This window comes from Dreissena polymorpha, chromosome 14 (assembly GCF_020536995.1).
Source record: "Dreissena polymorpha isolate Duluth1 chromosome 14, UMN_Dpol_1.0, whole genome shotgun sequence".
Lineage (NCBI taxonomy): Eukaryota > Metazoa > Mollusca > Bivalvia > Myida > Dreissenidae > Dreissena > Dreissena polymorpha.
In genome coordinates this window covers 46,842,236-46,985,818 of record NC_068368.1, presented here as the reverse complement: position 1 = coordinate 46,985,818, position 143,583 = coordinate 46,842,236, and the positions used below count along the sequence as shown (strand labels likewise).

The 143,583-nt window shown below is 35.9% G+C and overlaps 4 protein-coding genes and 2 long non-coding RNA genes across 7 annotated transcripts; 3 read left to right on the top strand and 3 right to left on the bottom strand.

Annotated features, from left to right (window-relative positions):
• Positions 1–7,879: 7,879 nt before the first annotated feature.
• LOC127858798 (forkhead box protein C1-like) lies at positions 7,880–9,479 on the top strand. The gene has a single exon (XM_052396083.1). It carries the CDS (start codon positions 7,925–7,927, stop codon positions 9,227–9,229), a length of 1,305 nt encoding a protein of 434 aa, XP_052252043.1. The 5' UTR covers positions 7,880–7,924; the 3' UTR covers positions 9,230–9,479.
• Positions 9,480–40,910: 31,431 nt separating this feature from the next.
• On the bottom strand, positions 40,911–74,176 carry LOC127857895 (GDP-mannose 4,6 dehydratase-like). Its single transcript, XM_052394620.1, has 12 exons — positions 74,079–74,176; positions 71,197–71,241; positions 70,701–70,788; positions 64,418–64,527; positions 62,297–62,489; positions 59,336–59,440; positions 58,256–58,383; positions 55,706–55,824; positions 52,533–52,629; positions 45,408–45,476; positions 44,888–44,952; positions 40,911–44,307 (listed from the first exon to the last, which is right to left on the bottom strand). Exons 1-11 carry the CDS (start codon positions 74,124–74,126, stop codon positions 44,890–44,892), a joined length of 1,065 nt encoding a protein of 354 aa, XP_052250580.1. The 5' UTR covers positions 74,127–74,176; the 3' UTR covers positions 40,911–44,307; positions 44,888–44,889.
• LOC127857896 (uncharacterized) lies at positions 56,718–57,603 on the bottom strand. Of its 2 annotated transcripts, none has more exons than XR_008038670.1 (3): positions 57,528–57,603; positions 57,424–57,475; positions 56,718–56,747 (listed from the first exon to the last, which is right to left on the bottom strand). It is a non-coding gene; the product is annotated as an uncharacterized LOC127857896 (long non-coding RNA). The 2 variants fall into 2 exon arrangements; XR_008038669.1 differs by lacking the exon at positions 56,718–56,747 and adding an exon at positions 56,968–57,007.
• Positions 74,177–79,209: 5,033 nt separating the features above from the next.
• On the top strand, positions 79,210–103,572 carry LOC127858189 (uncharacterized). The gene is made up of 5 exons (XM_052395163.1): positions 79,210–79,526; positions 91,995–92,195; positions 100,236–100,481; positions 100,880–101,049; positions 101,344–103,572. The coding sequence occupies exons 1-5, from the start codon at positions 79,358–79,360 to the stop codon at positions 102,049–102,051; spliced, it is 1,494 nt and encodes a 497-aa protein (XP_052251123.1). The 5' UTR covers positions 79,210–79,357; the 3' UTR covers positions 102,052–103,572.
• On the top strand, positions 92,940–96,491 carry LOC127858191 (uncharacterized). Its single transcript, XR_008038804.1, has 3 exons — positions 92,940–93,011; positions 93,428–93,583; positions 94,782–96,491. It is a non-coding gene; the product is annotated as an uncharacterized LOC127858191 (long non-coding RNA).
• On the bottom strand, positions 96,779–99,590 carry LOC127858190 (uncharacterized). The gene is made up of 4 exons (XM_052395164.1): positions 99,510–99,590; positions 97,871–98,165; positions 97,394–97,531; positions 96,779–97,093 (listed from the first exon to the last, which is right to left on the bottom strand). The coding sequence occupies exons 1-4, from the start codon at positions 99,552–99,554 to the stop codon at positions 96,939–96,941; spliced, it is 633 nt and encodes a 210-aa protein (XP_052251124.1). The 5' UTR covers positions 99,555–99,590; the 3' UTR covers positions 96,779–96,938.
• Positions 103,573–143,583: the final 40,011 nt, after the last annotated feature.

The window sequence follows — 143,583 nt, the reverse complement described above, 5'->3', positions numbered from 1 at the left end:
TATCATTTACTTTAAGTAAATGCCATACAAACTTCAAAGTGTTCAAGTTAGCAGTTTGGTGCATGATTGCTCAGGATATAAATGCAGACAAATAGGACAGACATTATCTAACGTAATATGCCTCCTGTTTACTGTTGCAGATATAGAAAATATTAACTAAACGTGGCACAGCAAATGGCACAGTACAAGTTATCAACAAAGCGCATTCAAACAAATTGAAAACAATGTGCACCAAACTTTGAACTGAAAAGTACCGGTACTAACACACATGGAATAAATCAAACATTTTTTGTTAGAACAAATAACTAGAATTACATAAATGAACACAATAAACACAAAATGATATTTCGTTTTTTGATCAATTATAAAAACAAATATTATACAAAGAATCAGTCAAAACAAATTATGTCAAAAAGGTAATTCACAAGTCAAAAGTCACAAGTCAAAAGTCGCAAGTCAAAAGTCATAACTCACAAATCAAAAGGGCAGGTTTATGCTAGTAGTTTGCTGTTGGAGAAATGCTCAAAATCTCCTGTTTTGTTACTGTTGTTTATTTTCTTTAAAGTTTTTTATCAATGATACATGTATATGGTTGATTTCAATTTAGGAAAACACTGGTTGGTTCCTTTAAAAATATCATAATGACATTTAATAAAATCTGTAACTCAGCCGTGGAAGCCATGAATTTACAGTTTCCTATTTGTATATATGAGTCGTGTTCTGAGAAAACTGGGCATAATGCATGTGCGTAAAGTGTCGTCCCAGATTAGCCTGTGTAGTCCGCACAGGCTAATCAGGGACGACACTTTCCGCTTAAACTAGATTTTCGTTAAAAATACCATAAAAGCGGAAAGTGTCGTCCCTGATTAGCCTGTGCGGACTGCACAGGCTAATCTGGGACGACACTTTACGCACATGCATTATGCCCGGTTTTCTCAAAACGCGACTCATATAGTCATTTGTTATTATACCCCTGCTATGAAGTAAAGGATCGTTAACTAGAATGGGTCATACATCTTTCTTTGAACAAAATAAGTTCGGAGGCGTCCTGCAATACTATCCATTTTACAACATGCAAAGTTTAAGCATTCTTTCTAATGATATATACGTTAGCAATTGTTGTGGTCCTGCACACTTTTTTTTTTTACAAAAGTTATACCAGGATGCAGGATCACGTGACTTTGTGGGAACCGGTAAGTGGTGCTTCTATCGAAAAACTTTTTAAAACAAATTTTCTTAAGAATTTCAACTAGTGCACAAAGACAGACTTGTAATATGCTGCTTATGACAATGTGAAATACATCAGATTTACTTTATTTAATAAGCATGAGTTCTTGTTCAAAAATTGTATGTGTACTGCATTCATTTATAAGGTTATGCTTCACGCAACGTGAAATTTTGTCATCGATTTCAGACGTATTCAATGACTTATTCTTATACCTTAAGATATCGGCACAGACTGCAAGAAAAAATGTCTTTTATGCACTAAAGATTTTTGCAAATGAATTGCAATAACTTGAGATATTTGCAAAAATAAAGTTCGTAACGGTGTGTTTACATTCTGTCCAGCCCGTGTGTAAACCCCTGAAAACCCAGTTGATTCTGCACCCTTTTACAAATTAATCATTCAATAACGTAGCAATATATTTTAATCTATATGCAATGTATCTTTTCTGAAACTACAGGTTTCACAGGAGTGGTTTTATATTTGGTATGCTACATTTTATAGTAGTCCTCAAGAAAGTTTTCTCGAATAATACACCATGATAAAAACAAGTCACACCCCGGGGGTCCCAGGTTGAGTGAAGATGTGTGTTGAAAAAAATCTAAACACTTATTTTTTTTCTCTCAAAACCACCAAACCCTGATGTGTATTATCTGGTATATAAAATTGCAGTGTGTGTCTCGGAGAAATTTGTTCAAATAATGCTCATTGAGTCAAAATTGGCACACTCTGAGGGTCTGGTGATTTTTATACATTAATATGATTAAAGAATAAATGCAAAAAATTCCCTTTAAATCACCATGTACTATTTTATATACATATACTGGTCCTGTAAAACGAACATGTGGGTGAGTGGGAAGGGAGGGGGTTTCTTAGTCAATATTGAGACATTTCTAGTTTGGAAAAGTAGTTAGGTCAGTAATGAACATATAAGAAAATGTCTATAATGTCTTTATCTAATTCTGACACGTATTATTTGCTAAAACTATATAATGTAATTCATGTCCACATACACTTGCTAACTAATTTGTGGGACAATATGATCACTGTATTAATGACATTAAATCTGAACAATGCGTTCGGACATTATTCAGCAGCTAAACAACTAAATAGATAAGAACACAGGTGGTTAGCGTGTGGCTATGAAATTAATAGTGAAAACATCATTTTGAATGATAAATTATCATATAATAACGAAAAATCAACTTTTCTGAAAAAAAAAATAATTTCACTATCAAATATATATATACCGGGGTAATTTCATTGGTCAATTGCGAAGGTGTGTCTTTACAACTGGAGATTTTATTCATAAATACGGTCTGATCGATGTTAACTGGTTCAAGCGAATTGTGTATCGCGTTATTTCTTAAAATTTGACCCAGCATGTGTAGAAATATAACAAGATATATACATTTCCAGAAAGGAAATTCATTTCTGCGTTGAATAAGACCGGGTTCATGATTTCGAGTTAGATACCTTGTTATATATATATATTTGATAGTGAATTTTTTTTTCTTCAGAAAAGTTGATTTTTCGTAATAATATGATAATTTATCAATCAAAATGATGTTTTCACTAATTAATATCATAGCCACACGCTAACCACCTATGGATAAGAAATGGATTTATCATTTAAACGCACTTCATAATAAAATGAGTCTCGTTCTGAGAAAACTTGGCATAATGCATGTGCGTAAAGTGTCTTCCCAGATTTAACCTCTGCAATTCGCACAGGCTAATCAGGGGCGACACTTTCCGCCTTAACTGAATTTTCGTGTAGAAAAGACTTCCTTTAAACGAAAAATACCATAAAAGCGGAAAGTGTCGTCCCTGATTAGCCTGTGCGGACATCACAGGCTAATCTGGGATGACACTTTACGCATATGCATTAAGCCCCGTTTTCTCAGAACGCGTCTTAAATAATCTCACACAAAAAATTAATGGTACATGTATAATAAATTGTTAAAAAAAGATTACCATGTTTTTATCGTTTCTGCAATAGAAACTTTCAAACACATTTCTTTTAAAGCACAAAAAAATAATGAGCCAACAAAGGTCTTATAAAGTCAAATGAAGTATACTGAGTAAACTGAAAACAATATAAATAATGTTGCTTTTATCATTATATGCATAAACAAATCAGAATGCAAAACGAATGTGAGAGCTTCTTGCGCCAACAAAGGTCTTATAAAGTCAATTGAAGTATACTAATTAAACTGAAAAAATATAAGTAATGTTGCTTGCATAATTATATGCATAAACAAATCAGAATGCAAAACGAACGTGAGAGCCTCGTGAGCCAACAAAGGTCTTATAAAGTCAAATGAAGTATACTAACTAACTGAATTTTGTTATTATAAAAAATGTTGCTTTCATAATTATATGCATAAACAAATCAGAATGCGAAACGAACGTGAGAGCTTCGTTATTGTTTAATTGTTGTTTTCTAGAAAAAAAAGAATAGTAAAACATGACAGCAAGTATTTATATTTTAATTGTGAAACAGCGACTGCTGTGTATTTAGTCTTGCAACGGAGATACACACAATCTGCGTATTTCTACTCGCTCTTGTTTTGACTTCATGAGAAAGTCTCTTCGAAACACCGAACTCGTCTCAGTAACATTATTTTAAAACCTTTGTCTCGTTATTTTCAAAATCGAAGTCAAATATTGACAGGACACTTACCCCTAAATGTTCCAAAATTCCGCGCGTTAATTCGAAGCGGAAAGTGCTTTTAAGTGATTAAAAAATCTACTCGAGGATATTTTAAAAATCAACAACTTTCTTTTGCTTCTGTCCCTTTTTACACCTGTCTGGTGTTAAGGGTAAGCTGGCCCCTTTATCGGTCGGCATACCCTGGTCAAGGAGTCCCTTTTCACGGCATTTAAGCTGCTGTATAAATATATTAAGGGGGCATTTAATGAATAGCATCCTCTATAGGGCATATGTAACACTTGTAACAATTGTTGCCTTATTAAATATTGTAAAATGAACACCTGTCGTGTTTGCCTAAATGATCCCTTATTTAAATTGGATTATAATAAATGGCCTCCGTTTTATTCAATGTCCTGAAAGGTGACTCAATCCGCCCTTTGGGTATATGCAAATGCTTACAACGGCAATGTATCATCATTTGAAAATATGTATTAAATTAGTTGGCACCTAAATAAATGTTACTTCATGCAAATTGTTTTAAAATAGTTATATTTTCTTATGAAAATTATTTCTCTTAAACGCCTTCGTGACCACTGTTTGACGGCTTCGAGTAGCAAAATATATAAGGAATTACAACAAATACTTATTGGAAGTGCAATTCAATAAATAGGGCGAAGTGCCATTTTGATAATTGAACGCTTTTACGTTTCAAAAATTTATTAACAAAAACGGCAGTACATTGAAAATGTACAAGTCAGTTGTTAATGATTGCTAATTGTAATAAGTTATTGATAGACATATTCATTTTCATACACCACAATACATACTTTTTTATTTATAAAAAAAATAGTCGGCTAGTTTACGGTCCGGTGCGTTTACATATAACACACATATTATAAGTTATACTCCAACCATTAAATAAAATTATTTATCTCCAAAAAGATTATGTAATTATCAATTAATATTTTATGTTTTCGTTCCGCACAATTAAACAAAATTATGGACATGCGCATCGATCACGAAAACTAATGTCATTAAAATAACATTTACTCTTAGAAATAATAAATTATTAGTGACTGATTGGCACTTATGCATGTGTCTTTGTTTTCCGAGTATTTTGTTCGCCATTCGAGCCAGCGTTCACACTTGACCAGGAAAGCTCGCACTTTTATGGGTGTTTACTCCACAATAACTAACACATCACATGTGCGTAGAAATTTTGCTTGCGTCCTTGCTATTTCTTTCCCTTTTCCGCCTTCTTCTCCTTGTAATAGAAGAAATAATAATAATTATTAATATTCTTTACTAATGCGCACATGAAGTTTTTGTAACGTATTTGCACAAAGATAGCATACATAGACAATTTTACCGTATTCGTATCACAGGGCTAAAATCTGTGTTTATTAATATGCTTATAATTATCTTTATTTCTGTTTATTCTGCAATACAAATTAAGTATCCATATCCCGATGTGTTTCTTACCAAATACTTATATGGGAAATGAGAATTAAAAGTGATAGTGAAAATCACCAAAACCACATGCCGATTTTGTAATCGATCCTTTCAATATCTTCCTTGCGACCATACACATCGTTTGTATCTCTGAGGTAATGCCTTATCATGGCACAAGCTGCTGATCATACACAACGGCTGATAAGCGGGCATGGATAATTTAAACACAAATAATATCCCAAAGCTCCGACTTGTGTTGTTTTTGTCGCGAATGATTGTTCAGTTAAATATCGTAAATTTAAGATAATTTTTTTTTTAATTGCAATGTAACGCATACAACGCTATGATAACTTGTACTTCTCGACAAAAAAGGCATTTACCATTCATAGGCGGTATATCGAGTTTTTGTTCATTTTTCGTGAGTTTGTTGCGTACTTGCGCGTATTGTTTAGACGATTAATTTTTTGCTTGGCGCACTTGATTTATTACCATAAGTAAAGGACCTCACGTTAGAATAAGATTTCTATTCTGCGTGTGTAGCTAGCTGATGTTGGGTATATAATATGAACATTTGGATAACATAAGTAAATTGTTTATTTATTGCCTATTATTTTATTCTAGTATGTGCATGTAATGTTAATCTTACTGCCCGTGTTTTTCCCCCCATATTTAATCCCATGAGATGTTGATCATGTACTGTAGTCGTTTCTGCAAAAGTGTTACCACGAAATAAAAAGAGCTATAAATTTGATAAAAAAAATCGTAACAAATATTATTATTTTATACTCTCCGACGAAACACAGGCGACTTTGCGACTTATTGAAATTGAGATGCGGGTTATGAGGACCTGTGAGTGATATATGAAGCTATCCGTCAACACGAAGCCTAGCGGCGCGTACAATCAATGCGGGAACAGTCTTCAACCCATGCCTGCCGGAATCAACGTCAGTCCGCTTTCGATTCTACATGCCCATCAAGCGCCGAGGGAAAATTCAATCACGCTAAATATACAAATATCTGCCTAATTTCTCTGGGTGTTGAAAGCGGTAAGTGGGCCCGAATTATTTTTACAATCTTATTACATAAACACGGTAGTTTCTGTTTGCCGCGCAGTTTCTTGACATTGAGCGAAAAAGTTCTTCGCCGATGAAGGCCGACACAAGCTCGGGCGGTTAAAGGAACATTTTACTTCTGATATACATGTACTATTAATGAACTAAGATTCAATAACACAATTTAATTCGATATTTTATCCGGAATCATTAATGATTTTTTATAAATTATTTTATATATTAACGAAAATACCGACACCTTTAAATCTTATATCTACACGCGTGATTTTAATACCGAGAACGTTTTCTGGTAAATTTGATTACTATTTGTATTTGCATACTATTTCCATAAAAAAATCACAATAGCTTGAATATAGAATTGATATTGTTGTAAATATTGTCTGCCTAATAACTCTTAGCTTTTTTCATGTCATCGAATGATGCAAGCAAATACATCAAATTCAGCAGTTATTCATTAATTATTATTATTATTATTATTATTATTATTATTATTATTATTATTATTATTATTGTTGTTGTTGTTATTATTATTATTATTATTATTATTATTATTATTATTATTATTATTATTATTATTATTATTATTATTATTATCATCATTATTATTAAAAATGATAATACTAATAACAATTTGACAGACAAACATATGATTATTTCTTCTTTTTCTTATTCTAGTTTTAATTATTATTATTATTTCTGAAATAAACTCCACCAAAAGATCTACAGTTCGAAATAAGATTTTGTGTCTCTTTAATACAGTCTACAAAAAACATAGGAAGAAATCCAATATGTTTTCCATCAAATCAAATTGTTTGCGAGCGCGGATAAGGCCCCACAGACATTCCAAGAAAAAACATGATCTGTTGAAAAGTGCCGGTAAATAGGAGCACCGCAATCTGCCCGATCGTTTATCGCATCTTATGCGAACTCTAAAATAACATAATCTGGGTTTTATCCGTAGAACTTATGTCAAAATACTGTTTATAATTTGGGTGGTCAGATTTTCTACGTGCAGATATTCAAAATAAACCTTTCCTTCACACCTCGATAGGCGTGGCCATTTGGCATAACGCTTGCGCGGAAAGACCACTCAGTAAATAGAGGCGTTTGTATTTCACAGGTAAACCCCTCCCTCGTCGTAAGCTGATTGGTCGTGATTGTAATTGAAGGTGATACTCGCTGAGTGGAATTTAAATTAAACGTCGATTTATTTAGCTGTCTTTAAGAGAACATATAATTAAACATTTTACTTCTAATTAATTCGGTGAAACATAAATACAGAGACTGACATCTTTCTTCACTCATTGCAGTGATAGATTCTTCTAGATAGCAGTTGAATCTGAAGCAAAGTGGACTTAAATTCAACATAAAGATCTTAGTTTTCTCTGAAGTGAATATTTGAACAAAAAAATTAATTGTGCAGTTACCGTGTATGAATTCACATACTTTGATGCAATGGCAACGCCACCAACACCAAACGACTTTTCTGGCCAAGGATATTCTCCATTCTTCGGCTCAATGGCGGTGTTTCCGGGACATTACGGCTCGCTGACGCCCATAGCTGCCGGAAACCCGTACGGGTACCCGGGTATGTACTATCACCCGATGGACATCAACCGCGCGTACGCCCTCCGCATGATGGAGGAGATGCAGCGGCGGGAGCAGCCACAGAAGCCGCCCTACAGCTACATCGCGCTCATCGCCATGGCGATCAAGAGCGCGCCGGACCGGAAGATCACTCTGAACGGGATCTATCAGTTCATCATGGAGAGATTCCCGTATTACCATGACAACAAGCAGGGCTGGCAGAACAGCATTCGACATAATCTGAGCCTCAACGACTGCTTTGTGAAAGTGACTCGCGAAAAAGGGAAACCCGGAAAAGGAAACTACTGGACGTTAGATTCAAACTGCGAGGAGATGTTCGAAAACGGGAACTACCGGCGACGTAAGCGGAGGGTTAAGATTCCAATCAAAGATGCCGAAGGCCATGATAGGCTTGTCGGCGAAGGTAAAGAGTACTTCGCAGATGACGACGGTAATCATTCCGACACCGACTCGTTAGACGAGTTAAACGTGACGTCGGATGATGAGGATGAAAAGCCCGCAGGTCACAGGGACCTGTCGACAACGTCGTCGGTGAACGACAGCGGTATCAACGTGGGACACAGTGCGTCGGAGGACGAGCATTCTAGAGACTCCACGGATGCCGGGGTGTGCTTTAGGACAAATTATACAATTGATGCGAATCACAGCGAGCGTTGCGCAAGTAAGAAATCAGTAAATGAGGTCACAGTTCCACACCCCGCGCACAGTCAGTTCTCAGGAATTAAACGCAAATTGTTCACTATAGATAGTATAATGGGAGTTGACGCTAACAGTACAAATAAAGAAGCAAAAAGTGCGGCACATTGTGATAGTCAGACTGAGAACAGGAGTAGAGAGGACGACGCTCCACCGACCAAAAGGCAGAAGACCGATATATTTGACAAAATCCCCAGTCCTCCCCCGAAACTGATCGATCTTAAAGGCGGGAACATGTCCACACTGCAGCTCTCCCTGGCCAGTGGACTGTACGGCATGGGTCTCCACAGCATGTACGCTAACATTCCATCGCCCTACTACCCGACGGACTCGGCGACGGCCGCGATACTCGGGCATGGGATGCACGAGTTCCTCTATCAGAACGTGTCCTCACTGACTCCCCGTATGTGCGGTGGGTACAACGGAAGGGTGGTCGTGTCGCCTAGCGAAAGCATGGAATCTCCAAAGCCATCGGCGACCTGCCTCCCGAGGCTGCACTCCACTTCAAGGTTACAATAAACTAATTAGTTCAAAGATAAAATAGAGACAAAGTGAACCCAATCAAATACAACTTTGTATAAGATTTAGTCGTAACACTTATTTGCTAGATCTTATTCTCTGCACAGTAATTTTAAAGAGGACATTTAATTACTATGTTGTAAAAACATTGTAATTAATATTAAGCATGATACAAAGTATGGACTGATTGACGTATTTCACAGTGCGCACGTGACAGTTATAGCTATATTTTGTGGTTGTTAATGATGAAAACTGAGTTTATGTTATAAAATGATCTACATGCTTAAATATCATGTCGTCATATTGTTTAGCTTGTTAATAAATATGTGTTTGCTACATGAGTTTGAAATAGTTTTTCTTTATTTATTTTTGACACCTTCTAAATACATACATATACGTAATGCAATAGGTTTTTCAATGTCAAAACATGCAATTTACCGTTTACAGATTTAAAGAGATGATCACAAGCATGCACATACACGCACAAGTTGACACAGACATTTGTTAATTCAACTCGAAATTATAATTTCGTTCGTACTATTTCAATGTATTTTATTTATAAAGTTAAAACATATTGTCCTGCAGACACGCGCCTTAAATTGTGTAACTACATGTACCGGTAACTTAAATACTTATTTTTCCGAAACTTTAAATAAGTCACGGGAGGCTTTTACAACCAATTAAATATTGCCGTTTTGCAAATATTTTATTTTGATGAAGCACTAATTTTATATGTAAAACGCGACATATCAACATTAAAATATATACTAAAGAATCCGTAAACACATAAGATACTATATTTTTATAATTATTTAATGAAAACACGTGTGATTGGGTTATCAACATTTAACTATGATTTCAGCAGATGTACGAATTTACTAGTTTATATTTCCATCAGCATAAAAAACTAATAAAATCAAAATTTTTTACTTTCTGAAATATAAACAGATTTAAGTTCAGTTAATGATATAAATATTTTTTAAGAATTAAGAAAAAACGAAAGATTTTTAATGGCATTTATTTAGTATCAATATTCCTTTTTGTTTTCATGCGCAACAATCTTGTCTAAATGTTAAATGGGTGTGAAACCTATCTTCAAACAATCTATAATTTAATATAAATTTGCATTAAACGAACGAAAAATGAAGCCGCATTAAAAAAACACCTGGTACGTTGATAAACCAAACTTGCAACATATAAACTGACCTACAGACAGAAAAGGCGACTGTAGTCAGTGCCTAGATGAATGTATTTTTGTATTCTTCCGCGATTCTTATGGTAACATTAAAATTATTATTACCTACTCGTATATAACGATGCCAGACAGGCAGTCTATTTATTTCGACTCATACAATGTTCATCGTCAACATCACGAAGCTAATATACCTAAGCATGTCCACGTGATAGGCGAAAGAAACAAAATAAAAATAAATAAATACCATTTAGTAACATATAAAATGAAATGGTCAAAGATGCAAGCGGTGTGAACGAAAATTACCAAACCAACCTACAACGAATGTGGTAATTACCTCGTTTCATTCAGATTCAAAGATAGTTCTTTCACAATAGACACACTTTTATCAATAACTGTCTACCTTTTTATTAAAATAAATATACAAATCTTAACATAGAAGTTTGGATACACAATATTTTTAATATATTATTATATAATATTCGAAAATTCAAAGACATATGCGATCAACGTGGATTTCGTCTTTGATGTTGCTCGAATTGCAACACAAACGATACCTTTGGTTTCTAGAAATTCTTGGTCTAACATATGCCTTTAAACCGGTTTGAAAATGCCGTGGGATGATAGTCTTCATCTAGTGCAAATATCTCAATTGGCTGTGTATAATATATTTTGTTTCATACTAAAAAATATCTGTAAATATATACCCAGCATTCAACGGTTATTTAGTTTGCGGTCAAACTGAATAAAATGGTCGTGAATTATATCATAACATACTTTATTTTTTGTATAAATATCGATATTGCTGACATTGTAAATACATTACTTACATTTTTCTGAACATGGAACACCCAGTTTCGACAGCCTCTCTCATCATCCGGAAGGGCCACAACTTATACATACATATATACTTGATAATATTATTTGTACATATTATTTTATTCAATGACTCTACAACACTGTTGTATATATGGATCTACAAAGGATATCGCATTACACGTATAGATTTTTACTTTTAGTGCATTGTCTCTTATTCTTTGGATTAAGTAAGGCCCCAAGTCTCAGCAGCATTATTCGAAATGAAAACAACGAATGTGTCAAACAACTGACACAAATAGGTACAGTTTAAAATAGAATTCTTGGCGTTTAGTCTGTAATGTCATATACTGTTTTGTATTTCATGCGCTGCAATAAATCCATTTTTTTGTGAGCACAGCGATATAAAAATTAAAAAAAACAACACAACACAATTAAAGAAAAAATGTGTTTTTTCTTTCCATTTTGTTGTCTATATAGACATTTTTTAAGTGAGCTGTTTCTAAGTCAATCAATAATCTATCTGAAAGGCTATTCTAACGTATATTTTTCCAAACCGCATGGGATTCTTGATTAAAATAATTTATTTGTACGATAAGTGGGTTCATGGATTAAGCCGGATAGAATGTGTGCAGTATGTAATAACTGAGAATCGAGAAAGGATAAACAGTGTGCAAAATGTTTATGTTATGTTATGCAACGGCAGATTGTTTTTATTGCACAGTGTTATAATAGGTTTCAGCAATTCGGACCGTGCTTTCCGCCTAAACTGAATTTTTTGCTTAGAAGAGACATTCTTTAAACAGAAAATATCATAAGGTGGAAAGTGTCGTCGCTGATTAGCCTGTGCGGACTGCACAGGCTAATCTGGGACGACACTTTACGCACATGCATTAAACCCCCTGTCCACAAAGCACGACTCAAGTGCAATCGGTTGCATATATTGCGTTATTCGATATGAATTAAATGTCGGTATGGATCACACACAAACTCTTTGTAGTTGAATACATTGCCACCATGATTATCTTTGCAGTGATTAACAAGTCAGGTATATGATTTTTGCAGTGCTTCTTACAATACACTCAAATATCATTGTGTTTAATTGAGTACCGAATTTTCGCACTGAGGCACTGGTTATTACTCCTAAATTATAGAATAAGAGAACACCTGGAACTATAATTATGAAATATTTTGGTAAAGAGCCTAATTTACCATATTAAATAAGTTCTCTACATTTTTATAATGTATCTGTATGGTCTTATTTGCTATGTATGATTCACCATTTCTTATAGAAAGTAGCATTTGAAACAGTTAACTGTAGTTTTTGGGTCGGTAAATACAAACCCAGCATACAACGACAGAACAATAGTCTGAAATACCGGTACTACATTTATTAGCTGAATTTGACGCGAGAAACAACACCAACAGTAATGTCTAAATAATGTCTAAATAAATATTCTATAGTTTTCACAAAGCGAAGATACTGCACCCAAGTACTCAAATGCACAAGATAATAATGTGGTTGTCAATATGTTTAAAAGTTTCATAACAAAAAAAAAAGAGTCTCACGCGAGACATATTTTTAGGATCACTTATGTGCTAAAAGGGCTATAAATCAAGTAATGTCTGCATCACAATATGAAGGTGTATAAGTCTCGATTTTTGATCGCCACGTGACTGATTGACGATACTTGTTACTCAGTCTACGGACCGATCCGCCTATCGACCGGGAGGTCATTTTAGACCGGATTTAGTCCCTTTAAACAGACTCGAGAGTATTTCAAATACGTAAGCCTTAGGCTTTCGATGCAATCGAGGTCAAGTAAATAGGTTTCAACTAAACTAATTCGCGCGTTACGTCTCATGTAGGGGGACACATACATCAGGTTAATTGCCTACCCAACTTACCCAACATATAATTCAGACGCGTTCTGTGAAAATCGGGTGTAACGCATTGCGTTAAGTATCTCCCGAATAAGCCTGTGCAGTTCACACGGGATGATCAGCGAAGATACTTTCTGTTTGAACAGGATTTTCTTTTACAAAAGTATTTATTTCCAACGAACAATAGCATGTTAGCGGGAAGTATCGTCGCTGATGCGCGGACTTGGCTGATATGAGATGATATTTGACGTAAATGCATTAAGCCCGATTTTCCCAGAAAGCGGCTCATATGTATAATAAATGGAAGTATAAATGATGAAATACTTGCTTAATGATCAATAAACAAAATTGCAATATAACGAATTAAAGAAAAGAATAACAACTATTTTTTTCTCTCTGGCATCCACATTTGGAATGAGAACACATGATAGAAAAGGTAAAGAATCAGCACGTCACGGAAATAGACTGATTAGTTTATACTTTAAATTTATAATTGCAGCTGCATTTGATCCGCCCTCCTAATGACCAAGCATAATCTACGTTTTTAAGTATAAATTATAATTATATTACTGGGGATCATAAATAACAATTAAGGATCATAATGAATAATCTTTTCCCTTCACGATTAGCCCGTATAGGCCACTCAAATGCACTAAGCGTTTTATAAGCCAATGGGCCATTCTTAAAACATAGATGCTTGTTAACCAACACTCGAACCCTGTTACCGTATTGCACACCATGTTTGTCTTATAAGCTTGTTCTGGCGGCTGTTTATGTTTTTTGCTGTATATCGATTCTTTACAGGTGCATCTGCGACAAGAGATATGAGTTCGAACAAAAACAGCGTCCTGTTTCAATTTCTTCCAATCTTTTCAACAGTTTTACTGCTGACGTGTATGAAATATATAAACACTGACTTACAAACAAAAACATAACAGTTCTTAAAAAAAAATCTTAACTAACGTAAGTAGTACATGGATGCATTTCGCGGCGCGTTACGGCAGCGTTAACCCGTCACGTCACATTAAGCTCCGACTCGCTCATCCCGTGTCGCTCATTACATAATTAATTCTCACTTCACATCTTTTGAAGCAAATATTTTGACGGCCGCAGTAGTATAATGCGGAGATCAGTTCCGCGAGTCAACTCATTTGTTTTGACGGTCACATGACACTAGTAAACTAATGGTCGCTCATGGTCGCTGACAGATGTTGTGTTGACTTTCCTAATTGCGGGTGACAACACTTGTATTATGCACCATAATAAAACACCGGTGAAAATTATTCGGCAAGCGTTATCGCGTAAATAATGCGATATTATAACAGAACTGATGTGCAATGTGAACTATAAATGCTTGTTTGTGTAACATGTAATTTGATCCGACGAACCACAACACAGATAAATATTAAGATATATATTAGACGGCGAATAATTCTTAGTTTATTTCTGCGTCAAGTTCGTCGTGAGAACAATGCATCAAGTTTGTCGTACTCAGCTCTATTTAGTTGTACCGTTTTTCACGATTTCCGCTTTATCCACGAATTCGGAATAACTAACGTAAAGAAAAAAAAACTGCGTGCTAAGGTAAATTTCAAACGAGGTCACAGAAAATATGAATGTATGAATAATACATTTAAATTTTAGTTAAAAATAGTTTTGTTACACATGTTTCGCAAGTAAAACTAGTTAAAAATACTACACTTCTAAATACATTAATTTCACAGCTGTTTGGATTTTTAAGGAATGTCCCGTGTTTAATAAAATCATATACATGTATGTGTTGTTTTTTTACTAATAACCTTGGAGTACTTGCGGTGCTTTGTAAGAACCTATTGTAGTTTAACCATCAATAATCCTGCAGACCTCGCGATTGTCATTGTGTTTCCTTCACTTGTACATGCGTCACCTTAACAGCATTTAGTTTTTTACGCTTTGATAATATCATTCGTGTTCTGAGAAAACTGGACATAATGCATGTACGTCAAGTGGCGTCCCAGATTAGCCTGTGCAGTCCGCACAGGCTAATCAGGGACGACATTTTCCGCCTAAATTTGTTTTTTTGCTAAGAAGAGACTTCATTGAAACGAAAAATGTCATAAAAGCGAAAAGTGTCGTCCCTAATTAGCCTGTGCGAACTGCACAGGCTAATCTGGGATGACACTTTACGCACATACATTATGCCCAGTTTTCTCAGAACACGACTCATATGCTTCATAAAATATTTGGCTATTGTTGCAGTCGAGTCAGTGCATGTTTGTCTCTTTGCTGCATTCTGTCTTTCCACCCTTAATAAGTCTAGTAAAATAATATACCGAAGACCTTGATTGATTGTCGAGATATATAGCAATTGTATCAACTAATTTCACTATATTTATTTCACCATTTCTGGGATTAAGAAGTCATGCGCAGTATAGTATAATCACGTTTTTAAATAAAATTTCATGGTATCATTTTAGGTTTACATTATAATCCAGAATGTTCTACTTGGTTTGATTTAAATTTATGTAAAAACCGCCTTTATTGCAACCCTTTTCAGAGTTTATTATTATTTCAATTTATTGTTACTTTGCGTATCATTATTTGTATGTCCCCAGTCTATACTGGGGGAAATATTGCTTTTGCCCTGTTTGTTTGTTGGTTTGTTTGCGTCAACTTTAACATTTGCCATTTCTTCTGCAATATTGAAGATAGCAACTTGATATTTGGCATGCATGTGTATCTCATGAAGCTGCACATTTTGAGTGGTGAAAGGTCAAGGTCAATGTCATTCTTCAAGGTCAAAGGTCAAATATATGTGGGTGGACATATAAAGTGTTTCACAAACACATCTTGTTTTAAATATGGTATTGATATGAAACTCACGCAGATTTCGTTTTCAAAATGCGAAGCGTTGTTTTTATATATTGGCAAAGAGTAAAGGCAGCTTACACGGCGTTTTGCGCTCGCAGATTTGTTTCGGCGCCATTGATAAGCGCCTCTTAAAACCCATGATAACGATCAATATTTATAAATTTATTGTTAATACGCTGGTGGCAATATTTCAATAATTAGTAAATAATTTTGATGTTGTAGACACTAAAACAATTATCATCTCTCATGTTGGACCCATTCGGGCGCCAAATATTTTACGAAACAGACGAAAACATTGAAACCCAATAAGAACCGAATATTGTATTTATTATAGCCGTCTGAGTTTACGCGCCCTGGGCTAGAAGTGTCTGGAATCGCACTGCGTGTACAAAATACAAGACGTATGTATATTTACAAAGGCTAAATTTCCAGAAGAAGTACGTAAAACGAATCCATTTCCATCAAAATAATCTAATCACAGTCATCTGATGTGCTCCACGCGCTTTCAGATATTTTCTCGCCAAATCTCGTCGCAATCCCGTGACTTATCAGTAACTGATCTCAGGAACAAACATGGCCTCCAACGAAGTTTTCGGAAGTTGATTATTTATTCTGGTTGTTTATCTAATTTGTTTATGTGTTGAAAAATAAACGTGATTGTGTATACCCCCAATTACGAATGCGACCACGGGAACGAATTCGGGAAATTCGAAGCTAAGCATTGGAATTGGAGTGCCAACTTTATAATACGTAAATTATTTCATTAAAAAACACAACTATTATAGAAAGCATTTCCGTGCTACGGTTTGTTTTCTCTCCATCATATTGATACTAGGAGATACTAAGTCCTTATTTGTATATAGTATCCCCCAATGAGATAATACAAACTCCTAATAAGTACTTTTTATCAGATTATTTGGAGTTATTAAAGGGACCTTTTCACAGATTTTGGCATGTACTAAAGTTTGTCATAAAATGCTTTTTATTGATAAATGTTAACATTTGATCTAAAAAGCTTCAGTAAAAAACAAAAATAACATTAAAGAAAAAAAGCAACTCTCAACTGGGCTCGAACCACTGACCCCTGGATTCAAAGTCTATCTGTTAGACCACTCGACCATCCGTGCTCATACAATCAGTGATGTATTTTATACTTTAAATAAGTATTCCTCGTAATATCATGAAATATAACGACAACAACAGAACTCTCCAAATTATTCAATCTTTTCGCGTTGCAATGCTGTATAATTTCCATGTGTTTAAATCTTCAAAAGATGCATATAATGGATATTTTAGAGCACGGTTAATGTTCAGTATTACTGTTTTCTCACAAATATCATAACTACACCGAAAATTTGCGAATCTGAAACTTTTTTATTTTGTCAAATTACCAAAACGTGAAAATGCCCCTTTAAGTCCTTTTTAGCACATAGTATCACTTCATTTGAATCCCACCGATCTCCTATCTAGGGATTGATAACTCTTAATAAGAGGGTGTAAAATTATTACCTCATAACCATTGCTTAGGAGGAACTATGTGGATGAATGAAAGAACGGCTCCAAACAAAATCCAACTTATATTTGATGACCCGGAAACGTTAACGAGCAGGACAGTTTTTTCATAGAAAGTGGTGGAAAAAGACTTGCATTTAAACACTAATGGCAAATTATCTTGCATTTAGAACTGACAAAAGAAAAACGGTACATGAATGCAGTTAATAAAAAATAATGGTTGACACGGGGTTTTCGCCATTGCAGCAACATAGCTGCTTATCATTTTTTTAATAAGCAAGAAACTCTTAAGGTTCGTAAAATATAATGTTTATGAGCAAGTTAACCCCAAGACGCTGCGAAAGTGGAACGTCGTGCGCTCTTAATTAGGACTCCACGTGCTTATCGGTGTATATCATCGAGGTTGGCCATTTCGAAAACATACTATGACTTTTTGTAATTTGTAGGCATTTTTTGTCTGCCAATGAGAATAATGTTTCAGTTTTTATCACAGTAAAACGTTTGGAGATATATTGAATAGATTAATAGATTTTAAAGGCATATTAACATAAATTAGATTATTTGTCTTGGTTATTGGTGTACTCATTTTGTTTATTGGTGTACTCATTATGGTAAGCGGTGAACTCATTATGGTTATTGGTGCACCCCTAATGTTTATTGGTGTACTCTTTATGGTAAGTGGTATATTCATAATGGTTAGTGGTGTACTCATAATGGATATTGGTGTTCTCATTATGGTTATTGGTGTACTCATTATGATTAGTGGTGTACTCATTATGGTTAGTGGTGTACTCATTATGGTAAGTGGTGTACTCATTATGGATATTGGTGAACTCATTATGGATATTGGTGTACTCATTATGATTAGTGGTGTACTCATTATGATTAGTGGTGTACTCATTATGATTAGTGGTGTACTCATTATGGTAAGTGGTGTACTCATTATGGTTAGTGGTGTACTCATTATTATTAGTGGTGTACTCATTATGGTTAGTGGTGTACTCATTATTATTAGTGGTGTAATCATTATGGTAAGTGGTGTACTCATTATGGTAAGTGGTGTACTCATTATGGATATTGGTGTACTCATTATTATTAGTGGTGTACTCATTATGGTTAGTGGTGTAATCAGTATGGTTATTGGTTTACTCAAAATGGTTAGTAGTGTACTCATTATAGATATTGGTGTGCTCATTATGGTTATTGGTGTACTTATTAAAGTTAGTGGTGTACTCAGTATGGTTAGTGGTGTGTTCATTATGGTTAGTGATGTACGCATTATGGTTAGTGGTGTAATCATTATGGTAAATGGTGTACTCATTATGGTTAGTGATGTTCTCATTATGGTTCGTTGCATACTCATTATTGTTAGTGGTTTACTCATTATGGTTAGTGGTGTACTCATTATGGTTAGTGGTGTACTCATTATGGTTAGCGTTGAAATACTTATGGTTAGTGGTGTACTCATTATGGTTAGTGGTGGACTCATTATGGTTAGTGGTGTACTCATTATGGCTAGATGTGTACTCAGTATGGTCATTGGTGTAGTCTTTATGATTATTGGTGTACTTATTATGGTTAGTGTTGTACTCATTATGGTTAGTGGTGTACTCATTATGGTTAGTGGTGAACTCATTATGGTCAGTAGTGTACTCATTATGGTCAGTAGTGTACTCTTTATGGTTAGTGGTGTACTCATTATGGTTAGTGGTGAACTCATTATGGTCAGTAGTGTACTCATTACGGTTAGTGGTGTACTCATTATGGTTAGTGGTGAAATCATTATGGTTAGTGTTGTACTCATTATTGTTAGTGATGAACTCATTATGGTCAGTAGTGTACTCATTATGGTTAGTGGTGTACTCATTATGGTTAGTGGTGTACTCATTATGGTTAGCGTTGAAATACTTATGGTTAGTGGTGTACTCATTATGGTTAGTGGTGCACCCCTTATGGTTAGTGGTGGACTCATTATGGTTAGTGGTGAACTCATTATGGTTAGATGTGTACCCATTATGTTAAGCGGTGTACTAATTATGGGCATTGGTGTACTCATTATGGTTAGTGGTGCACCCCTAATGGTTAGTGGTGGACTCATTATGGTTAGTGGTGTACTCATTATGGCTAGATGTGTACTCAGTATGGTCATTGGTGTAGTCTTTATGATTATTGGTGTACTTATTATGGTTAGTGTTGTACTCATTATGGTTAGTGGTGTACTCATTATGGTTAGTGGTGAACTCATTATGGTCAGTAGTGTACTCATTATGGTCAGTAGTGTACTCTTTATGGTTAGTGGTGTACTCATTATGGTTAGTGGTGAACTCATTATGGTCAGTAGTGTACTCATTACGGTTAGTGGTGTACTCATTATGGTTAGTGGTGAACTCATTATGGTTAGTGTTGTACTCATTATTGTTAGTGATGAACTCATTATGGTCAGTAGTGTACTCATTATGGTTAGTGGTGTACTCATTATGGTTAATGTTGTACTCATTATGGTAAGTGGTATATTCATTATGGTTAACGTTGAACTAGTTATGGTTTGTGGTGTACTCATTACGGTTAGTGGTGTACTCATTATGGTTAGCGGTGAACTCAGTTTGGTTATTGATGTACTCATTATCGTTAGTGGGGCAATCATTATGGTTTGTGGTGTACTCATTATGGTTAGTGGTGGACTAATTATGGGCACTGGTGTACTCATTATGGTTAGTGGTGCACCCCTTATAGTTATTGGTGTACTCATTATGGTTAGTGGTGCACCCCTTATGGTTAGTGGTGTACTCATTATTGTTATTGGTGTACTCAGTATGGTTAGTGGTGTACTCAGTATAGTTATTGTTGTACTCATTATGGTACTTTTGTGCTCAATATGGTTAGTGGTGTACTTATTATGGTCAGTGGTGTACTCATTATTGTTATTGGTGTACTCATAATGATAAGTGGTGTACTCAGTATGGTTAGTGGTGTACTCAGTATGGTTATTGGTGTACTCATTATGGTTATTGGTGAACTCATTATGCTTAGTGATGTACTCATTATGGTTAGTGGTGTACTCATGATGGTTAGTGATGTACTCATTATGGTTATTGGTGTACTCATTATGATTAGTGGTGTACTCATTATTGTTAGTGGTGTACTCATTATGGTTTGTGGGTAACTCATTATGGTTTTTGAAGTAATCCTTATGGTTAGTGGTGTATTCATAAGGTTAGTGGTGCACCCCTTATAATAATTGGTGTGCTCATTATGGTAAGTGGTGCACCCCTAATGGTTAGTGCAAGTGGTAAACTCATTATGGTGAGCATTGAACTAGTTATGGTTAGTGGTGTACTCATTATGGTTAGTGGTTCACCCCTTATGGTAAGTGGTGGACTCATTGTAGTTAGTGGTGTACTCATTATGGTTTGTGGGGTACTTATTATGGTTTTTGGTGTAATCCCTATGGTTAATGGTGTATTCATTATGGTGAGTGGTGCACCCCTAATGGTTAGTGCTGTACTCACTATGGTTAGTGGTGTTCTAATGGTTTGTGGTACACTCATTATGTTTAGCGTTGAACTCATTATGACTAGTGGTATACTCATTAATTAGTGGAGAAATGGTTATGGGTATTTGTGTTATCATTATGATTAGTAGTTTAATCATAACGATATGTGCTTAATCAGTATGTTTTATTGGTGTAATTATTACGGTTAGTGGTGTTATTATTATTATCATCATAAGTGATGTAAATATAACGGTTACTGGTGTAATGATCACGTTTAGTTCTTTCGCAGACAATGATCACTATCTATGAATTTTGGTGTTGTTTTATCCTACACAGTTTTAGTCAATATATGTATCTATATTCATTCTACCGTTAATACCCCCACTCTAACTGTATAATATGTGTTGTTGTTGATAATTTATAGGAAGTCACAGTGTTGTACTTAAAATTGTACTTTGTTACATTGCCCTTTTTGTATATGAAATATACGTGGGTGAAAATAAAAGTTCTGTTCTTTTTCTGTTCAGTTGTGTAGTCTGTATTGTTAGTGTTGTTATCATGTTCATCCGTGTAATAATTATTATCAGAGGTGTAATAATAAAGGTCTTAAATGTTATTGGTGTAATCATCATTGCCCAATATATGATTTAGACAGGCGATATTTATTAAATTTAAGCATGTTAAAAAATCGCGTTCAACGATCATTCACAATATATAGCAACTGCTAATAACATTTTATAAAGATTTTTATTGTTTTTTAAAATTTAAAACAAACAACATAATAATGTGCTGTTTGTATACGAATATTTCGTAGCACCAACGGCTTGCTATAAAACACGTCCTTATTTATTTTTAAACAAACATAGTTTCATTTTTCTTCTACAACACCTGCTTTATATTCGTAATAACGACTCACACCTGCGTGCTGTCTCGGTCCCTCCGCACTACCCGGGGCTCGGAAGGTCACATTGACCTATGTGGCGCGTTCATGTAGGTCACATGCAGTCTTAGTTCTGATTGATGATGGCGGAGGCTACATACAACCGGAGGCCTCTATACTAAGGTATTGAAGGAAGATGGAAGACGGAAACCCTGAAGTAATACCAACCTGTCTATTTATTTGGGAAATTAAAGGGGCCTTTTCACAGATTTTGACATGTTTTGAAGTTTGTGATTAAATGCTTTATAATGATACATGTAAATATTGGATTTTAAAAGCCCCAGATAAAAAATCAAGAATAAAAAGAAAAAAAAAGAAAAATGGTAAGCCTCAGCAGGTCTCGAACCACCGACCCCTGGAGTCCTGGAGTAAAAAGTCTGCGACCTAGACCACCCGGCCAGCCCTCCAGATACAATACTAAATGTATTTTATACTCTAGATAAGTAATCGTCGTAGTTTCACAAAACATAGCGACAACAACAGAACTCTCCAAATTATTCATTCGTTTCGCGTTGCAACGCTTTATAATTTTCATGTTTTTAAATCGTCAACAGATGCATATAATGGCTATTTTAGAGCATGGTAAATGTTCAGTATTACTGTTTCCTCACAAATATCGTAACTTAAACAACTTTTTTCAATTTTGTCAATTTACCCAAACGTGAAAAGGCCCCTTTAACACTTACAAGAAAGTATGAACACATTAAAATATTCCTGTTGTGATTTTTAGCTCTACTTGCCGAAGGCCTGAAGAGCTTATGTCTTGGCGTGGTTTCCGTCGTCCATCCGTGTGTGCGTTAGACTTTTTCTTGTTTACGCGATAAAGTCCACAGTTTTCATCCGATTCTTTTCAAACTTGTTCAGTGTCTTTATATTAATGAGGACTCGAACCCTATTAAAAATGGGTTACATCAGAGTAAAAAGTCCAGAATTATCTCCCCTTTGAATTTGAGAAAATTGTGAAATAAGGCTTGTTTACGCAATAAAGTCCACAGTTTTCATCCAATGATTTCCAAACTTGCACAGTGTTTTTATCAAAATGATGAGTCAAACCCTATTGAAAATGAGCAATATCGGAGTAATAAGTCCAGAATTATCTCCCCTTGATTCGAGAAAAAAATGAAAATTCAGTTTTTTGTATGTGATAAAGTCCATAATTTTCATCTAATTCTTGACAAACTTGCACAGTGTCTTTGTATCAACGAGGACTCAAACCATTTTTATGCCCCCATTCGAAGAAGAGGGGGTATATTGTTTTGCATATGTCGGTCCGTCCGTCCGTTCGTTCGATGGTTTCCGGATGATAACTCAAGAACGCTAAAGCCTAGGATCATGAAACTTCATAGGTACATTGATCATGACTGGCAAATGACCCCTATTGATTTTCAGGTCACTAGGTCACTTGGTCAATGTAGCAGTGACTCGAAACAGTAAAATGGTTTCCTGATGATAACTGAAGAAAAATAAGGCCTTTGATCATAAAACTTCATATGTACATTGATCATGACTGGCAGATGACCCCTATTGATTTTCAGATCACTAGGTCAAAGGTCATGTTCACAGTGACAAAAAACGTATTCACACAATGGCTGCCACTACAACTGACAGTCCATATGGAGGGCATGCATGTTTTACAAACAGTCATTGTTTAAAAAAGAGCAATATGGAAGCAATAAGTCCAGAATGACTTCCCCTTGAATATGACAAAATGTTGAAATCCCGTTTGTTTACGCAATTAATTCCACAGTTTTCATCCAATTATTTCCAAATTCGCACAGTATCGTTATATCAATGAAGACTTGAACCCTATTGAATATGAGCAGTATCGGAGAAATAAGTACACAATAATCTCCCCTTGAATTTGAAAAAAATCTCCTTGTTTGCGCGATTAAGTACACAGTTTCTATCTTATTCTTTCCAAAATTGCACAGTGTTTATAGCAGTAGAGCGATTCAGGCCCTCATGGGCCTCTTGTTTTGTTTTGCATTTGTTGGTGCGAGGCGCGAGGCAGAAAAGCCGTTTTTGACTACGCATCACTTGCATAATCTTCCATAACAATGACGAGTATAATCGTGCTCCGAAATATTGACCCTGCCGATAGTATTATGTGATCAAAAATGAAAATGTTTGTCGGCGTATTTCTATCATATCCCAACAAAGAACATGAATAGACGATCCATTAAAGCAGATGTATTGTTGTTTTTAAATATGGGTTTGTTTAAAGACTTATAAGGCAGTCTTGTGTGGCAGTGATACTGTTATGTTAAAGTGTTCAGTTAGTCGCTCGAGCGGAAGTTTCAACAACACGTTCGCGAGTCTTAAGAAAACACGAGTAAACGTGTGTCTTGTTTTATTTCGACCATCGGAGTCGCAAACACCCACTTCGAAACCAGTTAAATAATTATACAAACCATCGCACGTCTAAGATTGAGTAAGTATTGTTCAGACATGCGCATCGACTACATTGCAAAATTGGAAACCCATATTGCAGATGGCAATCATATATTTTAGAGCCCAAATTAAGCTAATATGTAACATCGATATGGTAAGGTATACATCATATTACATTTGTGACATGATTTGTCACTTATTTCGAGATTCATTAGTATACACCAAGACTCACGACACTACACAAATTGTATTCTATCCCACTTTTACAGCGAATTCGATTGATTAAAGCCCCATTGATTAAATATCATCTATAATCAACGGCAGGAAATGACGTCAATATTTCGACGAAATGAATAAATCCAGCGAAATTATCCAGTCAAACTAATTTTGTTTAAGTAAAAAGGTTTACAAAAAAGTGGGATAAATAGAATAATAAATAAGTGTTGATTATAGATCAGGTTTATCATGCTCGGCACGAAAACGAAAAAGCACTCGCCAAGGCTCGTGCTTTTTGTTTTCTAAGCCTAGCATGATAAACCTGATCTATAATCAACACTAATATATTATTCTCTATATTTCGAAAAGATGAACGTTATAGATGAACGTTATGATTTAATCAATTAATTACCATAACGTTATAATTTATATGCACTCCTCACAGGTGGTTACCGTGTGGTTATGATATTGAGTAGTGAAAACATCATTTTGAATGATAAATAATCATATTATATCATATTATATCTTAAAAGTTGACCCAGCATTTGTAAAAACAGTGCAAGACATATACATTTCCAGAAAGGAAATTCATTTCTGCGTTGAATAAGACAGAGGGGGTAATCACGTGATAGTCAAGATGGCGACGTCCATACCGAGACGGTTATTTTTCGCCGTTTTATACCCTTTATTATTTTTGTTTATTTGTTTAAATGACGCTCACTTTCCAGCCATATCAATAAAAAGGTGATCAGCGTATATGGTATTTAAATTCGCTTTATATCTCGACTTTACTCCCTCAAATTTTCTTAGTAGAGCCCTAATTACTAGTAGGTCATCCCGCTAAGAAATTTTGCACAGAGTAAAGTCGAGATATAAAGCGAATATTTCTATGAAATAAAAGCCAGTAACTTTCTTCCTAATATGGATGGAAAGTGAGCGGAATAAAAAATAATAATGCAAGTAATACAGGGTATAAAACGACGAAAAATACATGCCTCGGCATGGGCGTCGCCATCTTGTTTGCCACGTGATTACTCCCTCTGTAGGAAGAGATCGTGAAAATCGCTACACAATTGATGAAGTTATTGCTGTTCAAAGCGATGCACTTTGTTTTTTATATATATATATATATATATATATATATATATATATATATATATATATATATATATATATATATATATATATATATATATATATATATATATATATATATATATATATATATATATATATTTATAAATATATATGATAGTGAATTTTTTTTCCAGAAAAGTTGATTTTTCGTTATAATATGATTATTTATCATTCAAAATGATGTTTTCACTAATTAATATCATAGCCACACGGCAACCACCTATGGCACTCCTCATAAAAGTTGAAACAGAGTTAGATAAATGAGACATCATGAATATGAAATATTTTCTTTTTACTCATAGTAATGAGTAAATTTATTATTCTCTATTCTCAAAATACTATTAAAATCTCATCATCTTTATAACCCATATCATCATCATTATCATTATCAAACAAATAATAAACCAAAGACAAAATAGGAGTGAGTGCTTGTATTTGACAGGACTTTCAACAAATAAATGCAAAAAACAATTCTTCTGACGCCCGTATATGTTGTATGCGCAATGGATATAGACCTCAACGGCACCGCTCAGTTGAGGAATCTCGAGACGACTGGAAACGGTGTAACATCTTTGTTCAGGTGTATAAAGAACTGAAACGATACTATTTAAATGCTGTAGGGCATGTAATTATAAATACTTCGTATACACATGTGTGTCATGTGAAAAGGTGCAAATGTATTCATAACAATTAGACGTCAAGTATATATCTCAAAAAAGAGTTACTATTTGAATAAACTGATCCCCGCCGATGCCCACAGTGCACACAGGACGCCCCCAATGCCCATCAATCACGCTAACTTGCTTAAATATTATAAATAAACAAATGTGAAACATTAATTTGTTCAAAGAAGCTGCTAATATCTGCAAGATTCATCTACCACCACCAATCAAGAGAAGTGTACATGACTTCACGTACACCCCATACAATAATCAGTAGTAATAAACGATTCAGGTAAAACCGCGAGCGGGATACGCAACCCTACTGCCATTTTTGTTTTCTTATTTTTTCTTTTAATGGCAGGGGGACGTATGAGGACCCATGGCTCGAGACCGGTGTCTAGGTGCCTTCATCACCTCCCAAAACCTCTAATTTAGAGAAATCTACAAATAAGCAGCTATTAAGATACTGTAACATTAAGTATTTTATAGTAAAAAATGTAATTAAAACATTATCAATTTCATTGCGCAAGTTAACATAACAAACAAACATCAAAAGCATCCTGCACACACCCCGGACATCAACAAGAAACAAACAAATCACTCAAACCATAAAATCCATAAAGCATCTATAAAGAATGTTGATAAATCATAAATATTCCGAGAAATATATAAATGCATATGACGAATTTAACAGCTATATTAAACCGACTTCAACATCTTACCAGTCACACCAAAATGAAAATATTAAGTAATCGTAAAATAAAAATGTCTTTAAAATTAAACGTTCATTACGAACGACAACAAAAAATTATAACACTGACATTTAAACATACCAATATTTCAATAAGTATGCTGGAGGTACTATCTCCAGAAATTAAGAGTCTCGAAAAACATGACACCCATAACTTAAAAGACCTCATTCAAACACAATATTATGTAAAAAATGAGTCAAAATAATCAAGAAAACTTAGCTGCTTCAGACTCAAATGAAAATACACCCATCGTCTTTCCCAGTAAAGAAATCGGTTCGTGTTAAGATCCCATCTCACATGGACTAAAAACCGAACTGAAAATATACTAAATATAGACTTTATAATAGCAAAATTATAAACATAAAAGCAATCTAACCAATTATTTAACCATACATATGTTCATTAAGGGCGGGCGGGCGGGGTTATCACCCTTTCGTTTTCTTGCTCCATAACTTTCCCTGTCAAAAACAACCCTCGAATGGCGTCTTACTAGATGTGCAAATCATATATACCCCAAAACGAAAAACTCGTGCGCTTTCGCGCTAAAACATGCACACAAAACCCGTGCATTATACGCGCTAAACCATTACCATAATCTCTCTTCTAAATAACACGTATTCAACCATACTATAGCGTATTTATCAAACCGAGAATAATTTCATTTTTAAATTATGTAAAATTGTCGTGATTGGAAAAACACAGATACGAAAAAAATAAAACGTTTGTATGGGAACGAAATTGTGTGACGACGCATATCACTACTATGCGTAAATAGGTACAAGTAAAAGTAGCGAAAAAAGGTAAGAAACAAAGATGGCACCGAGCATTTCTTTCTTGAAAAGTCCAAATATTTTGCGGGTTTAAGCGAATGAGCGACTTACTTTCTAGTTTGCATGTGAAAAGAAAACACAAATACGATCATTAGCAAATAAGTTCAATAATTTGACATGTTATATTGACTTTCATCAATAAATCGTTTACAAACAAGCGGGTGTCACGCCTTACTAATGTAGTTGACACAGCCGAGGTGAGAAAAGTCCATACTCCCCATGGGTGACCGTTATGCCTTGCGTCAATTGTCACTTCCGTTTCTTGCGTTACTTACCCGCCTCTGAGCTGGCATTTGTTGCCAAAGCGGAAACAAGGCGTTTGAAAATCTACAATTCGTTTCTGGTTCTGTTTTCAAACATTTCGTAACTGTTGATCTGTTTATAGTGGCACACTAATAACAATGTTAGAATAAATCCAGTTGTTAGCGCGCTTTATAAAAAGTTAGTTCGCAGTGGAGATGAATGTTTGTGTTCAATACAAATATTGATTCACAATAAAAGTTTTGACATTATTTGATGGTCATTTAGCACTTACGAAACCGCTTGTTAAACTAGCTTATTGTGTTACCTATGTAGTCACAGCGTTCTGTGTTTATTTTACATTATTGCAAATAGTTATTTTGATAACTTTACTGTTAATTGTTGTATGTATGACCTGTTCGAAAGCTGAGTCGCATAATTGTATTATAAACAAGCGCATGGTTGCACATAATATTTATATTTCATTTAATATGGACGACAAGGAAACAATAAGTTTTTTTTCTTTCTAACAGATCGGTGTAGAGTATACTATAACTTTAAATAACACTATGTTTTGTTTTTTTACAATTAACCCATTTATGCCTAGCGTCTAAAAAAAGCATTGGCAAACAGCGGAGACCCAGATAAGACGCCGCATGATGCGGCGTCTCATCAGGGTCTGCGCTGTTTGCTAAAACGATTTTCTGTTAGAAATATTCTACAAATAGAAATAAATATACTAGTTATCCCTAATTTTGGAAAAACATGTTTAAATTTAGAAGGATGGGAGAGTCCACTAGGCATAAGTGGACTACTGCAATTACAAAGCTTTTTCCCTAATGTCCCTATTAAAGTAACAACATTTAAACTTTGAAACTTGAAACTTAAAGTAACAACATTTAATGCGTACAGTGACTAGGTGTACTTTCACGCGGCAATGGACGCTTCAAAGAAGCCGACTTTAATTCTAAAAAATAACAACCGACATTAGCCCATTTTAACGCAAGCAATTCTCTCGTTTTAAAATCCAAAATTTAAACACTTTCACTCTATCGTTGAATAAAAGGACATTGCGTTCCCGCCTAATGAAATTCTTAAACAATCTTAAACATGTTCAAGTTGCCACATCAAAGCGGCATAGTGAAGTTGTGTTTTAAAATCTACAGATACAATCGGCTAGGCGCATTAGAAATTATCTCAAAAATACACACGTCTATCACATCTGTCGATTATAAACCATATTAAATTAATTTAATGTATCAAGGCGTCTAAATAGGGCGTCCACATACCGCGGTCAGTAAAATTTAAAGTCAATACTACAACACCTGTTAGTTGGTGCAATAAGAGTCATTTATTTACAAACTGACTCATTTGTATTGTTAATAATCGAGCTGACAGTCTGTTACAATACCGTCGTTTTCTTGATATAATTTACAATAGAGGGACCTAAAGGCCACATGCCGCTCACCTGAAAACAACGGGGTTTCACTGGCATTAAGGGGGGCGGGGTATCAGCAGTATTTCACCTTAAACATAGACATGTATAAAGTAAGTGCAGATTCTCTTTTCAAGTGATATTTATCTAGTAGCAATGTTATTGAATAATTATAATATGGTTATGAAAACTGTGTAAAATTGCTAAACATTTGTTTCAGATTCACGCCTGCATTGTGACTCAGATTCACAAAACAGCATTATACTGTATTAAAGTCCCGTTATTGATAGTGTGCACTTCATCATTACTTTACAACTAATTCCACTGATTTGCCGCGGCTGTTAAGTATTCATGACAATATTAATCATACTTGAAACATACGTATGTTAATGCGCGTATAAAAAGCGAGACGTATGTGTCAAGCTTCCATTTCATACAACTTAAAAAAAGGAAAACGTACCCCGGTATTCTTGAAAATAAAATACCGTACTTTCCATCGATAAGAATTTTTAATACGTTTATTCTTTAATTCGCCCGTATAACTTAGATTTTAAACCCACGTGAACCATCACGACAATTAACCACTCGCCAGCTGTCAATCAAACTCACGTAATAATCAATAAGATTTCGTTTATTGCTGCCACATGGTCCGACAAACAAAGACTGGCGGAGTAATTGAATAAGCGTTTTATGAAAACACAACCTTGTGGGCGGAGCGATCGCGTATTTGGCGACTGGTCAATTGACCTAGTTATTAGTGAACTAGATTTAATTCGGAACTCGCGCGCTGTGGGTTTTTCCGATTTTGAGCGCGCGCGCGAGGTACAAACATTGTCATTAATACAGTAATGACCAGTAACGTCGATATCCGATTTGCTTCTTATTAAGTAGTGGATAAAACGTATTTAAACGACAGTAGTGTTACTTTAAGGATATGTCAAAATTCAAGACTTTTGTTGTTATTACTATTATTATTAATAATTACACATAACAAATATAATACTGATATACATGTTTGTCAGACGTTTAATAAAGGATTAAAGTCTAAATACACCGTTCAGATGTACAGCCATCTATGCGAATGGTCCAGTAGCTAACATCCTTAAAAGACATGAAAAACAGACTTTGTCAGCTGTATGGTAATGAAGGAACCTATATACAAACGGCTTGACATATACAATATTTCTTCTGAAAAACATTATTCACGTCCTTGTTTTTTCGGCATGCTTTATAGTTATAGTAAATAAAAATAATGTATGGTAAAGCTTGTTAGTAATGTGCCTTCCAATCTGAAGGTCTAAGTCTTTCGCGAATAATTTTTCTTTACTTTTCAGATTAAAGAAAAGCATCACAATAGAGCTTTATCAATAGACATATAAATACCCAAATGATATGGAACGATATATTAGCTCTAGTACTACGAATGGACTGATGATAGTAAGGATTTTGTCTTTTGGTACTTGTCTGTATGATTTTATATATTTGAATAGTATAATATATATACGATGGAGCCAATGTCTTGGTAGTTTCGTTTACAAACTTCCATAAAAACTGTATGCCCAGGGTTACGCACAGTATATGCAATGACATTGTTACGTGACCGAAGCTGTTTACATGTACATGCAGCATTATATCGTGTAACATAGTATTCTTACAAATTAAACACGATCGAGATTAGTTCATCTGAAGAACAAGAGCACCGCCTTGCGGGTGCAGACCGCTCATCTATTTTCTTTTTAAAGGTGAAGGGACTCTAATTTTCAATCACAAATAACTGAAATAAGGGAGGGCCCCAGCAAACATGCCCATATCGGCCCGATATCGGCTAAATGATGGAATATCGGCAGAGATTTGCCGATGTTGGGCCGACATCGGACCGACATTTATGTTAAACAAAAAATATTTTGTTAAGAGATGAGAACTTTTTGCAATTTTCCATTTTAGTGAATCCATCTTGTTTAATAACGTTTAATTAGGTCGCATATTATTCAATTTATATTTATAGGACAATGTCGGCCCGATGTCGGCCCGTTGTTATAAAAAATACTTATAACTCCACAGTTCAAAGTATGATATCGGCCCAACATAGGCCCGATATCATAATTAACACTCAAGAGAAAAGGTAACTTTGATTATTTTCTTTTTAATTTCTTGTTGCGTTAAATTTAATTGTCTATGTCTCTTTTAAAAACCGTGAAAGATAGGTCGCATATTATACAATTTATATTTATAGGACAATGTCGGCCCGATGTCGGCCCGTTGTTATAAAAACACTTATAACTCAACAGTTCAAAGTATGATATCGGCCCAACATAGGCCCGATATCATAATTAACACTCAAGAGAAAAGGTAACTTTGATTATTTTCTTTTTAATTTCTTGTTATTAAATTTAATTATTATGTCTCTTTTAAAAACCGTGTAAGATACTTGATATAAAATCAATATTATCATGTCCAGGAAGAGTAACCGTTGTTAAAAGGAAATACACAGGTTGCTTCCCTTGGCTCTTGTGCAGTGAATCTGCCCAGGCTTATGAAGTAAACAAAATAAAGTATGTCAACTAAATTTATATCACATAATGTTATAAAATACCTTTCATTTAATAAATATATTTGTCATATTACTTTTTATGTAAATATGCGTTTGAAATATTTGACTTTAAAATATATTCAGTCCTGTATGAATCCGGGTCCGTTCGCCCTAATTTCTGTTCGCCCTAAATCCTGTTCGCCCTAAAACCTGTTCGCCCTGGGTCCGTTCGCCATAAATTTTATTATCAAAGCAGGGAAGCAATAAATATAACGAAAATTGATAGCTTTTTAACATTTTAATATATAAATGACAATTTAAGCTACAAAATTGCGTCTTTAACGTGTAAGCGTGTATGTAACAAAGCCGTCGAATGCCAGTAATTTTCTCTTATTGTTTATTATTAATATTAATGAAAACTTTATGTTACACCTTTACATTAATCAATACATATGTACATGAAACAAATACAGTGAACAGAACAACAATACAGAATATAGTATAATACAAGAACACATTATGCAACACATTTACATTATATTAATTAATGAAAACTTATGTTACACCTTTACATTAATCAATACATATGTACATGAAACAAATTCAGTGAACAGAACAACAATACAGAATATAGTATAATACAATGAACACATTATGCAACACATTTACATTAATCTTACAAATATGTACATGAAACAAATACAGTGTACAATGAACACAACACTTAACACCTGTATTATCTTTTCATTCACTTCACTCAGAGGGTCCATACAAGTGCGAAACAGCCTTCAAAAAGGTGGATGTGGACACTTCGCCATTTGAATACTTTGTCCAGTATTCTTCCAGGCGTGCATTGACGGTTGACGAACGCTGCTCACGCTCCAGGTCGGAAGACTGCACGCTGATGTCCACCATCTCGGCTTCCTTTCGCAGGGCTGGTACCAGCACGTAGAAGGGCACTGCACCATGATGTGCCTGGCTGTTGAGTCGATGATGCCAGCCTGAAATCAATGAAAATATGATTTAAGATTTGCGTGTGTTATTTAACGAATTCAATAGCAAATTGAAAATAATTGTATAATAAAATAAAATAAAATCAATTTTATATTGCAATTACCTTCTACATCATTATTTGTTCTAATCAAACGCCTGAAGACGCTCCAATCTTCAACCCGAAAGATGGCGTTGTTTATCCATTGACGATTTACGTAGTCCACTAGCTGCGTCAGTTGGACGGCGTTTGCATGGGCCTGAAGCTGGTGGAAAGTTCTCAAGCATGGTGAAAGTTAAAGGAACATCTTCTGTCACTGTGTCCGGCAATTCAGGCTCTGCAACTGCTGTCTCTGTCGGTTCCATTGTCACGTCGATATTGTCACGTCGCGTTATGTTGAATGTCCCATCCAACGGTTCTGGTTCTAGATCAGCGGCGGCAGATGATTCATTTATAGATGACGAGTTGTCCAACGGCTCGAGATCAGAGGCGAAGGCGACAGATGATTCATTTATAGATGTCGAGTTGTCCAACGGCTCGAGATCAGCGGCGACGGTGTTGGTGAGAGCTGTTTCATCTTCATCCGCATCGGTGTCTGTGGTTTCCGGCCAGTGTCTTTTCTCACACTGTCAGCATATGAAGTGCAACCCATCATTCCGTTGGGCCTGACGATAGGCCTCATTCAAAATTCCTTAAAAACAAACAACAATATTGAATTAGTTATTTAAAAACGTAAATTATTTATATATCATTCACGTTCCATAAATACATCAGTTCTCTTTGTATATACATATGGGGCCTGCTTTCTGCGGACGATATATACAAATTTCATGAACTTACAATGACATCGGCAAATTTTACTGACAACACGGCTTTAATTGCTTAAAATATAGTTCTGTTATAATTAATTAATAATAATCTTATTCCTTAATGCATTTATTATAATTGAACATTTTCTTTTGAGACCAATTTCTACACAATTTAAAATATACCTCTCTGTTTCATTTACATAATTTATGTTTATTTTCTTAATCATACGCTAATAATCATATTAAAGATAATTTCTAAAAAAAAATATAATTACAGTTCTGTTTTATAAACATGATTTATGCATGCATCGATATTAAGTATACTCTTTAGGATAATAGTTTCAACTTAATAATCATATTCTACATAACTAATTTCTATATGATTTAGTAATTGTTCTCAATGTTAACTATATTAGGTTAATACGACACTCAACACTCAATCAATTAACACAGATCGTTATCTCTATAATCTCTTGATTAATCGACACCGATCAATAAAGGCCGGTTGCTACTTCACATCAGTTTAGTAAATTGAATATTGATGATGTTTTTATTGAGATTTAATGATGTTTATATGAATTTTAAATTTATTTGCCTATGCAGGGATCGACAAGAATACAAGAATTTAGATAATCCTTAATATTGGTTTATAAACTGCCCAGTATCGTTAATTCTTGCAACACTGTTTGAACATATAATGGATATAGAATAATATGAGCCTACATGTCATTACCATTTTCAGAAGCTGTCATGCGGTCCTTGAAATGCACAGCTGCAGAAGTTGAACATGAGTGCAGGGAATGGTTTAGAACAGCCTCTGACCGTGACGGTGGAAGAAAAAAGAGGACAGCCAAAAAAAGTGATGAACCGTCCCAATGAATTTTAACTCGTGTGTGTTTTAACTTTTAATTTAGTCTCCTGCTGCAATTTGTTATGATGTAAAGGTCTCTTTGAACTTGAAATTAATGATTTTACACAACTTTTCTTTTAATATGTATACTGATGGAAGCAGTGTATATTTTTTTTTTTTTTTTTTTTGCCTTTATTACCTAAATAGCTGTAACTCTGTGTGTTACTTAGGTAAACGTAACTTTTCAATATATTCTTGTTCTAATTGTTTCATTTGTCATTTTTGAAGAAAACAAGTTTCATGTAGTTTGTATTAATATTGAAGACAATTTTCTTGTAATATTTTTTATTCAAAACTTTCTAGAAATGCCCATAATTTATGTCTAAGTTCAGGGGACATACAAGGTGTTTATTTCTGAAAATACTCAATTATAAAAATCAATTCCCTCAATTCATTTTGAATTTGATAAGTGACAGAACTCAATTATTTTTATTTTCAAGTGATCATTTCCTGGTGAAAACAACAAATAATTTTAATATATGTTAGTTTAAGGTATTTATAACCATATGTAAATAAGTCCCAGTAAACTACTCAATTATATATCATTCAGCAATATATTGCTCTGTCCTACTGCAATGTATTCATTAACAAATACTGGCTGCTTTATACTGCATATCATTATTAGTTCTCTTTAAAGGAATGGTCTGACTTAATGGCTTTTTTTCATTATTTTGGGGATGTGATCCCATTCCATGAAATTGGGAAATGTTGTGTCAATATATATATTTACATGCAGTTCAGAAAAAGTACAACTGATTAACTACAAGTCTTATTCCACATTTCACAGCTAGTATTTACCATTTAAGACTATTCAACAATGAGGAATTGCTTGACTTGATTTAGGGGGAAAAAATGTGTTCTGCCATTGACAACATGGCCCATTACCTTAAAGTGAGATTTCTAGTCACTTGTACATTTACATTTTGTGCCATTACTATGTTGTTTTTTTTGCTGGATAGCAATTTCCTGAATTTACTTGTTACAATTTTTGTGTATCGTATGACTGCTATGTTGTATTTTGCTGACTAGTCTTGTTACTATTTTTTGTGTACCATATGACTACATTGTTGTATTTTGCTGACTAGTCTTACTTGTTACTATTTATTGTGTATCGTATGACTACTATGTTGTATTTTGCTGACTAGTCTTATTTGTTACTATGTTTTGTGTATCGTATGACTACTATGTTGTACTTTGCTGACTAGTCTTACTTGTTACTATTTTTTGTGTAAGGTATGACTACTTTGTTGTATTTTGCTGACTAGTCTTATTTGTTCTTATTTTGTGTGTATCTTATGACTACTATGTTGTATTTTGCTAACTAGTCTTAATTGTTACTATTTTATGGGTATCATACGCTATCCATTTTAAAGAAAGGGTTATTTTATTAATTGCCAGGGTATATAGACCAGTTTTGATAATATGGGTGATATGAACCATTTATACATGCATGTTTGGTAATTTTCCATGTATACAATATGCGTGTTGGATACGTTGGTTTTCTTCATAATTCTCTTATTTTATTTTCATTTGCTGAATATTCTATTACCAAAATACAAAACTCAAGTCATTTGGTCATTTAACATTTTGTTTCAATGTGTTACTTTTTCAGTTTCTGTACCTGTAGAATTATAGAGTCTGTTTAAATAATTTCTTTTACATTTGTTGTTAGTCAATGTATATATTAATTAATTTTACCCCATTAGAATAAAAATGTTGGAATTACCGTAGTAATAAATCAGTTTAATATTTTCAGTTTCAAGACAGTAGTATAATTAGCAAATACTGTATTCCAGTTTGGTTGAAAAGAATGTAAAAATAAAATGTTGTCTGAAGAAAATGTTCTTTCATTTATTTAAGAAACTGTTTTAGGCCCTTAACACTACCAACAACAATTAAAAACAATTGAGGCTAGACAGGGACTGAGGAATGGTTAAAAGTATGTCGGCACCATGCTGGCTCAAGAAGGTATCGCCGATATACATACCAATGTCGGGCCAACATCGAGCCGTGTTGCACTCCCGATCTCGGGCCGATATACATACCAATGTCGGGCCAACATCGAGCCGTGTTGCACTCCCGATCTCGGGCCGATGTAATTACCGATGTCGGGCCGATATACATACCGATGTCGGGCCAACATTGCGCCGTGTTGCACTCCCGTTGTCGGGCCGATGTAATTACCGATGTCGGGCCGATATTGAAATAAATATCGGGCCGACATCGGACCGATTTAAAATGTTTGCTGGGCCGGGTGGAGTGAAGAGGAGTGTATAGTGTGGGGTGTGGACATTTATTACATTATTTTCCAAAAATGCGAAAAAAAAATTCGGGTTGGGGGAGGGGGGTGGGAGGGATTCTTGGGTGCGATGGTTGGACAGTTTTTCAAACATAAAATAATAAAAATAAATATGTGTTTTTTAACCGTTTCAAAAAAAAATAATTTGGGGGGGGGGGGTGGGGGTGGGGGGGGGGGGTATAGTGTGAGGGTGTGGTGGTCATTTGTGAGATGATCTTAAAAAAATAGGGGGGGGGGATTCAGGGGGGGGGGAGGGCACGGGGATGGTTTGGGTGGAGTCTATTGTTGTATGTCAGGTAAGAGTAATTTTGTCAAAGTATCAATCAAATCTAATAATAAATAAAGAAGTTATGGCAAATTTAGCAAAATTTAATCATTTGACCTTGAGAGTCAAGGTCATTCAACGGTTAAGGTAAAATTCAACTTGCCAGGTACAGTAACCTCATGATAGCATGAAAGTATTTGAAGTTTGAAAGCAATAGCCTTGATAGTTTAGAAATAAAGTGGATCGAAACACAAAAATTAACCATATATTCAAAGTTACAAAGTAAAAAAAAGGCCATAATTTCGTAAAAATGACAACCAGAGTTATGCAACTTGTCCTTTTACTGTACCCTTATGATAGTTTGCGAGTGTTCCAAGTATGAAAGCAATATCTATGATACTTTAGGGGTAAAGTGGACCAAAACACAAAACTTAACCAATTTTCAATTTTCTAAGTATAAAAGGCCCATAATTCCGTCCAAATGCCAGTCAGAGTTACATAACTTTGCCTGCAGAGTCCCCTTATGATAGTTAATAAGTGTTGCAAGTATGAAAGCAATAGCTTTGATACTGTAGGAATAAAGTGGACCTAAACACAAAACTTAACCAAATTTTCAATTTTCTAAGTATAAAAAGGGCCCATAATTCTGTCAAAATGCCAGTCAGAGTAACATAACTTTGCCTGCACAGTCCCCTTATGATAGTTAGTTAGTGTTGCAAGTATGAAAGCAATAGCTTTGATACTTACGGAATAAAATGGACCTAAACACAAAACTTAACCAAAATTTTCAATTTTCTAAGTATAAAAAGGGCACATAATTCTGTCAAAATGCACGCCAGAGTTATCTAACTTTGCCTGCCCAGTCCCCTCATGATAGTAAGTAAGTGTACCAAGTTTGAATGCAATAGCATTGATACTGTCTGAGAAAAGTGGACCTCAACGCAAAACTTAACCAAAATTTTCAATTTTCTAAGTATAAAAAGGGCACATAATTCTGTCAAATTGCACGCCAGAGTTATCTAACTTTGACTGCCCAGTCCTCTCATGATAGTAAGTAAGTGTACCAAGTTTGAATGCAATAGCATTGATACTTTCTGAGAAAAGTGGACCTAAACGCAAAACTTAACCGGACGCCGACGCCAAGGTGATGACAATAGCTCATAATATTTTTTCAAAAAATAGATGAGCTAAAAATGATTAAGTCATGGTATTTTTATCAATTATAACGAACGTTTGAGAAGAAAAAGTGGTTTTTACTATTCAGCGATAAGACAAATTATTGATTCACTCTCTATTAAAATATGCTGGTCAGTTTTTGTTTGTACCTACTGCGCGTGCTCAAATATCGGTAAACCCAGACTGGAGATTTCCGAATAACAACTATTGCTCTGTGCATCGTACATAATGATTGAGCGCTAAACAAAAACTGAACGGTGTATGGAGACGGCCCTTCGATGATGTTGGTATAACTCTAGGCCCATCCATTCGTATACATGTACCTCAAACTGTCTATTATATGTAATTGTTTGTAAATGAATGTGTATATACAATAAAATATGTTTAAACTAAACAAAAACGAGTGTTTAGAAGCATTTACAATTTTCCAGTCATTCACAAATTATATGACGAAAACTGCCCACTCTAAGGCTGTCAACGGTGTACACATTTTTTAAATAAACAAAGATATAAAAACTCAAGTTTAAAATTAATTTGGCAATATCAATTTTGATATCTAGTGTTGTGAATGTCGAGCCTTTTTATACGCCCGTCTATGACGGGACGTATTATGGTATACCCCGCGTCCGTCTGTCCGTCCGTCCGTCCGTCTGTTAATGTCGTACGCTACGTCAAATATCCTTTGACAGATTTTCTTCAAATTTTAACACAATCTTAATATTGATAAACCCTGATCCCCTTTCGTTTTTGACGGAATTCTGAATTGTCGTTCCAGAGTTATGGGACTTTGTTCGTCAAAATTTCGTGATTTCATTGAATGTCCTACTGTAGCTCAAATATCCTTCGATGGATTTTTTTCAAATTTCAACACAATCTTAATATTGATAAACCCTGATCCCCTTTCGTTTTTGACGGAATTCTGAATTGTCGTTCCAGAGTTATGGGACTTTGTTCGTCAAAATTTCGTGATTTCATTGAGTGTCCTACTGTAGCTCAAATATCCTTCGATGGATTTTTTTCAAATTTCAACACAATCTTAATATTGATAAACCCTGATCCCCTTTCGTTTTTGACGGAATTCTGAATTGTCGTTCCAGAGTTATGGGACTTTGTTCGTCAAAATTTCGTGATTTCATTGAATGTCCTACTGTAGCTCAAATATCCTTCGATGGATTTTTTTCAAATTTCAACACAATCTTAATATTGATAAACCCTGATCCCCTTTCGTTTTTGACGGAATTCTGAATTGTCGTTCCAGAGTTATGGGACTTTGTTCGTCAAAATTTCGTGATTTCATTGAATGTCCTACCGTAGCTCAAATATCCTTCGATTTTTTTCAAATTTCAACACAATCTTAATATTGATAAACCCTGATCCCCTTTCGTTTTTGACGGAATTCTGAATTGTTGTTCCAATGTTATGGGACTTTGTTGAATGTCAAGGAGACGGTGCTCCATGCTCATGTACTTATAAAATAAACCATGTATTCAAATACAAATAAACTGAAGTAAAAAAATGATTCAAAGGGTTATTTATTACCTTACTACTTCATTGGCGAACGACGGGCGTATCATGCGCTCATGGCGCAGCTCTTTTTTTTCGTCATATACCGGTAAAATAAACGTATTGAAACTCATTCGCCACGGCAGCCAACGATGCAGATCCATTTTCAAACTCGCTCAAGATATCACAGGACAAATGTTCTGATCAAGTTTAAACAATAAAAACCCCTAGAACGGCCACAAGATTTAAATATAGCCATTTCATTTAAACTGTAACCATTAACGCCATCTTTTTCAACGGAGCTGCATCTTTTCCTAATTCGACTGAGGCATCATAAAAACAAACGTGGTGCACAAGTTTGGAGATAAATTGGCCCCAAAAAGGTATTTGCATGATAGTTTTCAAAAGTTTGAGAAAAACCGCACCACCATCGTGGGTGACGGACATCTTAAACGGAGGAAAACCATTTTGAGAATTGCGCAGAAATATCAGAATAAAAAATTGTGCTGAGAACGCAAATTCGGCAAAAAGAGACCCAATGATCAAGAGGCTTTTTCGTCTGTTAGACCCGTCATGATCTTATACTGTATCTGACCTCATACTTACTATATCAGGGATAATATCATTTTGAAACATGTTCTTGCAGTGTCATGAACAACGGACAAAACATGTGACAACTTGTAAATGTTAATGAGGGACGACGAACAAAATCTCGCTATGAGCAGGTTGTGCGCAGAGGAGCTAAAATAAATTAAAAATAACAATGATTAAATTTGATTTCAATTACAAAATCTCATTACCATTGTTTTTGAGATTTGTATTGTCAACAAAAGAAAGAAAAACAAAATTTTTAAATGTTTATCCTATAAAAAGTGAAAGACCCGCAACAGATTATACAGTACATAATATTTCCCCCCTCGTGGTTCTACATGTCTGTAACAACCACATAAATTTAACGTACATTTTTACAACCACGTACAGTTTACAAACAAAATAAATGTAACCTCAGATGTTATGAGACTTGTTTTTGTTATAAAGCGGATTAATTTTAATGTTCGCACATTACTAATACAAGTAAAAATATAGCATAAATATATTCCTATAAAGTTTACTACATCTATTTTTTTTATGGAAAGACAATATAAGTAATAGTGATAGTACTTTGATAAAGCAAAAAGCTTTCATTGTTAATAAGAGATTGCAACCAACAAAACCATAAAACTAACTTAACACTTTATTTATGTTTGAAATATTGATATGTATATTTTTAAGTTTAATTTTCAAATAATGAGAAATGCACAGTGGATAACAACTGTGGCATACAAAAACATTAAATACAAATATGGATTTCAACTTCAGAAAAAAATACTCAGAACTGTAAAATATAGGATGTCCACTATGTATGATAAGTCTGTCAGAGATGCCTGTGTGTTTAATCTTTACATATAATTATGTACATTTCCTCATATGTTCACCTTTGAACAAATTAGTTATTTTGCAACAAAAATAAAACATTAATTCTTAAGAATAAGTTGTGTTATTAAGCAAACAATAAAGAAAGATTGTAAAATATAATCTCTGGCATGAAACTAGCCTCTTAAAACCTTACCTTCATCAACATAGACTGGAAAATGGAAAATCATTTTAAACATCTGAATCTTAGTGTGCTATGTTATGAAAACATACAAGATATATTTGTAATTTGTTTAAGAAGTAAAATACAAAATTTAAAATAAATTGATCATAAATCTAAGATCAGCAAAAAGCCTGATTGTCAATCATGTTCACAGAGCAAAGTGAAATGCCAATTGTCCATCAACATTTTATTTACACAAACTATAAAACATGGAATAGAAATACAACTTAATTCTAACACTGCATGTGCAAACTTCCATTTAACCAAAGAAGAGAATTAACTCTTCAATAATTATGGAAGTAGCACGCGCTACCAAAAAAAACAGTTGAGCCCATACATTTGCTCCAGTTTGATAATCTAAGATTATTAGCGAAAACTGTGCACTGAAATTTTATTAAAAAATGCCTAAAATTGACCTAGTTTCCCCATGAGTTACAGCACAAATAATATAATTATTACTAAACAAATTAAACATATGAAAAGTGATGTTTAAGTGTATTGTTGTCTTTACCAATGCATTGCTAAACTCAAACACTGTGATCTTCAGACAATTGTTGTTTTATTCGTTGAAGCTCACAAGAAATAGTTTCCATTATATGTATGCATCCATTTGCACGTTTTTCAATCAGACATTTTCAACAGCCAGTTTGTGTACAGGACTTAATGAAAATTGAGGTAGTTCAACTAATTAACTGATCAGCCACAGTGGGCTATTATGGGCAAAGCTTCTTAAGAATAAGTTAGTAGTATTTAAGAGACATATAAGGATAAATATTAAGTGGTAAAACTTGCGAGAATAATGCAATTATACTTGTATAAAAGCATTTTGCATGTTGGCAAGTGTAGCCTAATCAGAAATTGAAAAATATTTGTGACATTGATGGTTGATGCATGCTTGCCAATTTTGAGCACACTTTCAACATTATCAACAAGCGACCGTCGGAAACGGATGATGCTCCCCAACGTTTTTTTTGGGTCCCAATATTGCACTATTTATTCAGATAAAAGGAAACGTCTTGAGGGCACAGTATTTGGGGGGGACAATAATTTTTTTATAGAAAATTTCAGAGGGCCATAACTCTGTGAAAAATCATCCGACCAGAATCCGCTGATAATATGCACATCTCCTCTTGGTAGTGAAGCCTCCCATACAGTTTCATTGAATTCCGGTCATTAGTTGCTGAGAAATAGCCTGGAAAAAAATTGTGCACGGACGGACAGACAAACGCACACACACACACGCACGGACAGACGAAGCGGCGACTATATGCTCCCCCCCAAAATAAATTTTGGGGGAGCATTATAAAAACTGAGTCATGTTGCACAATGCATAACAACTGGAACAGTTATCAATAATAGAACATAATCACTAACGTGACTAACAATATTAAACAAATAACATAATGGATTGAACAATATAATTTTGCAATTTTAATGATTTTGTTTCAAGGCAAATAATGCTGTAACAACATGAAAATTGGACGTATCTTTTGTGGCACATTAAAAAAAAAATCACATCATTTACATCTTTCAAAGACATGCAAGAGCAGTTTGTAGTAAATACCTGGTAAATGAAAAATACCAAACAAGCTCCATAACTCTTTATAAGCTATATGGCTTCATTGTTTAAGAATTACAATGTGGAATGTTAACAATGTCTTAAACAGCACAGTACATACACATGCACACACATTCTAGGCATATACTTAATAAATTTCCTCAATTTGTTAAAATATCTATAAAACCCAAAATGTACCCAAACAAAACATGTGTCCCCACAAATAACACATAAACTATCAAAATAAATAGAGCACTTAGTCAAAATAATTTAACTTCCAAACATGACCTTGACATTAAAGTAGCGATCTTTTATGGGCACAACATGTCATTTTGAATTGATGATCAGTTAAGCCCTTTATTTCCAAAATTGCACAATTCACATTAAAATAAATCAATGACTCGGAAACTAACACTACATTTCTTTTAGGAATCAGCACAAAATTCGACTTAACATTATGACCATGACCTTGAAGCAAACAACATGGCTGTTTGAAAGTGACATGGTATATGACATATGATAATTATTTGTACCTATTTATTTCAAAATCCTGAAACCTTGTACACACATTTACTGAAGTAATGGTCTAGACACTAACATCCAATTTTATTTTTTAATTACATGGAAAGGCATTCTTTGACCTTGACCTTTAACCTAGGGACATGGGTATTGCATGCAGCACATTGTTTTGATATAAGAATCATTTGTGCTTATTTATTGCAAAATTCCTTAAAGCAAGACAAAGTTTGGTCACACAAACCCACAATGATTGGGTAAACACTATTTCGCTTTAATTTTGGTAGGAGCATAAAAATCAAGTTATGATAAAATACAAACTAAATATTCTTAAACTGTTATATAGCCAGATGGAATATGGTCCCACAGATAGAGAGAGGTGAATGAACACTAGTGGACACATTCCAGTGTGGTTGGCTGTAAGAGGTATGAAGAGAGATGAATTCAGAATGTCTTGATGCAGTCCACTTTAGGAGTCCTTTTAGCATTACTAAGCAATACTTGAATGTTTGAAGGTTCCATATTCGATGATGTTCTGGAATAAAAAAATGTATTAAAATAAATCTATATTTCCTAGAGCCTAACTGAAAATAAAACAACTAATGAGATCTTCTCCCTTTATCTGTCTGATTCTTTTCCCATATAACTTTATGAGGTAAACTAATGAGTCAACTGTTTTGGTCACTGAGGCAAGGTGCCTGATACACAAGTCAGTCACGCTATCTGAATGTCAAGATAACATCAAAAGGTAAAATGTTATATCATATATGTAATGTCCACTCTATCATCTCTTATACTATAGAGGGGATGTTGATGACTCTTTTTTCCAGTGTTTCGCTAATTTAAAGGATTTTCAAAAGGCATGGGCCTTTTGAAAGCTCAAGGTAAGGTAAAACTAATGGAGCATTCTCAAATTAACATTTTCATGCCACATTAAGGTCAAGGACACCACTTGAAATAGAAGGTCAACAGGATCGTATAGGGGATTTCGCTGTTCTATGGACTTCCTTGTTATTATAAGTGTAATTTTTTAAAGCATGGACAATAGTTATCACTGTCTCTGAGCCAGCTAAAAAAAGACAGCATAACCATCAAAACATGTCCACAATTTATACCTTTAAGCCATAGGCCTGGATTTCATGAGATTTATATCGGATTCAACCATCTCTCCAACAAGTGTCTGAAAATAAAGAACACCTTAATGCTTACCACAGAAATGAAACAAGATTTAAAATGTTTCAGCATGACCAATTATTTACAAATATTATTGAGAATTTCATTGTCATAAAATCTCCAATACTTGAATGATCTCAAAGCATTTTTAATAATTTTATTGATGTATGTCAACATATGAGTCGCGTTCTGAGAAAACTGGGCATAATGCTTGTGCGTAGTGTCGTGCCAGATAAGCCTGTGTAGTCCGCACAGGCTAATCAGGGACGACACTTTCCGCTTTTATGGTATTTTAAGTTTCAAGGAAGTCCCTCCTTACTGAAAATCAAGTTTAGGTGGAAAGTGTCATCCCTGATCAGCCTGTGCGGACTGTACGGGCTAATCTGGGACGACACTTTACGCACATGGATTCAGCTAAGTTTTCTCAGAACAAGGCAAAAATTGTATATCACCAATACTTACATCAAAGTCATACTTAGGCTTCCAGCCTAACTTTTCTTTGGCCTTTGAGCAATCACCTTGGAGGAATTCCTGAAAAAAAGATAAGTGAAGAAGACTGTTGACATTATTTCTGTTTCCAAAGTATTATTAGTTAAAGCGTTTGACACAGAATAAAATTAAGTTAACAAATAATCTACGTTGTTTTATATACATAAGGTAGCTGCATGCGTCAAAAGACACAAACACTGAAAAAAACATTGCCTACTGGGATATACTTTCATTCATGTCCCTGTCTGAGTAAGCCATCATGTTCATTGCAAGAATGACTCCTTTTAGCACCTTAGTAAATATTTGACAGAGCCTGTACACAAATAAATGAATACAGATTGTTAATATAAATTAATGCAGACATCTTTTATAAAATATAAGTGCTGGGATTATTAAATATGATAAAAGTAATAAGTTATAAATAAATAGCTATTGAGTATTTTAAATTTATTTGACAACCCTTGAGGTCCAGATGGTGATTGTATTGGTGATCACTGCAATACATGTAAGACTGTTCATAAAAATACAGATCTGGGTATATTCTTCATTACTATAACTAACCCTTTCAGTGCGGGAACTGAATTTTAAAGGCCTTTGCAAACAGTTTGGATCCAGATGAGACGCCACAGAACGTGGCGTCTCATCAGGATCCAAACTGTTTGCTATTTTGATAGTATTCATTGAAAAAAAATCGAAGAAAATGCTAATTTTAGAAATTCAGCAGACGACATGAAAGCAGACGACAAATTTCCCAGCATGCAAAGGGTTAAGCATCTCAGTTTGAAACACATTTAATGAAATATCAGACATATTACATATGAGTATCGTTCTGGAAAAAGCAGATCTAATGCATGTACTTAACCCTTTGCATGCTGGGAAATTTGTCGTCTGCTAAAATGTTGTCTGCTAAATTTCAAAAAGTAGCATTTTCTTCGATTTTTTTCAAAGAATACTATCAGAATAGCAAACAGTTTGGATCCTGATGAGACGCCACGTTCTGTGGCATCTCATCTGGATCCAAACTGTTTGCACAGGCCTTCAAAATTCGGTTCCCCCACTGAAAGGGTTAAAGTGTCATCCCAGATAAGCCAGTGAAGTCTGCAAAGGGTAATCATGGAGGACACTTTCCCCATTTATGATATTTTCTGTTTAAAAAGTCTCTTCTTAGCAAAAATCTAGTTTAGGCGGAAAGTGGCGTCCCTGATCCGCCTGTGCGGACTGCACAGGCTAATCTGGGATGACACTTTATGCACATGCATTAAACCCCCTTTTCACAGAGCATGGCTCATATGTGCATAAAGTATGACCCTAAATAAGCCTTGCAGTCTGCACAGGCTATCAGGGACTACAATTTTCACAAAACTTTGATTTTTGTTTAGTGAAGACTTCCTTTAAATGAAAAACTCCAAAAACATGCAAAGTATCATCCCTGACCAGTCTGTACGAACTGCTTGAGGCACTGTTTTCCTTGACAGCGGTTCAAATATATAAGCAAACCCATTGCAAACAGTCTTTCCACTTCTCACAAAGATTTTCTATGAAAACACAGGAATTAAGCAATTGTTTTATGAGCATTGTTTGAGGAACAACAATAGGGCTATCAAGACAGCTAGTCAATCATACTGTAAGAGAATGGCCCAATAGTTCTTAAGATGTTTGCTGAGTAAACAAACATTCTCAATGTTGTGCCAATAAACAAATATAAGAATATAGCTGAATACACACGCAACATAACTTTCACACATGTTGTAATACTGGCCAGAGGGCAGCGTTGTTTAAAGCCAAAATTTCATAATTGTAAGAGAAAAAGTTAAACATCAAAATTTAAGAAACATTGATTTTATCAGAGAAGAAAGTGACACTGTTTATTTCTGCCTTTAAAGTAACATATTTAACTATAGTTAAATGAGCGTTGCATGTTAGTAAAAATTTATATTTCAATATTATAAAGCCCATTCCAGTTACATCAGACAGTCAAAATTGCAAACAAACATTATTGAAAAACAAGAGATGTGTTTGTCAGATACACGATGTCCCTTACTGTGCCGCTTTGAAGCAATATTTTTGACCTTTGACCTTGAAGGATGACCTTGACCTTTCATCACTCAAAATGTACAGCTCCATGAGATATACATGCATGCCAAATATCAAGTTGCTACTTTCAATATTGCAAAAGATATAAAAGGTTGATGAATTAAAAAGTAGAATAACATTTCAGCTGTGATAAAAAAAAATGTTGTTAAGATTTTCATATAATTAAAAATAATTTTATTTTTTACAGATGAAAACATTGACACTTTATAGAAATCCCCAATTCTGTGCATATTTGTTTATATGACACAGAAATAATATTTGGTTTTGCAACAAATAAGAGAAATTGTTTCAGTGTCAGCATAAATTTTAACTTGGTCATATAACATTTCATGGAACTGAACAGATTTTGTTTTAAGATAAAATTGTAAGATGCGTTATCAATTTTCGTTACAATCCTTGTTAATATTCAAGTACAGGGCTCAACATTAACCAAAAAACCAACTTGCCCTGCCGGGCAAGTACTTACAAAATCTACTTGCCCTGAACGTAAAGCCACTTGCCCAAACATGAAATATCACATTAACTGTAAACCTCATATTTTTTAATAAAGATCAAAATGATACACCACAAAACCTTTTTTATTTGTGCACATTTAACAAAATGATCACAGCAATTAAAGTCTAAATTAAATGCTCTTTGTTCTTTTTTGCACTTGCCTGGGCGGGCAACTAGATTATAAAATCACTTGCCCGGACCCAACTTTTACTCGCCAGGGGCAATAGGACAACCATTAATGTTGAGCCCTGAAGTATAGAGATTCAAATCACACAATGTTGACATTAAAATCTTATGTAATCATCTTGAAGCAAAAATATGGCTCTTTACTTTTGCATTTTTTTTTTTGTTATGACATGAGCCTTCCATTAGGAAGACCTGGCTCAATGTGTGCACTTAAAATGTTGTCCCAGATTAGCCTGTGCAGGCTAAGCGACGACACTTTCTGCCTGTATGGAATTTGTTGTTTAAACGAAGTCCCTTTTTAACAAAAATCCTGTTTAGGCGGAAAGTGTCCTCCTTGATTAGCCCTCACTTTCTGCCTTAACTGGATTTTTGCTAAAAAGAGACTATCTTTCAAAGAAAAATACCATAAAAGCGGAAAGAGTTGTCCCTGATTAGCCTGTGCAGACTACACAGGCTAATCTGGGACTACACTTTACACACATGCATTAAACCCCCTTTTTCACAGAGCCCAGCTCATATGTAAGGCACATTGCCTTAATGCTCTTTACAATCAACACACCAACAGTGATATTGCTTTTCAATTAACTTTGTTTACTATAAAATACCAAATACTTGGCAAGAGGTCCAATAATGTTACCACGTCATTTACTTTCCTTTGAAAAGTGTTTCTTTAAAATTAAGGCAAGGAATCGTTAGAGTGGATTCAAATATTTTCATTAACTAAACAACCATTCTTAAACCTAAGTCAATTAAAAAGTCTCAATATTTAAAAAGGAAATGTCATTCTGTTAAAAAGCTTCAAATTAAGTACCAGCCAAGGCTTTACAAAAATAAATAGTTTGTATATAAAATGACCAGTTTTTATTTGTGCTAAACATACAGTTTGTCAATTGTTCATTTATCCACCATTTAAAAGAAATAAACAAATTTAACGCATGAAATACTGCTACATCAGGCTTGTTTATTTAAGTATTTTTGAGAAGTTTACATTTAGTTTAATTGATACAAGTTTTATAAAACGATTAAAATGAAAGTAAAGTAAGTTTGTAATCTGTAAGAAAATTATTTTCATAGGCTACTTTGATCATGGGCTTTTAACCTAATAAAATCGGAACTAATTCAAACAGGATTAAAAACCTTAATTTTTCAAACCACATTTAATTATTAATTGTTTTCAAACAAAATTCAAAAGGCTAACATCTGGTTAAGCCACTAATCAAGTTCATGAAACTTGTTTTTACAAACTGTTTGCATTCACACGCACAAAGGCATACGAAAGACAGACATTGGTCTGCATTCTTAATTAGTGAATTTATCATTTTCTAGAAAAATAAGATCTCCAATTAAAAAATTAAGACGTTTGTACAGACATTCATACGATTTTTTTTAGCGAAAAAAATATATACTCTAAGATGGTCTGGTTACATATAATCTTCAAAGGGCATTGAAACTTTAGGATTTACCAAATGCAATTTTAATTGAATTTGACAATTTTGAATGTCAAATGTATAATCATATTTTGGCTGTAACATTTATAATATCTGTTTTTGTTGACTATGATGACCCATTTAAGGCCCATACAAACACTTTAAAGTACAAACTTATGGTAGTCATGTAAAATGGTAGCCTTGCCAAAACTACTATAGCCATTTTACCAATTCTTAAGAACATAACAGAAAACAGAGCAAAAATAAAACAAAACATGAAGACTGATAAATATTTTTCTTTACAAGAGACAACGTAAATAATACAAACAAAACTTAAAAATATGAGTCCAAAATTTTCAGGTCTGTAGTACTTTGGATAGCTTTGACCAACATATCCCCTCTTGCCATTATCAAGTAAACTCCAAACCTACACTCACCACTTCTGTAGGTCTACATGCAACAATCACTCACCACTTCTGTAGGTCTACTTGCACCAATCACTCACCACTTCTGTAGGTCTACATGCAACAATCACTCACCACTTTTGTAGGTCTACATGCAACAATCACTCACCAATTCTGTAGGTCTAATTGCACCAATCACTCACCACTTCTGTAGGACTACATGCACCAATCACACACCCCTTCTGTAGGTCTACATGCAACAATCACTCACCACTTCTGTAGGTCTACTTGCATCAATCACACACCACTTCTGTAGGTCTACATGCAACAATCACTCACCACTTCTGTAGGTCTACTTGCATCAATCACTCACCACTTTTGAAGGTCTGTAGTACTTTGGATTTAATTTCACCATCATCTCCCCTAGACTATTCCCAAGCAAACTCTTAACCTTCAAGCACCAATCAATAACTACTTCAGTAGGTCTACAACTCTTAAAGTACCAATCAAGTACCACTTCTGTAGGTCTACATGCACCAATCACTCACCACTTCTGTAGGTCTACATGTACCAATCATGCACCACTTTTGTAGGTCTACATGTACCAATCATGCACCACTGTTGTAGGTCTACATGTACCAATCACTCACCACTTTTGTAGGTCTACATGTACCAATAACTCGCCACTTCTGTAGGTCCACATGTACCAATTACTTACCACTTTTGTAGGTCTACATGCACCAATAACTCACCACTTCTGTAGGTCTGTAGTACTCTGGAAATAATTCACTAACACTCCCCTAGGCTATTGCCAAGCAAACTCTTAATCTACATGCACCAATCAATTACCACTTCTGTAGGTCTACATGCACCATTCACTCACCACTTCATTAGGTCTGTAGTACTTGTGGTTCACTTTCACCAACACCTCCCATTTTGCCCATATCAAGCAAACTCTAAACCTACATGCACCAATCACTCACCACTTCTGTTGGTCTACATGCACCAATAACTCACTTCTGTGGGTCTGTAGTACTTTGGATTTAATTTCACCAACACCTCCCTTAGGCTATTGCCATTATCAAGCAGGCTCTAAACCTAATTGCACCAAAATTTACCACTTCAGTAGGTCTCAGGGCTCGAAATTAACACTCGCACACTCGCAAAATGCGAGTGCAAAATACCGATTGCGAGTTAAGTTTTAAGCCACTAGTATTTTTTGGCAAGCAAAGAAATAGTGAAAAAACAATGAGTAATGTTGCTAAATGCGCTCGACGTCGTGAACCCTAAACCGTAGGTCAATTTATAGAATGTCTGAATACCCGTATGCAGAAGCGAGCACCTTGTATGTAGACTTGTATACTTATAGTACAGATACGCAGATGGTATTGGTACAAAGAACGTGAAACAGTCTACTAATTTACACGTGTTCATTGAACTTGAAACAGGCATGGCGTCGAAGCGAAAAATAACTAGTTTCTTTTTGCCAAAATACTGAAATAACAACACAAAAGATAAAGCAAAGTTAACCGTTGAGTTAGAAAAAAAAAACAACGGAAATTAAATTGTTTCCAGCAAAATCTGCGAGAATGTTTTTGATTTTGCGAGTTGGTATTAAAGCTGCTCGCAATGTTTTGCAAGTAGAGAAAAAGTTAAATTCGAGCCCTCTGTCTACATGTATTAAATCACTCACCACTTCAGCAGGTCTACATGTAATAAATCACTCACCACTTCAGTGGGTCTACATGTATTAAATCACTCACATCTTCAGTAGGTCTACATGTATCAAATCACTCACCACTTCAGTAGGTCTACATGTATTAAATCACTCACCACTTCAGCAGGTCTACATGTATTAAATCACTCACCACTTCAGTAGGTCTTCATGTATTAAATCACGCACCACTTCATTAGGTCTACATGCATTAAATCACTCACCACTTCAGTAGGTCTACATGTATTAAATCACTCACCACTTCAGTAGGTCTACATGTACCAATTACCACTTCAGTAGGTCTACATGTATCAAATCACTCACCACTTCAGTAGGTCTACATGTATCAAATCACTCACCACTTCAGTAGGTCTACATGTATCAAATCACTCACCACTTCAGTAGGTCTACATGTATCAAATCACTCACCACTTCAGTAGGTCTACATGTATTAAATCACTTTCCACTTCAGTAGGTCTACATGTATTAAATCACTCACCACTTCAGTAGGTCTACATGTATTAAATCACTCACCACTTCAGCAAGTCTACATGTATTAAATCACTCACCACTTCAGTAGGTTTACATGTAATAAATCACTCACCACTTCAGTAGTTCTACATGTATTAAATCACTTACCACTTCAGTAGGTCTACATGTATTAAATCACTCACCACTTCAGTAGGTCTACATGTACCAATCACTTACCACTTCAGTAGGTCTACATGTATCAAATCACTCACCACTTCAGTAGGTCTACATGTATTAAATCACTCACCACTTCAGTAGGCCTGTAGTACTTGGGGTTCACTTTCACCAGTACCTCCCCTGTTGCCTTGTTCTTTCCCACCTCTGAAACACCCTCACCCTCCCAGCTGCAAGAAGACACAAGTTTGAATGTGAAAGCAGTAATAAATGTGTATTGTCACATGGCAATAGTTCTTAAATTCGCATTACATAAATATTACATGGCTGACAGGGTGACAGTAAATTTGTCAACTTGAGGAAATACTGTCAACCCAGGCGAAGCCAAGGTTGACAGTATTTTTCCAAAAGTTGACAAATTTACTGTCACCCTGTCAGACATGTAATATTTATTTTATTATACCGAACAAACTATTTAAACATGAAAAATTCATATGAACCATGAACAATTTAAATATTCAATAATTGAATTTAATTTCAGCAATGAACAACCATTAATATGTTGAGTGGTTCAGATTTACGGGCAGAGCAAAATGAACTTCGCTATATTCGGCACCGTCCTAGTAATCAATTTATCCTATCAATTTTCTTAGTTGTCAATTATTTCTTTAAAAATATAGATCTATTACGGAACCAGCTTTCCGTATTTTATTTTCATCACTTGATTACGCAATTTATTACGTACTTGTGTGACGTCATTTCGGTGACGAAACATTTTGGGACAACAATATAGACGTGGTGTTTTTTTTATTACAGTAAAATATTTGTTTAAAGCATCGAACGAATCCAAAACGTATTTCGGATTGTGTGTTTTGCATGCATAACACCTTAAGAACAGACACTGGAAGTGTATATCGTTGTAACTTTATTGTTATTAGCATTGGATTAAAAATGCCTTTGAGGTAAGCGTGTCGTTTATACTAAATTGATTTTCTTTTTGACTCCTGTTAAAGCTTAAATAATGGCATTTATCTATTCTAGAGCACAGTTTCAGCTGAAATCGATATTTTAATTACCTAAATACAACGGACACGCAAAACTGCGTACTGCGCATGTGCAAATGGGACAGTATAATTTTCAAACATTCCGCACGTGATTGCTAAGGCAGCGGGATACAGTATTTTTTTGTCAGTAATTTTTTTCCCACTGGTGGCACTTGATTGCTATGGCAGCGGGATACAGTATATTTTGGACAGTAAATTTATTCCCGCTGGGTCTGACAGTATTTCTATGTCACGATGGCCTATGGGTGTTTAGCATTGTAAATAAAAGTGAGGTATAATAAAAAGAATTATACTGTTCACATAAAGAATTATACTGTTAAAGACATGTACATCTGACAAATACTTTGAAAACATTTTATGTCCTCAGAATAAAATCTCGCAGTTTTTCAAAAATGACTTTAGTTAACATGTTGATAAGCCAATTTCAAATTTTTACAAGGACAAAATTGTCACAAAACCAGGCTTTTAATGTGAAAAAAAGTCTGATAAAGGAAGACTACTAAAACTGAACTGACTGTTTATAATAAACCCTCTTTGTTTCAAAATAAATATATTTTTAGTCATGGCGACCTTGACCTTGGAGATATTGACGTAATTCTTTCGTGCGACACACCTTCCCATGATGGTGAACAAATATGCAAAACGATTTTAAAATCTTACAATAAATGACATAGTTATGGTCCGAACAAGCTCATTTATGGCCATTTTTGACCTTTGAACTCAAAGTGTGACCTTGACAAAGGAGATATTAACGTAATTCTTTCGCTCAACACACCGTCTAATGATGGTGAACAAATGTGCCCAACGATTTTAAAATCTCACAATGAACGACAAAGTTATGGCTCGGACAAGCTTGTTCCGCCTGCCTGCCAGCCCGCCGGCCGACATTCGCCAATCTAATAACCAGTTTTTTCATTCGGAAAACCTGGTTAAAAATAAATAATGAGGATTAAACAGTATTCCCTATATTGAAAGGTATTTAGAACTTAAGGTGTTCAAACTCCATTGAACAAACTGAACAAGTAATAATGTATAAATACCGTAATCACTCAAAGTTTTCAGACACTAAGTTTTCGGAAACCCTCTTTTTTGGCAAAAATAATTATTTTTCGTGACTCTTAATTTTCGGACATATGGTTTTTCATCCATAATAATGTCTCTTAATTTTCGGACAGTATATTTTACAGCGCTATTCTACAGACTATGCCCTGTTTACGCTTATTTAATGTGACACTTCAATCAGGGATTATTTTCAACTGGATTAAGGTCATAAAACCTGGCAGGTGCATGCCTGAGGGCAATGGTCCATTAGATTTGCGTAATTGGGTTAATAACCATGTTCATGTATACCGTTAGAAAATAATGGATTCACCCAACAGCATTTGAAACAGTGTCTTCCTATTAAGCGAGCAGAATGTTTTCTGTTTTTTACGTTTTTTGTTCTTTATCATTACAAGCAAGAGTAAGCAAAGTTGTGATGTTGTATTTATTTCTGTAAGCAGTATTAATCACAAGAAAATTATTGCACATTGATTTATTGAATTTATTTCAATATAATTATAATTTTCGGACACCTTAATTTTAGTCTCTAAAATTTGGACACTTGTAATTTTTGAATATTTTGTGCATCTAAATTTTCGAACACGAAAAATAATAATTATTTTTAATTGTCCAAAAACATAAAGTAATAACGGTGTATGATTTATAAGTTGTCTCAAAATTGCACTTATTTCACATGCAGAAAACAGAGAATACAATATTACTAAAAGGCAATTAGGTATTTCTTTTAGTGCCTCTTAAAGTTTGATCAACAATTTGTCCAATAAAAACAATTTCTGCAACATATGTGTTAAACAGTAACCATAAGGGTGTTGAAAAGATACATGAAAAGGGCCAATTGGCATGGCGCTCTCACCTGTGACCCAAAGAAGCTTAACCTGATCTGCTTTCATTATATTTCAGAAATAAATGTTTGTTCACAACAAGATTTCATTAGAGCAAAATAAGGAAAACTGTTTTCAGATGGAAAATTTTCAAATTTGTCCAAGATGTGATATTTACATTGTTCTGAATAAGTTTCATGAATATTGGATGCGTGACTAACTACAGACAATGTTAAACAAAAACCTCAGGTGATTAAATAAGCTCAACCTTTTTTTCTCTGTCGAAAGCTATTTAATTTTATAAAAATAGACTTCTAAATTTGGGAAGTTTTTATTCAAAAACTGTCTCCTCCACTTACACAACATCTATATCCACTTTTTTGAAAGCTGCCACCACAAACTGTCGAACACTGTGGACTTCGTTTGTGGAGATCACAAAGTCTTCTGGCTTAACATGCTGAAGCATTAGCCACATTGCCTGTAAAGAAAAGAAGACATTTAGTGTCTGCAGAATTTGGTTACTTTATATATAAAGGAAAAAAAGATAAACATAATTTTTCATACATATTTCATATAGTATTTTTTAAATAACTAAAAGGCTTTTTCCATTAAAAGCGTTAAGATTTTGAAGTTAAGGGAAACAACTGCTACATTTTAATTACAGTTAATGATTACCTCCCTTCAATTGTATTTAATTGTAATTAACTCAGACAGGACAAAAATGTCATTTTCTTTTATAAAATAGATTCACATGACAGTCTCAAAATAATAAATTAAAAAACTGGGATTTTAACTTGAAAACAAGAATATTGTATATGTTTGAATATAACACATTAGCTTTATTTTTTTTTACAGTCTATACCATTTCAAAGGGGAATAAATACTGCTTATCATAGGCATGATCCTCTTGAGCTAAAGGTCCTCAACCAGAAGAAGTTATAGGTTTCAACCAAAGGAAAGGCACATTTTTGTGAACTTTTCTCTTTTAACTTGTCATTATAATTATTTAAACTAATTCACATATCAAGGTTTAAATAGTTAGCTAATTCAATTATTATAAATGACACTTTTTGAAAAGATCAACATCTATGGCCAAGCATGTTTAAGTGCAAAAGTGTAAACGACTAAACTGTCTACTGAAATTGTGATTAGTTCTGGGAAACTGGACTTAATGCATATGCGTAAAGTGTTGTCCCAGATAAGCCTGTGCAGTCTGCAAAGGCTCATCATGGAATTGTTTGTTAAAAGGAAGTTTCTTCTGAACAAAAGTCCACTCTATCAAGAGTGTCGTCCCTTATAAGCCTGTGCGGAGAATTAAGCCCAGTTTTCCCAGAAAGAGGCTCAATTACCTCTATGTAGTCTTTAGCATGGCCCCAGTCTCTCTCGAAGTCCAGCACTTACCTCTATGTAGTCTTTAGCATGGCCCCAGTCTCTCTCGGGGTCCAGCACTTACCTCTATGTAGTCTTTAGCATGGCCCCAGTCTCTCTCGGGGTCCAGCACTTACCTCTATGTAGTCTTTAGCATGGCCCCAGTCTCTCTCGGAGTCCAGCACTAACCTCTATGTAGTCTTTGGCATGGCCCCAGTCTCTCCTGAAGTCGAGCACTTACCTCTATGTCGTCTTTAGCATGGCCCCAGTCTCTCTCGAAGTCCAGCACTTACCTCTATGTAGTCTTTAGCATGGCCCCAGTCTCTCTCGGAGTCCAGCACTTACCTCTATGTAGTCTTTAGCATGGCCCCAGTCTCTCTCGGAGTCCAGCACTTACCTCTATGTAGTCTTTAGCATGGCCCCAGTCTCTCTCGAAGTCCAGCACTTACCTCTATGTAGTCTTTGGCATGGCCCCAGTCTCTCCTGAAGTCCAGCACTTACCTCTATGTAGTCTTTGGCATGGCCCCAGTCTCTCCTGAAGTCCAGCACTTACCTCTATGTAGTCTTTAGCATGGCCCCAGTCTCTCTCGGAGTCCAGCACTTACCTCTATGTAGTCTTTAGCATGGCCCCAGTCTCTCCTGAAGTCCAGCACTTACCTCTATGTAGTCTTTGGCATGGCCCCAGTCTCTCCTGAAGTCCAGCACTTACCTCTATGTAGTCTTTAGCATGGCCCCAGTCTCTCTCGAAGTCCAGCACTTACCTCTATGTAGTCTTTAGCATGGCCCCAGTCTCTCTCGGAGTCCAGCACTTACCTCTATGTAGTCTTTAGCATGGCCCCAGTCTCTCTCGAAGTCCAGCACTTACCTCTATGTAGTCTTTGGCATGGCCACAGTCTCTCCTGAAGTCCAGCACTTACCTCTATGTAGTCTTTAGCATGGCCCCAGTCTCTCCTGAAGTCCAGCACTTACCTCTATGTAGTCTTTAGCATGACCCCAGTCTCTCCTGAAGTCCAGCACTTACCTCTATGTAGTCTTTGGCATGGCCCCAGTCTCTCCTGAAGTCCAGCACTTACCTCTATGTAGTCTTTAGCATGGCCCCAGTCTCTCCTGAAGTCCAGCACTTACCTCTATGTAGTCTTTAGCATGGCCCCAGTCTCTCCTGAAGTCCAGCACTTACCTCTATGTAGTCTTTAGCATGGCCCCAGTCTCTCTCGGAGTCCAGCACTTACCTCTATGTTGTCTTTAGCATGGCCTCAGTCTCTCCTGAAGTCCAGCACTTACCTCTATGTAGTCTTTAGCATGGCCCCAGTCTCTCTCGGAGTCCAGCACTTACCTCTATGTTGTCTTTAGCATGGCCCCAGTCTCTCCTGAAGTCCAGCACTTACCTCTATGTAGTCTTTAGCATAGCCCCAGTCTCTCTCGGAGTCCAGCACTTACCTCTATGTAGTCTTTAGCATGGCCCCAGTCTCTCCTGAAGTCCAGCACTTACCTCTATGTAGTCTTCAGCATGGCCCCAGTCTCTCTCGAAGTCCAGCACTTACCTCTATGTAGTCTTTAGCATGGCCCCAGTCTCTCTCGGAGTCCAGGTTGCCCAGCTCTACATACTTTTGTTGTCCCAGGATTATCTTAGCTACAGCTCTTGTGATCTTTCTTGTCACAAAAGTCTCACCTGAAAAAACATACTTTATTGAGCAGCACCCAGTGAAAAGGGGCTAAATGCGTGTGCTAAAAGAGTTGTCCCAGATTTACCTGTGCAGTCCTTGATAAGCCTAGGCTAACGGCAGAGTCTAATTTGAAGACACCGTTTACACTCATTACGCCCCATTTTCACAGAGCAAAGCTCAATTATATATTTTGTCCATTAAAAGATATTAAAAGACTGCAAGATATAGAAAACAAAGAGTTTTCATGTGGTCAAGTGGTTTTTAAGCTTGAAAGTCCTCAAAAGCAGTCGCTAAGTTTATTGTCTCATACAAGAATTGGTTTAGATTTATTGTGGACTCAAACTGTCTACCATCAGCCAGAATAACAACTTGGCCCATCTTCACCCTTCATGATGAATTTATTGGTATTTCAGGTGTTTAAATTGTACGGAATTCTCAGTTATATCTTACTGAATCTCACTGTAAATTGTAATGAATTCAAAATGTGAATCGTATTAAAACCTCACTGTAAATTACAAATGGGCCATGCTCCGTGAGAAAGGGGTTTAATGCATGAGCGTAAAGTGCAGTCCGCATAGGCTAATCAGGGAAGACAATTTCTGCTTTTATGATTTTTCATTTAAAGAAAGTCTCTTCTTAGCAAAAAATCAAGTTTAGATGGAAAGTGTAGTCCCAGTCCGCACAGGCATTAAAGCCCCTTTTAACAGAGTGTGGCTGGATTGTAAACTGAATTTTCATTGTAAAATATACTTAATTATGACTTTAAGTTGAACAAAACTCTTACTGTTAAGTGTATATTGTACCGAATTCTCACTTAAAATGATACAGAATTTTCACTGTGAATTGTAATAAATTCTCAATGTAAATCACACTGAATTCTTACTGTATATCATACTGAATTCTCACTGTATACTGTATTGGATTCTCACAGTAAATGGTACAGAATTCTCACTGTACCTCTCCTAGGACTCTCATGGTTGAAGAGTATTCCATTGCAGGCAAACATGTTGTACGCCTCTCTGTAGTTCACCACTATCCAGTAGGCATACACCTTTGCGCAACCTGTGTAATAAACAATACATGTGGAAGTGTAAGGTATATGTTAAAGGGACCTTTTCATGTTTTGGTAAATTGACAAATTAAAATAATTTTTTCAGATTCGCAAATTTTCGTTGTAGTTATGATATTTGTGAGTAAACAGTAATACTGAACATTTACCATGCTCTAAATTATCCATTATATGCATCTTTTGAATATTTAGAAACATGAAAATTATAAATTTTTGCAACGCAAAAAGATTGAATAATTAGGAGATTTCTGTTGATGTCATTATTTTTTGTGACACTACAAGTATTGCTTTTATAAAGTATAAAATACATCACTCATTGTATGAGCATGGATGGCCCAGTGGTCTAAGCATTAGACTTTTACTCCAGGGGTCAGTGGTTCTAGCCCAGTTGAGGGTTACTTTCTTTCTTTAATTTTATTCTTGTTTTTTTTTAAAGAGGCTTTTTAGATCCAATGGTTAAATTTATCAATATTAAGCATTTAATGACAAACTTTAATACATGCCAAAAGCAGTGAAAAGGTCCCTTTAATATCATTATTATTAACCCCAATTTAGGGACAGTCAGTTTTGACTTTTTAAGTAATTATGAAACAACTACTCTCTAAATGATTATCCTGTATGCCAGACAATATGCATTTAGGCAACCAGTGTTCCTTAATTTCAAAAGCTGAATGAAGGCAACTTGCCATGATACAAAAGTTCCCCATTTAACAGGGGTGGCGAAATCTCAAAAAGCTATACTTGTCCACGGACAACCATTAAGGAAATTTAACTTGTCCGTTGCTGAAAAACACTTGTCCGTTAATGTTTATATAAATTATAAACGCATTTATTGATTAATGTAAAACAATGTGGAATATACCAAAATGAGTATGATTTGCTTGTTTTGTTTATAGTTGTATTTCAATAGTACATTCATTATAGCAGCATATTATAAACAATATAAGGACTTTCTAAAACTTTCAATCTTGCAAAGCTAGTGTTATTAAAACATGTGTTGAACATAAGTACATCGTAATCTTCACAAATTAAACTAGTTCAATATGTCGACCTCATCAGACTGAGGCTCTGCGCCGCTACTGGTAGCAATTTGATTATCATCAACTGGTAACAATTGAAAATCTGTGAGCCAAGCTTCTTGAAAAGTTCTGGTACGTTTAATATCTTATATTTTTTATCATAATCTTTCTTATTTTTTTTGGGGAGGTTCACTGCTCAAAGCTTCGGGTTTCTGCTCCTTTGTTGTAGATTTTAAAAAACTAAATGTTACATTTTTACCATTAAAGTTGTCTTAAATAACAAGGTAGACCGTGTTTTGATTATCTTACTTTGATACTTTTTTATTTCCGTCTGATTGTAAAAATAAAGAAACCAGTCTGTACACTGTCTAACAGTCGGGCCGAATATTTAAAATGCGGCATGCTCCTGGTCTCTTATAAAATAAGGGAGATCACTGCGCAGGAGAGTGCCCGTATTTTAGCTTGATTGCTCCGCAAATAGCACTGACAATGTAATCGCATGTCAACATCTGGTTTTGTAAAACTTAATTACGGCTTTAATACAATGTTTTTTTTGTATATCTGGACCTGACTTTTAAAAAACTTGTACACGGACAACTTAATTGAAAAAAAATCAGTTGCCCAGACAAGCAAATGTACGACTCGGGCAACTCGGACATTTGATTTCGCCACCCCTGATCATTAAAGCTCAAACTTGTAACCTCCCACTCCATAGGCAAACTCCCTTATGACCACTAGGCCATGGAGACGGAATATTATGCTTGTTATTATTGTGGTGAAATTATTTATTCCAGTAAACAGGTATATCTTTTTTTTTAATACATATTATAATATCAGTAGTTCACCATGAACCATACAACTGCGCATAACCTAATGAACAAGAGATGTGTTTGTCAGAAACACAATGCCCCCTTCTGCGCCGCTTTGAAGCCATATATTTGACCTTTGACCTTGAAGAATGACCTTGACCTTTCACCACTCAAAATGTGCAGCTCCATGAGATACACATGCATGCCAATTATGAAGTTGCTATCTTCAATATTGCAAAAGTTATGATCTATATTAAAGTTTTCGGACGGATGGACAGACTGACGGACGGACTGACGGACAGTTGAAAAACTATATGCCACCCTTCGGGGGCATACAAATAAAGTAATGGATATATTAATGCGGACATCCTCCTTCCCTTGATGAGTTAAAATTTTTAAAGACAAGGGATTTTTAAACGTAGGTAGCTTGTCAGGCAAGTCAGTTATCATAACAACATTTCTCTAGCATCTTTTTCTTCAATTACATGAGCCTTTTGAGTAAATATCAGTTTCATCAAGACTGGATGGAAAATGTGGCCTCTAGAAAGGTAACGAGCTAACAGTTGACACCACACACCACACACCGCACGCTGCCAGACAAAGGGTGATCACAGTAGCTCACCTAGAGCACTTCATTATTAAAAAAATATCATAGAAACAACACTTTCTGGTTATCAACAGGGATAGCATGATCTTGCAAATATTTTCACATTTGTAAAGGAGAAATTCTGAATTCTCAATACAACATGTAACACTGAGAACAATCACACAGATAATAAGTTGATTAACCCTTCCCCACTCAGAAGCTAAGTGAAAATGGCTATGTGCAAACAGCATAAAACCAGCACAACCTGCGAGTTACTCGCAGTCTTTCCAGGTTTTATGCTGTTTGCTGCTCATCAGTATCTAAGGGTTGGAAATGAAGACTGAATCTAGTAAGAAAGGTCTCTAATTAAATTAAACTTTATAAGGGACTACTATTGTGTCAAAATACATATCTAAGTGATAGTGTGAACTTTACCGTAGGGTGATCTAGGATAGAAAGGTGTGGTCTCTTTCTGAGGGATTTCTTGCACCTTTCCGAACATTTCACTAGTGGATGCTTGATAAAATTTGACACTGTCGGAGAGATCACAAGTCCGAATTGCATCCAACAAGCGCAGCGTTCCGAGGGCGTCAACATTGGCAGTGTACTCGGCGAGGTCAAATGACACCTGAACAAAATGAATGAAGAAGCTATTCTAATTACTGTAACAAAGACAATATACTTGTCCCATATAAGTCTTTAGTGGCACCTTTAGTTCAAATGTGTTCTACCTTCCCTGTCCTTTCTGGATGTTGAAGGTTTTTAGCTAGATTGAAGAAGAACCTTCTCTTAAGTACACAAGATTGTTTGTCTGCGTACTAATTTTTGCCATAAATAACTTTAAATATAAAGCAAAATAGTCCATTATTAAAATCTGATTTTAAAGAAAAAAGAAGTTGCTGTATAGGTATTTCTTAGTTATTATTTAGACATGACTAAGAAGTTCAATGCTAAACCTGACTGGGCATATCTTTTCATTAAAAGTGCCATATATCCCACACATTTATCAAATCAACATTTTTCTCTGTTTTATCAAATGAAACATTCACAAAAATTCAGTTTGCTGTTAAATAAGAAATTTATTTGCAATGGTAATGTATGCTATCATTTGAGGGAAGGCTTGTGATAATACCAATCCTTCGTCAATAAAAAAACATTTAGTTATATGCAACAAGGCTCCATTAAGGAAACATTAACTTATTCTAACAACAATGTGTGGCACCAGATGGCAACTTGCTGGTTAGTGGGCACATTGAGCTACATTATACCACATTAAAGCCACCTTTTTTCTGAATCAATACCACAAAGTTACAATATATGGAATACAGTATTATAAAAATAAGTAATAACAACTGTGATGATAGTTAGGCGTTTCATATTCAAGAATATTTTATGAAAGGCATGTTTACCCAACTTTTATCAATAAGAGTAAATGTCAGTATTTCTGGGAAAGGGCTGTACAGATTATGCAAAAATGAGTTGCGATTATTAAAAAATTGTGCAATATTTGGTCTCAAACTTCTCAAACTGATGAAAAAAGCAATCGTTCTTCTGTCAATGTTGAAGTTTATATCTAAATACCTTTAATACTAAAGAAATTATGATCTCAGAGCTCCAGATAAGGGTCGTATTTTTGTAATTACGAATTATTTTCAAGTCCTTTACGTATTTATTTTAAAATCTTGTCGTACCATTTAGAATTACAAAATCAAGTTACGAATATTATTTTTACATCGGTTTGTATCTATTTTTATTGAGTTCTTTTCGCGTATTAAAGATCTTGTCGGTGCTTATATAGAATGGTTATCAGGTTTGTTTTACAAAGCGCATTTTTACCAGTAAAAGTGGCGTGTACAGTCTATCTGTCAAAAAACAATGGCGGCGCCCAGAGTGTCCTTAAAAACTGCAAAGCGTGCAAAAACACGCTTTTAACATATTGTACGCAAAGTGAGCCGAAGTTGAATGTTAAGCAAGACATTTCAGAAAAGATCTTATACGATGTTGTATGTTCAGTTGCCGACACAGACGGAAAAGCTAAAAAAAACGCGACACGACAGGTCAAAACTTAAGCAAAAAAAACATTGAACTAGTGGATGGGACAATACCTGTGGCTAATGGTTGAACAGATTGACGGGGAGAACCATTTTAATTATGAATTCATCGAAGGCATGCAATCTAATCACAGTTTGGGCATATGAAGGTATTTGAAAAATAAAATTATAATGCTGAATAGACACTGTTGAACTCGTATAAATAAAGTTGCTAGTACGTTTATTTTGAATTTTTGCATGACAATAACCATTATTATTTATTTTTAGGTCATTTAGAAAAGTTAAGAATTATTTTCCAAAACTTAGTAGTAACGTTAAGAATAAAATTTCACAGTTAAGAATTCTTTTTGAAAATCTGGTAGTAACATTAAGAATTTCACAAAACCTTATCTGGAGCTCTTATGATCTCCAAAAGAATATTGTAATCTTGTGTTTGAATATTGTTGCCTTTTACAAGTGCAATCCAGAACAATACAGAAGTACAAGCCAGCACAGAGTTACCTACCTTGACATGACTTTGAGCACCAAGATTGTAGACCTCGGTAGGCCTCACTTGGCTCATGATCTTCACAAGGCAGGTGCTGTCTGTCAAGTCTCCATAGTGCAGATGCATGGCTGCAACAGTATTGGGCATTGGACAATGGAAATACACATGTATGTGGGACACATATGTTAAACATTATTTGTTTTAACATTTTGACTTGATTTATATCATACTTGTGTATTGTGTAAATTATTTAATAGGAGCATGCTAATGACTATAGGTCATTAAGAAACACTACAATAATTTAATAAAGTAGAGCTCATACCAAATATAATTTAACAAGAGGGCCATGATGGCCCTGTATCGCTCCACTGTTTTTTCTTTGCAAAAAAACTCTTTCTATCCCTCGTCCCACTGGGGGTTTAAAGTTGGAAGGGTGAGCATTTTTATATATGGAAAAAGTTACTACCGTGTTAACTAAACAGACTTAAAAGCCCGGGAATTGTTGCACAGGTCCTTTGCTTATAACGTAGGTACATTTATCTCTCCAAAAGATATTGGCGTTCTTTCTATGTCACATATTTTTAGATGCTGAAGATCAAATCTACACATTTGATTTGAAACAGATTCACAAGACCCATAGGAATAAAAATGCCTTAACCCTTTACCTAACGACACATTTTGGACTTTCCCAATTTGAAAGAGGTTGCAGACGTCAATTAAATTAAAATGGAATATGAAGGAAATGATCAGGTAGGGTAGAAATCATTGTGATAAAAGGAGAAATTGCTCATCAACCCACACATCCCAAAGACCAAAAGGCCTGAGAATATTATGATAATCTAAAGATTATTTCTTTATATTTATAAATGTATTTAATTGGGTAATACATTTGACTTCTAAGATCAATTCATAACTTATATTAAGAAAATTATAAAATGGTCAGAAATATATATGGATTGTTGAGCAATTTACAATCATATCCACAATTCATGAGTCACGATTCACAAATGGAACAATGAATCATTACTTATTAAAAAGCAGCATATACGGTAGTTAAGAACATTGCACTTCATTAATTTCAAAACCTTCTCTTGGATACAAAGTTTGAGCTTACCGTGCAGTATCATATATTGACTTTTCTTGAAATAATTATGTTCATGGAAGTTGTGTTTTTAAAATCAATAATATATTATTAAACTGGTTTAAACACTACAAAAAAGACATGAAATTAACATGTCATACAAAATATTTTCATCCGGATATATGGTCACTTTCGACATATTTAAATAAAACCCGACTTTTTTCAATTTGTAAGAAAAACATTCATAACACATGTTCTTACTTCAACGCCTTTGTAAGCAGTCACCATCTGACCTAAAATGGCACTAAATGACAAGGTTTTATCTCATGTTTTCAAGATGTTGATGTTGTTGTTGGTTGGAGCCAAACGGCCGCAGTAATCTCCACTGGTAAACGTCACATGTTCAGTTTTGTGAGCCCCGGGGCCGGGTCAAATTTGAGCCCAGGGGAATAATTTGAACAAATTTGGTAGAGGACTATTAGACATCACTACATACCAAATTTAGTAGCCCTAGGCTCTATAATTAAGAACAAGAAGATTTTTAAAGTTTGCACACAATAAGCCTTATTTAAGCATATGTTCATTTTTGTGACCCCTGGTGCAAGGTCAAATTTGTTCCCAGGGGCATAATTTGAACAAACTAAGTAGAGAACTATTATATGTCACTACCTACCGAATTTGGTAGAAATAGGCCCAATGGTTATGGACAAGATTTGTATAGTTTGCACAAAATGGGCCCAATATAAGCATATGTTCAATTTTGTGACCCCTGGGGAACGGTCAAATTTGATCCCAGGGGCTTAATTTGAACAAACTTGGTAGAGGACTATTAGATGTCACTTCATACAAAATTTAGTAGCCCTAGGCTCTATAATTAAGAACAAGAAGATTTTTAAAGTTTGCACACAATAGGCCATTTTTAAGCATATGTTCATTTTTGTGACCCCTGGGGCAAGGTCAAATTTGATCCCAGGGGCTTAATTTGAACAAACTTGGTAGAGGACTATAAGATGTCATTACATACCAAATTTGGTAGCCCTATGCCATACGGTTATGGACAAGAAGATTTTAAAAGTTTGCACAAAATAGGCCTTATATAAGCAAATTTTCGATTTTTTGACCCCCCATGGCAGGGTCAAATTTGACCCCAGGGGCATAATTTGAACAAACTTTGTAGAGGACTATTAGATGTCACTACATACCAAATTTGGTAGCCCTAGGCCCAATGGTTATGGACGTAAAGATTTTTAAAGTTTGCACAAAATAGGCCTTATATAAGCAAATTTGCAATTTTTTGACCCCCCAAGGCAGGGTCAAATTTGACCCCAGGGGCATAATTTGAACAAACTTGGTAGAGGACTATAAGATGTCACTACATACCAAATTTTGTAGCCCTTTGCCCAATGGTTATGGACAGTTAGATTTTTTAAGTTTTCACAAAATAGGCCTTATATAAGCAAATGTTCAATTTTTTGACCCCCCGGGGCAGGGTCAAATTTGACCCCAGGGGCATAATTTGAACAAACTTGGTAGAGGACTATAAGAAGTCACTACATAGCAAATTTGGTAGCCCTAGGACCAATGGTAATGGACAAGAAGATTTTAAAGTTTGCACAAAATAGACCTTATATAAGCAAATTTTCAATTTTTTAACCCCCCGGGGCAGGGTCAAATTTGACCCCAGGGGCATTATTTGAACAAACTTGGTAGAGGACTATAAGATGTCACTACATAGCAAATTTGGTAGCCCTAGGCCCAATGGTTATGGACAAGAAGATTTTAAAAGTTTGCACAAAATAGGCCTTATATAATCAAATTTTCAATTTTTTAACCCCCAGGGGCAGGGTCAAATTTGACCCCAGGGGCATAATTTGAACAAACTTGGTAGAGGACTATAAGATGTCACTCATAGCAAATTTGGTAGCCCTAGGCCCAATGGTTATGGACAAGAAGATTTTAAAAGTTTGCACAAAATAGGCCTTATATAAGAAAATTTTCAATATTTTAACCCCCCGGGGCAGGGTCAAATTTAACCCCAGGGGCATAATTTGAACAAATTTGGTAGAGGACTATAAGATGTCACTACATACTAAATTTGGTAGCCCTACGCCCAATGGTTATGGACAAGATTTTTTAAAGTTTGCACAAAATAGGCCATATATAAGCAAATTTTCAATTTTTTGACCCCCCGGGGCAGGGTCAAATTTAACCCCAGGGGCATTATTTGAACAAACTTGGTAGAGGACTATAAGATGTCACTACATAGCAAATTTGGTAGCCCTAGGCCCAATGGTTATGGACAAGAAGATTTTTAAAGTTTGCACAAAATAGGCCTTATATAAGCAAATTTTCAATTTTTTGACCCCCCGGGGCAGGGTCAAATTTGACCCCAGGGGCATAATTTGAACAAACTTGGTAGAGGACTATAAGATGTCACTACATACTAAATTTGGTAGCCCTACGCCCAATGGTTATGGACAAAAAGATTTTTAAAGTTTGCACAAAATAGGCCTTATATAAGCAAATTTTCAATTTTTTGACCCCCCGGGGCAGGGTCAAATTTAACCCCAGGGGCATAATTTGAACAAACTTAGTAGAGGACTATAAGATGTCACTACATAGCAAATTTGGTAGCCCTAGGCCCAATGGTTATGGACAAGAAGATTTTTAAAGTTTGCACAAAATAGGCCTTATAACTTATATAAGCAAATTTTCAATTTTTTGACCCCCCGGGGCAGGGTCAAATTTGACCCCAGAGGCATAATTTGAACAAACTTGGTAGAGGACTATAAGATGTCACTATATACTAAATTTGGAAGCCCTACGCCCAATGGTTATGGACAAGAAGATTCTTAAACTTTGCACAAAATAGGCCTTATATAAGCAAATTTTCAATTTTTTGACCCCCCGGGGCAGGGTCAAATTTAACCCCAGGGGCATAATTTGAACAAACTTGGTAGAGGACTATAAGATGTCACTACATAGCAAATTTGGTAGCCCTAGGCCCAATGGTTATGGGAAAGAAGATTTTTAAAGTTTGCACAAAATTCATTTACTTGCTTATTCTAGTCCACCATTCTAATAGGTCAGTGAAAACTAAATATGCTGAATACATGTTGTGTAGTGATAGTACTATTACAGTGTGCATCAATAGATATTTTACATTTAAAAAATTATAAAATTGGTGCTTATAATGTGCAATTTAATCATGTACATGTATGTTTAGATATTATCATGTTATTACCCAATATATGGATGTTAACCAATATATGAATGTTAACCCAGTCAAATCCAAACTAGGCAAATATTTACTGGACAGTAGGTCCTGTAAAAGGGGAAAAAATAAAAGACCTCCTCTTTTTTTATAGGACCTAATGGCTTCAGAATATAATAGTAAAATAACATGGTTTCATTGCTGGGATCAAGGTGTTTATGATATAAAATGATAAAATAATTGAAAGCTATTAATTTCAAGGTCACACATTTGTATTTGACGTTAAATAATAATACATGCAATACATGGTACTAGTCTTGTTTAGTTAAAACATTTTTTTTAAATGCTGAATGCATGTTAACAGTAAATATAAGGTGCCCTCGGAAAATTCTGCCAGAAGTAAGAGCGCTGGTTCGGAAAAGCACGTGTATAAAGACGCTATTGCTATTTTTGCACCTCAGAAAACTTTCAGCACCATAAACAAACTTATACAAACCTATGAATTCGTTTTATTTTTTTAACCGGACAATCGGTCCTGTAAATTTGACAGACAGGCTGGACCTTACACAATTTTACAGGACATGTCTGTCGGTCCGGCCATGTTTGGCCAAGACTGGTTAACGCTATCATTTTGATGTCTGCATACATACCACCATCTGCTAATATATAGATATCAAATAATCCCATTTTATCATGGTTAATATATAAAAACAAGAGATGTGTTTGTCAGAAACACAATGCCCCCTATTGTGCCGCTTTGAAATAAAATTTCAATATATTGATTTTGCAGGTTTAGAAATTATCTCCCCTTTAAAGCTTATTACTTCCCTTTGATTGCATTTTTTGAATTTCGACCTTAAAGGATGACCGAGACCTTTCACCACTCAAAATGTGCAGCTTCATGAGATACACATGCATGCCAAATATCAAGTTGTTATCTTCAATATTGCAAAAGTTATGGCCAATGTTAAAGTTTTCCGACGGACTGACAGACTGACGGACAGTTCAACTGCTATATGCCACCCTACCGGGGGCATAAATAATTCTGGTCAAGCATGATGATAAGTGTGAATTTTAAGAATTTTAAAAACACAAATATCATGAAAAATGCAATATTTCTCAGAAGTGTCACAATGATGTATCTGCACTCCGGCATTATATTTTATTCAGCTTTATACAGAGTGTGTTCTATTGGAGATTTGGAGTTGCATTGTAGTTGTCTAAAGGATTGCTTAATAGCCAAAATACAAATATTATCATTTCAAATAGAAGTCTCCATATAAATTAATAATAAGTAAATAAAGTGCAAGCCTTTAGTTATCAATAACACTAAATTAAAACAGAAATTCCTCAACATACATATATCAGTATTTGGATACCAAATCTTCAAAACTCTGTATTTCTACTCCTTACCAGTCCCAAAATTTTCACTTGATGGTTTGACTTACGTATTATTGAAAATGGAACCATGACAAGACAAAGACTAAACAAGAGATGTATTTGTCAGAAACACAATGCCCCCCTATTGCGCCGCTTTGAAGCCATTATGATATATTTGACCTTTGACCTTGAAGGATGACCTTGACCTTTCACCACTCAAAATGTGCAGCTCCATGAGATACACATGCATGACAAATATCAAGTTGCTATCTTCAATAATGCAAAAGTTATTGCAAAACTTTAACCAAGGTTAAAGTTTTGTGACACACACAATGAATGAATGAATGACAGACAGACAGGCCCAAAAACAATATGCCCCCTATCTTTCGATCAGGGGGCATACAAATAACAGTTTTAAGATTTTGGAAATTACTGCACAACAACAGTGATTTTCATAGCAAATTGACCAGGGCAAATATTTATAGACTGATGAACGTTTTTATAGCATCAGGCTTGGACAATACGTTCTTGGTGCAGACTGTTAGGAAGTCATTAGATGATCAAGAACACAGAACACACGAGTGATCACTGATCAGCACACTTATTACGCTATTTAGAGCACTTACATCCACCACTGTGAGCAGTCTTGTCGGCATAAAGATGCTCGATGCGTCCTGTATTGAAAGAGCTAGACCTACGTATGATTCCATGCACCTGAAAAGAAATTGTCATATAGTTTTCAATAGCCTCTTTGGGCCACTTAAAGCTACACACAATATTGTTCAACCAAATTATCTTTCAAAGCAGGGATATAAACTTAAATTTCAAAATTCGCCAATACTTTTTCTTTTAGTTATTTTGAATAGAGGATATAGAACTTTTCTAAGAACATCTAGGGGCCCCATCAAGGATTAATTGCTTGTGGACACATGCTAATTTATATCCATAAAATACTTTGTCAAATGATGTGTTACCAATAATTGTATATGGATAAATCAACAACATTGTGATGGCTGCGTACATATTTTTTGATAACTGGTATGCAGTCAAACATAATAACAAAATTCAAAAGACCACTTCACAAAGTTAGTGAACAGTTTAAAAACAGTGCACGTCTGTTACCTCATATCCTTTTTTGATCAGGAACTCTGCAAGGTATGATCCATCCTAAAATAAATGATTTAAACAATCAAAGAAAACACACAACTTGCTATAAATGCTTATATTTGTGTGACAGAAACTGAGACAAAAGAAAGAAAAAATCAATGATAGAACCTTTGAGCTAAGCTTAAAGGGGCCTTTACACAGATTCTGGCATGTTTTGAAGTTTGTCATTAAATGCTTTATATTGATAAATGTAAACATTTGATTTGAAAAGCTCCAGTAAAAAATCAAAAATAAAATTAAAAAAAGAAAAAAAGGTCACCCTCAACAGGGCTCGAACCACTGACCCCTGGAGTCATGGAGTTAAAATTCTACCACTTAGACCACTCAGCCATCCTTCCTCGTACAAAGTCAAGCCTATTTAAACTTTATATAAGCAATCCTTGTAGTTTCACAAAAAATAACGACAACAACAGAACTATCCAAATTATTTATTCGTTTTGCGTTGCAATGCTATATAATTTTCATGTTTTTAAATCGTAAAAAGATGCATATAATGGCTATTTAAGAACATGGACCATTGTTATTGGTAAATGTTCAGTATTACTGTTTCCTCACAAATATCAAAACTAGAACGAAAATTTGCGAATCTGAAACAACTTTCAATTTTGTCAATTTGCCCAAACGTGAAAAGGCCCCTTTAAAGCTAGTGTTTTTTTTCACCTATAGGAGAATGGTGGCGGGGCCCGTCCTAAGGGGAAAAACGCATCGTTTTTTAAGGAAAAGGGGAAAATTAAGAAGTCATTCTTTTATATGTAATGATATTTATTATATGAATACACATGTATGTATGAATGTAATATTCAAAGCTGAATGTCTCACTTCTTATTCTTAAATATATATCAATGATTTGTTCAACATTAGTTTCAGTCAGTTCAGCCGTCATGCACAGTATCAGTTTTCCAAGCCAATTAGAGTCTAATTGGGATTTTTTTAATCAATGAAATGGCAAATGTGAGCATTTTTTATCAATAAAATGGACCAAATTGGAATGTTTTTATCAACAAATATTGACCAATATAGATACATGTACATTAGTCTTATTTATAAGACGCGCAAAGAATTTAGAGATACTTTTTATATGGGCTAAATTCTTTTGAACGTCTTATCGGGGAATAGTAAAAAATGTGTTGGAAACCAGAAAGTTTAAATTTTCATCGATTTGCGTAAAATTGCAAAATAACATTACCAACTCATTCAGTTTTAGTTCAGAAGTCCATTTTTACCTCAAATATCGTTGAATTGAAGTTGGAAAGGCATAAATTCTTCAGTTAAACTTCTGCTTTAATCCCAAACCAATCACTGACCTGTAGCCATGTCATGAAACTGATTTGAATATGAACCAATCAGAAGAAGGCATTACGGTGTAACGTGTACGCGTAATTTTATTTAACATGAGCTTTTAACACCGACTTTTACCTAACTAGATCTAGTATGCTAATCTTTGTCGATTTAATAAGCATATGTTCAAAACAGACATGGTGCAGTTTCTATTCACTGTTCTAAGTTTCAGCAAGTTTTTATGCATGTCTTTTTCGCACCACTGTCTGTGTTGTTTTATTTACTTACATCCTACGTTACATAGGAGGACGGTATACTGTACGATCTGTATCAAAATTATTTGTGTACAGTATAAAAATAAAAGATTAATTTATTTCAGAACTTTTTAATTGTCAATTTAGAAAAAAAACAATGCTAAATTAATCCAGAAAAGTATAACATCAGTTTACTATTTAACGCTCTGCACCACAACAGACGAACGCAAACTGTATTTTACGCTGTTTATTCTCCCACTTTAAACCAGATGCTTTATATGGAGGTCGTGTTATCGATTTATATCTACACAGCGAGCGAATCGAGAGATATTGAAAAATTGAATAGTGGTTGGATTTAAATTGATCAGGCGTGCAAAATTCAAAGTGTCATTACATAATTTCTATGGAACATTATCGAGAAATGAATTATCTACACAGGTATGTAAATATTATTGCAATCCCTTGATATTAAGTGTCTTATATCGGGGCTTGAATGTTGCGCACAAAATCCTTGCGCAACAATATAGACAAAGAACAAAAAATTCCCACCATTAATTTAGTCTTTCCCCCTTTGTACGCTCCAAATATTACCCATAAAAAAGTAGCTTAATATTTAAGAGCGTCAAAAATTTGGACTAATAGATACATCAGACCTTTTCTTGGCCATTTTGGATTTTTTTTAATTCATTTAATCCACTGATTTGGGCAAACCTAATTATAACTCTTTATAATAATAAAAAATCATATTAATTATAGTTATATACCTTGTTAGTTGTTTATAAAATGAATTTGAGATATATCTATCATGTGGGCGGCAGTTGTTTCTAGAAAGAAACAATTTTGTATTATTTTTTTTTACTTCTGGAGGGGATTTTTTCAAAAAAATGGGGGAAAATATATACTATTTTTGGAGGGGAATGGGGCCGAATATCAGCCCCGATTTTTCGGCCCCGAAATTGCCATAAAAAAACACTGAAAGCAATGAATCATTCATGACGCTCTTGATGTCTGAGTGACAAAAGTAATATAAAAACAAAAACAAACTATAATCATTAATGTTTTCATGTTTATGAGATTCGGCTCTGTCACCCACGCTAATTCACGCAAGTCATTCGTGACATCGTATGGCTCATTAAATCTTTTCATGAATCTAAATTCTAATGTGGACGTGGTGGTTTTTTTGAATTATTTGATGGTTGCTTTATTGTTTCATAACAAACAAAAATATAAGTTAGTTAAGAAATAATTAATTGTTATCAGTTTTACTTAAAATTCAGTGAGTCGAATAAAGATAACTTGACAAACCTGTCCTGTTATTCCAGTTATCAACGCAACGTTCCGTTTGTCAGACATCTTGAAACATCAGACTGGTTGTTAACCTACGGTGTCGATTATTAATTGTTGCTCTAGCAAACTATTATTTGGGTTATAATTGGGTGGCAAACAATTCTTTACATTTCGGAAACGGAACACAAGTTGATGCCTACCAAAGATAACATAAAGAGAATATATAGGCGACAACCGAACTAGAATACACATCACTAATCCGAATTCAAAACCAAAACATCTGAAAGAGTACCAAACACGAACATAAAAATCCTTGTATGGAAACAGGCCTATACGGATGGTCTCCAACAACCCAACAACTGGCAAGCAAGTTATGGTTTAAATTCACTTCAACATTTAGCGTTATAACAGATTTTAACACACTGTGACCCAATTTCATGGAAATCTACTCAACAGCCATCCACAGCAATATACCATCAAAATGGCAGCACCAAGACACAACCAACATTGGTTGAATAACAAGATATAAGACGTCTTTCCAACAAGAAAAACGAGCATACATGAACTCCTGCAAATCCAAATACTCCAAAATACTGAGCAATACATACAGCTTCATAACAGCTCCCAGTATGAATGCAAGCGAGCTTACAACTCGTACGTAATAACTTGATATCTGAGGATCAGGGCAAGAAACTTTGGTCCATCATAAAGAGCAAGCGCTGACCATAGAGTTTACTCACTAAAGAGAGGAAGCGTGAAATACAGTGACCCCAAAACTAAGGCCATCAAACTTCACCAGCAGTTTATAAGTATGTTCACCACAGAGGACCACAGCTACCGCCAAACAATTACCGGTGACCAATACCCAACTATCCACAACTTCTCTTTTGGGAGTGAAGGCTCCAGAGACACTTGACCCTCACAATGTCTCAAGAACTGACGCAATTCTAAAACGGCTCTGGAAAGAAACAGCAACAGAAATGGCCACAGCGCTCACGCTTATCTATCTAGGTCCCTACAGCAAGAACGCTACCCAGTTGAATGGAAATTGTCACTTGTAGCCACAGCCTTCGAAGAAGGGGACATAATCAGCCCGGCTAACTGTCGCACACACTCTCTCTCTGATTTTCGTATCCTGCAAACTTATTATACACATCATCCACAACGAGGTCATGTCTCACCTCGACAAACACAATATCCTGAAAAACCAACAACACTGTTGTAGGAACTTTTTACATCCCTTGATGTTGGCGAACAGATACATGCAATCTTACTTGAATTTTCCAAAGCCGTCGGAGTCACTACGGAATCAGGGGATCAGTCCTTATCTGAAGCTTCCTAACTGGTAAAACCCAACAGGGTTTTGTTGAAGGTAATTTCACAAAATCAGCCGAGGTTACATCAAGTGTCCCCAAGGGATCAGTCTTCGACAACTGCATGTCTCATTAACATTAATCACCTACCAGTAACTGTAACTTCATAACCCGGCTTTTTGATGACAACACTCTGCTTTACAGATGGCTTAAGACAGCACATGACGTAGCAACACTTCAGCTCGATCTTGATGGATAACAGACATGGGAAAAAGACTGGCAGACCTCATTCAATCCTTAAAAGTGTAAATGCTTGAATATCACGATAAAGCGGCACACAATACAGTCAGAATACGTAATAAATGGACAGAAGCTTGTACCAGTAAACGAAGGCAGATTTTATCTTGGAGCAACAATCTCGGACAACTTGTCTCGAAAATCTCATGTGGCCACAGTCATCCGAAAATTGTCTTGCTTCCCACCTAGCCTTTAAGTAGCACACGCATTACCTTAGTGCGACCCATATTGGAGTATATTCAACTGCGTTGGACCCTTACCCAAAGACATATATTTACCAGTTTAAAGTCGTTCAGAGACGCACTGCTACCTACGTGAAAGACGACTGCATGACCACATGCAACTTCTCACAGATGATTGTTGACATCGGATAGCAGCCCCTCCCAAACTACTTAATGAGACGTCAAACAGCTGAGGTCACTATGATGTAGCAAATGATTAACGATCTGATTGATATTCAATTTGACCCCTGGCTCCGCCCTGATATATTATTGGCGTCACACTGAATTGCGGCGACTAGTATGTTATACTTTTTTTTTCGCTTATGGGAGGAGACGTTATTTTACGGAAGAATGTTTATATTTTTGTTGTCAGAATATCTTGCATACTGGTGATCTTTTGTGTAAATTAGCGTAAATATGTACTGCATTTGTGCCTATTACATTTACCAAAACATGTATTGCCAATAATGCAAAGCTAATTCTTTTAATTAATAACTGATCACAGGGACTGGGCAATAATAAAAGATCACAGGGACTGGGCAAATATGCGAACCGGTGAAACTTTCTGGTTTTGTATAAAAACAAAACATAATCAAAATATATTTATTGTGTGGTTTTTCTAACAATAGCGCAGACTTTTGCTGTTCGAGTTTTGGTTAACGCGTATTTTCTTCAATTTTACAAGACGACATCGATTACACGGTTTATTGCTTTATTGATAACCGTTACACTAGTCACTTATTAATATCTTAGTAAGAAGGTGATTTTCAAGCGGTTCCGTAGTGTAGTGGTTACACGCTCGATTCACATGCGAGAGGCCCAAGGTTCGAGCCCCAGTAGAATCAAATTTTATTTTATTTGTGTTCTATGTTAACTTTTTGTTTTGATGTAGACATTTTAGTTTAAATAAATATGCTGTTTTATTGTAACCATTTTTTGTTTTTATTATGCCCATTAATTATATGTGTGAGAGGGTGGGGGTCGTAAACAGATTAAAACTTTAACAGTGTTTTCATATCAATGAGTACTCAACCCCTATCGTAAATGAGCAACGTAAGAATAAGTTCAGAATCATCTCCCCTTGAAGTTGAGAAAAATATGAAATTATGCTTACAAGATGAAGCAGATTTTTTGAAACCTTCACAGTTCTGTTCCATTAATGAAAACTGCACAGGGATGCCAGTAAAAAAGGAAACCAATGTAAATAAAATGAACTACCGGTATGAAATATCTGGGGGTTACAACACAAAATCATAGATAATGGTTATTTGGGAGTTATAACACATTACACAACATAATAGATAATGGTTATTTGGGGGTTATAACACAAAATCATAGATAATGGTTATACCAGTATCTTTTTTCTATTTTGTTAAGAATAATCGGCCAATATATTAATATTTACAGTAGAAAAAAAAATCGTTCCATGTAACTTCATTGAGTGCCTTTTACACTGAAATTCTCGACGCCCTTCGATGCTTTGCATCAATACTTATCTTGTTATATTCTGCAGAACAGACTACCTCAGACATTCCTTTTTGACGGCATTCAGCCTTGAGCCATATTATGCAGGAGAGACGCCGAAATAGACAAACGATGACTTTGTACTTGGTTATACAAATATTATTAAAATCCTTAAATACTGACCAGTACTATTCTGCTATATAAAAACTAACAACAACAAAAAGTGCCATACAAAGTTTAATTATAATAGGAAGATCCTAACACATGTTACATTGGTGTTATAAGTTAACGTTGAAAACCTAAAATGTAAACATTCTGCAACCTTTTTTAGCACCTTAAAATCGTTTCGCGAGTAATCTCGTCAATTCGCACCCCATTTAAGTGTCACGCGTTTTCGCTATCTCGTAACTATATCTCTGTGTAGCTCGTTAACTTTCTTAACCATCTGCACGTTCATGCTTCGAAATATTTTCAGTTAAAACTGTGATAACGAAGTAAGAATTAATCCACAACAGCACGTGACAAAAGTCAGTTAAAAAAATTAGCTATTGTTTATTTTAAATATTATAATTTTACTATCATGTTGCCTCAGTGTCAATATCGGACTGTCGTGTTTTTGTTTAAAAAATCTCGTTTACACCCTATGGATGACATTAAACCGTTCCAACGAGCAGCGGACTTTCTTCTTTACTGTTAATGATATAAAGTGATGTATGTCTTAAAATACATTTCAGTTTATAGAATATTTGATAAAAATGAGTGAACTATCTTAAAGGTTATAATAAATCACGAAAATTCAAATCGAGTTTACAGCTAAGGAGACATTATGACGAAATGATTGAAGACTGCACAAACTGCGCTATCATGCTTGGTAAAATGAAGTGTGCGAGTTATGGTCACAGAATCATCAATAGGCCAGATGCTATTCGTGGTAAAATAATGAAACCCCAGAAACATTAACAATAGAGAAAGTATTGATGATGCATGTTATTAAAGTAAAGTGACACTGGATTGGCCATTGTCGACTCATGTACTACTTAAAATTCCCAGGTCATAAGTATACTACAAATTACCCGGGATATGGAAAGTATACTAAAAAGTACTTGGAGTTTAACGCTGTGCCTTTTAGCAAATTTTCCTTACCCGGGGTACATAGTGGTATACTGGTAGTTAGGATTACCCGGATTACTTTTAAGTAGAAACTGGGCCAACGACGGCGAATTAAGCAACCACGATTGGTCACCGTCGGCTCAGGTGCTACTTTTAAGTACGCCGGATTCTCTTACGTATAGTACAAATTACCTGGAGTACGGAAAATATACTAAAACATACAATTAAGTACAATACAATGTACCCCGGGAAAGGAAAATACGCTTTAAAGAACCCGGTCGTACTCAGAGGTACCCGAGGTACTTTTAAGAATTAACAAATTATCGCATGTGATACATCCCCTGGTTAAATGTTATGTATTTATTGTATATTATGTCCTTAAATCTTTATTTAAGGTTGTATGTGTGTTTTTATAAAGTAATCCTAAAAGGTACCCTTTTCGCTCCCTATTCAAATTAGGACAACACATACAGAACATAAAAACGTTCAACTGAAGTCACGGAAAGTTTGAAACACATATGACATATTAACTAAAGTATTCTTGCTTTAATTGTAATGTGCCCTATATGTAATAGGTAGTAATAATAACATTGGAATTTCACATTGTATATTTGTGTGTGTTTTAAAAGGCGTTTATGTCCTTTTATGGACTAGGCTATGTAATCCCTTTTATTGGATTTTAACCGTCGCTAACCCGTCTATTATAGTTATTTATAGTACGTGTTTCCCCAAAGCCAACCAATAAAACGTAATTAGGAGTTTCCTTTCAGTTTGTCAACATTGGACATCGGTAATGATTTGAAATTGGAAAATCGTTTAGTCGATTAAAACATCAGCTGAGTTTATTGGAAAGCACCCGATGTATGGTGTCACATGATGTCAGTTCAACAACATGGACGGAGTTCGGATATTTCTCAGCCAAGTTGGTTTAATCGAATATTATGACATTTTTATGGCAAAAGGATTTGACAAGGAGGGTGACATTTGCTATTTGAATGATGAAGATTTGAACACCATGTACATAATTGATGCCAAAGATAGACAGACGATTCTACATGCAGGTGATTACTTTTTGCTTTTTATTGTATGCATGCAGGTCTTTGGTATACATGCATGTGCTCATGAATTGTGTATCTAAATACCGACGAAATACTGTATACAAACGTCACAATAGAGAAATTTGAAGCCTTTATTAATACTTTTACAAATCATTTTATACATTTTCATGAATTTTATTTTATGCTTATCAATTGAGAATCACTTTTTTATGAAACATTCAAAATAATATACATAATAAACATTTAAAGATCATGTTGAAACAGAAAGTGTTGAAATGTCTATTGTTTGTATGACTCCTTTATTTTCAATTTTGTAATATTGCATATTCAAATCATTGCCTCATACTGTACTGTACAGAAGGGTAGGTACATCTTGGTAATTTATGTGTGTTTTTAGTTAAGAATCAATAAAATAACTATTTATTATTATATGAATATCATAAATTCAGTATTTCTTATTTTTTTCAAACCAATATGACACTAGAAATGGCGCAGCATAGGCTTACACATATCCCCACGCCGCATTTTTGACCCAGGGGTCAGATCAAAATTACAAATAGAGCACTTTTGCACATATGCTTATAGCTACCGTTTGTTTAAGTTTCAAGGTTCAAGTGCTAATAGTTTAGGAGGAGATAGTAGCCAGGACGGACGAAAATGCATTTTTTGGTGGGTGTGGCCTATGTGGGGCGGGGGCCCTGGGGTGGATAATGTGAAAATGGATGGTTGATATCGACCGTGTTGTCATAAGACATATTCAGTATTAATTTGAAGTCAATTGGTGAATAAATGAAGAAGTTATGTTAAAACACAATTTTGGGTGGTCGATGTGGGCGGGGCTCCCCAGGGTTGGTAATAGGGCCACGCATAGTTGAGATTGACTGTATTGTCATAAGAAATTTTGGGTACGAAAAACAAATTTGGTTATGAAAATTTTGGGTACGAACAAATAAAGGCCAAACAAATTGTGGTACAAAAAAAAATTGGGTACGAAAAAAAAATTCGGTTCAAATTTTTTTTGGGTACGAACAAATTTGGGTATCATTTTTTTTGGGTGCCGGTCAACTCGTACCTAAGTCAACTCGCACGGTAGTCAACTCGCACGTTTTTTGGTCAACACGCACGGCATTTCTGGTCAACTCGCACTTTTTGAAGTCAACTCGCCCCCCCCCCAAAATAAATATATACAAGTAGATGAAGGATGTAATATGATCAGTAGTTTATAAGAAGTTTATAAGTATTAATAATAGAAATTATGTCCTTTTTGAATAATCTGAATATACGGTTGTCACATTTAATGGCTCTTTTACACTTGTGGTCGGTGTTTTTCACGGGTTATATGAATGTGTGTAAGAGGTGTGAAAGGTCTTTAATACAACAAATAATAATTAAAATGGCAAAACATTATTCAATTAAATTTAACTGGTATGATACTTTAATGTTTGTCACAACACGGATAAATTTGTAAAGGCTGTTGTATACCGCGCACGATTCAATAAAAGTTAATTTAGCTTGGAATCAAATATTTTTACTTGTATAATCAGGTGTAAGTTAAATTAAATAAAATTAAAACGAACATTAGGTGATGTTTGTTGCATGCGGTTATTTCATAATAAATCAAAGTTTCTTAGTTATGTATTTGTTTACTTGTAAGATTTTTCAAATACGTTTAATTGTTTGCGTGTTGAGAATTCATATCAAGTCTTTGTAGAGCTCTATTTCCGCGTTCATGTTCTTTGTTTTTTAATTATTTGTATTATAATTTCTATTCAATTGTAAAAAAATGTATATAAGATTTTTGTTTTTACTTTTTTAATAAGCTATGAAAGATTTAGAAATTTTTATACGTTACTATGTTAGTTGTTTAATTGGAAATGTAATAATAAAACATCTGTCACATAATCAGTCAACAAAGTAACAATACCTGAAAACACCATATCCTATTTCTCACCACTAAAATTACAATAAACAGCTAATCTGCCAGTCATTTAGAGCTGATGAGGGTACTGATTATCGAGGGGTAGATAAGGCTATTACTGATAGGGATTGCCTAGAGAGGGCTGTAGTATGGAATTAATTAATGCAATTTAATATTTAATTTATTAATGTAGAACCGTAACTCATGTTCAAATTTTAATAATGCTGGGCAGTTTTATTAAAGTTTTAACTAAATACACATTTGATTATTGTAAGATTGTATTATGATTGATTGTTATTGAAAAATTACTCATTTTTTCGTACAACCATGTTTAAATACATTATAGGTCCCTGAATACATGTATGTATGATAATCATATATACGCGGTTTATACGATACTAAGCTATACGTATTTGTACTCACGTACGTTGACATTATTGTTATACGTTTTTTTCCTATAATTTTGTGCGCAATAAGTTTTCCATATATAACGGGATCTTCATTAATTGTAGTATGACAAATTATTAAATTTTTAATAATAAGTAGGTCTGTCCGTTCTTCGATTATCGGTCTTAATGTCCTATTCGTACATATTATAAGCTTTGATGCTGTGTGTAAATTTATATTGAAATAAATATTAAGATAAATGTATATAGATGTATGTCTACTTGTGTACATATATAACGCTTTGATAATGTGTGTTCATTTTGTAATACAAATTAAAATGATAGTTAAAAAATATTTTTAAATGCACTTTTACTGTCTGTTATAATGTGCTGATAATGTTATTATGGTTAAAACAATATTTTGTGAGAAAAAAGTGTTATTTTGTGAAAATATTGCAATAAAAAGTATTGAACTACACTCTGAAAGTATTTCTCATTTGTGTTTATGCATAAATAACTCATTTAGAACCCATTAACATATCAATAGTTTGACTACCGTGCGATTTGACTTAGGTACGAGTTGATTTCCGTGCGAGTTGACCAAACAACGTGCGAGTTGACTACCGTGCGAGTTGACTTAGGTACGAGTTGACTGTAAACCTTTTTTTTGGGTACGAACAGATTTGGGTACGAACAATATTTGGTTACGAAATAAAAATTGGGTACGAAAACAATTGGGTATGGAAAAAAAATTTGGTTACGAAAAAAATGGGTACGAAAAATATTGGGTACGAAAACAAATGTGGTGGTACGGGCAAGTAGTACCCGAGAACCTTTCGATAAATTTGAAAGAGGACGGGAACCAAGCTGCCTTTACCTTAACCAATGGCACTGGGGTGGGTAATGTGGACATGGATGGTCGAGATAGACCGTGTTGTCATAAGAGATGTTCATTATTTATTTGAAGAAATTAGATGAAGAAGTTATGTTTAAACAAAATTTTGTGTGGACGTGGTTCTCCACTATCTCCTCCTACACTATAAGCTCTAGAACCTTGAAATTACACACATTGTAGCTATAAGCATATGTGCTACGTCACACTTTTTGGGATTTTGATCTGACCCCTGGGTCAAAAGTTATTATGTGCGTCGCATGTTGTTACTAAAATGAGTGAAAATGTTCTCATTTTACCCCATCACTTTTTACCCAGGGGTCAAATCAAAATTCCAAATAGTGCACCGCCGCAAATATGCTCATAGCTACCATATGAGTAAGTTTCAAGGTTCTAGTGCCAATAGTGTAGGAGAAGATAGTCGCCAGGACAGGCGGACAGACAGCGGAGATCAATACAATATCCCCACGCTTTTAAACGCGTTGGGATAATACATATAAACGAACTCAACAAACAACATAAACAGCAGATAATGTATCAATCATTTTACATTCATTAGTTTCTGCACTATAGAACTCCAGCGTGGGTAAAGGATTCTAAGTTAAAGAGTTGAAATATTAAACCATTAAACCATTACCAACAATTCAAAACAAAACCACATGCTCACAACATGTGATGGCGTGTAACGGACACAGACACACATTTACTCAAAACTCGCAACAAAATACAACTAAAATTTACTAAAATGAAAAGTTAACATTTTTAGCTCATCTATTTTTTGAAAAAAAAATGAGCTATTGTCATCACCATGGCGTCGGCGTTGGCGTCCGGTTAAGTTTTGCGTTTAGGTCCACTTTTCTCAGAAAGTATCAATGCTATTGCATTAAAACTTGGTACACTTACTTACTATCATGAGGGGACTGGACAGGCAAAGTTAGATGACTCTGGCGTGCATTTTGACAGAATTATGTGCCCTTTTTATACTTAGAAAATTGAAAATTTTGGTTAAGTTTTGTGTTTAGGTCCATTTTATTCCTTAAGTATCAAAGCTTTTGCTTTCATACTTGCAACACTGACTAACTATCATAAGGGGACTGTGCAGGCAAAGTAATGTAACTCTGACTGGCATTTTGACAAAATTATGTGCCCTTTTTATACTTAGAAAATTGAAAATTTGGTTAAGTTTTGTGTTTAGGTCCACTTTATTCCTACAGTATCAAAGCTATTGCTTTCATACTTGCAACACTTATTAAATATCATAAGGGGACTGTGCAGGCAAAGTTATGTAACTCTGACTGGCATTTGGACGAAATTATGGCCCCTTTATACTTAGAAAATTGAAAATTTGGTTAAGTTATGTGTTTTGGTCCACTTTACCCCTTAAGTATTATAGATATTGCTTTCATACTTGGAACACTCGCAAACTATCATAAGGGTACAGTAAAAGGACAAGTTGCATAACTCTTGTTGTCATTTACACGGAATTATGGCCCTTTTTTTACTTAGTAACTTTGAATATATGGTTAAATTTTGTGTTTCGATCCACTTTACTTCTAAAGTATCAAGGCTATTGCTTTCAAACTTCAAATACTTTCATGCTATCATGAGGTTACTGTACCTGGCAAGTTGAATTTTACCTTGACCTTTGAATGACCTTGACTCTCAAGGTCAAATTATTAAATTTTGCTAAAATTGCCATAACTTCTTTATTTATGATTAGATTTGATTGATACTTTGAAAAAAATACTCTTACCTGACATACCACAATAGACTCCACCCAAACCATCCCCCGTGCCTTCCCCCCCGAATCCCCCCTATTTTTTTATATTTTTTTTAAGATCATCTCACAAATGACCACCACAACCGCACACTATACCACCCCACCCACCCCCCAATTTTTTTTTAGAAACGGTTAAAAAACACAAATATTTATTTTTATTATTTTATGTTTGAAATACTGTCCGACCATCGCACCCAAGAATCCCCCCACCCCCCCTCCCCCCCACCCCGAATCCCCCCTCCTAATTATTTTTTTTTAAAGATCATCTCAAAAATGACCACCACACCCTCACACTATACCCACCCACCCCCCAATTTTTTTTTATTTGAAACGGTTCAAAACACAAATATTTATTTTTATTATTTTATGTTTGAAATACCGACCAACCATCGCACCCAAACCCCCACACTATACACCCCTCTTCACTCCACCCCTCCCTCCTTTGTGATTGAAAATGAGAGTCCTTTCACCTTTAAAAAGAAAATAGATGAGCGGTCTGCACCCGCAAGGCGGTGCTCTTGTTTAAATTTTGTTTGTTGCATCGATCTTACGGTTTACTTTTGTGTTTAACGTGCGACACAAAATAGCGACAGACGGAAGGAACTGGATTTAGCAAACAATTAATGTTAGTCGGTCGTTATAAATTTGTAAAACGATCTTGTAACGGGTTTTACATTGGCCAAAATCGTATAAACCACATGACTATGTCTGCCCCGTAATGCGGTCATTTCATCAACCAGATAATTACAATCGGGGACTGCATTATGCAATCAATCATTGCTACAATACAATGTTGTTTTTATTTGTTTTTACTTTAAAGGTCAAATGCCGATTTTTTTGCGAAAAATACAGTCGATTGGTGTATAACGGACAGCTAAGGACTTCGAGTCTCATTTCAACGTAAACACCATGCATCAGTAATTAAACCATTAAACCTAGATAGACACATGTCTTTCCTATTGAAACATGCCAGCGGATTTAAATTTCCGAAAAATATTATTTGTTTACAGCGCGAATTTCATGGTACTCTGATTCAGCCATTACCGGATCGCTTTGGTCTTTATCGGATTACATGTGTATCGTGTTATTTCTTGAAATTTGACACAGCATTTGTAAAACATTATTGCAATCCAGAAAGGAAATTCATTTCTGCGTTTAATAAGACCAAATTCATGGAAATCGCTACACAATTGACCAGTCGCCAACTCCGCCCACATTTTGTCGATCAGCCAATCAGATATCGATTTTTCACACACCCCTCAGCAACGCTTATCTGGCCGCCATTTTGTCCGACAAACAAAGCGTGTTGTCCATATGGAATGAACGTAATTTTTAAGAGTTTACACAGATTTTATATCAAATGCATGATCGTTACTATTCGATCATTATTCAAAATTGTAGGTGCTATACATACTTTATAAAGGGTTATTATTTTATCTTTTTTTCTTGAACATATGAACGAGTAATGAGAAAACAAACACAATAAATAGTTTAACCACACCAGGTGTGTGTTCTATTAAACGTGTTATACCGTTTGATGCACAATATTTTTAAGCAGTTTGGGCAACATAATAATTGCCACACGTGCTTATTAATCTCAGCGTAATTGTCGATGATTAATAAATAACAGTATGTTGCGTGGATCTCAGAATGAAGGAACATTAAGGCATTGTTAGGTACTGTACACAAGAAAAGAAAACTATTTAATTACTTAAATGATTTCCAATTATATATTTATTTTCTGTGCATCATAAACAAGGGAAATCATTATAAATTGTTAACTTAAATATTATTTTAACTAAAGTAAAAACAACAAAAAGGTGATTTCAACGCGGCTTAGCCAGCTTAAAGCGACTTCAAGTGTAAAATGTACGGCTTATATTACAACAACAACATTTCTAATACAACATACATTGTCACTGGAGAAATGTGAAAATTGCAATTAACATATAAGGGCCATCTTGTTATAAATAAGCAAATGCATAATATGCTAAATGTATTCAATTCGAATGTTCGTGAACAGCACCGTAATACAAACATTTCATTTTTTGATAGTGAAATGTATCAGGTTCGCATTAAACATAAATGTAATAAAATGCATATTAGACTATCTGTTAATGAAACCACGAAATCAGGCCTGTATTAAATTATGGTTACAATAAAAATTTAATTTATATCTAAATAAAAAAAATCGGTGTCTTTTTAAAAATAACACAATAAAACAAAGATCTAAACATTTTTAATAAACAAAAAACCCATCATGATATGGATATGTCATTTGAATTTAATAAAATTATTTTCAAAATTATATATGAATAGCCACCGGGTTCACTGTCAGACGGTTGAATACAAGTTCAAAATCAATATGAAATAAATGCTCATTTTTACGACGGAGTTCTCATCACCTCCCTATATAATATGTATAAGAAACGTTTCTGATAGTCAGTCTGCCGTTAACTCATTTATTTTGATTACGCCATTTCTCTCTAAAGTTTTTATAATTGTATTAACGTTTTACAAAGCAGTTTAGTTTAGTGTGCGGCTTTAATAATTTATTTTATAGAAAAGAGCATAATACATCATTACAGATATAGAATTTCCCTCACGTAATCCGCTATAATTGCGATCTGCTTGTCGGAGTTTTCTAATCACTAGACCACGTGACTATGTGGGCGGAGCGATCGATAATTTGGCGACTGGTCAATTGATGAAGTAATTGCTGTTCAAAGCGATGCACCCTATATTCGGGTCATTTTGAGTTGAATCTATATATAGATTTGATTGCGGAAGATATGTTTTCAGAGAAATTGATTTTTTGTTATAATTTGATTATTTTTCAGTAAAAATGATGTTTTTACTTAATAATATCATAACCACACGCTTACCACATGTGTAGTGGACAACTTCAATTGGGTTTATATTTATTTTGAGACAATCCCCACATTCCTGAATATGGGTCACCACATGTCCGTTATTCACTAAATCCCGAGTTGCAGCTTTCATGCTTATTTTATATGGTACGCATCAATTTGGTTTCTGAGCATTCTTACTTTTGTAAAGGACTGATAATACTAAAATATTACATCAATGAACATTATGTTTACCAAACAAAATCTGCAAAATTCAAGAAACCATTCGTCTGCACTGTTCCTGTCGTCACAAAAACGGTGCGTACATAACGTGACCTTGTTTTGCTTTCGAAAAAGAAACAGTTGTAAACATTGACACACATCAACAAAAACATGAATCGACTTAACAATGATAGGCTATTTGTATTCAATTAATAGAAAACTATAAATCTTAACATAAATAAAAGCATTTTGCAAAAACCGTTTAAGCTATCCGTTACTCACTAAAATTCGCTATACACCAATCGACTGTACTTTTTTTTAAGTATGTATATTTTAAAACGATTCATCATTGGAATCACCAAGAGCAATTGCAACACATATTATGATACAAAAAAACGATGATCCAGTTTCCGTAAACAAATGCATAGGTATAAATTCAGGAACATTTTGGATTGATTTCGCATGTTTTAGCAAAACGAATGAAGGACTGAAATATATATATTTAGGATCTGGCACAAGTTGTCATATCATACCATATTTTATTAAACGAGTTCAGGAATTTTGTTAGTAAGCGAGCTTTTGGCGAGCTTACATACGAATTTCCTGGACGAGTTTAATAAAATATGGTATGATATGACAACGAGTGTCAGATCTTTTTTATCGCATGCTTTTAAATGAGCAAATTAAATAAATATTTACGCAAACATAATTATGAATCCCGAATGTTGTTTACATTTCGTGACGTCATTTGACGCATTGCAGCAAAATAACAATATGCGATTGGTCAATAAACGAAAACTAAGCCAATTAAAACGCTTAAAAATGTTGTATTACACATGTGCAATATTAAAAATAAGTACCGGGAAATGGTTGTATTAAATTGGAAACAGGGTAAAGCATGTGATAACAAGACTATTGCCAAGCAACATAAGTCCCCTACCGGCTCCACCATTGTCAGAAATTCCACCATTTTTAGATTATATATATATATATATATATATATATATATATATATATATATATATATATATATATATATATATATATATTTGTTGCCATAGCAACCAGAATTTTTGACGTAGGAACAAAATGAAATGACGTGCATAATGTCCATTTCGCCATCTATCCATGTTTCAAGTTTCATGAAAAAATAATAAGAACTTTAAAAGTTATCGCAGGATCCAGAAAACCACCTTTTCGGCAGTATTTCTAGTCTATTTGTTGCCATAGCAACCAGAATTTGTTGACGTAGGAACGAAATGAAATGACGTGCATAATGTCCATATTGCCATCTATCCATGTTTCAAGTTTCATGAAAAATATTAAGAGCTTTAAAAATTATCGCAGGATCCAGAAAAGTGTGACAGACTGACTGACTGACTGACAGACGGAGCAAAAACCAGAAGTCCCCTTCGGTGAAACCGGTAGGGGACTAAAAATATACATTGTCTTGTCGTGTATATAACTTTTTTTTTAACAGACGATCTATCTTCGTCTCTTGGTTCTGCATCCTGCTTCCATGTTCAAGATTTGCATTTGTCACATACCGATAATCCAGCATGTATCGGGTCGACATTGGCATGCATGTTCATTAGGGGCGGGCGGAAAAAATGAGAGTACAGCATAATCAAAGAGGATGCCGACAACAACGCATTTCTGCATTTTATATATATTTCTTAAGTGATTCATTCATGAATCAAACTAAAGTAACACAACCGAACGGCAATTTTATATGACAAAGACATAGTATGTGATAAGATTGATTGGAAATTAAATAGTGGAAAGATTACATATTATAGTACCTTACAATTTATTGATCCTTTATTTGGCTTTCATATAAATTAGATCTGTGTCAGCAAATGCCGGGAAGCGAAAACGTTGATGGGCGAACAGACTCTACATTGAAATTTTGACAATTCATTTATGTTTAAATTTCAAATAAAACAATCACGGAATACGTGAGGTGATATTTTTATGCCCCCCTTCGAAGAAGAGGGGGTATATTGCTTTGCTCATGTCGGTCGGTCTGTCGGTATGTCGGTCTGTCGGTCCGTCCACCAGGTGGTTGTCAGACGATAACTCAAGAACGCTTGGGCCTAGGATCATGAAACTTCATAGGTACATTGATCATGACTCGCAGGTGACCCCTATTGATTTTGAGGTCAAAGGTCAAGGTCACGGTGACCCGAAATAGTAAAATGGTTTTTGAATGATATCTCAAGAACGCATACGCCTAGGATCATGAAACTTCATGGGTAGATTGATCATGACTCGCAGATGACCCCTATTGATTTTGAGGTCACTAGGTCAAAGGTCAAGGTCACGGTGACCCGAAATAGTAAAATGGTTTTCGGATGATAACTCAAGAACGCATATGCCTAGGATCATGAAACTTCACAGGTAGATTGATCATGACTCGCAGATGACCCCTATTGATTTTGAGGTCACAAGGTCAAAGGTCAAGGTCACGGTGACCAGAAATAGTAAAATGATTGTCGGATGATAACTCAAGAACGCTTTTGCCTAGGATCATGACACTTCATAGGTACATTGATCGTGACTCACAGATGACCCCTATTGATTTTGAGGTCACTAGGTCAAAGGTCAAGATCACAGTGACAAAAAACGTATTCACACAATGGCTGCCACTACAACGGACAGCCCATATGGGGAGCATGCATGTTTTACAAACAGCCCTTGTTTGTATGATTTTCCCTTTACCTTCTTTTTGTTTTACTCGCAAAAAGGCATTGTTTTTAACGTAGTTTGTTCTTCCCATTGTAATAAGATTCAGTATCATAATTTAAGTCCGTGCTCTTCGACCGAACATTGCTTACAAACGCGTTGCTATGTACCGGTATATCATTTTTTTGTTTCAAAAGATGAGCGAAAATTGCCAACGACTGCTTTTACTAATGATAAATATTCGCTTAGTCAGGTCATGTATTGAATCCCCTTTAACCGCAAGCGTAACTCCTGGTTGATGAATTCATTACGCCGGAAATTAGTGAAGTCCCATAGTCGATACAGTGAAAGGAACCCGATTTCCACTTGATGCTATTTGCTTCCGTTTTTACGCCAATTGAAATAAAGGCATTTGTAACCGTGTTGATCGATTGCTCTCTTATCAATTATTAATTGGCACTTTGTCTCGCAGCAGTAAACGTTTAAATGAGGATTTGCAGTATCGACAATATGTCAAATATATATTGAATTTGAAGCTGGTTATTCACGGGCTTGTCAGTGCTGTTTGTACGGTGAAACCATAGCTTTAAGTGTGGATCGAGCACGGAAATATAATTACCCGTATCTGCTGTTAATTTGACACGAAATTCTGAAAACGGCATGAATATTTAATGAGACTCTAGACTCCTTTCTAGTTCAAGTAGTTGCAAATATCCAACCCCAGCTACTGACGTTCCGGATAGTGTTAGTATGTACTTATAAAAGCTCAAAACATTCAAAAAGAACTAGACGCACTTCACGATAATTGTATTTTGTAAAGGCAATTATAATGTTATTCTTGGAACACGTCATAGTAAAACTTTTCTGTCGGATAATGTGAACGCCGCCTGTATTTATGCAATAAACATGCTGTATGTTTCCAGTGAGCTTGTCGTCCCCTACTGGTTTCACCGGAGGGGACTTATGGTTTGCGCTCTGTGTGTCCGTCAGTCTGTGAGTCTGTCACACTTTTCTGGATCCTGCGATAACTTTTAAAGCTCTTCATATTTTTTCATGAAACTTGAAACATGGATAGATGGCAATAAGGACATTATGCTCGTCATTTCATTTTGTTCCTACGTCAAAAATTCTGGTTGCTATGGCAGCAAATAAAAAAATATTTCTGACATTGGTGGAGCCGGTAGGGGACATATATTGCTTGGCAATAGTCTTGTTATATTATACATTTATATGGTACAATTTGTTTGATCGTGAGTAAATACACACGAGGTGCACGTTTGATTGTCTGTTTGGTGTGGAATACGACGCACACGTGACTTTGAGAAATTATGGATTGACACTTTATTTAATTTCATACCTATACTAGGCAATCCAATTGCTATTTTTGATAAAGCATTCGCCTTTGCAAGGACATTGTTCTAAATAGCATATGAAAATTTATATTATCCGATTCAGATTGCCAAACGACCTTTAAAAGTGACATTAATTTATTACGAAACTCGTAAATTCTTATTTATACGCGAAGACAAAAATCACACTTCATCACTTCGATGATACTGTTAAACATTTTTGACAAATTCGATAATTACAAAACTATTAATGTTGAACAGTATCAAAAACATTAATTCTCGACATATCCTCGACATAAGTAAAAAATGATTAAAAGCACAATGTCTGGACATTCATGCGTCACACCGTCACTGAATTTTATTCTTGCATTTTCCGCGTGTTTACGTCAGCTCGCCACTACGAACCGAGCAAGCAGTACCGGCTTCACGAGTGGCTGCATGGGTCTGGGCTGGAGCACTACTTCGAGAGCTTCCTGCAGAGCGACCTCTTGGATCTCGCCGCCGTTGCGCGCCTCCAACTTCCTGATGAGCAACTGTACGACGAGCTTGAGATTACTCTGCCGGGACACAAGCGACGTCTAGAGCGCGCAGGTAGGTCAGCCGCTTCGCAATCAGTTTAGTTGTCGATTTGAAGTATATTATTTAAATTGAAAAACTGTTATAATTTATCACTGAATTAAATGAAAAATAAAATGCTTAGAATGAAAACAAAAGCAACTACAAATACATATTAATCAACGCATAATAACAATTTAAAGGGGCCTTTTCACAGATTTTAGCATTTTTTTAACTTATTCATTAAATGCTTTATATCGATAAATGTAAACATTGGATCGTAAAAGCTCCAGTAAAAAATCAAGAATAAAATTAAAAAAAGGAAACGAACATTGCCCGGACCAGGTTTCGAACCAGTGACCCCTGGAGTCCTGCCAGAATCCTGAAGTAAAAACGCTTTAGCCTACTGAGCTATTCCGCCGAGTACACATGCTAATTGTATTTTATACCTTATATAAGCAATCTTCGTAGTTTCACAAAATTTAACGACAAAAACAGAACTCTCCAAATTATTCAATCGTTTCGCGTTGCAACGCTTTATAATTTTTAGGTTTTAAAATCGTCAAAATATGCATATAATGGCTCTATTAGACCATGGTTTATGTTCAGTATTACTGTTTCCTCACAAATATCATAACTAAAACGAAAATTTGCGAATCTGAAACAACTTTTTTCAATTTTGTCAATTTACCAAAGCGTGAAAAGATCCCTTTAAGTGTGTAACACTTTCACGTTGTGATGCTTTAAACCGAAAGTAATGCATTGCCTCATCAATGTGTGGGAACAAAAACTGTCACATGACCACAAATGCGAACGACCACGGCTATTTTTCGGATAAAACGTCAATCGAAGGTATGTTTTCTTACGTTTTCTCCGTTTTAGCAGAACACATGTTACAATGCCTTGGTGCACCGTACTCAGTGCGAATTCTACTTTTCATTGATGTATTGCTCATATTTTTAGGTATAATACTTTTTGAGAACATTCAATGACAAATATCGAACTTGACGATGTAGACGACCACACATTTTTACTAATACCTGTGTTTGTTGTTAAAGCGATTACAAATGAAGGTTTTTTATTACTGTCATTATGCGTATTTATTTCAAATACGACCAAATATAAGTCTCAATATTAATATTTTATTATTTAGAACGACCGACGACATTTGTTTTTAAATTGGCGAACGACCACACCCGAGTTATAGGCGAACGACCACACACTGTATTCTTGACACATGTATGCATGCAATAAAATGTATATTTCAGATGGATCGCTCAGACCCACATATATGCCGCTATTGTGGCAACGTACTTAAAAGCAAGTCGTCTCTGCGCCAGCATGAGATTAGTCACACAGGGACTGGGAAGGGATATACATGCTGCGAAAGTGTTTTTCAGCAAGGCGAATCTGAACAGGCACAGGTACAATAATTGTGTTAATCATATATTGAATTATGTTTGTCAGAAAGTGTAATTAATACAAAAATATGCTGTTAATTTCTTCTTTTTAATTTCTATTTAACCCTGATGAAATTTTACAAATAAGAGGTACAAAATCGACACAGCAAAGATGGGTGCTTAACCTATCAAAACTATTGTATTTCATAACTAGTGTATCATGTCACATGCAAAAAGTCTTACTTGCTTATGTTTGTAATGGGATCAACATGGGCTTAATAAACAGCTTGAAGTACTGATAGTTTAAGGCCCAGTCTCACTAACACATTTTGCGATGCCGGTGGAGCCCCGATGCGTGATCCGGGGTCTACCGGTATGAACCGGGGCTCCACCAGGAATGTCCGGGATGAACCGGGTACAACCGGGGCTCCACCGGCAAACTATTAAAATGTTTAATACCTCCGGGATGAACCGGGAGTCACCGGGCCGTACCGGAAACAACCGGCGCGGCACCGGGAACAACCGGGGCAGCACCGTAGCTCCACCGGCACGAACCGGGGTTTATCTGAGATGCTTTTGACCCCGGCAGAACTTCGGCAACGTCCCGGTCTGACGCCGGTATAGCCCCGATGAATGCCGGCAAAGTCCCGGTGTAGCTACGTTTCACCAATTAATGCCGGTAGAGCTACGGTTCGTGCCGGTGGAGCCCCGGTTGTAGCCGGTTAATCACGGCAGAGTTACGGTTATTGCCTCCAGCATGAACCGGGAGTCACCGGGACGTACCGGGAACAACCGGCGCGGCACCGGGAACAACCGGGGCAGCACCGTATCTCCACCGGCATGTCACCGGAGCTCTGCCGGGACGCCACCGGCTTTCACCGGGACGCTACCGACTACGACCGGGACTCCCCCGGCTACGACCGGAACTCACCGGGATAAACCGTAGCTCTACCGGGGCCGACCGGGACTCTGCCAGGATGTAAACCGGGAATATGTTACCGCGCTAAAAAATAACCATCGATCATCCCGGAAGTCGCCGGCCGACCGGCTCTATCAAACCGGGATTAAGCGGTGCTACACCGGCAATAGTGAGACTTGGGCTTTACACCATATGATTAATACTTATTGACCCATTATAAAATATTTTGACTAAAATAAGAAAATTGAGAAGGTTCTTATATAATTAAACGCTATTAAAATTTACTGATAATTATAACTGTAGATGCCATGTACATGGCGAAGAGAAGGCATTCGTGTGTACCAAGTGCAGTAAGTCATTTCCTACAAATGCTGACCTGCAGAAGCACATGCGGCGGGAAAATGGGCAGACAATTGCGTGTGATAAATGTGGCGTACGTTTTGCTGAGAATTCCAATTTAAAGGCACATATAGATATGCACAACGAAGAACATAACTTGAAATGCTTGAAGTGTGACAAAGTATTCCGGCATCGAAGTAGCCTGTCTCGTCACATGAAAGTACACAGCAGTAATTAAGCGACGCCAAGTGTACAGTTCGCCAATCATGCATTTGTATTGTGCTGTCCGTGAAGTGATTATGTGTAGTTACATACATTTTATACATGGTCCTTTTACCCGTCCAAACACAGTTTGTGTGGTATATTGGAGTTTGTTGTGTATTAAAATGAAACTTTTTAAATGAGTTTTATAATATATACAATACTTCGTTTTGGTGTATGTCATGCTATTTATTGCAGAGTTGTCCCCTCTCACTTAGGTAAATTCTCTTGTTTTACCTTGTTCACGATACCTGCATCATTGTACATGCGAACTTAACAACAAACAATTATGTGCATCAAACTGAAACTTCATAGTTCTGTTGTTCATACTTTGTATAAGTACAAGACGTAATTTTTGTGGATTCAACACTATTTTATAGGGACAAATTTTCGGCTTATACAGTTTTAAAAAATATTAAAATTATTGCTTAAAACGTAGATATCTTGTTGATAGTCACTTAGTAGCATATATATTTCAATAATTATACATAGTTTTCAAGGGGATATTTTAGCGACTGCGGCAACATTGTAGTAGCTTATAGTAATATAATGTACATGGCAATACCTCCAAGCCGGTAGATACCGGACTTGTAATATACTTTGATGTGATGCAATCGGATTCCATAAGTGTGAGTTTTAATCAAACAGAGGACGTGTTGGTTAATCAATATTTTAGCTGTTATATTTTTTAACGATTCAATCAACATAGTATTGCTTTTTGTGGTATATACCTTACAATCATTATATTGTATATATGTATTTATAGAGGGGTAACCGTCGATATGTCCATTTATTCAGAGTAATGCTCCATGAAACTAGGCGACTAAATTCGAATATCTACGTCTAAAATCTAATCTTTGTGTGTGATCAATGTGTACTCGGAACACAATTTTGGCATCAACATTGTTTTTCACCTGCTTGAAAGAAGCCATTTCGTGGGTATTTTTCATCTTCATTTACGAGTTGTTTGCTGTTTTTCTAGTGACATAGTATTTGTTATAAATTGGTGCTTGTGATAAATCATTTATAAAACCTTGTTCTGTAGTTCATGTTTCGTTTGTAAATGTTTTTTATGCGTTAACGATAACGATGTTGTAGATTAATTAAAATAGTTTATACAATTTGTTATGCTCATTTGAAGTATAAATGAGTCACACGATACAGAAACCTGATTAATACAGATATTATATAAACAATTCTAGTCAAAAGTTTCAACACAATTTGATTGATGGTTTGCTTTTGTATTATATAAATGCATACTTGATGTTCCATATGGCGAAGTCATTAATGTGATGATTTATGACTATTTACACTCAGTGCTATTATTTTTATGTTCTGTGATAATGTGTTCAGGAAAACATAAGTATACATTTTAGACTGACAGTTTTATGTTTGCAAATATCCGCACTGTGATCTTTGTCTTTGATTATTTCTTATAATAAATTGTTAATCAGAAAAAAATGTTTGTGGTAAATAAAATGAATGTACAGTTTTGTGATAGAAAGGATACAAATATAAATTTTCACTCGTTTCACCATTCAACACCATTGTAAATAACTGCATATTTCATAAGACTTCCACCTCATTTATGAAATTTAATATGCATATATTAACACGTATAACAAGTTAAAAAATAAGTTGCGTATCCACATACGCCACTTACGCATGGGATACGTATACAATATGGAGAAACACATGCACATTCAGTTGGTAAATGTTCGCATAAGTACATGTATTTACCTTTAAATGAATATGTCATTACATGTTGCTGGTATATAATCTATATTATTTACATTCGAATTCATCGTTTTGCTGTTTTAATATAGTACACAAAACACAATGAAAGTTAGATGACGTCTGTTAGGCCCATTTTAGAAGTAACCAGCATTTTGGAATCATTTCTTCTAGCTTTTTCCCACCTAACACCAAGGGCGCCTTTTTGTATAGAGTTTCTGTCCATATCAACGGTCCCGCCTTTCTTCTTACTCCCTTTTCGATGATCAAAGAAATGGTCTCTGTAAGATTGAATACCATATTGAGCTTTATTATTTTAAACATCAGTTAGCGCAAATATGATGATAAAATATATTGAAACAAATTTATATGGTTCGTATTTAAGTATTTGTAACTTAAAAATATTTTTCAAACTTTAAACATTGCTAGCCTATTTCAAAGTTAAACAATGCACGTGGTTTCCAATTGATATTTGTTTTGTCATAACGATCGGAATTGAGCATATAAAGCCATATATGTACTAGCGGGATAAACAAAACGAAGTTTGTTTTCATAGCCTACAGTAAGTCCAACTAACTTACTTGATCGTAATATCAGTAACGACTGCTCTGAATCTAGAGACGCATGCCGCACAGTTCTGGTCACACTCGGATGATAAATCCTTAGACTTCTCCAGCAGATGATATTTATGCGATCGTCCCGTACGGTATATAAATGGTCTATAATAAAAAATATATTGTTATATGCATGAATATTCTATGACTATATACTAAATTATACTAAAGTATACAAAGGTTCTAAACAAAAAATAATTGAAAAACGGCGGGCCTATTATGAAGATTTTTGAACGCTTAAGCTTATATTTAGGGAATCTATTTCCACCGTCCCCTTCGTTGAGCTTGAGCAAAATAAAGAATTATGCTAAGTGCTTCTTGATCAGATAAGTCAACGCTCAATGCTTTTAAAAAAGCGGATACCACTTAAGAAAAAGTCTCTTGTTGGACTTGTTGATACATTCGACATCGTACATCAAGACAAAGACGATGGACATCTCTTACCGATTGCTCTTGCTTTGTAAATGGGAGATTTGAAAGGAGTCTTAATAGGAGATTTCAACGGTGTCAGTTTGCGTTTGTTGGTTCGCGAAGGCGTCATGCATAGGTGTGCTGATTTGTTCGAGATCTTGGTGTTGATGAATTTCTTTTGTGGCAACAAAGTTTTCCGAGCGTTTACATCATCTTTCGCGACAAGTTGAAGCAGTTCTCGCGTCATGTCAGCATAACCACATTTCGATCTTCTGGATTTGACTCTATGTAAGTTAAGCTTTGTTTTTCGTCGCATCTTGTTAAAATACTGAAAAAGATCAAATTTAAAAGTTATTGTTATTGTTAGCATGTGTGTGTGTGCGCGCGCGTGTGTGTGTGTGTCTGCATGTGTATGTATGTATCTGCATGTTTAAGTATGTATCTGCATGTGTATTTATATATCTGCATGTTAATGTATGTATCTGCATGTGTATGTATGCATCTGCATGTGTATGTGTGTATGTATCTGCATGTTTATGTATGTATCTGCATATTTAGGCATGTATCTGCATGTTTATGTATGTATCTGCGTGTGTATGTATATGCACGTGTATGTATGTATCTGCATGTGTATGCGTGTATCTGCATGTGTATGTATGTATCTGCATATTTATGCATGAATCTGCATGTGTATATGCATGTGTATGTATGTATCTGCATATTTAGGCATGTATCTGCATGTTTATGTATGTATCTGCGTGTGTATGTATATGCACGTGTATGTAAGTATCTGCATGTGTATGCGTGTATCTGCATGTGTATGTATGTATCTGCATGTGTATGTATGTATCTGTAAGTGTATGTATGTATCTGCATGTGTATGTATGTATCTGCATGTGTATGTATGTATCTGCATATTTATTGCTGTATCTGCATGTGTATGTATGTATCTGCATGTGTATGTATGTATCTGCATGTGTATGTATGTATCTGCATGTGTATGTATGTATCTGCATGTGTATGCATGTATCTGCATGTGTATGTATGTATCTGCATGTGTATGTATGTATCTGCATGTGTATGTATGTATCTGCATGTGCATGTATGTATCTACATCTGTATGTATGTTTCTGCATATTTATGCATGAATCTGCATGTGTATATGAATGTGTATGTATGTATCTGCATGTGTATGTATGTATATTTGTGTGTGTGTGTGCGTGCGCGTGTGTGCGCGCGCGCTTGCGTGCATTCGTACGAGTGTTTAATAATTAAGTGTGGTCGTTCCCATAAATTTATATACAAAGTGTGGTCGTTCGCAAATGGTTTTCAAGTGTGGTCGTTCGCACATTTATTTTCCCTTTATAATTATACTTAAGACAATGTTTATAACCTTTTTAAACCATTTAGATTTCGAAACTGTTCTGTTGGTCTTATTAGTACAGTTAAACATTGACAACTTGGTCTTTTAAAAGAGAAACGGACACAGAAACAAGATGTGTGGTCGTCTACATCGTCAAGTTCGATATTTGTCATTGAATGTTCTCAAAAAGTATTATACCTAAAAATATGAGCAATACATCAATGAAAAGTAGAATTCGCACTGAGTACGGTGCACCAAGGCATTGTAACATGTGTTCTGCTAAAACGGAGAAAACGTAAGAAAACATACCTTCGATTGACGTTTTATCCGAAAAATAGCCGTGGTCGTTCGCATTTGTGGTCATGTGACAGTTTTTGTTCCCGCACATTGCTCATGTCATTTTTGGAATTAAAAATATTTCGTTCGAGTGCTTATAATGCTTCTTCAGTTGACCTGACTGGTCAGTATGAACCTGTTTATACAAAATATTTCGAAATTTTCCCCTTAAGAATTAGAAGGGCTTCTTTAGCACTTGTTAGATAGGTCTTTGAATTTACGAATTGGCGTAATGTGCTGCTACCTAACATGATCGAAGAAAATGCTAATTTTAGAAATTCAGCAGAAGACATTTTAGCAGGCAACAAATTTCCCAGCATGCAAAGGGTTAAGTACTTCAATCATCAATTCAGCATATACTGTATTCTTTTAGATATGTTTGTTATTAAAATTATCATGACATCGAGTAATTCGGCATGTTAATGAATACAATGGTCAAAAGTTTGTAAAAACACGTTTGTGTGTGTATATATTTGTAAAACTATTGACGGATGTAAAGGGGACAAGAGAAGACATATTTTAATGGGTGGGTTTGGCAGAAGTGGGACACACATTTAAGAGGGTGACGCATTTAAATCGAAGCAAGCCGCCCTCGCCATTCCACTTTTGCTTAATTCCTCCTTTAATATTTTCCTGTTATTATTTTATTCGCTTTAGTGAATTACATGTTAACCTTTTCAATTGTGTTATGCAATTCAGTTAAACAGCTTGTCCTAATGCACACTACCGAGCTTCCGGTCATTGTTTCCGAGGTCTCCTGTGACGTTATGTCTAAGAACAGTGACGTCATAAGAAGCTCGTGCATTTCATCGACACCACCTGAAGTGGCGGTTGCATTTGGGAGGTGGGCAAAGCCTTTCTGCCTTAGAGACGCTAAGTACGACTTCCTGTTACTGAACGCTACCGTCGTGTCCACCCTGGACTCTCGAGACCGCGTGGATATTGGTATGCTTATAACAATATCATCGTGGTTATATTGTTTAAATCGTATATATGTAAAAATCTAGGTAAGTATAATTAATTTAAAATTCACATCTGTAGTATTTTGTTACATAATTTGTCATATTATTGAAAGATAAAGGAGGTCAATATTATATGTGAACTTTTTGTTTAGAATCAAAATTTTTATTATGATATAACTCATAATTGCAAATATTTATCCCTTTAATGATCTTTTCTAAGGGAAATTCCTTTGATTTACTGCTGTTTTAGTGTTTTAACTATTTGTTTGGCCAGGCGTGGGTCTGTTGTACTCAGGACTTGACATAATTAATTGCAAAATCGCCCATACCGTCCCTATGAAAATATCATACATGTCATGTGGATATGCCCATATATTGTAGAATTCATGGTAGATTCCGGAAGTGACGTTGTAACACTGCGACAGACTGTGCTCGATACACTGGACTTGGAACTGATTGGACCGATTAACAGCAAGGGTGTGCACGCTTCACGTGTGAAGAACCTTTACAAGGCAAACATACTCATCGGCAATACATCACTTGAAATTGAAGTATGTGTCGCCTATCAATTAAATGATGTATTTACTTAAAGCGCAATTATTTACATTTGGTCCGGTGGTTATTGCAATTGAAACATGTTTACAGCAATTACAGCATTTGGAACTTTGGATACGCAAATAATCTTAAAAAAAATATTGTAACTCTTTGTAAATAGTCTGGCTGCGTTCATGCAGAATATATTACGCCATGTTACCATGTATAATTAGTACGCGTTGATACAGTAAGTATTATTTTTGAAAGGCAAAATATGGTACACTTTTAAAACTGTTAGTCTTATGTTGTAGGTTATTGGTGAAAGCTATGATTCAATTGGTAGTCGCGTTATACGTCACTTCCGTCACTTCATTTCCGGTTCCCAGCATGTATGGCTGAAAGGCGATTATTTAGACCCAACACTGAAATCAGAAGAGATTAAGCCGGTCTCCATTTCTGAATGTATATCAAGTGAGAGTTCTAGTATTGAATGGGACGAATCAACTAGTGCGCTAACAAAGGAAACAACCGACACAGATGTAGACAAGAACGAAGATAGTGAAAAAGCAGAACACATCGATGACTTAGTAAAGTCTGATTCAGTACCTAAAATTATCAGAGTAATACCAAACCCTATTTCAGAAATTAAAGGTATTCAGAAACCAGGCCCGTTCGAGTTCAAAGGCTTTGAAAACGAAAATGGGGTAAACAGTACGGACCAATCTCAAGAGGAGATAGATGAAACAGACAAGTTCATTTCCGATTCTTCCGACGTCATTGATATCGGACCAATCATTGCTGAGAATAGGAAAAGGCATGCGCAGAACAGTAACTTTTCAAATCGGAATTCTCTGTCGCCGGATAGAGCTCTTGGGAAGGTGGTTAAGAGAAGCAGACGATCTCCGGCCGTAGAAAAACGCGCCAAATTGGATGCCGCGATTTCCGAAAAGTGTAAAGTCCGAACTATTCTCAATCAACGCTCCGTATTTTATCATTGCCAGGATTCTCAAAACAGATAACAATTTAAAGCAATATTCACAATTATATCACGTTGTTGTGATTTTTTTTATTGCATTTGTATTTTTTAAATTATAATGTGTTTGTAAGAAATATTTTATTTACTTATAAAATTGGACTAATCGTAGAACAGTTTCTGCTTAAGATTCACGTTAACATCTCAGGAAGTTAGCGGTCAACCACACAGGGTTCCCTGCCAACCTGGAAATCAGGGAAAACCTGGAAAAAGACTTTCACTTTTTCCAGTCAGGGAAAAGTCAAGGAATTTGGGAAAAGTTCCCGAAATAAGGGAATTTTGTTTTGTCAGACTTTTCGACTTGTGTCGAGAAGTCCATACAATTAAAACAGCAAATCGTTTCCTCTGCATGGCTATGGTCAATAATGGTGGCTTTGTAGTATACATGTAGCTTAGTTATGTATGCAACTGCTATTTATTGAGGGTGTCTTAAACAAGAAATAGGTCGAAATTATGATCCTGGAATTTTGTTTATCCAAAAAGCTGAGAACCCTGCCACATGAAAAGCAGTTTACATGTCCGTTTTCTGCAAAATTATGGAAATTATGATATTGTCCCGAATGGTCTACGTCTTTTACTCAATGTCAATGTAGGTAACTTAACTCAACTTAACTTGAGAATGACATGATCATCTTGTTACAGAAGTTTACTATTGCAATTTGTGAGAGAGTTCGAGCTGACCATCTGCAGCGGACAAACAACACTGAACAATCTTTACAACATGAACTATTTAAAAATGATTTCAATAAAATGCAGAATGATATTTTCAAGGAAACAGAAGAAAAACAGGTTCAATTAGATAAAAAACATAAACAAAAATTTAAGTTACTGAGACACGAACGCTCTAAACATCTTCAAACAGAAAGCGAACAAAGCGAACGAAACATCACTAATTTACACGATGGAATAGTAAAAACGGGGAAGGACCTGATTCACAGTGTATAAACCAATTGTATCATACCCGGATGTTGCGATATGATTGCCATGGCGTTACGGCAATATTTACAGACCGCTGTTAATTTTGATACAAATCCATGGATTAATACTGCAAACAAGTAAGTAAACTCTGTACTTTAGATGTCGTAGAGAATAAAGTTTCCCTTGATAACGTATAAATCCGCTTCGAAGAAGTTGTTGTTTATGAAAACATTGAAAATCACCGAAGAAAACTGGAAAAAAACATGTTGCTCTATGCCAAAATATCATTTTTTGTCTAAAATCTGTTTTGAAATATACATATTTGTGTATGTAATATATTGCAATTGAAGTCAAATAACTGTTATGATACATATAATCTATCGGCATTTTGAAAATACTAAGATATTGATTAAAATAAAGAAGATGTTTTTTTTAAATGATTATCATACAGCGATGCTGTATCATTGATTGCGATTACATTATATGCATTCAATTGCTATAAATCTATGCCGATTTTGCATCTTTGATTGGTCGAATATTCACACATGTCACAAATATGGTTAACTGAAGAGATTAAACTTATTCCAGATACATTTTCGTTGTATCTCATGTCCAGCACATTGTTAATGCTGTCCTTTGGTTGGCTGATGGGGACATGTTTTACTCATGTCAAGTGGTGTTTCAGCAGAGATAGTTTTCATAGGGGTTGACGTGCAATTTACCGCAGCAAAACTATCGTCCAAGCCAAAATCTTCTATTGACTCGTACGCCATGTTTCTGTAAAATAGCAATAATTTAGTTCTATATTAATGTTTCCCAAGAAATGCAGAGAGTTAATATAAATCGCCACAATAATCATTACTTTCACTCCCATCATGGTGATGATCATCATCGTTATCATCATTAAAGTTGATATCATCATGAGCAACAACACCACCACCAGCAGCAGCGTAAACTGTTCGTACTGGCTATCTTTGTTTAATTACGTATGACCTGAGAGAGAAACAATAAACGATATTTTCTTCAACTTTAAAATGAAAGGGTAACGTTGATTTTGGATGATTTAGAATTTGCATAATTTTTCCAAAACATAGGCACATGTATATATGTACACTTACGTGTGCGAATTACTGAAATCCCGTATTACTATAGGCCATGCAACAGTGGCTATATCATGAATGCATATTATTATAGAACGAAGTTTCAGCTAAAATAAATTTGAAATAAATAACAGACAGAAATACCTGCAAATGATATTCCTTAAACCGAAAAGAGTATTACAAAATCTCCACAGTCTCTCCACTTTTATTAACCAACACTTGTACATGTAGTGTGTGCCAGCTATTGATTTATATATAACACATTCTAACGTTGTTTCTTACAAAGACTAACCGTCATTGATAAACATATGTTATCAATGAAGTGTATGAAACTGTTTCGTATTTGTTTAAAACATTTAGGAGGACGAAATAATAACATGTTAACTTCAATCACATATTGAAAATCCCAATAATTGATACATAATAATCGCTATAATCATACAAATGATTGATTCAGTTTATGCAATAATTGATACAGAAGTAGAAGCACACGTGTGTAGTATGAAACGCATATATCTGATGCAAGAAAGAATCCCTAAATAAATACGTTGTACTGATCGAAAGTGCACATTCTTAATCTAACATTTGATGTATAAATAGTTCTTGTTATTTGTTAAAACGCCAGTACAACACAGATTTCAAAACTAGATCATGACAATTTGACGAGATGTTCAGTGATCAGTAACGCCTTTTATCCTTTTTTCAATACATACAATGCCTGAGGAATCTGAATTAAAATCTGAATATAAATAACTGTTTGAAGACCATCATAATGACAAAAAAGGAAAATAATTTACCTTTCTAGCAGCGTACGTATGCAAAATATTCATTTCGCCATGACAATCACATCGCAACATCCGGGTATGATACAATTTGTTTATACACTGTGATTGCAACATCATACAAAAAGCAGCGCGCTTTATAATATTTAAAAACAAACCGGAATACAAAAAAAATCTTTAAAAAAGAACTTAATTCAAATGGCTAAGGGGACCGTTTTACGTTTATTAGACTGCACATTTACAGACACTGAAGATATTTTACCTGGAAAAGGATTAGGCCTAAGTCTGCTTATAAAATCGCACGATACAGTTAAATTAGATGTTCTTTTTTACCGGAAGACTACGTATGGAAGAGTATTTTTCAGAGCTGAGTAAAACAGATTTACACAATAATACTGATAATGATGAGCTTAGTGCATGCCATTAAAAAAAGACGCCGTCTACATTTACACTTACTAGTGGAAGAGACATGTATCTTAATTTTACATAGAAGCTATTACTCATGAAATTCCACTTAATGCTAGGAATAAAATGTCCAATCAAATGCTTCTAAGGAACAACTACAAGCTGTGAACAGTTTAGCACATGATAAAATACTGTTTATAGATTAATAAAAGTAAATAAAAACGACGTAACTCGCCAGTCCAATGAGCGGAAAATACGTTGTCCGCTGACCGGACGGTGATCGGTATCTATTTTTGACTGAGGTATTAAACTGTGTCACTCATCGGACGGGGGATAGCTCCGACGTGTCCAGCCTTCCCGATGCCTGGAGATCGGACACATCTGCCGGCGACCGGATTGTTTGTGACTGCGGCATTAGTAAACACCCGAATAAACATGTAGTGTTAGTCGACCGCTATAATTATGTATATGTATAGGGGTATTCCACTAAGACTGATTCCCCACGATTTGTCCCGATTTCCAATATTTTGTGGTCAGGGACATTCGTAGCTCAATCGGCGAAGGTCCTAACTCATTCTTAGCTAGTCGTGGGCCGGTCGTAAGTGATTCATGCAACTCGTGAGCTCCCGGAAAATCGTGACCAGATTTTAAACGTGTTTGAAATTTGGCCAGGACCTCCAATCGCAGTTGACTCGTAACAGCGCCGTAGTGCGTTCTTGGGCGTCGTTATGGAATCGTAGGTAATTCGTGACTCTATCGGGAAATCGGTGATCACGTGATCTATCTACGAATCAGCTACGACTTTGTCAAGACTCTCACGAGTTCACCCCGAATGAGTTGCGAGCCCGCTACGATTTTCGCGATTTATATCAAGACTCACACGAGTTCACCCCGTGTTAGTTGCAAGCCCCTTAAGATTCTCGCGATTTTGATCAATATCAATAGATATTTGCGCCTCATTTATGGGTGCGTTCGGTCAGGTCCTAGCTTAGTCATGACCGATCTGCATCGTTCCTAATACAGTCGCAGTAGATTCTTACACATGGAGTGAAGTCGCAAACCCTTTTCGCATGACTTCAACCGAACCCCACGATTCTTCGTAACTCAATCGTACCAGTGTCGTAACTGAATCGTTTACCGTCACGAGTCTGCCCGATTAAAAAAATGTGACAAATCGTAGCGAATCGTGGGTTTGTTTTCGTAGGGGAATAGGACCATTAAACTCGATCTAGTATTGGCTTATACATTGACCAATAATCGTATTAACAACATGACTCGTCGTAATATCGTCATTTCACAGGGGCGAAGCTGGGCTGATTTTCAGTGTACGCAAACGGCATGCTAGGGGGGTCCGGCAATTTTTTTATGTCCCCCACTATAGTAGTGGGGGACATATTGTTTTTGCCCTATCTGTTGGTTGGTTGGTTGGTCTGTCTGTCTGTCTGTCTGTTTGCGCCAACTTTAACATTTGCAATAACTTTTGCAATATTGAAGATAGCAACTTGATATTTGGCATGCATATGTATCTCATGGAGCTGCACATTTTGAGTGGTGAAAGCTCAAGGTCAAGGTCATCCTTCAAGGTCAAAGGTAAAATATATGGGTCAAAATCGCTAATTTAATGTACACTTTTGCAGTATTTCAATATTCAAGATAGCAACTTGATATTTGGCATGCATGTGCATCTCATGGAGCTGCACATTTTGAGTGGTGAAAGGTCAAGGTCAAGGTCATCCTTCAAGGTCAGAGGTCAAATATATGTGGCCAAAATCGCTCATTTTATGAGTACTTTTGCAATATTGAAGATAGCAACTTGATATTTGGCATGCATGTGTTTCTCATGGAGCTGCACATTTTGAGTGGTGAAAGGTCAAGGTCAAAGTCATTCTTCAAGGTCAGAGGTCAAATACTGTATATGTGGCCCAAATCGCTTATTTTATGAATACTTTTGCAATATTGAAGATAGCAACTTGATATTTGGCATGCATGTGTATCTCATGGAGCTGCACATTTTGAGTGGTGAAAAGTCAAGGTCAAGGTCATCCTTCAAGGTCAAATATATGGGTCAAAATTGCTCATGTAATGTCACTTCTGCAATATTGAAGCTAGCAAGTTTATATTTGAAATGCATGTGTATCTCATGGAGCTGCACATTTTGAGTGGTGAAGGGTCAAGGTCAAGGTCATCCTACAAGGTCAAACGTCATATAGGGGGACATTGTGTTTCACAAACGCATCTTGTTTATCTTTACGAAGCCGTACGAATATGCTAGAGGTTTCAGAAAATATTATAGTGCAAAAAATGGCGTGATAAAGTCGGAAATGATACATTTGTCTTCGATTTAAAAACGTGTGATTTTCCTTTAAGATTTTTATTCCAGAATTTTGTCGGGGTATATCATTTAATGCATGCCTAAATGAAACCATGTTATGGTATGGTATAACATAGGACATAACACTTTTGGATGAAAGAAACTAAAGCTTAATTTGTATTGTTAAAACACAAATACAAGAGACATAATTAAGCAAAATATCCATATTTTAGATAGCAACTATGTCTATCATATTTACTCGATAACCCTTGTCACTTACATCTCGTCTTGTATTCTCTACCTATAGCAAAATACTTTTAAAAATAATACACGTACATTGTATACATTATAATAAATGCAATGTCTCTTGTATTTAATGCATTACATTACACACGAAATAAAAGGCCAAGCAGCGCTCCTTTCGTCTGGCAAATACGTCAACGACCTCTTCCAGATCGATCTCTCGCTCTCGGTGTATATTCAACAGGGCAAGACCGGACATGCGCTCCGTTCCCATTGTGCTACGGAGGCATGTCTTCATCCGTCTCATTGTACAAAAGACCTCTCCGCTGTTGCTGTCGATACTTGCATGCAGGGCAGAACGAGAAGACATTGCAAGTTTTGTTCTCCTACCCATCTCTTCTGTGCCCACAGCGTCAGTCTCCAAGTTCTCATAGAGCCACAAAAGCCGTTTGGCAGAGTAGTGAAAGGCAAACGCTGTTTTTAGGACAGTTGCAATCATGTTCTTAGCGTGCATCGAGTCGGAGGCGTGTATAATGGCGAGATGTTGGCTGGTCTGATTTTCCGTCGAAAACATCTATGTACGGGGCAACATCAAATTAGCAGCCTTTCCTAAAACCGCCCGCTTCGTTAACAATCCATTCGGATACATAGTAGAACACAACGACAAAGCGCAGTCGATAATAATGTTATGGATAGTCACCACGTCACCACGTGAAAAGAAACGTGACCTCGAAAATTGTAGCTAATTCATGCGTATTCTATGAAGTAAAAAAAAAACAACAACTTTAAGACTTTAAGTGTTTTCGATATGAAAACACATCTCTCGCATACCCGGGTTAGGCATCACATTTTATTGCATTTTTCGATCACTTTAATTTTGATTTTTTTCCAAACAGCGTACGCACGTGCGTATTTGCGTATGCCCAGCTTCGCCCCTGTTTCATCAACCAGATATTTAAAATCGGTGACTGCCTTTTGCAGTACACAGTCAATTATTGCTACAATACAATTTTGTCATGCACATAAGATAATAATGAATTATTTGTTTAAAACTGATATTGCTTTACAAGTCAAATGCAGATTTTATGCTATTTTTTAAATATGTATATTCTAAAACGATTGGGCTCATCAATAGAAATGACAAATATGATACTAAAAACGATGATCCTGTTTGCCTTAAACAAAGGAATAGGTATAAATTAATGAATACTGTGGATGGATTTCGCATGTTTTAGTAAAACGAATGAAGGACAGAAGTAGATAAACATTCATGTTGATCTTTTTTTAACAGAGGATTAATCTTCGTGTCTTGGTACTGCATCACGCTTCCATGTTAAAAATCTGAAAGAGGACGCAGAAAACAGCGCATTTTTGCACAATTTGACTCGTCAAATCAACACTATCTCAAACTTGTAAACGTTGATGTGCGAGAAGACTGAACACTGAAACTTTGACAATTCATTATTGTTTAAATTTTAAATAAAACAATATTTTTGATTTATATTTGTATGCCCCCGAAGAAGGGCATATAGTGATCGGACTGTCCGTCACACTTTGCGTTTAGGTTTCGAAAAATGCTCATAACTTCTATGTCGCTTCAGATATCAATTTCATATGTGGCATGCATGTGTATATGGACAGGGCCTTTCTATACGCACACAAATTTTAACCCCTTTGACCTTGACCTTGAACTTTGGGTCCGCGTTTAGGTTTCGAAATCTGCGTTTAGGTTTCGAAAAATGCTCATAACTTCTATGTCCCTTGAGATAAAACCTTCATATTTGTTATGCATGTGTATATTGACAAGGCCTTTACATACGCACACACTTTTTACCCCTGTGACCTTGACCTTGAACTTAGGGTCCGCGTTTAGGTTTCAAATCTGCGTTTATGTTTCGAAAAATGCTCATAACTTCTATGTCCTTTGAGATATAGCCTTCATATTTAGTATTAATGTGTATACAGTCGAAACTGACCTAACGGCCACCTGAATTTACCGGTCACCTGCAGACAACGGTCAGTCTGGAATCCCCCCGACGAAAAACACTCTATATTACACTTGAATTTAACGGCCACCTGACCATAACGGCCAACGGCCACTATATTCCACTCCGAAAGTCATGTTTGACCTGAAATCAACGGTCACGCGTCAGTCGTCTCGAGTCGCGAAAATTAAAAACACAGCACATTATTTGTCCGTCTATTTTGCATTTGTATTGACAAGGCCTTTCCATACACATACATCTTTTTACCCCTGTGACCTTGACCTTGATCTTAGGGTCCGCGTTTAGGTTTCGAAATCTGCGTTTAGGTTTCGAAAAATGCTCATAACTTCTATGTCCCTTGAGATATAACCTTCATATTTAGTATGCATGTGTATATTGACAAGGCCTTTCCATACGCACACATCTTTTTACCCCTGTGACATTGACCTTGATCTTAGGGTCCGCGTTTAGGTTTCGAAATCTGCGTTTAGGTTTCAAAAATTGCTCATAACTTCTATGTCCCTTGAGATATAACCTTCATATTTGGTATGCATTTGTATATGGACAAGGCCTTTCAATACACAAACAAATTTTGATCCCTGTGACCTTGACCTTGAACTTAGGGTCCGCGTTTAGATTTCAAAATCTGCGTTTAGGTTTCGAAAAATGCTCATAACTTCTGTGTCTCTTGAGATAAAACCTTCATATTTGGTATGCATGCGTATATTTACAAGGCCTTTCCCCACGCACATTTTTTTTACCCTTGTGACTTTGACCTTGAACTTAGGGTCCGCGTTTAGGTTTCGAAATCTGCGTTTAGTTTTTGAAAAATGCTCATAACTTCTATGTCCCTTGATATATAACCTTCATATTTGGTTTGCATGTGTATATTGACAAGGCCTTTCCATACGCACATATTTTTTTACCCCTGTGACCTTGACCTTGATCTAAAGGTCGACGTTAAGGTTTCGAAATCTGCGTTTAGGTTTCGAAAAATGCTCATAACTTCTATGTCCCTTGAGATATAACCTTTATATTTGGTATGCATGTGTATATGGACAAGGCCTTTCAATACACAAACAAATTTTGACCCCTGTGACCTTGACCTTGAACTTAGGGTCCGCGTTTAGGTTTCGAAATCTGCGTTTAGGTTTCGAAAAATGCTCATAACTTCTATCAAAGCGTTTATAGGGGGCATATGTCATCCTATGGTGACAGCTCTTGTTTTATGTTTTTCCTTTAATCTTCTTTTGGATATGCTCGAAAAAGCATTGTTTTAAACGCAGTTCGTTTTTTTCCATTGTAAGAAGATTCAGTATCCTAATTTAAGTGCGTCCTCTTCAACCGAACGTTGCTTACAAACGCGTTGCTATTTATATATTTTTTGTTACAAAAGATAAGTCTAAGAGCACATTGCCAACAACTGCTATTTCTAATGATAAATATTCACATAGTGGTAGATCGTCAGTTCATGTATTGAATCCATTTGTACTGCGCGTGAAACTCCTGGTTGATGAATTCATATCGCCGGAAATTAGTGAAGTCCCATAGTCGATGCAGTGAAAGGAACCCGATTACCACTTGATGTTATTTGCGTCCGTTTTACGCCAATTGAAATAAAGGCATTTATTTCGTGTTGATAGATTGCTCTTTTATCAATTATTAATTGGCACTTTGTCTCGCAGCAGTGAACGTTTAAATGAGGATTTGCAGTATCGACAATATGTCAAATCTATATTGAATTAGATGGTGGTTGTTCACTAGCTTGTCATTGTTGTTTGGACGGTAAAACCATAGATTTAAGTATTTGTCGATCGAGCATGGAAGTATAATAACCCGTATCTGCTGTTAATTTGACACGAAATTCTGAAAACGGCATGAATATTAAATGAGATTCTATGCTTATTTCTGGTTGCAAATATCCAACTCCCAGCTACTGACGCTCCGGGTAGTGTTAGTTATTAGTATGTACTCATAAAAAGCCAAAATCATTCAATAAGAACTAGACTCATTTCACGCTGTGTTTTGGAAAGGCAATTATAATTAAGTTAATGCTTTCAGGTGGTTTATAGAAAAATATCAGTGAATTAAAACTTATTATTTCACTGTTTCAAACTGAAAATTATCAGTTAAAATTATCGATAATTTCCACTGTTTACTGTGAAATGACGTCATTTTTTTGACGAAATTACGTCATTATCCAAGCGAAATTCTTTAGTTACTCTCTTTAACAATGCATATAAACTGTAAAAAAAGCACAAAATATTAGGAAAATTTGTTGGATTCGGTGGAATATCGATTTTAATTCACTCGTGATCATATAAAATATATATTTTCACTCTTGGATGCGCCACTCGTGAAATTATTATTTTCTATGATCACTATGAATTAAAATCGATAATCCACCGAATTCAACACATATCCTCTATGTTATTCTTGGCGCACGTCATAATAACACTTTCCTGTCGAATAATGTGAACGCCTCCTATATGTACGCAATAAACATGCTGTATGTTTCCAGTAAGCTTGTTGTATTATACATTAATGTTGTACAATCTGTTTGATCGTGAGTAAATACTCACGAGGTGCACGGTTGATTGTCTGTATAGCTTGGAATAAGACGCACACGTGACTGTGAGAAATATGGATGGACACTTTATTAAATTCCATACCTAAACTCCAATTGCTATTTTTAATAGAACATTCGCCTGTGAAAGGACGTTGTTTTAAATAGCATCTGCAATTTTTTCTAATCCGATTCAGATTGTCAAGCGACCTTTAAAAGAAAAAAAATATTTATTTCGGAACTCGACAATTCTTATTTATGCGCGATGACAAAAATCAAAATTCGTAAGTTTATTAACCACATCGATGATACTGTTCAACATTTTGGACAAATTCGATACCTACACAACTCTTAATGTTGAACAGTATTGAAAACAAAAATTCTCGACATATCTTCGACATAAGTAAAGATGCTTAAATGCACAATGTCCGGACATTCATGCGTCACACAGTCACTGATTCTTATACTTAAAATTCCTGCGTGTGTACGACAGCTCGCCACTACGAACCGAACAAGCAATACCGGCTTCACGAGTGGCTGCATGGGTCGGGGCTGAAGCACTACTTCGAGAGCTTCCTGCAGAGCGACCGCCTGGATCTCGCCGCCGTCGCGCGTCTCCAACTTCCGGATGAGCAGCTGTACGACGAGCTTGAAATTACACTTTCGGGACACAAGCGACGTCTAGAGCGCGCAGGTACGTCAGCCACTTCGCATTCAGTTCAGTTGTCGATTTGAAGTATATTATTAACTGAACAACTTAACAAAATTATCACTTAATAAAATGAAAAATAAAATGCTTAGAATGAAAACCAAAACAACTTTAAATATATATTAATCAAAGCTAAAAATGATTAAAGTATGTCACACTTTCACGTCGTAGTGCTTTAAACCGAAAATAAAGCATTTCCCAGTTCGCGTTTGAAATTTAAAATATTTCGTTCGAGTGCCTAAAATGCTTTTTAGTTGACCTGACAGGTCAGAATGACCCTGTTTGCACACAATCTTTCCACATTAGAATTAAAATGGCTTCTTTGGCACTTCTTTTGCATTCTTGAATTGGCATAATATGCTGCTACCTTAACTAGAGGATAAGTCAGACTAAATATTTACAGAGGGGGGTGGGGGGGGGGGGCGGGGTTAGCCGCCAGACTTGAAATTGGAGGGAGGGGTGTTGGACTGAAAAGAGAATGGTTGCTGAAAAGGGACAGGTTGGCCTCTTTGTGAAAAATCATGGGGTGTAAATCTTCGTACATTTGAAGTTACTAAATGTGCTGTTCTAAGTTATATTCAATGGTAAATTCAGCATATTTTGTTTTCTATGTGATATGTTCTTTATGAAAATGATCTTAACATCAACACATTCTGCATGTTTATGAATTAAATGGTCAACAGTTTGTAAAAACAATTGGTTGTGTTTATATTTGTAAGAATATTGACGGATGAAAAGGGGATAAAAATAGACATATTTTAAGGGGGTCGGGGTTGCGGAAGTGGGGCACACATATTGTATAAAGGTGACGCATTTACATGGAAGCAAGACCCCTCCACACACGCATTGCACTTATGCTTTATGCATTCTTAACTATTTTCACTCCTATTATTTTATTCCCTTTAGTGAATTACATGTTAACCTCTTCAATTTTGTAATGCATTTCAGTTGGATAGCTTATCCTAATGCACACTACCGAGCTTCCTGTCATTGTTTCCGAGGTCTCCTGTGACGTCATGCCTAAGAATATTGACGTCATAAGAAGCTCGTGCATTTCATCGACACTACCTGAAGTTGCGGTTGCATTTCGGGGATGGGGAAAGCCTTTCTGCCTTAGAGACGCTAAGTACGACTTCCTGTTACTGAACGCTTACGTCGTGTCCACCCTGGACCCTTATAGCAATAATTGTGTCATGTTCTGTGAAATTTGGGCAAAATGCACGTGCGTTAAGTGTCGTTCCAGATTAGCCTGTGCAGTCCGCACAGGCTAATCAGGGACGACACTTTACGCTTTAATGGTAATTTTCGTTTAAAGGAAGTCCTTTTTTACCGAAAATCTAGTTAAGCGTAAAGTGTCGTCTCTGATTAGCCTGTGCGGACTGCACAGGCTAAACTGGGACGACACTTTACGTACATGCATAATCCCAGTTTTCTCAGAACAAGGCACATATCATCGTGGTTATGTTATTTAAATCGTATATAGTTAAAATCTAGGTAAGTATAATTAGTTTAAAATTCGCATTTGTTTGTTTGTTTCATCATTTGTCATATTATTGAGTTATAGCGAGTACACAAAGGAGGTCAATATTATATGTAAAAATCTTGTTTAAATCAAAGTATGTATAATGTTATAACTCCTAATTGCAAATATTTATCCCTTTAATTATTTTTTCTAAGGGAAATTCCTCTGGTTTACTGCTGTTTAAGTGTTTTAACTATTTGTTTGACCAGGCGTGGGTCTGTTGTTCTCAGGACTTGACATATTTAATAGCAAAATTGCCCATACAGTACGTATGAAAATAGCCTACATGTCATGTGAATATGCCCATTTATTGCAGAATTCATGGTAGACTCCGGAAGTGACGTTGTAATACTGCGACAGACTGTGCTCGATACACTGGACTTGGAACTGATTGGACCGATTAACAGCAAGGGTGTGCACGCTTCACGTGTGAAGAACCTTTACAAGGCAAACATACTCATCGGCAATACATCACTTGAAATTGAAGTATGTGTCGCCTATCAATTAAATGATGTATTTACTTTAAGCGCAATAATTTACATTTGGTCCGTTGGTTATTGCAATTAAAACATGTTTACAGCAATTACAGCTTTTGGAACTTTGGATACGCAAATAACAAAAAAAAAAACACACGCCATGTTACGATGTATAATTAGAACGCATTGATAAGTATTATTTTTGAAATGCAAAATATGGTACACTTGTAAAATTGTCAGTCTTATGTTATAGGTTATTGGTGAAAGCTATGATTCAATTGGTAGTCGCGTAATACGTCACTTCCGTCACTTCATTTCCGGTTCCCAGCATGTATGACTGAAAGGCGATTATTTAGATCCAACACTGAAATCAGAAGAGATTAAACCGGGCTCCATTGCTGAAAGTATATCAAGTGAGAGTTCTAGTATTGAATGGGACGAATCGAATATTGCGCTAACAAAGGAAAACACCGAGACTGATGTACACAAGAACGAAGATAGTGAAAAAGCAGAACACATGATTTAGTTAAGTCTGATTCAGTACCTAAAATTATCAGAGTTATACCAAACCCTATTTCAAGAATTAAAGGTATTTAGAAACCAGGCCCATCCGAGTTCAAAGGCTCTGAAAACGAAAATAGGGTAAAAAGTACGGACCAATCGCAAGAGGTGATCGAAGAAACAGACAAGTTCATTTCCGATTCTTCCGACGTCATTGATATCGGACCAATCATTGCTGAGAATAGGAAAAGACATGCTCAGAACTTTTCAAGTCGGAATTCTCTATCTCCGGATAGAGCTCTTGGGAAGTTGGTTAAGCGAAGCAGACGATCTCCGGCTGTGGAAAAACGCACCAAACTGGGTGCAGCGATTTCCGAAAAGTGTAAAGTCTGAACTGTTCTCAATCAACGCTCCGTATTTTATCATCGCCAAGATTCTCAAAACAGATAACAATTTTTAACGATAGTCTCAATTAAATCTTGTCGTTGTTATCTTTTTTTATTGCATATGTATTTTAAAATAATAGTAACGTGTTTGTACGGTATATTTAATTTAATTATAACACTGGACAAATTGTACAACGGTTTCTGCTGAAGATCCACGTTTACATCTCAGGAAGTTAGAGGTCAACATGAAAAGCAGTTGACATACCCGTTTTCTGCAAAAAATGTGGTAATTATGATATTGTTCCGAAGGGCCTACGTCTCTCACTGAAGGTCATTGTAGGTAACTTAACTCAACATAACTTTAGAGTAGCATGGTCTCGGATCTTTATGAACTAAATAAAATGATTTCAATAACATTGAAAATGATATTTTAAAGGAAACAGAAGAAAAACAGATTCTTTTATTTAAAACACATGAACACAAATTTAAGTTACTGGGAAAACGAAATTCCACATAATGTTAGGAATAAAAAAACGACCAAATACTTCTAAGGAACAACTTCAAGCTGGGGACAGTTTAGCACATGATAAAATATTGTTATTAAAAAAAAACAAGTCAAACACTAATATAGTGATTAATAAAAATAAATGAATTCTAGACATTACTCGTCAATTTAATGATAAACATTTATACAAAATGTTTTAACAAACTACAACCTGCCAGCAAATGAAAATATCCATAAATGTTTTGGAGAAATAAAGAACCACGACCCCGATATCAGTAAGCAGTTTGACCTGTTTCCTACCGATATTCAAAATCCCCAATTCTGCATTTGGCCGAAGACGCACACGCCATATGATGACAGTCTTCCGCTTGGATATTCCGGTCGACCCATCGTGTCTGCATGCAGCTCTAGCACGGAAAATTCAGTGTTTTTGGACTATGTATAAAATCCAGTGAAGCATCATTTACCATCGTATGTTAAAGACACCACATACTTCATTAACAATGTTACGAATATTTTTTGGAAAAAAGATTACTACTTTGTGACTCTAGACATATCTTCTTTGCACACTAACATTCCAAATAGTGAAGGGAAAAGATCAGTTTGTCTAACGTATTGTTTATTACAAACTTCACATGTAATAAGCTATGTAACATAAGGTGAAGTACGTGTACAATCAAAATCATGGTGTATATTATAGGATAAACTAGTAACACTACGATTGAATTTAGAACAAATGCGTATATGATTGGAAGGTGTATCTTCGATGTGTACATTTTTCAGATAAATGCAATTGAGTACTATTATTAGCGAGGCTGTTTTCGGAGAAAACCCGAGCTATTGTCATAGCCAGCTCGTCCGCCGTCCGACGTCCGCCGTACGCCGTAGGCGTCGTGCTAAAACCTTAACATTGGCTCTGAAATCAAAGTGCTTCCACCTACAACTTTGAAACTTCATATGTAGATGCACCTTGATGAGTTCTACACGCCACACCCATTTTTGGGTCACTAGGTCAAAGGTCAAGGTCACTGTTACCTCTAATATCAAACTTAAACATAGGCTCTAAAATCAAAGTGCTTCCACCTACAACTTTGAAACTTCATATGTAGATGCACCTTGATGAGTTCTACACGCCACACCCATTTTTGGATCACTAGGTCAAAAGTCAAGGTCACTGTGATCTCTAATATAAAACTTTAACAAAAACCTTAACATTGCCTCTAAAATCAAAGTGCTTCCACCTACAACTTTGAAACTTCATATGTAGATGCACCTTAATGAGTTCTACACGCCACACCCATTTAGGGTCACTAGGTCAAAGGTCAAGGTCACTGTGACCTCTAAAAAAAAAGAATTCTGACAAGCTTTTGCAGCCGAGCGTGGCGCCCGTTATGCGGTGCTCTTGTTAGACACTCAACATATTACTAAACTGTTTCCTATATTCTAAGATCATTAATATGCCTAATTCACAATATTCTTGTCTGATGATCTTAACAAATCCCAGTATTTGCGTACACTTTAAGCAATATTAGAAAGTGATGTGTTAAAACTAAGAGTAAATATACGATTGAATTTATAGAAAATTATTTATATATATTATATATTTTTTTATAAGCATACAGAACGTCTGTATACATATGATTGTGTACATGATCACCCAAAATTGAAAATTAAATTGTTAGTGGATTACTTAATAAATTACGGATACACACGCATATGTGTATATGTTATTCTAATTCCAAAAAAAGTCAATCGTATATAACTGTAATAAGATTTAAGGGGAGATAAGAGACACCACCGTCTTCCACATGTTCTCGTTATGCGACGTCTGAAGTTCATGTTGAATCGCATAGGGGAAGCTACTTGTCTATTTTTTTTTGCTTTTTTCTATGATAATTTCCCTTTAGAAACCCTATTGGTATTTTGATGCCCCCCCCCTTCCCATCACACATCAAAGAGAGCGGTATAAGATATTGCACATGTGCAATTACACGCACGCCTCGAAATTTGTATAAACAAATTTTCTTTCAAATTTACTGCTGAATGACCTCAAGTATAGATAATAGATAATGAAGGGGTTTTTGCTGTAACCATTTTTGGCAGAATTAGGGTCTGTTTTCGGCTGATATGATCAGCCAGCATTTAACTTGATCAGAACATTTGTTCAAATGACATCTCAGAATAGCTTGTTTACCGCACCCGCTTTTTAAATAGATTACATAATTGATATTGATTGCCTATTGATATTGAAGTTGAATGATAATCTTTTGGAGGTCAGTAATTGTGTTGTGATAATGAGCTGCGCCTTATTGCATCCGTGCCAAACGAGTTGACTGAGAACGCGAAACAAACGTTTCAAATAATATATCCTACTTCGGAAATCATCTATATAGAGAATAAAAGGTTAGTCTTGATAGATCAGGTTAATCATGCGAGACTTAGAAAACAAAAAGCACGAGCCTTGGCGAATGCTTTTTCGTTTTCGTGCCGAGCATGATAAACCTGATCTATAATCAACACTAATCTATTATTCTATTGATCCCACTTTTTATTCAGTAAACCTTTTTATTTTAACAAAATTAGTTCAACTGGATAATTTCGCTGGATTTATGACGTCATTTTGTCGAAAAAATGACGTAATTTCCTGCCGTGGTTTATAGCAGAAATTTAATCAACGGGCTTTAATTAACCGAATTCGCAGTAAAAGTGGGATAAAATAATATTCATATTATTGCAACGCGACATCGCATGCTTTGCGGTTAGATAAAGCATTGAATGCAAAAGAGCTTACAACGAGTTTGTTGTTTTATATATTTATTAAATAACATTGTATGTGATTTTGATTCATTGGCCCTTTTACCTATTGGCACCAATTTATGACAAACCCAGAATCCTCTATTTCACAATATTCCTGTCTATTTCATTTTACGAACGTTAACATTGTTATCGGCTGTACCATCTGGCTGTCAGTAACAGAGGCATCATAATGGGGAAAGTGACGACAATGGATGCTGACCATGCCAAAGCCAATACATAGGCTAATGCATCATACCTTGTTAATTGGTCAGGGCACCGGCCTCAATTTTCGGTTATTAAGATGCTCAGAAGTTGCTTTGGCACCTGGTACATGCGACGCTAGTTGATCAGATAGACCGTATTGTTTTGTCCGACCAATATTTCACTCAAAAGAGCCGCGCCCACCAAATTGCACATATTTACTCTGTTACAGTTTTGTTGTCTCTGCAACGAGATACACGTGGTTCTATGAAAAGAATTACCATGCTAGTAATCGCGTAGTTTAGTCATCCTATAAAGCAAAAATATTGAACAATTTGTTCGGCGTTGTCAACTTCAAAACATGCAAGTGACAAATTGTATTATAAATTGTGTACAAAATGCGTGATGTCAGTTGGTATAAGGTGAAGATAACATGGGTTTGTATAAATATACTGGGTTCTGCCTGCATTAATATACTGGTTTCTGCATGCATTAACATACGGGTTTATGCATGCATTAATATACTGCTTTCTGCATTCATTAATGTACGGGTTTCTGCATGCACTAATATAGTGGTTTTCGCATGCGTTAAGATACTGATTTCTGCATGCATTATTGTACTGGTTTCTGCATTCATTAATATACTGATTTCTGAATGCATTCAGATACTGGTTTCTTTATGCATTAAGATACTGGTTTCCGCATGATTTTACGACGATGGAAAGTTATTACTTGGATGAAAAGAGTACGCAATTTTAAGTTTGATTTTTTTCAGGTCAAAGATCAAGGTCACGGGGGGGGGGGGGGGGGTATCATGATTTGGTTATCTGCACGATAATTGGAGAACGCTAGAACGCTTCGACATAAAATTATCCAAATGTGCATATTGGTTCGTTAAGTGAAATTCCAGGAGCCTATTATATTTTGAGGTCAAAGGTTAAGGTATCGGGGGCTTTTATAATGAACTTTGTTTCCGCACTACATGTAGAGAACGCTTTGAACTATGACCAACAATTGCTATGCTGGTTACTTAAAACGAACGAAAATTGAACAAGTAAAAGATTAAGATCAAATAGGCTTGTAAAACGAAAATTGTTTCCGCACAATATCTTGATAATACTATGGGTTTAGACAGACGGGCGGACGGACGGACGGGCGGGCGAGGGAGTTGGACAGGTGGACAGATAGACGGTCGAACGGACGGACGGACAGACGGACGGACGGACCCACAGATAGAATTCATGTATATTGTTACAACCATATTATTTTACGGTAAATTAGGCAAAACAACTTCTTTTGAATTTCAATGACTTGAATAATGTATCTGATTTTAAATGGTTTTCTAGTTGCACAGATTACATGTATTTACATAATCATATATTACACTATTTTTATACATACAACATATGATTATGATATAGTTGAGCGTGTGTAAACAGAAAACAAACAAATAAAGAAAATATGAATAAAAAGCGCAATCAAAGTATGCTTAGACACCTAACGAACTAAGCTTTGGAAGGAAAGTCAAGTCTTTCGCATTGCTTATCACATCATATGAAACATGTCCAGCAAATCATGTTTTCTATGCTTCGCATCTCATTGAAGTACATTGACATGTTTATGACTTAGTAATTCGCTGTTATAATTTGGGATGCACAGGAGAATGCCCGTCTGATATGTTGAATATTTTTAAGTGTAATAGAAGTCGGCACTTCATCTATGGCCCATATCGACATATGGAAACAGCTATCTTAAAGTAGACAACAATCTTATATAAATAAAAACAAAAAAACTATTTATTACAGTGTACTCATATGAATTCTGATCTTTGTTAAAATTTTATGTTATGTCCAGTGTTGTTAACAATACACTATCAATCAGCATGTAAAAAAATAAATTCCACAAACATCATTAAAAACTTATAAATGTATTGTTTGTACATCCGTATTGCTAGTTGAATTATCCACCCAGTTCTTCAGTAAATAAACACCAAAATACATTTTCCCACCCAACATAAACATTGTTGGTTTTGTTGTTTATGTATTAAAATATATAAAGGTGTAAATATATAACAAGCGCTCGCAAAAAATGAATATGTGCGCACCTATTCACTTGATTGGTAAGGATGTGAAGGCAATTTAAGAGCACATCAAAGCAATACGTCCGCACGTGTATTGAAAAATAGTTCCCATGTCCCCTCTAACTAGGGCTGCAACGAATCCAAAAAAATTGTTCGGATCCGAATCCAAATCCAAATATGGTTTCTTTCAGTTTTTCGGATTCCTCAGATAACAGAAAATTAGAATTTTCTGTCTCAATTAAGAAATCAATGTTTTAAAAGTATAATTTGACTAAAAAAACATGAAAAATTTATTAACAAAACACATAACAAATTTCTCGTTAAACATTGTACCAATGTCAAAATAGACCGAAACCTTAACACTTAATCACTTAATAGTTTGCTCGTTAACATACACTTTTCACTGTTCATACAGTTTGATGTTTGTTTTCACAAAAATTAACATATCAACATTGTCTGGGTCCAGGCAACTTCTCTAACCACCGTACATTTTACTCCACAAATTATAGTAACATATCACTATAAATTAACAAATCAATTAACATTAGTATTTAATGCGGTTTTCCTTTTTTTGTACTCTTACTTTTTCATAAACACAATTTAAGGAAAGTGGGGTAACTATGCTCACCAGTTGTAAAATTGGGGGTTAATTATCGATGTTTTATTTATATATTGCGATTGCTTGTTGGAAGCATCCTGGCCCCGTGTTCATAAAACTGTTTACTGACATCGGAAATCAATTTCAATTTGTTTTGTGAACAAGGGGCCACTGGTGTTCATGCAAGGTAAACGTTCCTAAGTCCACCTTTTAATAAAAACTGCCGAGGAAACCTTATATATGACCTAAATATGCACACACAATGAATCGTGCCAATCGTAAACAATCAGGCACTTGCGTAATAAGTCTTCAATAGCTTTTTTATTAATGATAATGCATCTACAGGATTTATAGAGATGATAAATGGATATCAGTTTATCATCCTGCGCTTACTTGGATAATGTCGAATAAGTATGGTAAATGTATACATTTTCGGACGAAAACATCGACATACCAGCCGTTGGCCGCCATTTTGAACATTAGTTAATATTTTGCTTACTTGCGCCACACCAGTTACTTACGTACGATCTACCCCCTGATAATAGATCTGTCAGGACTTGCTTATTATGTCACACAAATCGTCTATCATAGATATTAATGGAATATGTATTTTTCTTACACGCCCTGTCACCTGCCTGATATCTTGTTAGCGACTGCAATTAGCCGGAACTCATAAACATGTTAAGTTTAGCCTTATTTGTGATTTAAAGAGAATAAATTGTTTGTGACTCTTGCTATTATCTGATATTAATATACTCTTTTATGGCAGGCCCGTAGCCAGGGTTTTGAAAAGGGGGTGCGAGTTTTTGTCATAGACGAGTGTTATTGAGCAACGAAGTGGAGAAGGGAGTATGTGCGGGAGGGGAACTCCTGCATTCTGGTCATTTTTTTAAAATGTATTCAGAGACTGAAGTTATAGAGCATTTTATTTGAAAATTCACTTTCATTGACCATACTCAATGACTGATCTACATGAATATGATACAACGTACATGTATTCCCCACCACGTTTTTCAATAACCACCTTTTTCGATCAGTCACGGGAATACATCATTTTATACGGTGTTTAAAGTCTCTATAACACTCAAAATCAACGAAAATTTCGTTAAGTATTTCGTAAAATAAAGTTAACACCTTAACAACCAGTGTTCCTTATAGCAATATCCAAAATTTCAACGCTAGATGTGATATGATTACATAGATTTTTGTAGATACAAAATGCTCGTGTTTATTTATTTGTGGCCACAATTAATTCCCGCGAATATATCTATTCATACGACACACGAACACCATTTAAGTGTCCATGTGTCGTATGAATAGATATGCAAAACAATAATGAAAACGAGCATTTGGTATCTACAAACTTCTATTTTACCAGTCCACATCTGACGTTGAAATTTCGGCAATTGCCATAAAGAACACTGATTTTTAATTGGTTAAGTTTATTTTACGAACAATTGTATGAAATGTTCTTTGATTTTGAGTAGTAATGTTACTTTAAACTGACACTAGTATGCGCGCACACACTTTGTTTACCTATGCAACACAAATTTATAGAATGTAAAATCAACAATATGAACGGTAAAAATTATCATTATTCATTGGAATCTTGATAAAATTGGTGTGTTTGACCATTCTTACATTCTACCATTAATAAATCGAGCAAATTAAATGGAAATATTTTACTTTTTTACAAAACAATTATTTGTCTGCTACTATGGATAGTACCAGAGGCCTAGCATTGCTCAAAACATGCTTATAGTGTATTGTACAGCAAACACTGATTAACAAAACTGGGTCTTCTATAATGTGCATCAATTCTAAAAAGAAATCAAAATGGTATAATTGGTTACTTATTTATTTTTTAACTATTTTTAACAAATAAGTTATCTTTTTCAACACGAATTTCGGAAACATACGAACACTTTAGGCTTCATTAAGACCCTATAACCACAAACTACTGGCCCTATGGTCTCAAAGTCCTAAACAATGTATACCAGGACGTTGAAGCAAAAAGATGTACTTATTTGCCCATTATATGCTCAAGATCCTTCACAGTTGATGAAAATTAAACGTTTACGTCCAGCTGATCATATAACGTTTTGAATTCATTATAACAACTATTTAAGAGTAGGACATTCATAGTGTGAAGTTTAACATAATTAAAACATTAAGGAAAGTTCTGTATGTGGAGCAGAACAGATGCCATTAAGTCTTGGTAAATAGAAAAAAAGCTACATTGCTTTGTAACAATGATTTGTTATCTTGTCATTAAAAAAATCACCTAAAATATATTTTCTTGTTTATAAGATTATTTATTTATTAAAGTTAATCAAATTGTTTTTCCAGCCATTTAGATAATTTTCAAAAACGGTTATTGGACTGGGATTTCAATCCACAATAAGTAGGCTTCAACATTTTGTTATGATATCTCTTGCAGTTATAGCTTTAACAGACTATAAAAACGATTACAAAAGTTACAAAACGATCATTTAGTATCAAATATCTAAACATAAGAATCGACTGTATACAGATTAGAGTGCCAGGTTAATAATTTTGCATTATATAGAAAACAAATATCTATTTGTAACAAAGATTCCAATTCCATTTTGCGGGGACCGGCTTCTTAGATCTTCTAAAATTTTGCTTTCACTACTTCTAATGATTTCAACAATTCTTCGGTTAAAACTTGTAAATAAAAATCACGCACTATCTTGGAAATGACTTAATCGAAAATTAATTATATGGAATCCTGTCGGTTGCATATTGAATACAACATTATTTTAACGCTTAAATACGAAGACTCACTGGATTCCTGGAAAAAAAATAAATTTCCGTTTTTGCGTCCAATAAAGTTGGGTGCAACTTAGAGTACAATGTTTTTATTCGTCAAAAAAGATTGGGTGCGAACGCACCCAACGCACCCCCTGGCTACGGGTATGCATGGCGTAGAAAAAGGCGATGCTTATCGACTGATTTACACACCATATCGCACTGGGGGCTGACGAGGTCAAAGCGTAGTCCGTTTCGCTACGACGTCAGGTATATGTTTTACTACGAAAACATTGTGTAAATACACTACCTAATCAGGCGAGTTTCATCTTTTCTGGTGTTAATGGATTAGAGAACGGAACATCCAGTAATGGTATGTACTTATTATCAATAAAAACTAATAACAAATGCGCATAGTTGCAACCTTTAAGTTTATTTTGAGCTAAAATCGAAATATTTTGATTTGAAGCAATGCATAAGGTGGTTATTCTGTTAAAATAGCCAATTAATGTAACTTAAATTAAATAAAACTACATGTTACTTTGATTCAGTGTACATTACACATTTCAAAGTACAAAACAGGTTACGAACATGTATTTTAATCATTCAAATGGTTTGTTTCGAACGAAATTACAAGTCGCTTTATGTATAGGTTTCGCACAGAGTATGTATTGGTTGCGCAACGAAGTACAAATATAATGTATAGGTTGCTCAACGAAGTTACTGTATCCATTTCAGGACATATCACATGCAGTTTGCAGTAACTGTAGACTGCCATTTCCCAGTGCAAAAGATGCCGTGCTTCACTGTGCGCATGAACATCCAAACGAAAAGGTTGAACCCGGTGAAAGCCGGCAGAGTCCCGGCAGAGCCCCGGTATATCGTCACTACACCGGCACTCACCGGGGCTATACCGGTTCAGACCCCGGCAGAGCTGAGGCAACGCCCCGGTTTAACCGGGGACAACCGGGGCTCCACCGGGAAAGTATTCAAATGTTTAATACCTCCGGGATGAACCAGGAGTTACCGGGAAGGACCGGCAATGACCGGCTTGGCACTGGAAACAACCGGGACTACACCGGGAACAACCGGGACGGCACCATCAGAGCACCGGTTTATTTATGTAACGTAGCTATAAAGGGACTCTGCCGGCATTCACCGGGGCTCCACCGGGGCGTTGTCGTAGCTCTGCCGGGGTGTTTTGGGGCCCCGGTGGAGCTAAGGTGCCGTCCCGGTTGTTCCCGGTGCAGTCCCGGTTGTTCCCGGTGCCACGCCGGTCGTTGCCGGTCCTACCCGATGACTTCCGGTTCATCCCGGAGGTATTAAACATTTTAATACTTTCCCGGTGGAGCCCCGGTTGTCCCCGGTCGTCCACGGTTCATCTCGGTGGAGCACCGGTTCATCCCGGTGGAGCACCGGTTCATCCCGGTAGGGCCCCGGTTCATCCCGGTAGATGCCTGATCACGCACTGGGGCTCCGCCGGCATCATAGTGAGACTGGGCCTTAATCGCATTGTAACACGATGTAAATTTACCGGCCGTTATGTACGCAGTAAACAATAACCTGTGACAGAAACCCACTGCCACACCTTTACAACAATATATTGATTAGGCAATTGCGGATTTGTGCCATTGGGGTCCTACGTTCCACACCTTACGGCTGTTACAGGAGTGGATTTTACAGGTAAAACTATGTATACGAACATGAAATTCATCTCAAAAATAGTTGACGATAACCGATTTTCAAGAAAATCGCTTTGATATATACAATGCAAAAATCAAAATCCGTATGAGATCAATAATGATCGAAGTTGGGACATGGGATTTACTTTGACATAAGCAGAGTTTCGAGATAAGCGAGTTGGGGATAACGAGAATCGAATGTTATTCGATAAAGAGTACCGTATGCTGAAAACCTATCGTCGGTTTCTATCAAAATGAACGTATATGGGATTGTCACAAGTTGAAGATGCGTCATTATTATTGAGACCGACGACATTAGGTTCTCGACTCTCAACTGTCATCTTATATATGGATGTTCGATTTTAATCGTTTCCTTTGGCCTAGTCGTGAATTTAATTATATAATAATAATGTGCATTTCCATGTCGACTGTGCGTCTCGGGTCATGTTGTGCCGTTGTTACTACCTCTTCCTCAAAGGAAACATCCAACCACTTTATGACTCTGTATTAAAAAACAAAACTGTTCTTTATTTTGCCTTTGAGAGATAACCAATACGTCTTCTGTGAGAAACGCATACACGCTAAAGCGTTGTCGTAGCGAGGCATATACGTATACTGTCAGAGACATAATCATGCCTATTAATAATATTTAGCCTTTATTTCTGATAACTGGGTCAACCTACACATTTCTAAACACACCAGTGGCTTAACGATACATAGATCAATATGGATATTGTAAAATTAAATACAGTTGTAAACCTTAATTGCATTTTTTAAGTTAAACTTGACTTCGGTTTGATAAATCAGCGGTATATTTCAGGTTTAACCGCATAAACCAGACACATCTTGGATTATAATTTGATGTAACAGACCTATGAAATGTCAATGTGCTTAAATTCAGAGTTTTGTTATTAGAAAAGCATAATCTTACCCGTTTTAAACACAATTTTCGACTAATCCGTTCTCTATGTCATGTGTATTTAAACAATGTTTTCGTAGTAAAACATATACCCGACGTCGTAGCGAAACGGACTACGCTTTGACCTCGTCAGCCCCCAGTGATATCGGTCGAGTCGGAAATCACATGATATCAAAAGATTCCAACCATATATGATATCAATCAATTATCAATCAATGTATCAATTGTGCCCTATTTTTTTTTATCTAGACCTTAATAAAACGCAGATATAAGCGATGTCCAGTACTGCTAATATTCAAATGAGACAGCCTTATAACGATAATATGAGTCAACACGTATTGACATTATACACATTAACCCTTTGCATGCTGGGTAATTTGTCTTCTGCTAAAATGTCGTCTGCTGAATTTCTAAAATAAGCATTTTCTTCATTTTTTTTTCAAAGAATACTATCAGAATAGCAAACAGTTTGGATCCAGATGAGACGCCACGTTCTGTGGCGTCTCATCTGGATCCAAACTGTTTGCAAAGGCCTTTAAAATTCGGCTCCAGCGCTTTAAGGGTTAAGTAGTTCCTGATAAAATCATGATACTTTTATAAGAGCAAACACTAAAACTAGAACTTGTGAGATTGAACATGACACAAGTAAAATCACGTTATTTTAAAACACAATGGAGTAATCAGCAGTATTCATAGGCGGTTGAGTTCATAAGTATGACAATAATGTAAACATTCAACAACAAAAACATATGCAATTATACAGATTGTACATTTTTACAACCAGTGGAATTCTTTACATTTAGTATTTGGTCGATTTTTTGCAACATAAAATGATGCTAACAATATATACAAAACTTACGATAACCCTTGAGAAAGTTGGGATAAACTTGGTTGGGAAAGCGTTTGTGATTTCGAGGGAACATACACGAAATTGAATATAATTAAATAATAAACTTATAACATAATTATTTTCTTTTGAATCAATAGTCGAACAGTTGCATAAAGTATTCTCAAACTATGGGGTAATGCTTTGCGGAAGTTGTATGCAATTTATGGCTGAAAGTAACATCGTAAACACAATTATGTAGTCCAATAAGATGAATAAACAGAACGAAGATGCCAACTCAAAATTGATTGACACTTTAATTACCACAATGGGTTATTTCGGCTTTTGGATTTTGAATTAAGACTTCTAAAGTATGTATTTAAACATGAATGTTATGGTTCACATTATATGTTAAGATTGGCGATTGCTGCAGTTGTATTTTCATGACTTTGTTGTTGTTTACTGAATGTTGAAGGTACTATTTCACGTATGTTTAATGTTCGTACTATTTGCGTGTTTTCTCGTTAAAACTGTAAATATTATCCGTCATTTGACAGCGCTTTCAACCCTCTGACTCAGATCGATATTTAACAAAAACCTTTTAACGACATTCCTACAAAAAATATTTCCAAGTGGACTCGACCCACGAATGATTAAACATATCAAATTAGCAATCTCCATGCAAAGTTGTCGTTCCTTGCTCTCACATACATGTAATGTAACCGACGTGCAAAATATTGAGCAAAGAAGCATGATAATATCAAATATGGGCGTGGCTAAACTTATCGGCCCAGGACGTGATATTTTTTTAAATGGGCGGAGTTAATAAGTTATATCAGTTAGGGCTATCATAAGTTCATAACACAAAACATTGGGTCAGGGTATCTTTCATGTAATTGCGCACTAGCGACATAATGCAATAATGAATCGGTGCACATCTGATATTGAGTTGACATGAAGGAACACTCGATCACCTCCGACAGCCTGAAAATACGAATTTCCAAAATGGGCCGAGTAGTTACGAGTCTTGACTTAGTTGTTATTTGAATGATTATTTAAAGTGATATTATGGGCATCTAACAGTTAATAGGTGTCTATCGCAACCGTTGTTTATTTTTGGTGTTTTCACTTCATATACACTTATATTTGTAAATGCAGCATCAACATACTAAATCAGTATCCCGGAAAGAGAAAATAATGCATTTGAATATCAACCGTACTTTCGTTTGACAACTGATCACGCATGTACAATGTGAACCTAAATTTAGTTTTAGTGCAGATTCGTTTAGACGAAAAAAGACACCATTTTGTTTTACGGATCATTTCGGCTTACAGGACTGGGTGGGTCTCGTAAAATATATAATATAAAATATATTTTTTATAAACAACTGGTAGAAAGATGAGTTGCAGATAATTGAACAGTAACCACATTTTAACTTACACTTTTGACCTGTTAATTCTTTTCAGCTCAATTCAAAAGTGAAAAATGCCCATAATATCACTTAAAATATAATTTATTAAAGAACTTACTTCGTTGGAAATTGTGTATTTAAATTTAATAGACAAATTAAGCTTTTATTAAATTATATTCCCATATATTGAAATACACTCTTAGATAAAGATGCACAGGTTACCGGAAAATACTACGTTCTTTAGTCACTTAAATTTAAATTTAGCCCCAGTTTAATATAAAAGCACGGATGGGCGAGGCAGTCATGGATAGACCCGGATCTTCCGGATCAAGAACCGGGACTATCCGTGGCCTTTTGGGATTTTTGAACGTCGACGGTTTTCCAAAGACTCGTTGACAACACGGCATCCACACGGACGAAACCCGGCGGCAACACGATATTAACACGGCGCCAATGCGGATTGTCCCGGACATTCACGACAGAGCTACGGACCTCCACGACAGAGACACGGATTAACACTTACCAAAACGTCAGAGACATCGGCACGGACTAACACGGCATTCATATGGACCAAAACCGATTTGCGCCGGACCGAAAATAACTTGTAAGAAAGCAGGTTGTTGTCCGGTGATTCCATCATTCAACAATCAAATCTCGAAGGTGTAACCTCGCACACATAATATATAACGTTAAAATGCCACCTAAAATGAAGCTTATTGTCAAACTGGGCATTTCAGTTTTCAAAAGATCGTCACGAGCAGCATCCACTACCGATGAAGAACAGCAGCAAAACGGAGAAAAAAGCTCGCGGCCCAGATCGAGATTGCCATTTCATTTACAAATCGATCAACATCCATGAACACCACCCACAGAAACTGACGCCTTAAGAAAAAAGAAGAGGTCCCTCGTCCTTTCAGAGAACAGAAGGTCATCGTGGCCGATTTGCTCAACGAGAACCCTATGTTGAACACGAAATGTATAGCTGCCTGATTCAACCCCAATGGATTTGTAGTCGGCGTCGACCAAAGCCATGAGGATCATGGAATGCTAATAGTTGTTGTACAAGGAGCTTACACACCGAGGACAATGTACGGCGATGTGTTTCCCGACCAATACAACCACATAGTATTGAAACTGCAATAGGTCGTCGAACTGCTTGAAGATGCTCTTCCACTCATCTGGCGTTTCAAGACAGTTCCTCAGCAAACTCTCAAATACTCATCGCAGACCTGAAGGAGATCATAGAGATGGTGCTGTGTGCGACCCGAAAGCCATACATCAGACATTGGTAACTGTCCCCAATACTAGGCACCGCACTGTTTTTGCAAACTTATTGCCAGCTGTCAGAGTCTTACTGCAATTTAACTTCTTCTGTTTGATTATTTGCTCAATACGTGTCAGGATCGTTTGGTATATCTAATAGCACCTATGCAGAATATTAAAGAAGCCTTTTGCGTCTTTTGTCTTGAGTTCGCCCATCAGTCGTACGTAATCAACCAGGCCTGATCTACTGGCGAGCCATTGTCTGACCCAGCTGGTTTTCCTTTTCATTCAATTCACTGGTTAAGATAAATATTTTTGCGAATTTTCTATTTCTCTGTCGTAGCTTCGCTTTTGCAATCAGGATTACTGTTTCAACCTGCAGTAAAAGCTGGCATCTCATCAGCATCAGCTTGTCATCAGTCGTCATCTCATCGTCCATTTTGCGTCGTTAGTAGCACAGGAAAAATACATACTACTGCCGTCACTGTCCTTGAAGGACAGCGGTCTGAAATGTGTTCTCGGGCTGTATTGCACGCAAACGGACAACCAAGGCACAAATATGGCTGTCCCCGGAATCTTTACGTCTGTACCTGGAACCCACACGCAGCTACACGGACCATCACTGATGGTGCTATCATTCCGGATCGTCACGGATCAACACGGCAGTGTTAACTTACACATCAATTACTTCTTATCGCTAGCAATCACGTTGTGTTACCTCGTTGCTTTACTATGCCCGTGTTTTTAAAATCTTTTGCTGTTAATATTGAAGCCAGGTCCGAGTGTGATCTGACAATACATACCCATATACGAATCATTCCAAACAGTCGCAAAGTAATGCAAAATATCATGTTCATTTTTCTATTGATCAAAACAGTCTTTGTGTCAACACTTTGCCTATGGCTATACTATATTTTCTATTAAGTATATTAAGCTATATCCACCTTTACCCCGGACCATCAGCTAGTGATTCCTCATCATCACTAGAATCCCATACTGACGTATCGCTAGATATGTCCAATTTGTTCAACTCTTCTCACAATTTGTCATTTGTTCACTATAATGTCCAGAGTCTTATGCATAAACTGGATTTGATAACTGCAGAATTAACATCATTCAAGGATCATTACTTTCTCAGAAACATGGCTCTCAGAAACTGCCAGTAACAAACAGTTGTTGATACCAGATGTTAGCATATCCGTCCGTCGTGATGTAACTTATAATCCACACGGCGGAGTTGCTGTTTATGTCAAGGATGGTATTAATTTTACTCGAAGACAAGATCTAGAAAGAAATAACAAACATTGAAGCAATTGGATTGGAGGTTCGACCTCATTCGAATGAACGAATTCTAATCGGTACTTTTTACAGACCACCAAATTCAGATAACAATTATTTCAGCAAAATTGAAGACTAAATTGGGCTGGCAATAGATGCAGGCATCAATAACATTATAGTCTCGGGTGACTTTAACCTTAACACCAAACTTGATCAAGCTTAACGTAAAATCGCCTCAATTTCGCACTATTTTGCACTCGACCAGTGTATACATGATCCTACCCACTTTATTGAAACTTCATCCTCTATGATTAATCTAATATTTGTTTCAAACAAAGAGTCTGTCATTTCCTCTGGGGAAGGTGAACCATTCCTTGAGCAAATTATAAGATATCATTGTCAAGTATTCTTAAATTCAAAAGGCCATCCCATCTATGTTATAAACGTAAAATTTGAAAGTACGACTCAGGGAACTACGACGTTTTTTAGAAGCAACCTATCGAATATTGAATGGAATAATATATATAGTGACAATCTTGATTTTTACTAAAAATCTTACAAACGTTTTACTTGATACAACAGCTGATTGTATACCAAACAAAGACGTCACCGTCCACCTAGCCGAACAGCCATGGCTCTCATCGGAAATAAAATTAAAAATACGAAAATGAGCTGATAGGAAAGCTAAAGCAACACATTCCCAATCTAGCTCGACATCATAATGATGTAGATTTTCTTGTCCGCTTCACCAAATCCAATTATTACGACTCTCTTGCATGCACACTTAAATCCAACAATTACTCCTCGCGTGATTGGTAGTAAGTCCTGACATCTTTTCTTACAGTCAACGTTAGTAAAACATTACCCCCATTCGTCAACTGCGCTGGTGATCTGGTTTTTGACGAACTTTAAAACGCTGAAGTTCTTAATGATTTCTTCGCTCAAAAGACATATATAGATGAGTCTGATCACGTTCTACCGGAATAAGCCTCCATTGCAAATCAACAGTCACTTTCGCCTCTAGTAATAACCGCTTGCGAAGTAAAGGACGTTGTTATGAATCTTCCTATGGGTAAAGCTTGTGGCCCTGACGGTATAAATAACAAAGTACTACTAGAGGGATCTAATGAACTAAGTCAACCATTCTGTGATCTTTTTTATATGTCTTTGTCGTCGTCAACAGTACCATATGATTGGAAAATGTCAAACATTTGCGCAATATTAAAAAAGGGGATGTTTGTATTCCCTCGAATTATCGTCCAATTTCACTCTTAAATACAAAGGTAGTATAAAGTATTATCTTTAAACATGTATTTAAATTCTTTCGAGATTCTAATTTTTCATAAAATTTCAGTCTGGATTTATGCCAGGTGACTCGACTGTCAACCAACTCACGTATCTTTACAATACGTTTTGCAAAGCATTAGATGATGGATTGGAAGTCAGGGTTCTTCGACATAAGTAAAGCCTTTGACAAAGTCTGGCATCGTGGCCTTTTATTGAAAATGAAACATGCCGGTATCAAAGATAATCTTCTGAACTGGTTGTCAAACAATCTCTACTAAATGCATCAAAGGGTAGTGGTTCCCGGGATCTCCCCAGGCGGAAATCAAGGGCTCCATTCTTGGTCCCCTATTATTCCTTGTATATATTAACGAAATTGTCAATGACATTGAAGCTCATATCAACTTATTTGCAGACGATACTAGTTTATTAAACTTTGACAAGGACGGTCCCACGCCCGCGCTGAAAAAGAAGGAGGGCTGGGCGTAGAGCTAGCTACCCTTCCTTGTTGAAACCTTATTGCTACAGAAACGCCAAACAGAATAACAACAGACATCACGGACCTGGGAGAAGGTGGACCTCCAGCTGGAGGACGTATGACGCCGAACGGTGAAAGCCAGTGTCAACTGGAAGCCATCAGGCCGAAGACCATCATCGCCACAAGGACAGCTACCACCATCGGTACATGGAATGTCCGAACCATGTATGAGAGCGGGTGGAACAGCACATGTGACCGCAGAGATGAGGAAGCGACTGACTTCCGGTGCGTTACTGTTGTTCTCGGGGCATGAGCAGGAGGATGCAGCACACATCCAGGGAGTAGCCCTGATGCTTTCCAAGTTGGCACAGAGCGCTCATCGGGTTGCAGGAATACGGACCTCGGATCATGACGGCCTCTATCCTTACAAAGAGGAAGAGGATCAACGTGGACATAATCCAGTGCTACGCCACAACAAACGACAGTAAAGAGGATGAAAAGGACAACTTCTACAATGGACTGTCAACCATCATACAAGACAGACCAAAGACAAACTCAACGCCAAGATCGGAAGTGACAACAGAGGATATGAGGAGATCATGGGAAAGCAAGGGTTAGGCGAGATGAACGACAACTGTGAGAGATTCGCCGACCTGTGCGCCACAAGTAACCTGGTCAAGGGAGGAAGTGTTTTCCATCACAGAAGGATACACAAGGCAACTTGGATACACACCAGATTGACCACGTGTGCATCGCAAGGAAGTTTCGTCGCTCTCTTCAGGATGTACGTGTCAAGAGAGGAGCAGACGTGGCTTCGGACCATCATCTTCTTGTCACCCGATTGAAACTAAAGCTGAAGAAGAATTGTACAGGGGGCCTAACCAACGCCAACGGTAAAACACTGCCACTCTGAAAGACACCTGGAAGCAATAAAAGTTCAAGGTCACTCACTTCATCGACATCAAGTTCCAGTTCCTAGAGGAGCTGCTTGAAAAATGGTTAGAGCAGACGTGGCAGAACGTGAAAGAAGCAGTGGCTTCAACGTGCCAAGAAGTACTGGGCTCCAAGTCTTACACCCACAAGAACTGGATATCAACAGAGACGCTTCAGAAAGTTGCGTAAAGACGAGAAATCAACAGTAGAGCATGAGCCGCAAAAGTGAAAGCACAAGAAGAGTACAAGGAAGTAAATAGGAGCGTCAAGCGAAGTATTAGAGAAGACAATAGGAGCTACCCAGAGAGGCTTGCAACAGAGGCGGAAGAGGCAGCCTATCAGAACAGAACTAAAGATCTGAACCCCATCACCGAGAGCTTAGCAGGAAAGTTTGCCAAGCCAGAGAGGCCAGTAAGGGACAAAAATGGAGGAGTAATACCAGATGATGAAGGGCAGAAATAGAGGTGGATTGAGCACTTCCAGGAGCTACTCAACAGACCAGCCCCTGTGAACCCACCGGAGATTCTGTCAGCTACAAGCGATCTGCCAATCAAATGCTGCACTCCCACAAAGGACGAAATCAGAAGCGCCATCAAGCAATTGAAGAACGGCCAATCTGTAGGACTTGTCAGTATACCGGCAAAAGCGCTTAAGGCTGGCGTGGAGACCAGTGTGAAGCAACTACACCCGCTCTTCAGAAAGATATGGGAAGAAGAAAACATCCCAACAGAGTGCAAAGAGGGTTACCTTATCAAGCTTCCCAAGAAAGGCGACCTCAGTTCCTGCTCCAACTACCGAGGAATCACACTGTTGTCCATTCCAGGAAAGTTGTTTAATCGCATCCTGCTGAACCTAATGAAAGACGCAGTAGACCCGCATCTGCGTGACCAACAAGCAGGCTTCCAAAAGGAGAGATCGTGCACGGATCAGATCGCAACCCTGCGCATCATTCTGGAACAATCCCTGGAGTGAAATTCGCCGTTGTATGTCAACTGTATTAACTATGAAAAGGCGTTCGACAGCGTTGACCGGGAGTCCCTCTGGAGACTTCTGAGGCACTACGGAGTGCCAGAAAAGGTCACCAGCATACTCAGAAAGTCTTATGAGGGAATGACCTGCAGAATTGTTCATGGCAGACAGCTAACGGATGCCTTTGAAGTGAGAACTGGTGTGCGGCAAGGCTGTTTACTCTCGCCTTTCTTGTTCCTGCTGGCCATAGACTGGGTAATGACATCAACGGAACAGAAGCGGAATAAATTCAGTGGGAATTCTGCAGCCGTCGTTTTAGAAAGCGATATAGACAAAATTGCAAGATGGTTAGCAAAATTTAAACCACTGAAGTCGGAATCGCTTATTATATCGCGTAAAAGGGACAAACCCCATCATTTATTTATCCATATGTATGATACTCCGATTCCCTTAGTGAATGGTTTTACACATTTAGGCGATATTCTGTCAAACGATGGAAGCTGACAACAACAAATTGAGTATATTAAATTAAAGGCTTGGTCACGCGTCAACATTTCAAAAAAGCTCCGCATCCGCATTGATCGAAGATCTCTTGGAATATGTTACTTCACGTTTATTCGACCAATTCTAGAATATGCCGATGGTGTATGGGATAATTGTACGATGTATGAAAAATATGAGTTAGACAAAATTCAAACTGAAGCTGCCCGCATTGTTTTCGGCTGTACCAGATTTGTGTCCTCAAGGTTACTTTTTAACGAAGTTTGCTGGGAAATTCTTGGCACAAGAAGGTCAAAACACAAACTCATTCTTTTCTTCAAAATGGTCAAAGGTCTTACTCCAGAATATTTGTCCTCACTGTTTCCACAATCAGTTGGCAAGAGATCTACAAGATCGTTACGTAATACACCTCACTTAGATGGTGCTCGGTCTAGGACATCTTTGTACTAAAATTCCATCTTGCCCTAAAAAAATTCTGCTTGGGATTCACTTCCAGACGAAGCAAAGCTTGTTAATAACATATATGAGTTTAAAATGGCCCTTGATATTTATAAACCTTGTAGTAATCAATTGTTTTATCATAGTAAGCGACGACAACAAGTGTTGCACACACGTCTAAGAACTAACTGTAGTTCTCTTAATAAACATCTATATGATAAAAATCTAGCTCCATCGTCGTTTTGTCAGTGCGGAAAAATAGAAGACACTACTCACTTTTTTCTGATCTATCCTTTACATGCAAAATTAAGATTAACTTTAGTGAGAACTATAGAACAATACACGGATATATCATTGCGCACATTATTGTATGGCGATGATAATATTTCCCTTATAGAAATGCACCGGCACTATGTTTGTTAATATATTACTGGGTAAAGGAACCCTACTAGCTTTGCTACATTTCCAATCCTATAAACTCAAGATGTTTATAACATATCTTGTTAACACATTCTAGAATGAAATTGTTTAAACCAACACGGCAGTTTTGAACTTCATAAAACTGCCGTGTTGGCCTCCCGCAGCGCTAAGAACATTCCCGGACGTCCAGGGACCTACACGGATCGACACAGAGCTAGACGGTTCACATTCCGGATCATCCCGGATATGTACCGATATGATCCGACACCTGTATGGGACTGAGGCTTTAAGTCCTAATCCCATACAGATCAACACGGATCATATCCGTTACGATCCGGCATGTGAACCGTGTAACCACCGTGTAGCGCCGTGTCGATCCGTGTTGGTCATTGAACCTCCTTGGGCCTTCGGGAGGCCAATACGGCAGTGTAGGGGAAGTTCAAAACTGCCGTGTTTATCCGTGACGGTCCGGAATAATTGCAGCATCCGACAAAGTCCGTTTGGCTGACGTATAGTGTCTGGGAAAGCCGTACATTGTCCGGGGACAGATGAATTGATGCCTTGCTTTTCCGTGTGCGTCCTTGGCAGTCCGGGAACAAATGTCAGACCCGGATCATCAATGACCATGCTGCGGTTGAAGGCAGCAATTAGCCAGTGATACTCAAGTGTTGAACAACAGAGAGCTGACGGAAACAATCTTCAAGGGAGTCCGACGAAAAAACAACAATGCCGTTCTGCATCGCAGCGGATGACGCATTCGCATAGAAGAAGAACCTCACGCGTTCGGGATTTTTGGTCATCGCTTTAGATGTCTAAACACAGCCTCCAGAGACGGTGACGTCCATTGTTCTGTCGTGAATCTGCCTACAAAATATTATGAGAACGCGAAACGGAAATGAGTGTAGCGAATATGAAGCCATTATATAAACATTGTACGGGCATGTAATTTTTATGTAAATGAGTTATAAAGACATGAATGAACAATGCTAGTTAACATATATTTTATGAAATTTAAGAAGTGAATATGATTTGATAATAAGTGCTAGATTATATGCTGTGTAAAATAAACGGTAAAAGCTATCCAATAAAGAGTCATATCAAAATAAAAACTAGCTCTTTTGACGGTCTTTGGAAGACCGTCGACGCTCAAAAAATCACAAAAGTTCACGGATCGTCCCTTGATCCGGGGCTATCCGGGACGTTCCGGTACTGCCGTGTCCATCGGTGCATATATGAGACTGGGGCTTTAGTGGAAAGTTCGGGTCGGGTATTAATAAATGAGGTTTATTTTGAATACTTGTGTGCATTATTATGTTTATTCTTTATATTGATAGGCCCATTTAATATAAATGATATTGCTTTTCTCTGGGAATAAGTGTCATATGCGTTCGCCATATAGACCATTACTCTTGATTTGTGACAGCAATTTAAGCAACAGCATCAGCAGCAACATCAACAGTTTTGTTATTGTTGAAATTCAATGCTGATGTCGGTTTATACATGAAATCAGTATGCAACTATTTCAGTCACAGCAAACAAAATGTCCGACATACTGTCTTAGTTGGGACGAACTATAAGTGAATTACCCATTTTAAATAAGAACTCAACTTGTAAAAGCACGAAGAAATACTGTCACCGTTAAGTTGTGTCTTCATTATTGTTTTGATACGTTTTATTTGGAAATTGGGTACATGCACTTGTGAACAAAAGAAACATATCAAATTTAATTTCCAATTTTACTTAGTTGTGTTGAAACATGAAATGAATTCGTTTGTTACCATTTTAGTAAGTCTAATGATTTTAATTACCTTTCACACTTAATATCTTTAGTTTTCGCCTATTTATTTGAGCTCGATTGCATCGAAACCATCAGGCTTATTGAAACGCGTTCGAGTCCGTTTCCTGGGCCTAGAACCAGTACTTTGTGTCTTTGGGGACACTAAAGAACGCTCCGACTGTGGAGATCGAGCCCGTGATCTCGCGGTCGCAAGGCGGACACCACGGCGACACTTAATAGCTTTCATTTATTATATGCAATAGGAATACATGTATACATAAACTTTTACAGTTTTTTAATAATATATTGAAATATTCTGAAAATTATAAAAAGAGAAAGTGTAAAATCAACTGCAATCACTAATTTGGGACACACAATAAAAATGCAAAGATCCCATGTATGAACAGCTGTAGTAATTCATGAACAGTTTTATTTGTTTTACGTGGCGGAAAATAGCTTTTCATCCTTATTTGTAGGGTGTGTTATTACAATCAATTTAACGTGAATGCTGTTGTATACTTGTATTTGAATCAATATCGACAAGACACGAAAATACCCGACCTGACTAAAACAATTCTGACGCGACAAAAACTTATCCGATGCAACCCCGTTGCATCCTTACCTTAAGGCGGTAGATGTACAAAAGTACTATATACACTGTATATGTTTGTCTCCTCCCTGCAAATAACCATCGTAAAACCATTTAGCAGCGGACGTGTGACTGATTATTAAAAAATTGGCAAACATGCATTGAAAACAAGCGTTTAATATTGCTTATGGTACTAGTCACTTACTGCTCTGTAACGGATAGCAATTACCAGCGCAATTATCCCCACATTGTTAGCAGTTGATGCGAGACATATGCTATGGAAGTGATAACTTCGTAACTATCATACAACGTACAACTTGCTAACGCAGACCTTTCAGTTTTACTGCGCACGTTCAACGCACATGTGGTTAGCGTGCAGCTATGATATTAATTAGTGAAAACATCATTTTGAATGATAAATAATCAAAATATAACGAAAAATCAACTTTTCTGAAAAAATAATAATTTCACTATAAAATAAACACGCGAGTTGTGTATCGTGTTATTTCTTAAAATTTGACAAAGCATTTGTAAAATTCTTGCAAGATATGTACATTTCCAAAAAGGAAATTCATTTCTGTGTTGAATAAGACCGAGTTCGTGAAAATCGCTGCACAACTGATGAAGTTATGGCTGTTCAAAGCGATGCACCCCGTTTTGGGGTCATTTTGAGTTGAACACCTTTATATATATATATTTGTTATTTTTTTTTCAGAAAAGTTGATTTTTCGTTTTAATTTGATTATTTAAAAAAAATGATGTTTTCACAAATTAATATCATAGCCACTCGCTAACCACCTGTGGTTCAGCGTAAAACACATGGCATGTTTCGAAATGAAATGACATATTGAAACAGTAAGCATTATACGTTTGTGTGGTTTGGAAAAACGCACATATATATGTGCTCTGTGAAAAGAGGGTTTAAGTCGTGTGCGTAAAGTGTCGTCCTAGATTAGCCTGTGCAGTCTGCGCAGGCTAATCAGGGACAAAACTTTCTTTTTTAATGATTTTTTTTTTGTTTAAAGAAAGTCTCTTATTAGCGAAAATTAAGTATATGCGGAAAGAGTCGTCTCTGATTAGCTTCGTTACCCCACCGCGATCATCATCAGCACCGTTTCGTAGCACCATTACTATCGACAAAAACAACATCGATGTCATCGACCACGACTTAGTTTTATATTATCGTTGCCTCTAAAATCCCAAACAGGTTTAGTTGTCCTCTATAAAGCATATTAACTCGCAACAATTGCCTAACACACAGATTCAAATATCTATCAATTAACAAAATCTGATATCGAAGTCCACTACATGTTTTATTATTATGCACGGTTTTACATAACCAGTTTCCGATTTAAAAAAAACAACAACTTTTTGTAAGACATTTAACACACTAATTTAGTCTTCGAAGCCGTAAAAAAACTTAACTAAATGCGCTGTTTTAAAGACGTCCATTTTAACGTGCTAATTTCTCGTAAAACAACACGCAAGCGATGAAATTGAATACTGCTCGTACATTTCGCGAACGTCTAACATTGCAAATGAAAACTAACAAGAGGATTAAACAGACGACATAACTCATCGTCTTGTTTTCCATCGCTGAAGATTTATTGGACAGTTTTAGAGTTTGTTTTCGACAGTTAATACAGCGAGCGAAAGTACCAGGTGATAATAAGACTAATTGTGTTTTCTTGTTCGTAATACGTCATCTACGGGACGTCGCGTTAATCTGTGTTTTTGGTAAACTTTTTACATGTTGATACACATTTGACAGGAACGTATACGTATGGACGAACTTAAATGTTGTAAGACGTAGGGATCATGTTTAGGTGTACAATTTAAGATATATGATTAAAGTAAACGTGTATTATTCCGAATACACGTTAGTGTATTACTTTCCATACATGGCATTTAATATAGCCTTAACATGTAAACCCTTCAAACTATACACGGAATCTCAAATACGCGACATCATTTGTAATACATGTATAATAAATGAAAAGCTTGACTAATCGTCGAGATAAATCACATGTAAATGTTAAGGCTATAATCTTCATCAAATAACGACATGCTTTACAGGCATCGAATAGCGGCATGCTTCATCGCGTAAAGAATAAATACTATATCGTCACGTTATAACGTGTTCTGTCGTCATCAAAATTTTATAGTGGCATGATCTATCATTTTACTTCTCTTTTTCCTCCTCCCCTTCCCCCTACCCTCGACCTCTTCCTCCTCTACCACCTCCTCCTCCTCCTCTTCCTCCTCTACCACCTCCTCTTCATTTTTCTTGTCCCTCCTCCTCCTGCTTCTCTTTTTCCTCCTCCACCACTACTTCCTCCTCTAATTCCTCCTCTTTTTCATCCTCCTCCTCTTCCTACTTTTCCTCCTCCTCACCATCGAGCTTCAATAAATACACGCTCTATCGTCCTTAAATAGTTATATGCTCAATCGTCGTTACATATCGACATGCTCTAGTTTCAGCAAAAAACACATGTAGTATCATCATTATCTTTATAATATTAAACTTTATTTTAAAAAAACTGTATAATTAAATATATATTCAGTTTTTATGTGCTACACCCTTCCAATCAAGTAATAGAGTGAAACTCTAATTGTGTTCATCTTATTTTTGGTATTTACTTGCACGAGAACCCTGTCGACATTGAGTCATTAGGAAGATATAACATTTCATTGATGTTTTAAATAGGTATCTAATAACAAAATAAACAGCGTATTACGATTTCGCGTCGACCAAAATGCAGAATAGTAGATGGCATGAAACAGGATTTCTCCTTTATGCTCACGAATTATCTCTTTGATGTATGATCAGATCAGGTAAGGTGAATCTCATTTGGGAGCAAAACAAGTGCTACCGAGGCACGCTCATATACTTCTTATACGTATTTGCGGTCAACTTGAAGCAATAAATTTTTAAGTGCAGGACCGTATTCAGGTACTTATTGTAATGCCGGGCAAACCACATTACAAGCCAGGGAAAGTATAAACGAGAACCATAATGACCAAATCACAATCTGCTTGAATTTCGTAAGGTCAGGATAACGTAAATTTTGTACTAAAGCTACAGTTTAACATAAACATTTTTTTCCCCATTTTTTATTGGAGTAGCATTTCTTTATAGTTAACGTAAAACAGTAACAATGCTCTGAAACAACTGCACTAAAGAATATCGTCAGACACGAATCTTGTGAGTTTCCATGTTTTAATTTGAAAGGGAATTATTAATTGATATGGATCATTCATTTTTTGAAGTGTGTCAGTAAGTGCCTTAAATTGGCAGATTTTAACAACGGAAATGTAGACCTTCATTATGATTTCCCGAATAGAATTTAGGAATGAAGAAAAAAAAAGAAGTTGGTATCAGGGGAGGGTCAAATCAGTGTCCATTTGTTAAATATCTATTCCCTACACTACTCAACCATTCAGACTGTTCTCCTGAAAACAATATGAAAATATTAATTTATTTAATCGTTTCGCGTTTGTAGCTTTTTATAACTGTATCAATTTCAAATGAAGACAATTCATAAAAGAAGCTGTATTTTCAGTATGAACCTGCGTTATTATATTCGCTATTTGATTAAGATTCTCTTTAATGTTTGTAATATGTGACACAAAGTTGGGCAAAAGGTATTCCGACTACCTGTAAAAAAGTATCTTAAATTAATTAATCGCATTCGATTGGTGAAAGCTATGACACCATCAAATTTATTTGTTCTAAATATATGTCATCGATTACTAGTAGTTCATGTAATTTATGCTACGTTAGATCGCAACTATCATATTTTATTTCGCATTGTATTTTTCATCTTAATAAATGATATGCAGCGCTGATGATGTTTTGAAGAACAATAAACTCGGTCTACAATCTACCATTC

Coding starts and splice junctions, on each gene's coding strand:
- LOC127858798 (XM_052396083.1), top strand. CDS start 7,925: ATGGCGGTGTTTCCGGGACATTACGGCTCGCTGACGCCCATAGCTGCC.
- LOC127857895 (XM_052394620.1), bottom strand. CDS start 74,126: ATGTCTGACAAACGGAACGTTGCGTTGATAACTGGAATAACAGGACAG. Junction 71,242..74,078: donor TAACTGGAATAACAGGACAG/GTTTGTCAAGTT, acceptor CATTTATTTTAG/GATGGATCATACCTTGCAGA. Junction 62,490..64,417: donor GTGCTCAAAGTCATGTCAAG/GTAGGTAACTCT, acceptor CATTTTGTTCAG/GTGTCATTTGACCTCGCCGA.
- LOC127858189 (XM_052395163.1), top strand. CDS start 79,358: ATGGACGGAGTTCGGATATTTCTCAGCCAAGTTGGTTTAATCGAATAT. Junction 79,527..91,994: donor ACAGACGATTCTACATGCAG/GTGATTACTTTT, acceptor TGTTTACGTCAG/CTCGCCACTACGAACCGAGC. Junction 100,482..100,879: donor TCGAGACCGCGTGGATATTG/GTATGCTTATAA, acceptor CATATATTGTAG/AATTCATGGTAGATTCCGGA.
- LOC127858190 (XM_052395164.1), bottom strand. CDS start 99,554: ATGCGAACGACCACGGCTATTTTTCGGATAAAACGTCAATCGAAG. Junction 97,532..97,870: donor TTACAAAGCAAGAGCAATCG/GTAAGAGATGTC, acceptor TTTTTATTATAG/ACCATTTATATACCGTACGG. Junction 97,094..97,393: donor GTTACTGATATTACGATCAA/GTAAGTTAGTTG, acceptor TCAATCTTACAG/AGACCATTTCTTTGATCATC.